Below are 121,896 nucleotides of genomic sequence, written 5' to 3' on the forward strand. Positions count from 1 at the left end.
CCTGCTCTCATCGCATCTCATTACCAACAACTGCCGCACGGCCTACCTTTAATTAATAAGACCTGCTCTCGGTTTTTTTTTTCTTGTTTTGGAAATGGAATTGTATGATATTATAGCCTGGATCCATTAGAACGCATCTTCATTGGCGAATTAATTGAGTGCTATCTACTCATTGCAGCTTTCATGGCATTTATTGTTATTATAGATTATTATTATTGTACTTTAAATTTGCGCATTTCCGTTAGAGAAATTAAAGTATTTCTGAACAAAAAAACAATATTAAAAGCGAAGCAACGACCATTTGACACGTTTAAGCTTACACGTTTTCACCGTTTAAATACTTTAATATCGCTGCAATTGTATTACGATAATAAATCAAAGAGCCTTAACCATACCCAATCAATGAATGGTTAAGCCCGCCCAAATGTATGGCGCAAAAACCATATTTATTGTATTTCCCACTCACTCTGGTAATCCGCAAATGAAATTAGCCCAAACGAAACGAAACCAGAGCCAGAATTTACATATTAAATAAATGAAATTATCAAATATAATTATATAATCGAAATACAAATCAAAATACTCTTTGGTTTCGGGTAATGTTTACAAAAGCAGAGAAGAAATGCATTTTCAATCTTATATAGGATGAACATTTGAGTCGATACGGTCGTCCGACTAGTCCCTAAAGAGTTAAGATTCAAGATCGGATTAATATATCAGGTAACTGCCACATGTACCACCCTTCAAAACGCAAGAATGTGCAAGGGTATTAAATGCTTCGATTCCGATGCCTCTTGTATTTCCTTCTTGCTTTTTCCTGATTTTTTGGGAGTTTTATTTCGCACTTTGTTCGGGAGTAATTAATGAGCTGTTCCGAAATCCTTTTGACCTTTAGCGGAGGTCATGTCTTGAGCGGGGATCCACTCCAGCCTCCATCTCCTTCATTCTCCCACTCACCATCTCATACAAATTGTATCTACTTACCAACAGCAAGAGAAATTAATTTACGAGGTAAAACTTATTTGCGAAACCCTTTTTGCGCTCTAACGGATTGAGGGCGGTTGAAGGATAGGGTGAGAGAGGGTGGCTTGGAGGCGGGGCAGTAGTCCATTGAAGCGTTTAAATTGCTGTCAACAAAAGGCAAACAAATAAATAAAAGCCAACATCCTCCAAAGGCGGTGGATGGAAAAGTGACAAAGCGGGCGGGGAGCGCACAACAAATATGTCGACAAATAAAGGACAATAGAGGGGAAAGTTACAAGGTAAGGAAATAGAAGGTGGTCCTCTAAGAGAAGAGGGAAGACCCTCAAATGACCCAAGGAAACCAAGACGAAACGTGCGCCGAGTGGAATGATTAACACCTTGTGGATGGGGCTGGAATGGCTACTGTTGCAGGAATAGGACCTATGGCATTAACGGGCACCTCTACATGGAGAAGGAGGAGTGGCTGACTTGGTTAAGATAACACGCAAAATATGCCAGACACTGGCCGCAGATAGCGACATGCTTTAATTATGAGCTTGTCAAGGTCTCCACTGCCCACATTCACCACACAGCTCCAACCCACACCCACACCCACGCCCACGCCCCCCTCAAGGTCAATGGAAAATCTGTGAGTGGCAGCACAAACGAGGTAAACTGAATGCTCCACGCTCCTGTCCGGCTGACGTGGCAGGCAAACAAATGGCACATCAGCAGCGGTGCAGGCGAGCGGGAAATGGAAAATGGGAGGCACGCGCAGGACATGCAAACAAATCGAAGAAAAGGTGGATTCAAGATGAGATCCCGGCCATACGTGGAATACTCACGGCTGGGTATACTCTTCAAAGGCGAAGGATAGGTCAAATGTCTGTAAGCACTGATCAAAGATAGTGAGAGGATCGTCTTTGAAAATTGGTGTTTAACCAATGCTTCTTAGACATGATTCTATATTGGGATAAATCCCCTTTGATCCAAAGAACATCATTCGATTTTCTTACCCAACCCAAACCCAAATTCCGAACGCCCGATTTGGATGGGATTCGGAATTATCCTTTCGAGAAAGAGCAACCAAATGGAAATCAGCACGAAAACATGTGGCAAGGCCATGTATGCGGAGCATGTCGGTTGGTGGTGGCGAAGTGGGCTCTGAATAGTGGGTTGGGGACTGGGCAGGGGATAAGTTGCGGCCAAGGACTCTTCAATTGAGTTAACCATGGACTATAAATAGCCGAGTGCCGGGAGCCGAGCATGCATGCAAATGGCAGAAAAAAAACACACTGCTCATCAATAATGCAATTGGTACTGAAACAAATACAGAAACGGGAGAAGAAGGAGGACCATAAACAGACACAGCTCGAGATTGAGATACAAATACACATGGACGAGGAGAGAGATATACAGATACACTTTGAGTTTGATATGTCAACTAATCCGCACTTTTCTTACGACTACCGATGGAACAACGGCTGTCAGGCCCAAAATACCCAGACGGGAAATTTCTATATCGACTCGACTTTCAGTTCTGACCAAGAATAAATACCTCTTTAAACCTTTTTAATGTGCATAAATCTACCCCGTCTGCCAGCTGTCATCTGCCATTTCTATCGTCCTCCATCTGCATCCTCCAGTGAAAACCTGTAGCATACAACGTACAGGTTCTAGGAGCTGATATTAGCTAAACGGGAGTAGGAAGTACGCGCTGGCTTCGGCTTTTGTCTCTGGTCGGCGGGGTGTGGGCATGGAGGATATTTTACTACCCATTCAGAGCTCTGGCAAATGGTCGAGATAAGAATTTATATAAAAAATTAAATCGCGTACGAGTAGGGAAAGGATACTAGGAAACGGGATACCGGGGGTCAAAGGGACAGATCAGCATGGATACGTAAACGAAGAAGATCACCGGTCAGATCTTTGTCGGCTGCGGTATCGCCCATTGGCGAGAACGCCCACCCTACCATGATCCTTCAGGGCCACCTATTAACAATCAGGATCCCTCCAACAAAGACGGCGGTGGGTCACATCTCCGTCAGACGAGGTTGCATGGTCCCGATATAAGATATTTAGCCTTGGTTCATTTCCAAACTAACTTTATTTAAGCAATCCATAGTTATTCATTTAAATCCCTATAAAACCTAACGCTAATAGAATTTAGTCCCGAATATAAGCCTGCTATTCGATATTGTCTTACATTTATAGGGTATTACTATACAGCATATACTGGGGAAAGAATATCATAGGGGCGAGGTAGGGTATAATGATCTTAAATCTATAATAATGATTAGTAGTAGGTATATATAAATGCACGAGCTAGGTTATGTGTTCATCATAGGAACAAGAAAACTTCAAACTTCATTACGTAAACTTGGTCAGTGCCAAAACCAGACAAAAATAGGGTATATGGAAAATCATTCTTTTCAGATGGCTTACTTGGATCAGGATAATCACTTACGATACGATTAATAGCTTTGACTCCCACGCAGAAAGATCTTTCGTTGTGTGTTGGATGAGATGATTTGATGGGTGGAGGAGTATGATGATGTGTGTGATTGTGATGAGTATCTGCATAGATGATGAGATGAATGCGTGGCAACCAAAATCAAAAAACTGTAAAAATAATCGGTATTAATACACTACTCATTTGTTCAAGTTCGATTTAGCCCATGGATAGGAATTCCCTTTTTGTTTATACCGCATTTAATTGGATGTTGCAAATTTTTTCCGTATCAAAAGAACGTAGTTAAACAGAAAGCGGATAAAAAAACAGGGTTTCGCATATCGGGTCTAATGTCGAAAGAAAGATAGAAAATATAACTAAATCCGAGGCGGGGTCGATGCTTCCGGGCTGGAGACCGAGTTCCTACTCGAGGTCTGAAGGTGGCACACGATTGTACCGGGCGCAGGTTACTTCAGCTGCTTCCGATGCCAAGGGTCAATGACCGCGGTCCATCTGCGGCGTGAGGTTAGGTACACCCGCACACTTGATGGCTCGTGAGGCGACTGGGGTATTTGAAGAGTCAGTCAGATCATCCCCATGGGTCGAACGGGTCCCGGCGACGCTTGCAGAGCCCACCGATCGGGTTTACTGGAGGAGCAAGTCCATGCCCTCGGCTACCGCCTCATCCGAATTTCAAACGGTGGGGGTTTAACCGGTGGCACGGGCACGTGGCCAATAGAGGTCTCCGGGAATAACCAATCCGTAACTTCTAGACCAGCGTTTCAATACGTAGATACTAGTGGTGCTAATCCTACGCGGAAAGAACAGAACATTTTTCAACGGGTCGCTGTAGCTGGGTGTATAATTACCTCAACAGAATTGCACCACTATTTCGAAAAATTTTAGTACACTGTGGGCGCTCGTTTTCCAAATGGTCGAACGGCTGCCACAGTATTGGCAATATATAACTGGCGCGTCGACTCAAATTAAATGATCACTTTGAGCCGCACTTGGCACTTGCACTAGGCTTTGACTTTGACTTGACCTTGGTTTAGAGAACTGGGTCAGCTCTACAAGACTTCTTTTTCCACTACCGGTCACTCTGACGGTCACGAGGAGAAAAAGAAAGAGGCTGGGACGACTAAGTACAGCAACCCACGTTTTTTCCACACTTTCTATGGTCTTCTTCTGTTATACAGAATCCAGACACAGCAATATTTAATAAAATATAGTGCATGGCAGAAAAATTGCATATCAAAGCGTTGCCGCTTGGTCGCAAAACAGCTGTTGATAAGCTTTATCAAAGCTCAAAAGATCTTCAACTCGAACTTTTTTACGGCCTAGTTTTAGGCTGTAATTTTGGGAGTTAGCCGTGGATAATTAAAATACAAGAAGGCACGACAAGCGTCGAATATTACAAACCTGCAGCTTAAAGAACGATATTGTTTGTTTTTTTAATGTCTATTGTTTCAATTTCAATTATCAACATTAAAAGTTTCAGCCTCAGCGGCCACGACTCTCTGACCTCAGCTGCTCGCCTTGGTTTATTAAATCAATTTATTTTGTTCTGGCCCCAGGATATGTCGGCACAAGGTCCTGTCGATCACACAGTAGCCGGCTTTTCTACCAGTTAAGGTCAAGTGAGGTTAGGTAAGAAAAGACCAATTTGTACAATTAGTTTGTAATTTATAATTAAAATCAAAATAAACTATGCCAAAAGTAAATTCAGGTAAAATGTTGCATGGAGTATGTCGTATCGGAAAAGCACTGTAGCACTGTATGTGGTACTATTGGCGTCGCTCGGTCTCACTTGGCTCTCGTTGTTGATATGCACTGCGCTCCTGGCTCATACGCTGCTTCATCCTAGCCAGCGACTCTTGGTACTCTATAGCCTTCTCTTCTGCGTAGAGCCTGTGGTTTTGGGCAGTCTCCATGGCCTGCTGATGGTGACCTTGCATAATAGCAATCCGATCCTGCCAGTATTTCTCCACCTGCAAGACCTGCATCTTTTGCGACTCCCACTGTTCCAACACTGTCTTCATCGTTAGGCGCTCGGAATCAATGCTAGAAAATACATCGTCGAAGCCGTGCTGAAGGTCGGCTATGAGTCGTTCCTTTTCGCGACTTTTCCCCAGAATGCTTTTTAGTTCGGCATTCTTAGCGTCCAGAATTTTCGAGGACTGGGCACGCTCCTCCGTAATGGTGCGCATCAGCAGCTCCACTTCCTTCAGGCGCTGTTCATACTTGGCTTGAAGACATTGGTACTTCTCCCCTGCCTTTCGCATCTGAGAAGATAAGCTCTTAGACTCCTCCGCAATTTGATCGCAACATCGCTGCTCAATCTGCTTGATGTGCTCGTAGGTGAGCTCTGTCGAAGTCGTTGACGCCTCCGTAGCGCCTCTGAAACTCTGGCAGGTCTCTGAAGTATCGTGGGGAGTGACCGACTTATCAACATTTTTCTGCTCTTTAATGTAGTCCTTAAGCTGCTCGACGTTCCTCTTGAACACAGTGACATCCGCTGTCAAGAGATTACCTTGATCCACATTCCCCAAATGTTCTTTGATTATGTTTGCCTGCCTTTTGTTTGTCTTCTGGAGGTTCGCCATTTGAAGCTCAGCCTTTCTAATACCTTTCGATTTTTCAAGACATTTGCTACAATTAGCGGACATCTCTCGCTCCCATCTTTTCTGCAAGTTGTCGAGCTCTTTCTGAAGATTGTCCTTCTCTATCTTGAGCACGTTGACCAGCTGCTCTGAGTTGATTTTATCGGATTGCATATTTCGCTTGAGATTGGCATATTGTTCACGAAAATACTCATTTTCACGAGAAGTCTCCGCGTGCAGTTTTGACAGCCGATCCATCTTCAGTTTTGCTTGAACTAACAGATCACGTTTGCGATCCATCTCCAGGCGAAGCTCATTTGATTTGACCCGCTTAACAGTCAGCTTCCACTTATCCAGGATCAGCCGATAACATTTCTGTCTGAGATTTCCGTTATCTTGGTTCAGTCTCAGCACTTCAGCTTGAATCCCTTTGAGGTGATTGTCGCTCTTCTCGTTGAGCTCCCTTAGAGCATCCCGCTCTGCTATTAACGGATAAATTTGCTGCTGCAGTTGCGAATAGCTTGTGGCCTTTTGTTGTAGTTCACTAAGTTCTTTTTGCAGACACGAAATGCGCGAATCCTGGCGCGTTTTTTCCTCGCTTAAAGCGGTAAGTTTCCCTAGGGACTGACTATCCTTCGTGCGAAGCAAGTGCAGATCCCTGTCGCGCTCCTTCAGCAGCTCTTGTAGCTTGATAATTTCATCCGTCGTCTCTTTGGGATTAGCTAGAGCCCGATGAAGGCGAGCCATGCGATCGTCGTGACTGAGGCAAGCGGTGACACCCTGCGGTGTTTGATTCTTTAGCAATAGAGCATCGATCGAATGCAGCCTAGCCTGAGCACAATTGGAATGGTTACTCAGGAGGCCAACGGTGTGCTCAAACGATGCGATCTTGGCCTCCAACTCCATAACGTACTGCTGCTGGTGAATCTTCTCTGACTCCAGTTGCCTGCATCGGCTCTGGGCCAAGCCGAGAGACCCCTTCAGCGGATGGCAATGTGCCCGATGATGTTCATTCAACTCTGCGATGGTCTGCTGCAGCTGGCCACTGCTCTGCTCCAGACGTCTTTTATAATCCCGCAGCTTCTCCATGCCGTCTTCCTGGTTCATGCACATCGCCTGCGAATCTACCAGTATGTCCTGCGATTGCTGCATCTCTTGAAATGCTAGCTTCAGTTGCTCCTCTAAGATGCTCCGGCGGTTCTCCCCCACATCAAGCTTTTCTCGATTATCGGTAGCTTGCTGGGCAAGGGTTTGTGGCTTGTTAGACTTGGATTGGAGCTGCTTTTCTAACTTTTTCATTTGCTCCTGTTGTATGCTGCAGCATTGATCGCAAATATCTGACACCGAATTCGCGGTTGAGAAGCCTGTGATATCTTCATCGTCACCCTCGTGGCTCAAATGGCTCTCGCGCTGTCTAGCCATGTCAATCCGTAAAACATATAACGAAAATTTTAGTATTGTTCAATGAAAATTTTATTTTACTTCAAATTGTAAAAAATGTGTAAAAATTGCTTACTAAAAACAAAATAAACTGTTCAGGCAACAAATCTGACTGTCTAAATATTCGTTTGAGTCAATTGTACGTAATTCAAACTTTTTCTTTAAGGCTCGGCCAGCCTTATTTTCTGCAAAATGTAAGTGATCTCAGTAATCTGATCTCGGATTATTAGTTTTTTAACTCGGGACATGATTACTCGTATAGGGGAAAGTTAGATTCGTGTAGATGTATATATGTAACAGCCAAAAGGAAGCGATATAAGAGGTAGAGAAATCAGATTATGAATCCAAACCCCTGAGAAACACTGTGATTACACTGAATCAAGTGTTTTTCCAAATTTAGCCAATTTCCATATGTATTGGGATCAGATCGGAACGTTATCATAGCCAAAATTCGTGGGTAGAAACTGTTGAAATGTATAAAATTATATGTCATCGATTGCTTTTTTTACCCCGACTATAATATGTAATATGTATCTGATGGGCTCAGTTCCTTGATTACGAACCGCCGACACTATCGTAACAAATAAACACCATATTTACATACATATGTACATATGTTACAAATATACTATATACAATCTATATCCAAATCATACAACGATCACTGTATTTATTAACAACAGGTTATGGACCCAGGCACTTTAAATTGAGCCACATGCCGTTGTATAAATAAAAGTACATAAAAGGAGGGGGAACGTTGTGAGTTGCTGCGGCGACCGCAACTCTACATTTATACCCGATACATAGTATGGCTACATTGAGCGACAATGTGTGCGTGCGGGAGAGACAGAAAACGTGTCTGAACATGTCGTCGGGCGCTGCGTAGCCACCGCAAATTAATTTGTTCCTTTTGGCTATAAAAATGATCCGATCTGATCCAGATTCAGCAATCTCATAGATACGGTAGTTTTCTATGATTGTGCGTTTTTAGTTTTCTCGTATCTTCAATATTGTGAATGCCACAGATTTTCGTCCTTTGTAAAGGCGGAAGTGAGCGGGGCGAACTTTTGAAGTATACTTGTAACAGTGACATATCACAGAAGTCTGGATCCAAAACATCGTTGCTCTAGCTCTTATAGTCTTTGAGCACTAGGCGCTAAAAGGGACGGACAGACGGACGGAAGGACAGACAGACAGGGCTGAATCGACTCGGCTATTGATGCTGATCAAGAATATATATGTATACTTTATGGGGTCGGAAACATAACTCCCACAGATCTACGCTGCTTCTCTAAATTAGACCTTAAGCTCTTCAATAGAAGCTTAAGCTACTTCACTCTTATAATTAATATCTTATCTTGTTTTAATAAGAAGAGTTAATGTTAAACGCGAAGGCGATACTTCCCAAGCTGCGTTGAGTTTAGGAAGCGGTAGTTTTAACTGGCGAGGCCTAAACAGAAGAAGGACAGTTGCCTAGGGTTGAACTTGTATGTTTTTGAGGTGAAATATTCCTCAGTTTTACCCTGTTCATTCTTCAGCTGTTAATAGGGTGAGCCAACTCGTCTAAATACCAAGGCTGAGATAAAAACCGGCGCTAACTTTGCATTGAACTTTTTAATAGCATTGCTTTGACAGAAATTACGTGCAAGTACTGGCTATCCAACCTTAAACTCTATTTTTCGATTCTAGCAACTTCTAGCATTTTGTTCATGTGACTCTTTCACCTTTTTCTTTGACGATTCGCGAATGGTTTGTAGTGCTTCCGGATAACTAATGCGGCTATCCTCCGATATGAGTTTTAAGCTGCGAAGCAACTCATAGTCTTTGCCATTCAGAATCATATTGTGTCCAAAGGTTAGGAACTAGGGCGAGTACCCTGTGCTTTGGTGAATGTTGGTTCTGAGAGCAGCACTGTTTAAGTTTTTCAAATGCCTGATTGGCCAAAGGGTTCCACGCATACGCTTTCGGTTTCATTAATAGTTCAGTGAGGGCGCAACTTACCGTTGCATAATTGTGGACAAAACGACGGTACCACTCGCAATTGTTTCACCGTCTTGGGAAAGGGGAATTCTTTAATAGCTTAAATTTTACTCGGATCCGTCTTTACCTGTCCGTATCCAATGATGAACCCTAGATACTTAATCTCACGCATGCAAAACTGCGACTTGGCAATGTTTATCATAAGATTAGCCTTTCGTAAGTGTACCGCGACTGCTCTCAGTAATATTAAGTGGGATTCGAAAGCGTCGTAAAGAATCAGTAAGTCATCGAGGTAAACAAAAACTCACTTACGCAAATTAGCAGGTATTACCTTATCCATTAAGCGACAGAGGGGTTGTGAGGCGTTGGTTAGACCAAAAGGCATAACTTTGTATTGATAGAGCGGTCGGTTAGTTATGGTAAACGCGGTGTATTGGCGTGAAGACTCCTATATTGAGTCCAGTTATGTATTTGACTGAGTATCCCATCTATATGTGGAAGTATGTGCCTTTCGGGTATAATTGTTGATCTCTCGAGAATCAAGGCATAACCAATTCTTGTTCCCTTTCTTTACTAGGACGCAATTGCTACTCCATGGGGCTTTTGAAGGTTCTATCACTCCAGCTTAATCATCTTCTCCACTTCTTCAAACATCACTTTCTCTTTCGCGGGTGAATTGGGCCAATGTCGTTGTTTGACGGGTACTTCGGCATTGATTACCATAGAATGTTGTATTAGGTGTGTACGACCTAGTCCGTCGCATTCATATGACGGGAGGTTCTTATTACCGCCTCTAATTTTTTCCTTTGTTCTTCATTCGCATTTTAGGGGTTTCAACGCATTTTAGGGGTTTACTTCGTAAACATGTCGTCTCTATTCTGCAAACAGCTCACAGTTTCTTCTCGGGTCAATAATTGGGATAGAAGACCGAAAGCTTTCCAAAAGTCAACTTCTAAATAAACATCTTGTTTTAAATCTGGGATGATAAAGAACTCTACTTCCTTATTTATTTCACGGAATTCAATCGGAACCACCAATTTGGACACTACGGAATAAGCTTCGTTGCTGGCAGTTCGTATGGTTCCCAAACACTTCTGAGATTGTGGGTGATGTGCTAAAGAGGTTGCTGCTCTCCCACCCAAACAACTAATGGTTGATCCTGAATCTCGCAAAGCTTTATAAGTTTGCCCTTCGAACATTATCTCCGTGTACAATCGGTTATCTGAACTCAGAATAACTGCTGAGACTAAACGTTATCGAACAGATTGGACCTTTTTCCAGAATGCTCGTCTTCGTATCGTCGATCGTTTGGGTTTAACTATCAATTTAACTACATATTCACATTTTCTGAATCCAACTCTTTACTCTCCATCGTTTGAGTCGCTACATCTATACCTGTACAAATATTGTGAAGTATCATATCAGGTTTTACGTCAACTACCCCTTGGAAAGCCCTCTTAAGGTAGTTGGTTTACTTTTGTTTAATTGCTGTTCTTGGTCGGTCGGTACATCCCGTTTCGAGTTTCTCGCTGAGTTACATTTGACGCATTGAGGTTTATAAATATCCTTAGCACCACAACCATAGCAGAAAATTCGCCTTTCTCCTAAACAATCATCAAAACGATGCCCTTCCTAGTTGCAGTTCCAGCATACTAGTTTCTTACGATATCTCTGCGAAACATCTTCTTCCTCTATATCTTCGTTATCCGTAAGTATTTCCGATACATTCGGTTTGCCGAATTTACCTCGTGGAAAAGGGTTATGGTTGTCTTTACAGAAGTTTTCATGTTTGCGAACTTCTTCTCTTAGAAGAATTCGATCGCTGATTTTGAGATGCAAGTGTAAATATCTGAGGGCGTTCTTGCGTTACGTTTTAAAATGTCTACTAACTTATGTTCGCTAACCTCGTGTGAGAGCCTGGACACTAATTCTTCAACGGCCGTCTGTTAATCGTCAAACGATTCACTATCTCTCTGATGGCGTTTTCTTATCAACTCCCACAAGTCGATATCATCCCTAGCATCATCGCTTCGTTGTCTAAACGAAGCAGAAAAGGATTGCTAAGAAAATTGTGGGTTTTTCCTATGGAAGTTCCAAAACCAATCGCAGGCTTTAGACGAGAAAAGCAGATGCCTATTGTCACAGAGTAATTCGTAATCGGTATTTAAAGTGGAGGATGTCAGAGAACGAACCCTATACAGGAATTCGTCGACGTGCATAACGTCTTTAGATCCGTCGAACTTAAGACGCCAACTGGCTAAGATATTAGCGGTCTTCCCAGGAGCCTGTTAGAGACATTTGGGTGTGGAATCCAATTTCCCTTCCGTTTGCTGAAGACAACGAGTTGTATCAGTTTCCTGATATATTAGGCTCGTGATTTTGCCTTGTCGCTTGCACAGGCGTTCTATCTGAAGCTATTGTCATCCTACCTAACTGTCCGCGTAGAATATGAACTCTCATATTTCCTTGGAGTCCTTGGCTTTATCAAAAGATAGTCTAACTAATTTTCTGACCCCACTATAGCACTAAAATAGTCTACGTTTCTCTTGTCCGGCCTATCTTAGAATATGGTTCCTGTATCTGGTCTCCTCATTGCCAAAAATATCAAGATATGCTAGAACTTCAAAAACAATTCCTTATCTTTGCCCTACGCGGTCTTAATTGGACCCCTTCACGTTATCTTCCTTCTTATGAGAGTCGGCTGCGTCTTATTAATTTGCACTCTCTTGAAAGCTGTAGGACTTGTCATGGAATTCTTTTTCTCCATAAACTTCTCCTAGGCGATGTTAAATCCTCGGCCCTCATTAGCTTTGTTAGAATTGCTGTCCCATGCCGCACGACTAGGCACTACGTTCCTCTCTGTCCTTCAAACTACTCTGACCATGAATTTTTCCGCAGACTTTGCCGCGTTTACAATACATTTTTCCTCTGATACTTGTGCTTCCAAAATCAAATCTTCATTCTTCTGTCTTGAAGTGTGTTAACGAACTTTCCAGGAAGCAATCCACCTGAAACTGTTCATGAAGAAAGTTATGGGCTCCGAGGATGTTGTCGTGATCTTCAGCGACAACCAATGCGCTGGCGAATTAACCAGAATTTCAGTATTCCACAGCCGAACTACGACATTCGTCATCATTTTACACGTGAACTAGTCTATAAGAAAGAAATCAACCGAGAAGATGCGAGCAGATGTCTATGGTCTACCAACGAGCAAACATAATGAATGTATTTATTTACGTTTTCACTCTCCTTCTCGCTGAGTGCTGGCAGGAAATACATAATCGCTTGTTGATCTTTTCTAAATAAGTACCAGCGAACCAGGTCCGGTCCAGCTCGCTCTAAGCGGATTTACATTGCACAACAGTTTGTGTGTTCTCTCTCGGGGGATCACAGAGGAAACCTTTTCATTGAGAATCTTAGTGAAAGTATGCGCTGATTGAAATGTCCTCACCGATCTTTTGCGGTCTTTACCTGTCGCACGGACGTTTTGAATTGTTGATCCCCTCTCAGTGCTGGCCCCAGGATATGTCGGCACAAGGTCCTGTCGATCACACAGTCGCCGGCTTTTCTACCAGTTAAGGTCAAGTGAGGTTAGGTAAGGAAAGACAAACTTTTACAATTAGTTTGTAATTTATAATTAAAATCAAAATAAACTAAACCAAAAGTAAATACAGGTAAAATGTTGCATGGAGTATGTCGTATCGGAAAAGCACTGTAGCACTGTATGTGGTACTATTGGTGTCGCTCGGTCTCACTTGGCTCTCGTTGTTGATATGCACTGCACTCCTGGTTCATACGCTGCTTCATCCTAGCCAGCGACTCTTGGTACTCTATAGCCTTCTCTTCTGCGAAAAGCTTGTAGTTTTGGGCAGTCTGCATGGCGATTTGGTAGCGCTGCTGCGAGGACAGCATGGCCTGCTGATGGTCACTTTGCATAATAGCAATCCGATCCTGCCAGTATTTCTCCACCTGCAAGACCTGCATCTTTTGCGACTCCCACTGTTCCAACACTGTCTTCATCGTTAGGCGCTCGGAATCAATGCTAGAAAATACATCGTCGAAGCCGTGCTGAAGGTCGGCTATGAGTCGTTCCTTTTCGCGACTTTTCCCCAGAATGCTTTTTAGTTCGGCATTCTTAGCGTCCAGAATTTTCGAGGACTGGGCACGCTCCTCCGTAATGGTGCGCATCAGCAGCTCCACTTCCTTCAGGCGCTGTTCATACTTGGCTTGAAGACATTGGTACTTCTCCCCTGCCTTTCGCATCTGAGAAGATAAGCTCTTAGACTCCTCCGCAATTTGATCGCAACATCGCTGCTCAATCTGCTTGATGTGCTCGTAGGTGAGCTCTGTCGAAGTCGTTGACGCCTCCGTAGCGCCTCTGAAACTCTGGCAGGTCTCTGAAGTATCGTGGGGAGTGACCGACTTATCAACATTTTTCTGCTCTTTAATGTAGTCCTTAAGCTGCTCGACGTTCCTCTTGAACACAGTGACATCCGCTGTCAAGAGATTACCTTGATCCACATTCCCCAAATGTTCTTTGATTATGTTTGCCTGCCTTTTGTTGGTCTTGTGGAGCTTCGCCATTTGAATCTCAGCCTTGCTAATAACTTTCAATTTTTCAAGACATTTGCTACAATTAGCGGACATCTCTCGCTCCCATCTTTTCTGCAAGTCGTCGAGATCTTTCTGAAGATTGTCCTTCTCTATCTTGAGCATTTTGATATGCTCTAAGTTGATTTTATCGGATTGCATATTTCGCTTGAGATTGGCATACTGTTTGCGCTGCTCCTCGAGTTCTTTGGCAACGTCGCGTAGCTTGCTCAGCTCGTAGTTGAGAATATCATTTTCCCGAGAAGTCTCCTCGTGCAGTTTTGACAGCCGATCCACCTCCAGTTTTGCTTGAGCTAACAAATCACGGTTTCGATCCATCTCCAGACGAAGCTCATCTGATTTGTCCCGCTTTGTAGACAGCTTCCAGTTATCCTCCATCAGCCGATCACATTTCTGCCCAAGAGTTCGATTATCTTGGTTCAGTCTCAGCACTTCAGCTTGAATCCCTTTGAGGTGATTGTCGCTCTTCTCGTTGAGCTCCCTTAGAGCATCCCGCTCTGCTATTAACGGATAAATTTGCTGCTGCAGTTGCGAATAGCTTGTGGCCTTTTGTTGTAGTTCACTTAGTTCTTTTTGCAGACACGAAATGCGCGAATCCTGGCGCGTTTTTTCCTCGCTTAAAGCGGTAAGTTTCCCTAGGGACTGACTATCCTTCGTGCGAAGCAAGTGCAGATCCCTGTCGCGCTCCTTCAGCAGCTCTTGTAGCTTGATAATTTCATCCGTCGTCTCTTTGGGATTAGCTAGAGCCCGATGAAGGCGAGCCATGCGATCGTCGTGACTGAGGCAAGCGGTGACACCCTGCGGTGTTTGATTCTTTAGCAATAGAGCATCGATCGAATGCAGCCTAGCCTGAGCCCAATCGAAGTGTTTAGTCATGACGCCAACGGTGTGCTCAAACGATGCGATCTTGGCCTCCAACTCCATAACGTACTGCTGCTGACGATCCTTGTCTGGCTCGAGTTGGCTGCATCGACTCTGGGCCAAGTCGAGAGACCCCTTTAGCTCATTTATCTGGGCATTCTTTTGCAGTAGCATGGCTTCAAAGTCCGACTCCAGGGCTTTGTATCGTTTAGTGATTGCTTCGAATTCGGTATGTTTTCTGTCCAGCTTTTGGCACTGTGCCCGATGATGTTCTTTCAACTCTGCGATGTACTGCTGAAGCTGGCCACTGCTCTGCTCCAGACGTCTTTTATCCTCCCGCAGCTTCTTCATGCCGTCTTCCTGGTTCATGCACCTCGCCTGCGATTGCTGCATCTCTTGAAATGCTCGCTTCAGTTGCTCCTCTAAGATGCTCCGGCGGTTCTCCCCCTGCTGGGCAAAGGTATGTGGCTTGTGAGACGTGGATTGGAGCTGTTTTTCTAACTTGTTCAGTTGCTCCTGTTGTATGCTGGCTGGAGTGCATTTAACTGACACCGAATTCGCGGTCGTGTAGCTTGTGATATCATCATCGTCACCCTCGACATCATAGAAATCGCTCTCCGCCAAGTCGTCCATTTTTTCGTTGCCTTGTTTCTTATCCTCTTGAGCGTATTTTCCTTTATTCCGCTCTAGGCTCAAACTCCCAATCAAGTCTTCCGCCTCTTTCAACTGGCTCTCGCGCGGTGTAGCCATGTCAATCCGTAAAACATGTAACGAACATAGTTATATTGTTCAATGAAAATTTGATTTTTCCTTAAATTTATTTGTTACGCCGTATTTTAGTTGTATAAAAATTGTTTACCAAAAACAGAATGAAACTGTACTGTCAACAAATCTGTCTGACTAAATATTCGTTCGAGTCGATTGTAAGTAATTCAAATTTTTTGTTTAATGCTCGGCCAGCCTGCTTTATTTTCTGCAAAATATGAGTGATATATGCTATGCTAGATATAACGCCCGAATGGTAATTCGTTGATGGAAACAGCTACAAAGAGAGAGATGGAAAATTCGAAACCAAATTCAATTATTTGGAATGTGGATAAGCTTGAGTGAGAAAAAGAGTAGCCTATATTTGTTGCAGTATCTGTTTCAGAAGCAGCTGGCAATGATTTTCCTTTCATTTGTTTAGTCGGTTCCGTTGGAGAAATTAAACCTTTCTTGAACGTCCTGACTCCAACCAGTCCCGCTCTCAATGGCCTGAGGTTGGTTGCAAAAAGCAACCAATCCTTACAATCTGCCTCTCCCTTATATACATTTCCCCTCTCTTTCTCTTTGAGTGCTGGCAGGACATACATAATCGCTTGTTGATCCTTTCTAAATACCAGCGAACCGGGACTAGAACAGGGACCATCGGGAGTATGTCGTCCGGTCCGGCTCGGCCAGCACCGGGTGACATAATCAAATCAATAATTTATGAGTCCACTTCGCTCTAAGCGGATTTACATTGCCCAACACTTGGTGGGTCTCCCTCGGGGGATCAGAGCGGAAACTTTTTCGTTTTCTTTTCTGGCAGGGTATTTGAAAACGAAACAGAATCAGAAACTGATATCAATTAAGGGAAAGTGAGAAGTTTGGTTGTCTGTCGAATTGGCCAACTTTTGACTGGCGGAATGTGGGGGAAAGAAGGAGTGGGAGGATTCGCTAAGAGTGGGAATAGGAGGAAACGACTACGCGCACACTCCGTTCGCTGTGGATGTGGATGATAATGCGAGTCAGCTAAGCAGGAAACGTGCCACAAAAAGTAACCCTGCCACCACCAAAGGGGATAACAGTGCCCGCACAATATGTTACAGTCCACACTCCGCGACAGGGGAAATAATTGCAAAGCAAACAAAAGAGAAACAGAATCAGAAACAGTGACGAGACAGAGAAACAGCAAACGAAAAATCATAAAAACTGTCGCGGTTCTCTGCTGCGGCTGCTGTCCGCTCCGCTGCTTAGCTGCTGCTCACTTTGGGATGGTTGCCATTTGTCCATCATCCATCCAGAAGCAGATGAAGAGCAGAGGTCTGACAGAAACAGCAGCAGAGATGGCAGCAGAGCAGAGCAGCCAGCGTCAGCTTCTAAGACGCTGGCAGAGGAGCAGCAGATGGAGAAACAAGCCGCTCCAGTCGATTGCTTTTGTTTGTTTGCCAAAAGAGAAGCGACGGATAAATAAGGAGTGGAATGGGGACTCTGGACAATTGACTTTACATTCGAAAATGGTCGAAAATTGCTTATATTAAGTACACGAATTCGAGTATTATGCAGTGGCCACCCTGTATGTTGGCCATTATGCGATTTGACTAATTTGGCGCCATTTCAGCGCACTTTTTGTCCTGTTTAGGACTAAACTCCAGCAAAGAGAGAGTCACCGTTATGATTACAATGACCCCCATGATCCCGACCAGCAGTCGCGTGTCATACCAGTCGTAGTTCTGGCCCTGGTAGCAGTCCCCCTCTTGTTCCCGGTCCTTTGAAGAGTCGCACGATGTTGGCAGATGCTTAGCGGTAAATTTTGTCCTGTAGCCAAAGCCAGCAGCCAGAAGGAGGAGGAGGACGAGGACGAGGACGATTCAACCAACCAACTAACCAGAGACGGAGGCAGGGACAGAGGTACAGGGTAGAGGTAGTGGCAGTGGTTGCTATCTGAGGACGCATTCTCCTCCGCTCAACCTGCTCTTCCTGCCTCCTCCATCAGCCAAGGGCCCGCAGTTTAAAGTTCCTCTTCCTCGTACCTCTTTTCAGTACAAGAATTCGCATTTCCAACCGAGCTCCATTCCAGTTTCCATTCCCCGATAGGCAAACGTTTTCCTCTCCCGCCGTGGACCCTGTTGACGGCACATTCAAAAATCCACAACAGATGCCATGACAGGTCCACCTTCCTCTGTTCCCATTCCCCTGTTAGGCCCGGGACAATGCGGCGTATGATTATTTGACTGCTAATGTGAGGAAAGTCGTCACTGACGACTAGACCCCCTAGACCCCGACTCCGCAGAGTGGTCTGTGGTCTCGGTTGAATCTTTGTTCACTACGATTCGGGCGGAGTTTACTTTAAAGTTGATTCGCCCTTAAAAATGCTGGCCAGGCAGAGGCACTCGTATCAGCAAGTATTGTCCTGCACCTACAGAATGTTGCGCAGTTGAGTGCGCTGCAATCAGAAATCAGAATTCGACTGGTTTCGTGGTTCATTAGAAAGAGAAGGAGATGAATATGTTGGAGGTAGTGAAAGCTTGGATGTTTTCCTCTTTTGTCGAAAGGAGTGGCGCTGATCGAGTGATTAATATTTGATCATTTAAATGTCCCTAAAAAAGTATAATGGGCATAATCATCTTCCTTTCAATCTTAAGGCAAATATTTAACCACTTTCAAAACTAGTCGGATTTCTTCCTAACCTTCCACTTTCTTTCTCCTATAATGTGCCATAATTTCATTATTATTTTGCCTGAACGAATAATTTTTATTCGCCGAGAGGAGGAGATCTGCTAGACCCAGAGAGGAGGGGCATCGCTTCAGCAGACAGAAAAGTGGATCATACGCCACATTGGCCGTAGCCGTAACCCTTTCTATCTCTCACGGCTGAAGGCGTGGCATGCCACGCATGCTGGGCACTTATGCACACACACACGCAGAGCATGCCACATGACGCCAACTGACAGCCACAGTTAGACAGTGAGTACAGTGAATACTCTAGAAATTGGGACTTTATAACTAGATTTTAATTTGAATTTGAACAAACTTTTTTCCGAATTGTAGCCAAATTAACAGTTACGGACAAGAGAGAGTTGAGAGAGTATTAAGATAAATATCCCCAAACACCCAATAGAACACACTCTCCCCCGAAACCAAACACACTAAATGGATATCCTGTAGGACCTCTACAATCTTAAAATCTTTATCGTCGATGCAATAGCATTCTCTATACCGAGGATCTACTGTAATTACGTGCCTGTATTTATTGTAGCGATTTATCGCTGCAAATATTTAGTTCTGCTTATTGAAATTCAAGTTGGATAAACTCTCACCCTCTCCCCATCCCACCACACTAGCGTACCCCTTCCACCAGTAGCCTCTCCAAATAGTTGGTAACGCAGCAAGCGGCAGCAGCTGAAGCGACCTAGAGCCGCCGCCGGGCAGTGCCAACAAATAGCGGCAAGACAAACCCAACACCCGACACCCAGCACTTGGCCAACATCCTCCTATACCGCTGCTGGTGCTTCCCCTGCTGGTGGCTGCCACTACTGCTCCTTCTGCTGCCCTGCAGCGTGGCGTCCGCAACGCCTCCTGCCGCAACTTTTGCTGCTGCTACACTATAAATATAACATTAATTTTTATGCTCTCATATTTAGACACGCTTCAGCGCACATCCATACTATAATGCGCGCAAACACACACACACACACACACACACACATAAAGATAGGACGCCATTGAATGACGTTTATGAGCGATATCGTTGTCGCCGCGGCGCAACATCCAATGTTAAGTGTTTGGCAGAGGATTAGCAGCGCTTTAACAGCAGCATCCACAACTGTTAATGCGCTGCGGCTGAATCGCGACTGCGGGTGCGACTGCGACTGCGACCGCGACGTCTACGTCAGCGACTGCTTCTATTGTCATTTGCCACATGTGAAATTTACCGTTACTTCTTAGCCGACATTCATTCGTCGTTTACATTCCGCTCGCGTTGCGCTTTATCCGAAACTGCGTGCATTTGAATTTTCGATTGCGATTTTTATCGCTCTACACTGTTGTTGTTGGTGTCTGTAGTTGTTTTTGTTGTTGGATCACTAAAAAAGACTGTTGGAATTGGTGTGGAAAATGGCCGGAGAAAGGTGTGAGAGATACGAAGGGATTTTCCATTAAAAAAATTTTAAGAACAAGATTTATTTGGAATATATTAAATAATAATAAACTAAATACCAAATAATATGAGTTTTTTCAAATAAATAAGGTTGTATTATACAAAAATTTACACTAACTCGAATAAATTAAATAAATAGGTACAGAAATATCTAATACAAAATAATAAAATAATATCTAATAAAAGATGAATACAATACAAAATTAAAATGAACAAATTAGTTTTCATTTTTTAATCTGAAAAAATGCTACGAAAAATGTTGAGAATATCTTTTATCAAGGAATATTTTAAAAATGTATTTAAAAAAATAAACAACCTTAGTCTTATTAATTTCATAACAATCTTAATAATAAACGAAATAAAATAATTAATAAATAACCAATTAATAATAATAAATAATAAATAAATAATAAAAAATAATGATTTTTAAATTATTTCAGAGTTTCATAGATCCGATCATAGATTCTTAAGATATATTTTCCTGTATGTTTTATAACTAACGAAAAAAATTAAGCACGTGCTAAAGAGATTACAAAAATAACCAAAAATCAGGAAATTTCCAAAGAATGTTATTCAAATAGTAGGGGAAAATTCTATCCAACTTCTGTCCCCCGCCTGCCGTTGTGTTTGACGCTGTTTTTAAGAAATGCACCAGCAATACTATGTTAATTACGTGAATATCTTTATAGAAAATGAATGCAAACCCTCCTCGGGTCATGTAATTGTAAATGGTAAATCGAAAAAGTCATTTCGACAACGCAAAGCAAAAGCTAAGTAAAACTTTCAGAATCGCGTCGACGGTCGAGTAGTTCGGAACCATACAGAAAGTGTTTGAATATAGTTCAAGTTTCAATGAACACATTAAACCAGCCACATGGAGCCGAAAGGACTAAGTGTCTTTATAAATAAACGAAACACTATTAAAAGGAATAAACATTACATGCATATAACAAAATAATCAATGAGTGCTATTAAAAAATAAAAAATAAAACTAGAGATCTTTAAACTGACCTAGAACAAATCTATATATAGCTCAAGCAGTTACACAAACAGTCGATCCAGACCAAACCAGACCTGGAAGAGACTGATACTTATTGTGGAATCAATACAAACATTACAGAACAGACCTTTCCAAATCATTTGTCACTTTAGTCATGTAATTCCATATTGCGTTGTTACGCCTTGAATTCGTAGAATTGAAGGGTATAATGAATAGGTAGGGGTATACGTAACAGGCACTTGGAACAAGATGGTTTCCGACCTCATGTCGACCAGCCACTTGTGGATCAAGGCTGTATCGATCTCTGCATTTCCCGTTTGACAGACTACGAAAAGGTCAGGATTGTTGGAACTATCCCCATCAAATAATTGAGTCGGGCATAGGGTATACTATCCAAAATGCTTAGAAATATCAATAGATTTTCATATATTGATTACCACAAAAAGAACTTGGAGCTTAGGTGTTTCTTGTCCCTTAACTATTAAGATTCCATTTCCAAGAACTTTTACCAACTCATCCGTCAACTCTTTCTGAAATCCCATATGCGAGTAGTACTCCAAAAATACCTACTCGTAGATTAGGGTATCCGCTCATTATCTGTATTTGTGCAAAGGGCTATCTATCAATCGGACCAGTCGATAGATCCGCAGACCGGAGCCATACCCTTCACGCCTGCCAAAGACACAAAAGACCGTGCATTCCTCTCCAGCGATTCGCACTCGACGGAACTTGAACACACGACTCGTGGTCCGGGGCCCAAAAGCGATAAAATGCAGCGTCAAGTGGAGTGCTTGATTAGGCGCGCGATTTGCCTGCCATTTCGAACGCCTGCAATTAGAAACGGCCGCAGATTGTAAACTAAACAAAGGGGGTACGGGGGGGAAGTGCTGGGAACTGTCACGAGCAAGTATCACTCGCAACCTGGCTGGGGGTGGTGCTTGAAAAATGATTTACACGCGTAAATCATAAATTATGTCCCATTTCAAGTGGCCCGAAACGACCGAAGCGGATGACAAATGCAGATGATGACAATGGAAATAATGATGATTGGGAGGGATGCTGCTGACGATTGAGACGACTGTTGTGATGATTACTTTGATGGTTTTCAGAATTGAACTCCTTTGTTTCGATGGCTGCAGTTTTCAGTTCCAGTTCCGGCCAAAACCTGTCCGACTCTTATCAGCCAACCGCCACCTATCGACGTCATTCAAAATTCAACTCAAAATCAAATCAATTCAATTTCGAATTTCACATTTCAATCGCTCGCAATACACTCTCACACCTGTAGTTTGATGGAAAGCCACGCAACATTCAATGCTAATGAGCTGCCCGATTCCGATTCCGATTCGGATTCCATTTCAGTTCGCGTCGGTCGCTGCTGGGCATAGCACCGTTAATAGCTCCGGGTCGTCAAAATACCACCTGCTACCCAAGAACACCTGGATATAGCTTATACATATATACTATACTCGAGTATATATGGCAGCACAATTGTCGTACGATTATCGCACGTCCGGCTGTCCGCTTTGTCCGGCTTAATTAATAGAAAAATATATCTTTTTTGCGCACTGATAACACGTCAGAGGCCGCTGGTAACGCAAAAAGGAAGTCGCGATCTCTAGATAAAGTCTGAAAGATATATTTAGCTATAGTACAAGGCGTTGCACGATCGGTTTTTTCCGGGAATAACCATGCTGCAAAGTGATCTCCGTGTACTAAAATCCCTACTAATTGTGTTCTTATGGGCGTTGTCCTGTTGTCAAGGTTGGTACGATAGTTTACAGATCCGGATACTGAATACTTTCATTGATCAGTCCTATTTTTCATATAAAAAAGTTAACATTTTGCTGTTTTTCTCATCGTCCGTCATTGATTATTTTATCCACATAACGCAATTCCTGTAAGAGATCTTTTAAACATTAAGTTCTGCAAATCTCATCGATCAGATTTTGTTGCACTATATATGGGGATACAAATGGGTTCACTAATGAAGTCTTAAAACTATCAATGTTGAACACTATCGCAAATATTCGCAAACATCCGTCCAATATCAAAACTGAACAACTTTCCACTTTAAGGTTCCCTTTGTTTCTCCGCAAACAATAGAGAAAGCTATTGAAGATCTTGAAGTGGGTTTGTCTATGCAATGTAACGACAATTTTTCATAATGAAGGCCTAATTAAAGTTCCATAAGAGCTTCAATTTGATGTAATTACTACCCGTAGTTCCAGGAAAATTATTCAGCCAATGTGAATTATTCAATCATTATTTTACTATCTACAACCAATCAATACATACTTATTAAATAAGCCCAAACTGTGGAACTACTCCCAATTTTAACTCCATTAAATAAGCCCTATATAGTAGAGTCCGGCTATAACGACTCTGCTTATAGCGTCCGTCCGGTCATAGCGACGAAAATTCGATGACTTGGTTGGTCCCCATAAAAACTTTTATGAAAGGGCCTTCGCTTAGTACGTCTCCGCTTTTAGTGACAAACCGACGATATATAGCTTATACGGACCGACGGTATAGCTTATACGGACGATATTTTTCCCAGTTCACCAGGTTTTTTGACGTGCCGAAAAAAAATACAGCGAAATAATGCCAAAAAAATTAATCATTAAGCGACGCTGTTAGAAACGTATGTATTTATTAGTGATCGGCACCGATTTCAAAGGAAGAACTGGATGAATATGTTCTTATTGACAATGACTTTTCATTGAAAATCATTTAAATACAAAAAAAAAAGTTTATTTTTTCGGTAATCTTAATCTAAAATCTGTAAAAATATTGATAGCCTAAGCCATTCACAATATGTATGTACCAAAATCATTAACCTGTCATATATGCACATACATATGTATATACATAGATCATAGATTGCTTCGATCTTTCGACGATAGCCACAGGTTGAATAATCCATTCACAAGCAACGCGACAACACTCACTTCATTGATCATTGATCAACAGGTTTCCCTCGAGCACTTAAGAGCAGTTGAAAAATATACCTGCAGAAACATCAAGAGCAAGCAGAAGCAGCATCGTTTCGGAGCAAGAGAGGCACGTGGTGCGCGATCCCTCTCTCTCTCGCTCTCGCTCTCTTCGGGCTAGTTTCTGGCTGGTCGTATATTCTCATGAGGTGTGTGATAAGACCACCTTGAGGTAGTAGCGCAAAAGCAAAGGCAAACGCGAAAAAACAAAGCAAAATCAAAAAGAAAGACAAGCTCTCTTCTCTCTCTTAGCCACAGAGACCAGTCGCGAAGCGATGCGGCGACCGCGCGATCAAATCGGATCGTATAGGATCGAAATCGTTGACAAATCGCTTAAAATTGCAGGCAGATTCTCGACACGACTTCAGTTGACAACGGCACGTTGTGGACACCGAGTATTGTGCTGGCGGTTTTTTTTCAAAAAAAATCCCCCAGTCGAATATAATTCAAAGAAGATCGCAAAGAAACCGAAAATATAGTGTAAATATAGCGGTAAAAATCCGCCTTTCAGAACGTGCCGCATATTCGCAGACACTTCGAAAATACTATGTATTCCAAAGAAATCCCCCAATCGAATATAATTCAAAGAACATCGCAAAAAAAACGGAAATAGAGTATAAATATAGCGGAAAAAAAACTGCCTTTCAGCACGTGCCGCACATTCGCAGACACTTTGAAATACTATGTATCGCAAAAACAAAAAAGGAATACAAAAAATTACAGTCGACTGATAAGAGCATTTGATTTGTATTTATCGGAATTGCTGGCAGACGCGTGCCATGCAAAATATTGGACCTACATACATACATACATACGTCAACAATATTTAATTAATTACTGTGCGCGATCGAGTGATTGAAAGGGGGCTGGAGCCACAACCCATCCCTTTCAACAAACCCCTATGCCGTTTTGCTTTTCAAGTTTCAATTTACTTTTATAATTGTCAACGTCAACAGATCTGCGATGTTGTTGTTGTTGTTTGGTGTTCTCTTCCTCGTCTTTCTCCACCGCTTCTTGCTTTTTCGCGTCGCTCATTTCGTTGGGCCTCTCACTCTCTCGCTGTTATTTTTGGTAGCTTTTGTTGTTTTCCGATATTTTTGCTTAATTCTTCACTCGTTCACAGTTTTTCGGGTTTTATATCCCGTACACTCGCGGAGTGCGAGGGGTATATTGAGTTTTTCTCTTATCTGTTTATTATGTACTATTTTTATAACGTGAAGAAAACAGGATTCAAGATTCCAATTGTTTTTTTTTATGATATTAAGCTTCTACATATAGATATATTTATTCATGGATCTGTTAATAATTACCGACTTATCGTTAGTAATGTATTCCGCTCATATTGAATATATTTGAAGCCATACAAATTGCAAGAGTTTTAAATATTTGGCCAATGTATTTAATATACTACATACTCCCAGATAATTTCCTAATCAGTGCGCGACAAGTAGGCACTCGTGTGTAGGTCTGATTAACGGGTATCTTATAGTCGAAATATCGACTTCGACGTTCTTACTTGTTTCTGTTTTTGGCGGCGTCTCGTTTTTGTCTTCGTGTTTCGGTGTCGTACGATTTTTAACCAGTTTGCTTGCTTGCCTCTGTCTGGTTGGGTTTTGTTTTTGTGAATATTTTGAGAGTGAGTGCGTGTGTTCGAGCGGCGGTCATCTTAAGAAATGAAAAGAGAGCGGAACGCGACATCGAAGGAAAGAGAAAGAGTCGTAGCCGTAGCCGTAGCCGGGGAGGGATGGGATTTTTGGCAAACGTTGTTTCGAATGTTTTCACAGAGATTTTAGCGTTTATTTTTAAGGCGGGTGCTGTGTCTTCTGGCCATTTCTGTGATTAGATAATATTTTCTGAAGATCCAAAGCTTCCTGCTTAGATAATCTAATTGCCAGGGTCAAGTCTTACCACCATTTCCCCCTCTCCTAACAGTGCAAAGACCTAATGGAAAACTGAGAAAAAAGAGTGCAACAAAACTGAAAAGAAATACTAAAGAAAAAGCAGAGGAAAACGTTAAACAATTTAAACATCATACCATGGCCATAGGGTTACGCTCTATGGGCACTACAAGTGATACCAAAGCTACAAGAAAAAAACCAACAACTACAACACTCATCAACAACAGCAACAGCAACAAGCTCTACAACAATAGCAACAGCAAGAGACGGGCAGAACAGCTGTTCCGTTGCGCCTGCGCAAACTTCAATCTGCTGCTGCTAACGTTAATGCTCGGCCTGGGCAAATGTTGCACTGCCACGCCCACACCCACAACTGCAGCAGTAGCAGGAGGGCCAACAGCAACAACAACAGCGGCAGCAACAGCAACAGCAACAGCAGCAGCAGCCACAACACACCAACAATTGCTGACTCCTGAAGGTGGCGGCTCATTGAGCAGACTGCTCGATGGCAAGACCTTCATCAACATGAGCTTCAAATTTCTGAATGTATCTGGAAAGATTGGCACGCCCCTCGGCATAGGTGAGAATGATTTCAAAAGAACGATGCAAAACGAATAGAAAATGAAAAAGAAAAAGGAGAAAAGTGTGAAGTTTGTTTTTAGCTTTGCCTTGTGCTAATTTTAAACCACAAACAAAGTTACGAGAGAGATTTCAGGGGAATCGAGGTCTAGATACCCTAGATAGCGAGCAAAGAAAAGAAAGAACGTAATAAATCTATTTATAAAATATATAAAATTAAGATTAAACACTCTGGTAAGATAGTTGAATGAATTTTGGTAGATTATAATACCCATTTTTACCCAGTTTTATCCATATTCTGGATGTCATAGGACCTTATGATCGAAGAAGAAAGAGAAGTATGAATGCCACATAAATGTAGTAGAACAGATCTTTAGAGCTTTGATCCTTATTGGATGACTCAAAAGGAATATACAGATATAACTTTGCTTCGGAAGAATAATGAACAAAATAGAATCGATTGGGATAGTTTAGATACTGTATTATCGGGTATTATCTATTGAACCCCATACGTTATGTGTAACTATTCTGCGATATCACAGACTAAATTGCAGACATAATCGTTGACAGCTTTTATCAATGAAGATTATAGACAGAGTTCATTCAACTCTTATCACATTCGCTTTGGCAGGGTATTCTTATTCGAAGCACAATAAATTCAATTGGAATGACTTTCAGTTGAAGAGATACAGATACAGATAAAGCTGCAGATGCAAAGCGCATTACACCGGCCGGCTGCTTGCCACTTGTTGCACGAACGACACCGGTTACCGTGGGGCCAGTGCAGACCAAAATTGTTAATTAACTTCCGCGTTCATTTCGACCACGTTTTCCCATTACGAATGATAGGGAAACCGCGCGTCGCGGCTATCTATGACGTCGTGTGGCACTTCCAATCGGGGCGTTTCCAATCATAAATCTTGCGTTGGCTCACAGGGATTTGCTACTGTAGGGATTATCTTATCAGTGGAAAAGTTTGATTGCTCATTTTATGATTTCTTTTTATGCAATTTTAAGGGATTTACCGATTAAGTTTCGAGTCCCAAAACATTCCCCAAGGGCGTTCCAAAAATTGCGTGATATTGAATATTGCGCATTTGAATTTAAAAATAATTGTTTTGATTATCACTGAATAATTACAGGGAAAAATGTTGAACTACTATCTTAATTAGAAAAAAAAAAATTAAGTTCCTGGAAAGGGAAATCTTGGTTTTGCTTGAAAAGAATTCAGGAAGAAGAATATATATTTAAATAAAAAGTAGGTTGCTTGTCATATGCATAAGACATTGTAGAATAATTTTCGCAATATGTATTTGTAGAGCTAAGCTACTCTGTGAGAAGCAGATTGCGCGAGGAATGGGAGTCATTGGTTTCTTAACTTTTTGCATAATAAACATACAGTTTCAAAGAAAATCGAGTATATTTAATTTAAATAAATTAAGTCTTGTAAACACGTTCATCAATTACAAGGAAATTAATTGAAATATTTTCTAGAATTTTCATCAATCTAAATCAAGAAAAAGCATTTAATCGAGCGTTAAAAAACGAAGAGAAATTCAATTGCAATTTTGTACTTTGCACCTGGGTCTATTGGACTTTGTCCAAAGTAAATAAGATTGTTGACACATATAACATACCTCCTATGTATATCCACCATTCCACTCCCACGCTTTCCCACACCCCCAAAACAAAAAGAAAACACGGCGCAGTTCAGAGATCTTTCAGTTGGCGCTTCAATGAATTGACGTAGTAGAGAAGATCTCTGGCGTCTTCTGGCCATACTTCTGCGTTTTGTGGTTAAACTTAGCCACATTTTCGATCTATGAAAACTTTGAAAAGACAGAGTCGGGCCCCCTATTTCTATACAGATTTACGATGAGCGATTTTCCCATTATAGCTGCCTATCATCCATCTCTCCGCCTCTCAATCGTTCGCTTCTGATTTATATTTTATTTGAGTGGATATTCTCTGAGAGATGCTGTCAGTAAGAGTATCTGCTCGTACGGGTATATGTGATGTGGCAAGGTCGTTTAAGAGAGATGGAATTTGATTTTGCCGCCCCATTCATTCTGTTCATTTAATTTATTCGCAGTGCCAACTGATTTCTCTCTGGCAAATAAAACTAGTTTGCGCTAGAACCAAAAACAAAACACAAACAAAAGCAACAATTAAACTACATAGTATAATAACAACAATTAATAGTGGGCGTGTGGTGTTTTCCTTATATAAACCATGGGATGTTGTTGCAGTTTAATTGTTTTGTTTGCTTAGAGTAAACATGTTTTGATTGATTCCACATTTAAGGGGGATAGGCATCATACAATGCATAGTGCATAGACACAAGCCCCCCACAGGAATCACATGTTATAAACCATTATATTCATACAATTATCAAATAATAATCACAATTCATTAACCTTGATCTTGAGGTGCGGGCTTATCGCCATCGCTTTCGTTGGAATAGAAATTAGCATTAATTTGCTAAATCCGATTGTGAAATTGATTGTTTTGAGTGCTTATCACTGGGAGTTCTACGTATAGACATTCTTTTCGATTTATGCTCCAACTATTCACGCAATTACGAGTATGTTTATTATTAGATTGGTCTGGCCCTGAGACGACAGACCTGCCACACATGATCAATGATAATGCTTAGCAAATCGGATGATAACTCGCATCGAAATTTGTGTTTTAGTGGGTTAAGCCAACCGGATTGCGATGTGAACTTGTTTTTGACTTGACGATTATAAAAATCATTAGATATGCTAAATAGTTTTATTTTCGATTTAATATTCGCAGACGTAGACCTAGTGCGAGACGTAAAACGGGGTCTACGGGAGTTTCGAAGTTTCTGGCAGACAAATTGGTGGCCATGGATGTTGATATTGAACAGGTTCTGTCTCTGTTACTAGATGGGGTGTGTCCCGGCTAAGTACGGAAACTCTGAGAGCAATAACTACTTGAATCACTCGTTCAATTAAGTTGCCTGAACTTATTTGATTTGCAACAAGTAAACATTTAATTAAGGCTTTCAAGAAAAAAAAGCAAGAAACCAGACATGAAAATTCACCCTTTTCTGCTAATCTACTCCGTGGGAATGCTATTTATGCAATGCTACCTAGTAAAGATCTACTATATTTTGCTCTCTCCCCGTTTATGAGTTTAAACTTATAGGCTATAAGTTATAGCTATAGCCGTCCGATAGATTGATCTATCCTTCCCCTGGCTTAAGAGCTCTCAGTTCAACGATGATGCCCGTCGTGTGGCACTCTCTCTGGACATATTTTGGAGTCTTTTCTACCTGCAGGTATAACCTGCAACCACGATTTTTTTCAAGTTCAGATATTTCCGCGGTTTTTTCCTTTGTGTTTCCTTTTGTAAGAGAGATAACCCTCTTGCCCCGCCTAGCCCCTGGATAATTACCTGCAGAACGTTCCTCCTGCTCCTTTGTTTGTTGTTTTTTCTTTGGATGATCCATAAATATTGAATTTTGGATCAAATAAACCAATAAAATAAATTAAGTACCATTTAGCCTTAGTTTGTGTTACTTCGAAACTCTTTGTGAAATCTTCGTCAATAATATTCATATGCATATGCTCTGACTTATTCATTCGCCCATTTCTCGAATAAGACAAAGAGAAACTCATTCATTTCGGTCCCTTCGCCGCTTGACGTCATATGGGATCCATATGTTGAGCATGAATATGGCATATGGGGCTAATGTACGACTAGATGTGCGTACGTGTGTATAGCTGTAACGTATACGTATGCCTGAATTATAATTCGCCATTTTGTTTACTGTCATGATGCATAATTGAAAACAATTTCCAGGGCAGCCAACGCGGTGACATGAGAACCCACACAGAGAATTGAATTGATTTGACCTTATTGATTGACAAGGCCTGGCAATTGGAGGAGGGAGTGCTCCATCCTCGATTTGTTGTTGGTTGCGAACTTCAATTACAACAATTAGCAAGTATATACATACATATATTCGTATGGGAAAATATTGAGCTAATCAAATATGCAAGAGCATGGTGGAACGGTGCCTCAAAGCTGCTGTCAGCTGCAGGACCCAGGACCCAAAACCCTTTTCAAAATGGGTCTATCCCCCTCGCTCTATGCCACACATTATCGCTCTCTTTGTCTCTCTGTTTGTTCATTGGCAATCTATTACTTGCTTTTCTTTATTTCATTTTTTTTTCCCTTTTTTTTGAATGCCTGTCACATTTTCTATTAGGTCCCTAAGACTGTTGACATTCTGGGTTCGTTCCCTCTGTTCGTGTGCGTGCAAGTGAGCGTGTTCCAGTGTGTGTGCGTGTGATGGCTTGTTTCGTTTCAAATATTTGTATTGCATATTTTCAAGGGCATTGTGGGATGGAGGGAGGGGCCTGTGACTGTGACTGGGGGAGATATTCCAAAAGTTTCAGGCTTTTTCTGTTGATTAAAAGGCACTGCCACATCCTCTTGCCTCTTGTTTATCGTTTAGTATGCAAATTACTCGTCACACTCACACATACACATGCACACACACACTCGCACTCACACACACTCGTATCTGTATCTGTTTGCTGCTTCTGCGTTTCTGTGGGTATCTGTCTGTTGCTGATTGTTTTGAAGTTTTTTAGCCCCTAATCAATTTGAGCTTTTGTTATTATTATTTTTTATCTTTAATGAGAAAACTTTTCTAAGCTTCTAAACAACCCCCGGAATTGTTTATAATTAGCTTAAATTATCTGTTTACTTATCCATCTCAATCTCAATCTGTGTGTGGCTCTCTTTTCGCAGGACAAGCTCTGGAGGCCAAGTGCGATGAGAAGCAGTTCCAGTGCCGGAACGGGGATTGCATTCCCATTCGATTCGTGTGCGATGGCGACGCCGACTGCAAGGATCACAGCGATGAACAGGTCACCGAATGCAAGTTTTTGGGTGAGTCGAATATTCATCTTTTTTCCGAGAGTAGAGTATATGGTGGAAAAGTAGGAAAGTCGATATATCTTCATCAGAATGAATAAGCGATGAGAGACCATTAGGTTTCATTAACATCAATCTTGGATGATGTGTCCGTTCGCTTATGGGAAATTTATACAGGAAATCGGTTCGTATTGCACGAACTAAGAGTCTGCATAGTGGATGTTTTATGGTCACCCGTGCCCCTTTTCCATAGCATACTTTCAGGCCGCCGCTGTAATAAAGCAGTCACAGTGGCGTCCGAGATAATGGTCAGAGTGCAAGCGCTGCATTCGTTGCGTTTTCCTTTTGTTCGAATCAAACCTGAAACAGAAACAGAAACAGAAGCTGAAACTGAAATGAAAACCGAAACGAGTTTGCAACATTTACGCACTGAAATTGTCGCTGGCTGCTGACCAAAAACTATGCCATGGCTATGGCTGGACTGGCCTGTCCCTCTGTGTGTCCGTCTCTCTCTCGCTTCTCTAAATTGCAGCGCAGTTGGCGTTTAGCTGACTGTGGCATGCAACGTTGTTGCATCAGCAATCTTTTTTGCCGCTTGTCTGCCGCTTTATCATTTGCGTCGCACGAGACTTTTGCGTCGCCGGGCCGCTCATAAAAGGAAACTATAGGGAGGTCGTCTGCTTTATCACACAACTTGTGCCAGACACCAAAAAGCGAGCAATCGGAACAAGTGCATCCATTTTTGGATTCTCGTTGCGCATAGCGCAATTTTCTTTATGTAATTTCTGGCTGAAAGAAAATGCATTCCAATGAAGTGAAATTGATAATGAGCCCCCCCCCCCCAATTCTCCATTACTCCCCGATTGTTTGGGTGGGAATACAATTTGATGCTGAACTTGGGGGACTTCCCAATGAGGGTTCGCTTACAGTCATTTTCTGCATGGTGTTTCTGGGGGAAATTGATATTTGTGGCAGGGATTATGATGGTGGAATAATCATCATTTGTGGCATTAAGTATTCATAAGTTTGGGAAACCCATTTGAAATCTAAAATTGATTTATTTTTGCGAATAAAAGGGAGTACAAAGGCTGAACCTTAACGGTAGAGTCGATTTTTAACGAAGTCTAAAATTTATAAATTATGAACAAAAATAATGCAAAATAATTTGTAATTTTTAAACAAATATATCCTTATTTGGTAAGACGTCCTATATTTTGGACAGCAAATACGATAAATAATATCTTCAGAATTGTGGATGACAAAGAAATTCTCTTTCTTGGGCTTTACCTTCAGATCATGCCCTACTCCTACCATCGTAGGCATGACTTACTCGTACTCTGATTTCACGCTCACAGCAAAACTCTGAGACACTCGCTCTATTCACACTCACTCACTCACTCACTCACTCACTCACTCACTCACTCACATACTCCGGCACACAGCATCCCACTCGATTTTTGACTCGTGGATGTTGCACTCGACTCGCAACGAACGAGCTTTCAGTCGAGACGGGATGCGGGCTCGAGTTCGAGCGCCCGTTGGGGGTGGGGTTGGCTGCAGAGGCTGCAAACAACTTTGGGTGGAAATGTTTTTAAGGATTGCCTCTCTGCCACCAAACACTCAGTTGGCGGCGGACTTCTCAACCAAACGCGTGGTGTCAGTGCGAACAGTTAGCGCGATTCGTGTGTCAAGAGGGGGAATATATATAGAAGGGAAAACGACAAACCGAAGACCCACAAAGAACGTGTGAAATGTAAGCCATCGAAAGTGTGCCAAGTGTGTGATTTAAACCAAATAAACCAAAAGATGGAAAGAAGCGATGAATAAACAAATTGCGTGAAAACATTAAAGGCTAATCAGACTGTGTGCAGCCCCACGTCTTTCCGAGCGAGCCAAGATTCGTTTTATCTTTGACAAAATGCCAGCAGCATAGCACGAGAGTGTCCTTTGGGCCCACGTGGCGGGGGAAAGCTCCCAAGGAAGTCTCTGTTTCGTTTTCTGTTTTCTGTTGTCCCTCACGCCGTCTGGGACGAGTCTTATCCGCCAAGTCAATCGGTGACTGGACAGACAGGCACTTACCATTTATCATTCAGTTGAACATTAAATGAGTTTCCTCAATTTCCTCGCCCGCAAAAGTTATGTTGTGGTCTGAAATGTCATATTTACAACTTGTATATTTCGTCCGTCCTGTCCTCCGACTCCGACTCCGTCTCCTGCCACCATCCTGTCCGTCCTGTCTGTCTGCGGTCTTCAGTCCGTTATGAACTTGAAAGTGTTCTCCTTGGGGGCTCCACTTTTTGTTTGCGGAAATTATGCAATCAATTTGTGCAAGTTGGCTGAACCTCTCGAATATGTCACGGCAATTGATGTGTCCGCTTCTATGATGGAAACGGAAAAACCCTCCCTCAGGAGGGGAGTTCTTGCTTCTCTTCCTGGAAATGAGTGATAATCCCGAATCTAATACAAATCTAATACTCATCGCTTAATCTTCTCCCCCCCCAAAAAACTACCGAAAGTCCTCGCAAAAGTCGCGAAATCATTCGCCGTTGACCAAACAAAATGGGACACATTTGGTGTTTGCTCTTCGTGACCAGTTTGCTGCATCAACAGAGCCACAGTTTTGGCGCTGTAGTTATTGAAAATGGTAAATAGAATAGTTTCTATTATTTAAATTTTGTTTGTGGCTCGAGAGCATTGTACCATTATTGTATTATTGTAGCGGATATAATTATTAACATTTCAGTTGCTTAAGACTGCAAAATCTAAAAAAAATTGTGTAATAAAATCCGTAAAAAGAAAAACTATTGAATGATGTCAATGGTTTATGGTAATGATTTAAGAAAGGGCATAACAGTGTTTTTTACTTGATTCGTACCACAAATATAGTTTGAATCTATGATGCTGGCAGTATTTTAATATCATAGCTAATTTATTCTTTATGGTTTATATTTCTTTGAGCTGTTTTATGACTTGTTTTTATGAGTTTTGAAAATATGTGCACTATATTTCGATATTTTTAATATTAATCAATTAGAAATTCATTAAAAACTATTCTGTAGAGTTTGTAGTAGTTCTCTAATTGAACTTCAAATACTTCCTTCACTTCTCACTTGCCCTTCTTTAACATTTCATCAAGGACTGCATTCTGAAAGGGCTTTTACTTCCTTTTCAAGTACTGTGCCGACTGTCAAGTCCCTATATCATCTTCGTAGCATCCATCCCTCTCGAAGCAAACTCTAAGCACAAAAGAATCCTCGGTTGAACAAGTTTCGGTTGGAAGTTTCGTCTACAACTTTTAACTATTATCGGGTCGGAAAGTTTTCGACACCTTTTAACTTAAATTAAACATGCCAGAATCCCAATCATCTGGATTTACAAAAATCTTCCCTGCAGTCTATCTGTGCTGCACTTCTGTCTGTGGCAGCGTCCCAGCTACCAGCAAGCGATGCAACAGAATATTTTTGCCAGTGCCGCTTAACATTTGCATACAAATTGCCAGGACGGAAGGAGAGCGAGGGGCATATACTCGGTACACGGGAAACATCACCAGCCAAAGGCCAAAGTTTTTTAATCAACTGAAAAGCCGTTTAAACTTAGTTAAAAATATAAATTATGCTGCAAAATACTGCATGACAGTGTGGAATTTTCATACTTTTTTTTTGGTATACTGGGAGTACTGCATAAATGCAATCAATGAAACTTTTCCATGATACAAAAAGCGCTGTAATTTGGTTTTTAATTGCTGAGACTGAGGCGACATACATCCACGACACAGACTCCCCCAATTTGTCCGCCGGGAGCACAATTCTCTCCAAAAATAATGTCACATATTAGCAGACCGGACAAAAAACACAAAAAAGCAGCAAAATATAAAATCGAATCGACAATCATTGAACCAAATGTGGAGGAACAAAAAAATGTTTCTCCTCTGCTTTTCCTTTTATTTCGTTTTATTTTATATTATTTTATTTCATTTTCGCTTGTTTGGGTCACACATGTGGCCAATTTTTTATTGTTCACTGAATTGTCGGTGGGCGGGGGTGGGGGTATTTATATTTGCTTTTTTTGTTGATGTTCCTTCGTTTTTTATTTTAACAAATATTGGCTAACATCAAAGTTTTGTTTTGGCGCAAGTTTTCCTATACAATGCCCACGTCCGTATAGCAAGCGGGTGGCGGTGATGCTGTCCATCCATAAAAACTTTAGAAAAGTAATCATATAAAATGTTATTGATATGGCAAGTATTGCGCCTGCCCGCCTGCCTGCCCGGCATAAAAATTGATTAAAATGTATACGTACTCGTATATACATATATTGGCCTTTCCATTTGGCGCTTTGGCCATGATTTGCATAATCAAGAGAGCCGTTTCCACAGGCCACAAGGCATGCTCCGATCACTTACCACCAAAATGGTGGAAATTTCCTTTTATAGAGGCAGTAAACAGTAAAATCCCTGACACAAAACCGCCTCGGGAATTTGTGCAAAGCGGCTAGAGCACAAGCAGTGCCCGGGAAAGTTGTTACCAAAAATTTAATACAAATAAATTTCCTAATTGGCTCCAAAGAGTAGTTTCCAGGCAACGGCGAAAAGTATGCAATGGGATTGCGTCCAAAAATCGTGTGGGAAACATAAGAGATTCCATAGCAACAAGTCAGCGCTTGCCAAAATCCTGCTTGTAATCCCATTACACACAAAAGAGGTACAGATATACGCATATATGTATCTGTGTGGCTAAAAAATGACACATTTTTTGGTTGCCCCATGGAGTGGCATTGAAAAAGCCATTGGGGGAACGCATGCAGCGCTCCTTTTTGATACAGGGTGCTAGCGGGTTAGAAGGGAGAGTGGGTTCCTGGTACGAGTACTCTTTAATATTAAATCATAGAAGGAAAAGCGGTATCCTTTAGTCGTTTTTTCGAGCATATGGCTCTTCCTTTTTTGTTGGCTTTTATTTGGATATGTTTTCTTTTCTCAGCACGTGCTCAAGTGCGTGTAAATAAATGTGTATATATACCATACATAGATGTGGGCGGTGGGTGTTGTCATAATCACAAACACCCATGCACACATTTGGCAGAAGGCCCGCTGTTTCCTTTTGTGTGTTAGCTTTTGTTTCTGATACGGGCTCCAAGCCAGACAGCCCCTTTCAATGCTCGATTTAACACACTTTTCGTTGCTCTTTCCAGAGGCCACCTGCTCCGCGGACCAATTCCGTTGCACGAATGGCAATTGCATACCGAATAAATGGCGCTGCGACCAGGAGAACGACTGTGCCGATGGATCCGATGAGGCCACAGCACTGTGCAGTAAGTAGCCATAAATCCCACCAGCGAATCCCAGCGCGATTCGCGATTCGCGTGGTGCGAAAAAGACCGTCTAACCATCGAATCGATTGTACTTATTATTGTATGTGTGTTTAGTGAATGCCTGTCCCAACAACGAGTTCAAATGCCAGACAGTCGAACAGTGCATTCCGCGCGGCTGGCTCTGTGACGGCAACAGCGATTGCCGCGACAAGTCCGATGAGGCGCACTGCAGTAAGCGAATCAGTATTCTTCTATATATATGTGTACATGTCTATTGCCCCCCCTCTTTCATACTGTATGTGTAATCGCTTTCACTAACCAACTTGCCGCATAACTCATACGCACTCTTAATGGAGTGGCGTTTGCATAATTCTCGCAACAATGTCCTCTACTCGTGCCTCATCCTTAGAGGTTTAATCAAGTCATTGAGAGTGAGAGTTTCCCGTGTGTACGCATGTATATAGTACCTACATATATGTTTATGTAAGTGTATGCTCAAACATTCCCTGCTTATGTGTGCGGGTGTGCATTGTGTACTCATTCATGAAGCCCTTGACAACAACAAGTATACGACGCGTGTGCCCTGGCGCTCGCGTTGACTCTGGCTGCCGCCTGGCAATGGCGCATAAAATTCACTTAATCCACGAACACACAGCAGCACACAAGTGCACATCCAGCACAGGAACACAACTTTGGCCCCCATGGCCCTTCTGCTCTCACGGCTTAAAGGAAAACTATAAACGGTAGGGGTAGGATAGTGTAGAAGGAGATGCTATTCCTCCCCATCAATGATTCCCAGGACTGTTGGAATAGCTTTAGCAACAGCTACGGCTTTAATTATTTTGAATGCATTTGCATACCTACAGGGAAATAAGGGAAAGATTTAGATGGAGTACTGATGGAATAATAATGATAATCGAATGGTATAGAGGGAAAACATTCACAGACAAGTTTTGGCTCTCAATCTCGTATATCTTTCTCTACATATTTCCGTTCTCCTTGAATGCCACAATTGCATCACCATAGAGGCACGCACCTGTTCGCCGGATGAATACGCCTGCAAGAACGGCGAGGGGCAGTGTGTCCCTTTGGCCTGGATGTGTGACCAAAGCAAGGACTGCAGCGATGGCTCCGATGAGCACAACTGCAGTAAGGATAATCTCTCTTCTTTGAACATGTGCCAATCATTTGGCATTTTGGTTTTCTCTGATTTGGAAAGATTAAATAAAATTTCTTTATGTTAGATTTTAGTTTATTTGAGAGAAAAAGATTATATTTATTCAATATTTATTTACTTTCCCTTGCATTCTGCACGTGACTTTAACAACTTTTAACTTTATTTCAACCTGCAATCCTCCCATACTAACCCCGTCTTTTCCATCTTTACCCTCAAAACTTAACTCTATTCTCATACTTTTCTCATAAACCATAAACTTCATTCCTGACTATCGACTCCAGCACACTTCATTTGCCTCTTGGCTTGTCTGTCATTTGTTGCAACTCCTTTTTGCCTTCAAACATTTTTGCTGAAATTTTGTGAATTCCTTAGACCAAACCTGCCGCTCCGACGAGTTCACCTGCGGCAATGGGCGGTGCATCCAGAAGCGATGGGTATGCGATCACGACGACGACTGCGGCGATGGTTCCGACGAGCGGGAATGTCCGGTGGTGCCCTGCGATGCTGTGGCCGAGCACACGTGCACCAATGGGGCATGCATCGCCAAGCGGTGGGTGTGCGACGGGGATCCGGACTGCTCGGATGCCTCCGATGAGCGGGTGAGTGAATAATACTTTCCCATAAATTTACATTTCGTGCGCTGCCACAAAAAAGTTCCTCCCCCGTGCCTTTCATGGGTTTTTCTGCCACATTCCGCCCGGTTTTTTTTCTGTGGATGGGATGGGATTGTAAGCCACATAAATTACGACCAAGTTGGGCATAACTCAGGGACCAAAGCAGCTTTGGCAGCTTTTGTTGTCAACGCATGGCACGCATAAAATTGCATTTTTGCATGACTCGTTTGGGCGGCAGCTTAGACCCAGGACGGGGGAACAGGACCAATCAGGACTCAAGCTGGGACATCATTTTGTGTGCAACGAAAAGTTTCCCCAAACTTGCCCCCAAGGAAACCGAAACCACAAACAAAACTTTGCCCTAACTCTGTCTCTTCGTCTCCTGCCCCTTAGTCCTGCGCCAATGTGACCAAGACGACAACCCCCTGCCTGGCCCACGAGTACCAGTGCAAGGATCGCATCACCTGCTTGCACCACAGCTGGCTCTGCGACGGCGACCGGGACTGCCCCGATGGCGACGACGAGCACACGGCCAACTGCAAGAACGTGACCTGTCGCCCGGACCAGTTCCAGTGCGGGGATCGCAGCTGCATCGCCGGACACCTCACCTGCAATGGCGACAAGGATTGTGCCGACGGCAGCGACGAGAAGGACTGCAGCCTGAGCTTGGGCACCACGAAGGGCGCCTGCAATGCCACGAACGAATTCAACTGCGGTGGGGGTCAGTGCATCGCCCTGAGCAGGGTCTGTGACAAGCGGAAGGACTGCCCCGACGGCGAGGACGAGCCGGCTGGCAAGTGCGGCGTGAATGAATGCGCCTCCAAGAACGGGGGCTGCATGCACCACTGTGTGGACCTGGCTGTGGGTCATCGATGCGAGTGCCACGAGGGATACAAATTATCCGGGGATAAGCGGACCTGTGTGGACATCGACGAGTGCGAGAACCCGGGCACCTGCTCCCAGCTGTGCATCAACGAGATCGGAGGATTCAAGTGCGAATGCGAGGCGGGATACATGCGGGACCCGCGCAACCACACGCGTTGCAAGGCTGGCGAGGGCCACGCCTCTCTGCTGCTGGCGCGGCGTCACGATATCCGAAAGATCGCCCTGGACCACATGGAGATGACGTCGATCGTGAACAGCACCAAGTCGGCCACGGCCCTGGACTTTGTGTTCCGCACGGGGATGATCTTCTGGAGCGATGTGACGACGCAGAGCATCTACAAGGCGCCCATCGACGAGGGCAACGAGAAGACCGTGGTGCTGAAGCAGTCTTCGGTGACCTCCGACGGACTGGCAGTGGACTGGATCTACAACCACGTGTACTACACGGACACGCACAAGTGCACCATCGAGCTGACCAACTTCGACGGCAACATGGGCAAGGTGCTCATCGAGGACGCGCTGGACATACCGCGCTCCATCGCCCTCGACCCCATCGAGGGCTGGATGTACTGGTCCGACTGGGGCGCCTCTCCGCGCATCGAGCGCGCCGGCATGGACGGCTCCCACCGCACCACCATCATCAGCTACGACGTCAAGTGGCCCAACGGCATCACCCTGGACCTGGTGCGCAAGCGCATCTACTGGGTGGACGGCAAGCTGAACGTCATCTCGTCGGCCAACTACGATGGCTCCCAGCGGCGCCAGATCCTCTACTCTACCGAGTACCTGCGGCATCCATTCTCCATCTCCACCTTCGAGGACTACATCTACTGGACCGACTGGGACAAGCAGACCGTCTTCAAGGCCAACAAGTTCACGGGCGAGGGCGTGGAGCCCATCACAGCGGTTCACATGGTATGCGCCATCTATCTATCGTTCCCCCCCAGCTCCCCTTCATCACCCTATTATCCTCCACAGTTACAACATCCCATGGTGATCCATGTGTACCATCCGTATCGACAGCCCGATGGCATCAACCACTGCCAGTCCGTGAATGGCCACTGCTCCCACCTCTGCCTGCCCGCCCCAAGGATCAACGAGCGCAGTCCGCGCATCTCTTGCGCCTGCCCCACGGGCCTCAAGCTGATGGCCGACGGCCTCATGTGTGTCGAGGATCGTAAGTAGACCAGGCGCTCCCTGCATTGCCTTGGATTTTGACTATCTGCATGCTAATGGATTAACTTTTTATTTTATGCCTACTAACCCGATCCCCAATCCTAACCGCAACGCGATCTGACTTGCATGATTTGCTCCTGCATGGCAGCCCTTTATGTGGTCGTTACCAAGCCCCCACGAGCCCTAAAAACCAAACCGAAAACGAAAACTTCGGCACGGCGATTGCCACCGAGGTTTACTGACAGACAGGCGACGGATGTGCGAATCGAGGTTAACGATGAGCTCAGGCTAAGCACCAAGCTTCCACCTGCGGGGCACGGAATACCCGGTATGCCTGGCAACTCTATGTGTGCTCTGTATGTGTGTCCCGTCCCCCATTCTGTGGCATCTCTTCAATATGTGTCCATCTTTGTACATTTGTGTCTTTTGTCTTCATAACGAAAGTACGGTAGCATACCATTTTTGGTTTTTTCAATTCAAATTAATCATGGAAACCTAGAACGGATACTCTGTTTCGGGTTTTTCCACCTTTCATCCGAAATGGTTTCAAAATTGTCTGTAAATTTCGCTTTTTATGTTTGTCTGTTTTGTGTTTTGTTGTGTGAAATTAGTAATCATATAAAAGGAGCAATCTTAGCAACTGTCCTGTGGAAATTGTTGGAATATCTGGCAACTCTATTTAGTGTTGGTTAATTGTCTGTGGAATTGCCTCGTACATCTGAAACTCTCTTGGTTTTGCTTACAAAAATTAGTCTTTCTTTCCAAATGTATTCTCGTAATCCCAAAATCGTTTCACTTCCTCTTGCCTTCCCCGCATATGCTCTTTCAGCTTCATATTCAAATATTCACTCCAGGCAAATTTGGGAAATATATCCATCTTTATGTGACTATCCCTCAACCATCTATGTTCGTTCCAGTTGAAAATTCGAAATAACGCAGAGGAAAACTTCATCAGAAATGTTGTCACAGGAAATTTTGATTAATTTGCCTCAAAGGGAGAGGAAACTTTGATAGTGTTATGGGTTGACATCCCTGTTACTTCCTCTCAATTTATAAGTTCAACATCTCTCTCTCAGTCCGTCAGTCAGTGGCCCTCTTCTCCTCTCTCACTGGTTATGTCTCTTTGACGGTTTATAAACACTTTCGTGAGATTCAGATTTATTGCAAGCGTATTAATCAAAATGCTACCCAGCAGTCGCACTCAAAATCTCTTTCTGGCCAGGAAACGCACCCGCTCCCCCGTCTCGGGGTGCAACCAACTACATTTGCTTTGTCATGGCCCACATTAATCATCATCAGAGGGAGAGAGCAACCCCCCCATCCTTGACAGTTTCATAAACGCCATCCGAGAAGAGGGCCGCTTGCATCGGAGCACAGCCCTCACCGCAAGTAGGCAGCCAATGGGCCAACGATGCAATTGAAACCTGCAACAGAGAACCCCGTCATAAGCCCAGCATCCAATCACCCACCCCACCTACCGAACCACCGACCACCACCAGACACCACACAATACCTAACCGCAAAGTATGAGGTTAATATTGGTGGATGGGTGTAGGGTGGTGAGGTCTGGGCCTTAAAGAGAACTTCAACTTAATGTTGATAACTTTTACTGTTTCGACTTGATTTAAGCGCGGCTAGGGCTAGAAGCTGCCTCCTGCTCCGTCCGAATGGCTGACAAAATCCCATTAAATGCGTCGCGTTAACGATGTCATTACGCTGCTGTCTTTCTCTCCATTCCCTGGCATTGGCACTGCCACTGCCATTGCCATTTCCATTCCCATTCTCGGTCTCGGTCTCAATCTAAATCGGTCTCAGCCTCATCCCGCCCCATAAAAGTTTGCGCCATCAAAGGCGCGAGAGCGTTTAAGTGTTTATTTGCGCCTAAATGCGCACTTTGAACGATTTGATTGAAAATTCTTTTGGATCTCTGAGAGGGAGACTTGGCCCGAAAGCCGCTTGGATTTTGATGTTGATTCCCTCTTTCATTCTGCTCTTTTATTGCAATGATTTCCGTTTTCCTTTAGCTCTTATCCATTCCCTTTTTCTTTTTTGTTTATCATTGCCGAAGGTGAAGGGGCATTTAAGCCTTGTCATTGTGGTGGGTTGGTGCAAAGCCGCTGAAATAATATAGTACGGCACTATATAATAGCACATATGTATCTTCCAAAAATGTACAAAATAAAACGTACCTATAATTTACCTACTCTTAAAGCTTCTTGATATGTTTATGTTTTCGGTTTATGGCTTCATTTTCTCTGTTTATTTTCTTACAATTTATAATTAAAAATTCAAACATCTGCATCCACAGTTGCCGACCAGCGTCCAGTGAAAAACCAAACACAAATCGAAAAGACCACAGCTCCCAGTCCGCAACCGGATTCGGGCTTCATAGCGCTGGTGGTCATCGCCAGTCTCAGTGGCTTTGCAGTCCTGCTATCAGTGGTAAGTCCAGGCGGAAAGAGTCCTTGATGGAGGGACTTTTAATGGCAATTTTTGGTGCATTGACAGCTCCTGCTCATTGGCTATCGCTACTGCAGCAAGCGACGCATCAACTCGATGAACTTTGAGAATCCTATTTACCGAAAGACCACGACCACAGAGGATCATTTCAGTTTGCGAAAGAATTTGCCAGCGCGCATCTACGATCATACCAGTGTCATGGATGAGGAGGTACGTGCTATCCTTTAATTTTGTTCTACTACAACATAGATCTAAAAATATAGAATTGTTATTCCTATTTCAAAATTATTCCTTTTTTAATTTGTTTATTTTTATCTATTCCTTATAGTACTCACCCGTTATAGGCATATCCTCGTATTAGAACGGAGAATGATAGATTTTTCCTTCGTTTGGTTGGTTTTTAAGATACGACCAAAGCAGACACGAGAATAAGTAGCGGACCCGCAGAAGACACACGCCTGAAGACTGAGCAACTCTGTGTATTGTGTAAATTAATTATTTTAACATTTTAAGGCACGGCAAGGACACGGCGGGTCACTTGGAGGGAGGCGTATCCTAAGAGGATGCTGTACAGAAATACTACGTCGCAGAGTTCTATCACAAGAGCAAAACACACACACACACACAGTCTAAATAAAACACAAATTGAGATGTTTAATAAGAAATCTAATTGATAATTATAAATTACATAAATAGTTCCAAACTGTATATAGCTGTAAGTGTGCATTATTTTTAAAAGAAGCAAACCAATTAATATTACTATATATATAAATATATATATACATATGACGATTGTGGTCGTAGTGATCATGATCTAGTACTATTAGAGCGCGTTGAGAAATTATATTTCTGTGTGTTCGATGAGCAGAATCGTTTTATTATCACTATTATTACTATTTACGTATTAACCTTTTGTTAACTGTATTTGTTAAGTGTACATACAGAATACATATATATGTATATGTTTCCCCCACTAAAAGATACAAGATGATACATAATAAACTCAGACATACTTATGTGTAGTATAAAATTGGTGTTTCTCTTTTCGCGGAGGGGTTTATCTTTCAGCTGAGGCTTCTGGGGAATATTGTAGGTTCTGATTTATCCAAATCAGTGAATTTCCACTAAAAGACTTACCGAGAAAAAGGATTTCATTAGGATCTATTTGAGATCTTTATGGACTACTATGTGAACGATCTCTATACAAATAAGAACAAATATCTTGAGCACAAAGTTGAACCAAACAAATGAACTTGAGGTAGGTCAGACCTCAGACCATAGAACTACGATATTGACAATTAAATTTATACTAAATTCTTACTTAACATCCAATCAATTAGTGGCTATATCAAGGCCCCGTGGACGCGGGTCTCTGACCTACGCCAACAAAAAATTTATTCTTATAATTTTACAAATTGCCCATCGCGGTAATTGACTAGACCGACAAATTGAGTAGTAGAACACACCTCAAAGCGTAACATACAAATTTTTCACCCAATTGATGGATGTTGCGTGAAGAGAGAAATTGTATCATTAAGAGAAACCTTTACAAGAACCACCTGCTCGCTGCCATCACCAATACCATACATTTCAATGTCAGCTGTGTTGTGTACCGCTCTCTTTGGCTACCGCTTGGCGACTTTTCTCTTAAGCATGGCCTATCATGACTATTGATTGGGGGTATCCCACTCTTGAGGTAGCATATTTGGTTTGCCGTTCTCTTAGATTCAGTACGTGCTCTACGCCTTCGCCTTCTCTGTGCGTGCTCTCTCTCTCTCTCACTGTCTCTTTATCACACCGCTCAGGTGTGTTCGGTTCGTTCGGCTTGGACGCGTGGCGATCGTCGGTTTGTCACGATGCACAGTGGGGCCAATTACTCTGCGACGACCGAGCACATTCATTCCGAGGTTGGAACGGCCTCGATATTCTCTCAGTTTTCTAGTCGTTTTTTGTCGGGCGTGCCGCACTGTCGTCTTTTCCACTGTATCGCATATTATTTAACGGTTAATCGCTCTGTCGTACACATTTTCGTACGCGAATTAAGTTTAGGCCAAAAGCAAATAACGAATAAATTTTGATTGAAAACAGAGTCAAAATAAAAACCAATTCCACATTGTGCACCTCCCAGTCAAAAGTGTTAATTTAAAGATAATGTACGAATCAATTTTAACCGCCTGTTACGTCAATCCATCATGTGAACATATCCGAATGCATAGCGACATAAATTTCCATAGCACATGAGGGAAAACATTTGCCAAAAAACAAAGAGAACAGTTTTCGAGAAAGTTATGAATTAAAGAGCCCCACTTTTAAGCGGCTGGCTTCACATGACCGCTTAAGAGCTTAACCACCTGAGGAGCTATCATCGCCTACAACGTTGATAAGCTGATAAACGAAAATTATTTGGCTGAAACTATTTGATTCATATTTTTTTAAAAGACCCACAACAGCATGACACGGCCCAAAAGAGAGATAGAGATAGTGAGGGACAGGCGGGGAGCTTAACCCTTGGCCCGTTCTACTTGAACAACCCTCGGTCCATCGAAACCAAGTCGTCGCCCTTTAGTTTGCACAATTCCCCAGTGAAAATGCTTTGTGTTTTATGTATGTTTCTCTTATGCCTGTTATTTCCAACATCGTATGATGTTTCTTTTTTTAGTCGTGGCTTTTTTGGCATGTTTATCGTGCGTTTGCTTCGCACTCTCTTTTTCGATACATTTTGCGAACACATTCTGTGGGTTTCTCTCCTCCTCTCTCTGTCTCTCTCTCTCTCTCTATCTTTCCCTCTTGTGGACATTTTTTGGCAAACGTTTCGCATTTTTCGAGAACATATTATTTCATAATACTCGTATCCGTACAGATAGGGAGGAAATAGGAAATTTGTGTAAAAAGTGTGTTTGACCTGAATTTGTATATATTTTTACAGTTAAAATAGAGATGGCCACAGTTTGCCTTCCCAATTATACAGAACGCTTTCAAACTGAAGAAACATTCGCAAATGATAATGAGAATGGTGATACTGCCTGCAAAAACACCCACACATGTCATGAGCCGTCGCCGCCGGCGGTTACCACCAAGGCCGCGACCAGTGCGTTCTTCTTCAGCAGAAGCACCAACTACCAGAGCTGGGTCCAACAGCTGATCAGCTTCAGCTTCACCTCCTCGTTCCACCTGCTCTCCATCACCTGCATTTTGAGCATCAGTAAGTTCTGCAATGCCGCCGCCATGAACGCCGCCCAGGCTACAGCCTCCACACCCAGTCCCAGCGAGATAATGCAGAATCTAAGCGGATCGGCGCTCCTGGAGAAGATTAGGCGCTCCAGCACATTGGGGCCACCACTGGATCGACTAAAGCACTTGGCCCCAGCGGCAGCAAACAGTCTGAGTCCCGGTATTGGAATGACCAATTTTGGCAACTCTTTCAATTCGGTATTCAATGGAAATCCGTTCAAGTTTCTAAATGTTTCCGGGAAAATTGGAACCCCATTGGATATATGTGAGTATGGATTGTTATTACTAATTAGGGTTAAGAGTGAGTTGATATGCGCCTATGGATTGTATTATTGAAAAGAAAAGGTGAAAAGTGGAGGAAAGCTTAAGGAAGTTTATTATACTGCTATATTTTTTTTCTGCTAGTTAGCTGATCATTATCCGGAGTGTGCGTTAAATTTTTTTATTATTCCTTAAAAATATATTCAAATGTGTTGTATGCCATATCATTCGTTCTGATTATAGAGCTAATTCAATGATCTGTTTAGGTAAAAACTCTCACACTCTCTTTCTCCCTCCCTTGTACCGTTTATAATCTTAATTAGTGAAAAATGTCTCTCCCTTTATTCTTGGCTTTATCTGATCTTCTTTTCTCCAAGTGCATGGGTACCCCAAAAGTGTGTTTATTGTTGTTGCCGCCGCCGCTGACTCTCGTGTTTCAGTTGATCATGCCACCGGCCTCGTGTCTTGACTCCACCTCTCGACTCCGACTCCAACTCCCCGACTCCGAGCTCCGAGAATCAGAGAGCCGTCTCTCCTCGGTTGAGGCGGCTCAAGTTTTTATTTATTCATGTGAATTTTGCGGCGAACCGAAAGGCAAGGCGTCTGGCGGTGCCAGTCAACTACTCCACTGCCATTTCCCTGTTGTTGCTGCTACAGACATTCCACAAAATCATACGATGTCCAGACTCTGGCTCTTTTAGCTCCAGCTTCCAACTCCCCAACTTCTCTCTTTGCATGCTTCCATCCAGCAGCCTTTTACTTTCCTCTGCTCTTGCCTTTTCCATCGATCCGCTCTTTCTGCGGGTTCTTTCTGCTTTTGTAATTATTCCGTTTTATGCTTTATACCGGCCGGCTTCGTTTCATGCAGCGAATGGAGCGGGCGAGCGCCACTTGAAGACTCCAACTCCGGCGGCTCTTGTAAAAACCAACATAGAGAGAGAGAGAGAGAGAGAGGGAGAGGAACAGAGAGATGAGAACATAAGCGAATGCAGAAAAAAGAGCAACAAGTGTCTGCTTGCTTGCCCGCTCGCTTTCTTGGAGTTTCGTGGCTTGGCACAGTGGGACGAGTATGCGACACCCACATGTGTATAAAATGATAAATCATTTTTAGGAAATGTATGGTAGAAAAGAAGTAATGTATGGTAATCAAACCAAGAATCGATATCAAAGATCGAGTTTTCTTGTGTGTAGATGATATACATATGTACGAGGATAGCTAGAGAGTCGTTCCCGTAAAGACTTAGCTAGCGATCTATTAATTGAATTACACGAGAATCGCTACTCGAACTTTGACTAGTTGTCATATTTCTTCACAAGAATAACTTGATTATAAACTTTACTAAACGGAACCATTGTTAACCTCAAGTAGCGTTAACTACTTTAATACTTCTTATAGTTGACACAGAAATGAATCCAAGAAAATCAAACTACTTCAATTGATTTTTCTTAAGGAAATAGTTCTTGAAGGAATAGAAACTCAAGATTAATGGAAGATATGCAATTATGAGGTCACCAAGCAAAAGAATCGATGGTAAATAATCGAAACTTCAGATTAATCAACAAAATAAGGAAATACTTTGCATAAAACTTGAAAAACAGATGTGTTGTACGTAGGGGAATCACAAAACGAAAGACTTAATTATTTAGGTTTTCAAAAAGTTAAAACAAAACCTTCAACTTGGCAAAAAAAAAGAAGACATACATATAAACGATTATGGTCTGGCCCAACACGAATGTCAAAGTTAAAAAACGTAAATGAGTAAATGCTGGGTCATGATAAAAAGCAAAGCTTAAAGGTTAAAAACGCTTGCTTAAAAGTTTGTATCTTGTTCATCTATCGACTATTTCATAACACTTGTCCTACTATCTCTCGGGGATTTGTGGTGTTCAGCGTAGCCTCCGTAATCAATATATAGACTCAGCCACAAAGATAACGAACTCGAAATGCATTTTCGATGTAGTTCTCTAGGCGATGAACATCCCGGAAAGTTGCACTAAAGGCTAGGAAAATACTGGAGCTCAGGTGTCAATTGATTGGTTAGACAGGCTTTGATCGATGGATATAGGTCGCAAAATGACATCCGAAGACCCCAAGTAATTGTCCCCAGCTAAATTTTAGAGTAAACCAAATAGAAATTCACACAGAGAGAGAAAGGGAAAAAGGCAGTGTGAGAAGGATGGGACAATTGACATGTTCGGGGCACATCCTTGACAGCTTAATGACTGTACCTGTACCCCAAACCTCAGCAGCAACGAAGCAGCATCCCCCCTGAGGCCAGAACCAGATCAGGTCCTGACACATTTTGGATTGAAACAAGTTTGCTCCGTCGACATGGGCTTCTGTTTTAAGTCCAGACTTTTATAATTAACTTGGCTAATTATGCTTGGAATTTGAACGTGCTCTGGACTCAAAGGTCCAGATACAAAAATGGTCATGGGCATTAATTACAAAAGCATTTTTCATTATGTATAATTATGAGGTAAAATCTTTCTTCGTTTTTGTTGCTTTTTTTACAAACAAAAAAATGAAGAAAACTGGTTCCCAGGCAAATACCACTTTCAGCAAATGATGGAAGCCAAATAAGTGTCACACCAACAACAGTTCGTAGCAATTGTTCAGGCTCGTGTTCGGTGTTCAGTGTTCAGTGTTCAGTGTTCGTGGTTTGTCTTTGTGTTCAAGTGACAAATTTCATAAGCGATACATGCAAAATACAGTCAAAGGTATTCATTTGTTTGATTACTTTATGCTAACAATGCTAAGAGAGAGACAGAGAGAGAGAGAGAGAGACTAATGTGAGGCTCTGTGGCAGGTATGGTGGCCAACCTTCGGTTTCCACTTTCTTCAACTCAGAACTTGTCTTTCAATTGTAAATTAGTTTTTTCTGTTTCGGGTCACAATTAAAATATTACGCATACGCCGCGGTGTGCTGCGTTGTGCAAATGCAGTGCACGAGCCAAAATTTAATTGCAAATACAAATATTCATCGGAGGTGGCGTGATTTGTTGGCTAGCAAATTAGACTTGCACACAGGCCCCCCCCCAATACACCCGTACACTCCACAGACGCTGTAGAATTTCATTAGAAATTCGTTTGGTTTGAGGAAGCCATATGCATAATACAAGCTATACAAATGACTGACTGATGATGACGTTTTCCTATATAGATTTCTTAATGAAGTGACAAGCGAAAAATAACGACTAGTACGAGTGGGTACGTTATCCCACGCTGGGATACCCGCAACTCTGATAGTATTTTTATGAGTAATTGGAACTACGAATGTGTCTCCCACAATTGGAGAACAAGTGATGACTACAATACGATATACATTTCTGGTTCCAATAAGGCTCCAGAATAGTGGAACAGGTACATAATGTTTTTCTCGCCTTCATTGGACTTAAATTATAATACCTTCTAAAAGGCCTTGCAAGGGTATACTCGTCATCGATTATTGGCAACAATTACATACATACCCGCAACTGAGTCATCTGTGGATTCGCGTGACGCCTACCAAACAACATCCACAAACATGTGTGAATATATCTGGTTGTTGTTGTTGTTTATTTCATTGCTAATGGTATGACGTTACCGATCAGGCCACTTTTTTCCAAATAAGAGACGACAAGCCAAACGTGTACCGAATCTATTCGACACTCTTACAACAACTTAAGAGCAACTTGTTTCAAAGCTACGCTCTCAAACAAACTTCCATGCAATTAACTCCCAAAGAGCCGCATCGAATTGGGTCTTGATAATAATTTGAGCGAACGACTAAGCGTGTTCCCCTTAAACGAGTCTCAACGAATTCTCGTATCCAAGCAAACACTCGGTTCAAAGCGCAATGTTCACATGATTATACAATTATTTGTTGATTTTTTTGTGTTCCTTATCGTAATTGCAAAAGGTATTTTATCTACAGAAACATTTTTATCGCACGAAATTATTATAATTTTGTTTTTGCTAGATAAAACTGCGGTATGATTACATACATAATATGGGTGTGAAAACCTTGACCAAAATGAGAAGAAAAATTCTATTAGATCTGCAAATTATTTTAAAAAAATGAAGGCAGCAACATGTTCTTAATTTCAATGTCACATTTTGATAAGCAAATCCACTCTTCCACATATTATGGCGAAATATTTATGACTAAGCCAAAATCTACATCAAAACTATGCATTAAACAAAGATTACGTAGCCTTGATAAGGTCTTCCAAATCGTAGCCCTCGTATTACTGATAATGTTTATTGGCTTTACAGGCAGCCAACTATCTGTATTATCTAAAGTGGCCCACGAGGCGCTAACCAAAAAGAAAAACAAAATCAGCTGAGCCTCGACTACTGTATACCATATACTCAGGCATTACGTTTTAATTGAAGAATCAGATAAGCAGAAACTACGCAGATTGATAGGTTACGGAAGCTTTAGTCTACTGTTTTTCTATATTCATGGGTCTATGCAGTTTTAAATGTTGCGGCAACTTCAACCAAATAGATTGAGATAGTATTTCCATTGCACTTAAATTGCGATGGGTTGAATACAGGTCTCACTGGGATAGAGTTAGCGTTGGAGAGAAATAGAGCCCTCGCGTTGTGCTTAAGTCGTAGAGATTAAGTCGTAGTCATGAAAACTCACCCTTGACTGCTAAACAACTCTGGGAAAGTGTGTTTGGCTTCTATGACTTGGCTTTGACACTTTCGTGGGATGCCATAACAATTCAAATGTTGGAGTTCCTTTTGATAATCACCAATATAAGTTACATAATGATTGGTTGAGGTTTTTAACTGTACTTAAAGAAATATATGTATATATAAATATATTGAATTACTTTAGTTTACAAATGGAAAACAAATGGAAAATGGAAGCTTTCCAGAAGTACTCGTATCCTTGGCCAAGAACTTGAAGCTATCGCAGAGCTATGGGGTATCGGGAGGCTCTTCAATTGATATCTAAAGTCTACAAATATTTTTTAGTCATGAGAAATACCACAATGATTAGATCCCTTTAGCGAATGCATCATGTTGTTATCAAAAATTATCGGCCTGATACGCCTGATAAGTGCAAAGTTCTCACAATATTGTTTGTTGTTTTCTTTTTCCCACATTATCTATACGAACTTTGCAATATTTTTTATTAATTTGCGTAATTTTCCATGGCTATTATGGTTAATAGATAACTACAAAAACACTTCATTGATTAATCATCAAATATGGAGGAGATTGTAATCGAATCAAAGGAAAAGGTATCAACTATGGCAACCTTTCGGGCTTTTAATAAAGCATTTATATTGATTTGAACTCTGATTGACTTTTGCGCTGATTTCTGTTTATTATTTCGCCCTCTTGGCGGCTAACCACCATCCCCAGTACCAGTACCAGTAGCATCCCCATCTCCATCCCCATCCACATGCCCATTCTGTCGTTGAATTAATGGTGCGAAATTTTCATGTGAAATACTCTTGACCAGCTCCATTTTCTTCTCATAGGCCCATGGCCTCGGGCCCTGTGATTGATTTCTGGGCGATGGCGGAATAAAGTAAAATAAAACTGTTCAATGAACTTCGCATTAAGCATTTAATTGGCCCGTTGCCTCCTGTTCTGCTCGAATTCGGTTCTGTTCTGGCCTGCATTTGTGATTCTGTCAATCAAATTGGCGGCTATTGCTGCTGTCGGAGGCCGTGGTGCCTGTGGTCTGTGCGAACCACACCACAAATTATTGCTCGACTGATTTAATTTGTATTAAATGTCGGGCAGAGGGAAAAGCTGTATAAAAAAATAATACTTTGGAATGGAAATGATGAAGACGATAGGGAATACACCAATCAAAGCACAATGCAGTGTGTGTGCTGCATGCTCGTATGATATGGAACATCAAAGGAATGTTGTTACTATTGATGTGGTTTAAGATGATGGTAAATGTTTTGGGAATATAAATATATTTAAATGAAATCATGTGAACCTTTTAAAGTAGCTAAAGAAACATTGAAAAGTATTCAATAAACTTTAAACAGGTTTTGTATGACGAGTAATTAAGTAATGTATTCTAAAGGATTTTTGAAATAGACAGAGTGTAGCATTTCTACATAAAACCAGACATGAAAGCTCTCCGTTTACTGCAAAAATATATTTTAATGGGGATTGAGAAAATGTCTTTTAAAAATGCTGGCAACAGATAATATCTGAATATTAAAATTTTAATAAAAGCTTCCGAAAATTGTGCCTCTATGAAATGTACTTGGCTAACTTTAGACTAAATTATACTGCTTTTATTATTAGTATTTTTAAGAGCTAAACACTCCAAAACTTTTAAGAATAATTTTTTTAGTTACTTCCCGAAATGAACAGAACGAAAGGTGCTTAAATATGTATTGAATGTGATACAAATACCAAACCATTTTTTCAGGAAAACATTTAATTGGAATAATAAATCAAAGAAAATAATTTGGAAATATACCATTAACCAATTTTCAGAGTCAAAAAATATGTCTGCCAGAAAATGCAAATGAAAATGTATGCATTGGTTTGCCGGAATATAGATTTGATGGGGAATTTAATTTTAATATTTATCTCAATTAAGCGACTAAACGACTCACTTCAAATGCAATTTACATTCACATTCGTTTACATAGAGATTTGTCGAGCACTGAAAGTGCAATATCTGATCTCTCTTAGATAAAGCCTACATTCTCATATGTGAATTCCCCTCCCAATATATGTACATATCAGAAGGAGCAAACAAAGCTCTTTTTCATAAATGCAAAATGTTTGCGCACATTTTTAATAATTTACGGGGGAGACTAATAAAAAATCTGCAGCTCAAAGAGGACAATGAAATAGAAGAGCGGAGGAGAAGCGCACAGGAGCACAGGAGGTTGAATATAGCATCTAGGTAAATAAACATGCACATGCATGCATTAAGAGAATGCAAAGTGCAGAGTGGTGAGAGGAGAAAGAAATTTAAAAAATGTAATCGAAAACGAAGCGAAGCGAAATTTTGCCTTCGCATGCACCGAATTTTCCATGAATGAAGAGAGCATCAAATGTGTGTTTGTCTGTCTGCAGAGGGCCAAGGCAATGCCTGACATGTCTCTGAATTGTACTCTGTGGTAATCGTAGGTGGCAAGGGGCTGTAGTGTGTACGCCGTAAGGGGCTGTTTCGTGCTAAGCTTCGCTGGGAAAGAGAGAGTGTATACGCAGGGAAGTAATCTTGGTTTCTTTATTCGCAACAAGAATCTGCTTTTTGAAGTATTTGACTCTTGGTTTAAATAACTACAAATAAATCTATGATATATCGGTCCAGCAGACGCATTCGGATTCGCAATCTTCTAAAGTGGGAATAGAGAAAAGAATTCGATTAAAGCATTTCTGGATGTTATTCCTAGAGTATTTTCGAATTCTTTATCCGTATCTTCTAGTCGGAATACCCTGGCGACGTTAGTATCGTATAATTAAATGCCTCTCGTATGCATGCGCGTCTCGTTTGGGGGTGAGCCTGAGCCCCCGTGCGGGACATGCTCTGACGCTGCTGCGGCTGCCTAAGCAATTGTCAATTTGAGTTAAATGTGCGCAATTAAACGGTAAATGCTAAAATGTCACATGGATAGACCTTATTCCCATACACCCGTACACTGCATACCACTGCTCTCCGACGGAGCTCAAACTTGGAACACTTTAGGCATAATCGCAGCACATTAACCGAAAGTCAGTTTGTTTTAGCATATTGTATGCTAATTGAGAGACAGACGGGGGGAAAGAGACATAGAAATAGGCAAACAGATTGAGAGGGAGAGAGAGAGAGGGAGAGGGACAGAGGAAGTGGGACAGTGGGTGAGTGAAATGTCAAGTGGCCCATAAAACGATTGATGAAGCAATCCAACACTTCTGGAAACCCCTTTGAATTCTATGGGAATGACAATGGCAATGGAAAATGGGAAACTACTTCGCACATCAAATTCTCGCTTATTAATTTCCCCAAAAGTTTCTGCCTCTCGTATACCCCATTGCGGTCCACCACAAAAGACACAGAAAGGCGGCCCAGGAGGCCGAGACATCCATACATATGTAATCCTCGCCCCTTCACTCGGTTTTCATTATTTACAAGTTTTTGTGTATTGTCAAGTTTTGGCTTTCATTAAAAAGGGTTTTAAACCTTGTCAACAGAACGCCTTCTCTTCCTCTCCCTCTCCCTCTCACTCTGTGTGTGTGTGTGGTGTGTGTATGTATGTTTGTGCTTAACGATCCAAAGTTTTCAACTTAAATTTTAGTTATGAATTTTATTAGGCTCCAACCAACGGCCTCTTGGCCTCTTTGGGCCGCCTTGGACCCATCTTGCATCCCCTGTGGGGTGTTTAATTATAGTCTGTGCGGCTAACCCAAAGATTTCAACTTAATTAATTAATATGCATTTGATTTTGCAGCTCAAAGCATACCCAACTACTGCGAGGAGAAGCAATTCCAATGCGCCAGTGGAGCCTGTATAGCCATCAGATTCGTGTGCGACGGCGACTCCGACTGTCCGGACCACAGCGATGAGCGACTGGAGCAGTGCAAGTTCAGAGGTGAGTCGAAGCAACCCCTAAAAATTACAGCCATGAATTCTCTGAATCTCAGAGACTAACCTGTTTCTCAGAAATGGCTAACCAGAAATTAGTTATTTTTTGATAGATATATACTAGTAGATACTAGTATGCAAGTTCTCTCCCCAGCAACTCGCATTCGTATCAATAAACAAACCGAAATTCAATAGAGCTTTGCCCTTTGCCTTTCACGGATTTCTCCCTCAGTCTCTGCTTTTGATTAGGCTTTCACTTCAACTGTTGTCTTATTCAAATATTCTCTCCAAGGGCTGCACACCAGACCTCACAGTTCAAAGAATTCAAAGGCAGGCTACGGCTACTCCCAAACAGCAAAAGCAGGAACAAAAAACGCCCAAATTGTATTTTCAGGCGTTTTCTGGGGTTTTTCTACTATGTATTTTCTGATGCTTTTTGAAAGAAAGTTTTTCCAACGCCATTTTTTCCGTAGCTGTTTCTGTTTTTCTGTGTGTGTGGGGGCCATGGCCAAGGTGATGGCCATGCCCGTGCCCCACACTCAATCCCACTGGTGGACCTTATAAAGTCAAGCGTTGGATGGGGATTTACGACTAAGGATGCAGCTGTTGCCTACATCCTACGTGAGGGCGCTCTCACTCTAATCTGTTGTCAGTCATTTGTAGTTTTTCAATTTAGAAATGTCACAGAACTAACCATTTACTTCAAGTCTCTCCCATTGCCATCCAATAATCTCTCTTTGGATGGTGGTGGTGCTGTTTGCTTTTGTATTGGTTTTGGTGTTTCTGCCATTTGTTTGGCTTCGTTGTTGAGTAAGTAACAACTGGCTGTTTATTTAGTGTCATGTAGGCAGTGCCCCAAAACCCCTGGACCCATTGGACTCCTGAACTCCTGGACGCTGGGTGTCTACGACCGCACTCTGGTGCTGTTACTGCTGCTGTGGAAATTTATTTTCATTTAATTTTTAAGCTCATCTATCTGTTGTTGTATTCGTGTGTTAGCTAGTAGCTGTTAAGTGTGTGCGTTCTTTTTATTAGCCCATGTATTTAATTTAAGTTTGGTTCACGGACCAGTCGCTGTGTGTTCTCCGCTACCCAGTCTCTGGTTCGTTGATTTCCCAAATTTAACATTGCCTACTTTTGGGCTGGCGTATGAAAAACACTGCCAGTCGCAAATATTGGGCCACTCTGTGCACATGTGTGTGTGGTTTAATCTTTAAACATTTTCCCGCAGTTGAATCCATTTGACACCCAGCACTCAGCTGTACCTCAATTACATATACGAGCGTGTATAGTATATGTACATAAATGGCATTTGTCTGCAGTCGTAAGCGGACTTAAGCTTGCTAAATTACCAACAAACAACCGAAGCTGAAGCTGAAGCTGGAGCTGGCGCTGGTGCTGAAGCTGAAGACTGAGTCTTATTTAGGGGCCAGTGCAGGCGCCAGTCAAGTGCAATCTGGCTAAAGCATTGCATCAGGCTAATTCGTACTAGCACACGCTCTTACACACACGCACACGTGCAAACCACAGGCTTGGCCAATAAACTTGTTCCATAATCATAAAACACTCAAGGCATCCACTTAAGCGCTCAACGAAACAAAAGAGCTCAATGAAGTTGATTAATTGGGCGATTGTCGAAAGCTCTGCAAACAAACATATCTCGTTTTTAAGATCAAGATTTCGCAAAACGAGATTGTTCGCGAATTACTTGGCTCAAAATAAGAGAAATATTAACAGATCATTGAAGCTAAAATTTGTGCGTATAGTATCTGAGTGTCTGCAGAGTTTCCTCATTGGGAAACGAGGAAAATGCTTTCAATGAACTGTTGTTAAACAGTAACCCAATAATTCTCCGAATTAAAAAAAAAAAAATTTAATATAAATCACATTTTTCCATTGAAAAATAACTTTTACAAGTGTCACGAAATCGGATTCCCAAGAATTGCCTGACATCATTTTCGAAAACGGAATAAACCCCTGTACTTCTGCGGAAGTACTAGCTAGTAATTTAATCTTTTGCTTGGTTCAAACAGAAAATGCATTGAAAATTGCGCTAAGCAATTGCGACTCAGAAAGCGGGCAAAAAATAGCTACGGACTGTAGACTGTACGGAATTCTTGAGAATTGCGTCGCGCACAAAACAATTCGTACGTAAGGGAGAATCGGCTTAAACTTGACCCACAATCGGGGGGAGAGAAATAGCCGGAACGGATCTAATGGATGGGTCGTCGAGAGACGAGAGACTGGGTCAAGCAAACCTTATCATCAGATTTCTGTTGTTAGTCCGATTCACGACATAAAAAGCAGACGTATGCGTCGCCACTTCTAGCACTTGAGATTAATTATTATTATAAAGAGCAAGCAGCCCATTAACACTAGACGCTTTGCTTAGTTGGGGATTTTGATTTGTTTTGACAAATCGAAATCTAATTGCGCACAAATTGTACCCGGAGATAACATGGCACATGGGGGTTTCCTCTGAGCATAGTCTCTCTAGTCCCTATCACTCACTCAGTGGCTCAGAGTAGCACTCACTCCGTTTCGAGTGCAAATAGGCTTTGAGTGTGGGCCAAAAGTTGAGTGAAACTCTTATCAAAATGCCGAGCGCAAGCTTCAAGCTCGGGGGATGCTGCTGCCCAAAGAGTGTTGTATGTGGATGCGACTGCTTCTGTCGGTTCCATCTTGTCAGAATGCCACCAAAGGCACTTGGCCAGAATTCAGTTAGTTTCGAACTCTGTGCAGAAGAGGACGTGTGTGTGTGGTTCTGGCAGGACAACTGCGAGAAAAAAAGCGCGCAAGGCGCCAAAAATAAATAATTTTGAACCAAGCCAAATCGCATGAGAAACAGAAACATTCGCTCAAAAGTGACAAGTGTAAATTAAAAAAATATTCTAAAAATTAATTTAAAAATATTCGGATATATTTGCAAAATTATTCAACAAATAAATCAAATATATTTTCGAGCCAAACAGCTGTTGTTGGTCAGCAAAAATCAATGGCAAGGCCAATTTTGGCAGTCAAACGTTAGAAGACAAACTGAATCCAGTTTTTGTTGGCGTCGCACAGGCGGCAGCATCCAAGGAGCAGCAGCAGTAGCTTTCCCCCCCGCCCCGCCACGAAAGCGGAAGCTTTTCCTGTGTGTTTTGGCTTTTCCGTTTTTGGTTTTTTCACGCTTCTGCGCGTCGCTTTTGATTACAGTTTCCCAGTGTCCCGCTCTGTCTGCAATCAACTGCTCTTCTCTCTGTCTCTCTTAGCTGTGCTCTTTATGGCCTGCCTGGCATAATTTGGATTTGATTTTGTGTGGACTTTTGGCTTTTGTTTTGGATTGGATTACATGAACTTGACACCAAACACCAAACACCAAACACCAGTCAGCAGTGGCAATAGTTTCTGCCACTTGAGGAGTCTTTTGAATTGCATTGCCACAGCAAATCCCGGTTAATGTTCACACCTATCCTGTGATGTCCTGCAGTGTCCCTCGAGTGTATAAATCCGCTATAATTGTTAATTACATTTATCAATTTTCATTTAAAATACCCATAAATCCCGTTGACATGTCAAAGTGAAAAATTACAATTAAATGTAAATACTCAACGGGGTTTTCGCCTGACCCTTTCTCTCGCAGCTTTAAAACACCATTTACCATTTTCCATATGAGGATTATGGAAAGTTTCTGATAAAGCAAGCCCATTAATAATTATCCATAAAAAAATACACAGGAAAAAAACGCGGCTTAATTAAAGCATAAAACATGAGGAATGAAAATGTGCAAACAAAGAAATATCTCAATCACGCGCCGGAAATAAAGAGAGCATTAAATAAAATATAATTAAGTATTCAACCAGAAAGAAAAAGGAAATAAAGATACTGAAAATGCTAAAAATATTATAAATTATCTGCAACAATATTTCAAAAAGTCAAATTTTTAAAAGAGATGATGAAAACAAAAAGCAAAATTAATAAATTATAAAAAGGAAATATATATATATATATAAAATAATTGAAATAAATCCTTTTAAATAATTAATTTAAAAAAAAAAACCTTCAATGAGTTTAATTAAAAAAAAAATATAATATATATTCTATTTGTTTGCATACAAAGCTCATCTGAATTTAAATAAATACAAAAAAAAACACAAATAAGAACTGCACATAAATTCAATGTAAACATCACCGACTATAGTGCACATAAATATTCAAACGTAACCCATTTAAATGGAAACTAAATTTTCACGCACATAAATTTTGATTTTGTTTATGATCGGAAAACTGTTGCCTACTTTTGAGCTGCTACTGCTGCTGCTGCTCCTGCAGAGGATTCCCCATGATTATGATTATAAAGATGATGATGATGAGGTCCTCTTGCAGCTGTTATATTTGCTGGCCAACCACTTGATAGCATTTAAAATAATTATAATTACGATTACTCTCCGAACAGAGACAAAAGTGGCAACGTTCGCGCGAGAACAAACCGGAATAAACGGCGATTTAATTTAATAATTCAGCCGTGCACTTAGGCTAGAGCGTTATCCTATTACCATACAGCAGGGGATCCCCAGCAAAAAACGCCGCGAAAGAACCAACATGGGACCAATACGCAGCAGCTTCCTGGGCTGCTCCTTCCTGCTGCTCATCACCGGATTATTACCGCGAGCCCACCTCCAACCGACGACATCCACTGTCACCGCATCGGGTATGACTATGGGGTGCGGGGTATGGGAATGGCACTGGGGATGGGGATGGGGATTCCCCAGAAATCTTAGCATTCATAATCTGATTAGTAAGAGTATCATTCTGAAAAATCTGGAAAAGCTGCTTACCCAAAGCTTTTCTCTGTTTATATCATTATGAGATTTAATCGCTCAAGCAGATACATATATGTATTCCAATGCCTTGGAATGGGAATCATTTCATTACGGCATTCAGAACTGCATTCTATTCTTAGATGCTTCCAAAAGTATGAGGAATCTCTTTTTTGTTTCTTCTTTTTTCCTTTCCAAATTCCCTAGAAGGACGTTTTTCATTCTCTAAGAAAAGAAAAAGAGTTAGGTTTTTCTTCTGCAAAATGCAAATCAGTTCACACAGAACATCTTGCAATGCTATCTATGTATTTTTTTTTGGCAGAATTTAGGTTTAAAAATTCTTTCCTTAAACATAAAATATTCATTCGAATAACCAACTTTATTTCAATATATTCCATCTACGTACACATTTTGAATGGAATGGCTAGACGCTCACATTGTTTATCTTCATTAAGAATGTTTAGGCTTTATATTTAAACATTGCCTCTATGGAACATTAGGGCTTTGCCCCACTGACTCACAGAATTGTACAATCGGGATTGACTTGACATTGAGTTTGGGTTGACGTCTCAAACACCAAATGTTTATCTGGCTTCTGTATGAAGCGAGCACTAGTGCGAGTACAAGGGGAGAGAGGCTCATTTCCTGAGGAACTCTGAAGATAAGACGAAATTCCGAGACCATTAACCGCTTCAAGTGTATTTCAATTTACTGTTATTGTCTGCTCCCTATGTGTGGGAGACTAAATATATATGGGAGACTAAATATATATGTATAACGATATGGATATGGGTGGAAACTCAATTCAAGTCTTTGACAAAAAAGCAAAATAATGTCCCATCGATGGCCAAGAGAGCGAAAAAGTCAGTAAATAAATAAATAACTTATAGGCAACTAAACGAAGGAGAGCCATTAACAACAGACCAGGGCTAAGAGCAGTAGATACAGACAATACAGAAAGGCAGGGGCAGATCAGCCATAGAGCCACGTTAAGTGTCCTCCATCCGCGCCGCGATGCGCATACGCCGCGTAAACAACCAAGAGACAAAAGACAGCGGCGCGGCGACAGGAACAGGAATCGGGACAGTAACAGGGACAGCGCCAGAGACGCTGTCAGACTTTTAAGCAGCTTTTGCCCCATGTGTGGATACACATTTCTACATATAAATCGTACTTATATACGTTCATACGACATATACATATATTGGCTTTATGGTGTATGCTAGTGTTCGATATCGAACGCATAAATATTCATGCAGCACATTCGTGGGGAGCGAGCAGCAGACAGCTGATAAGCCTGCCGCACAGAATGTGTGCAAAATCTAAAAAAGAAAACGAAAGAAGAGCTCAGCTCAGAGTTCTATATACTTACTCGTAGTTACAGCAACACATATATTTTTGGGGCTCGTGTGAGCCACGTCGACTGGCAGACCTTAGATAACTTCAGTCACACAACCATGCCACTGCCACTGCCACTATCCTTGTCCTTGTCCTTCTCTGTAAGCCATAAATTATGTATCCCTCACATTTTTAAGCGCAGCAATCCATCGAAGTTGCTCCTAGTCGTGTTTCGCTGGAATGGGCATTACTTTTCGAATATTTCATGGCTCCACTTTCCCCCCCAAAATACACGTAAGATTGTTTAACATATAAATTGGCAACCATCTGAAATGCAATTCAAATGGTAGACTTTCGCGGCCATTTGCTGCACTCTCCAGCAAACGACAGCAACAATTGCTGCTGTACCAAACGCAAAAAAGAAAGGGAACATAAAAGTTCGTCCCTCATTAGAGGGACCCTCAATCGCTGCTCCACTTCAGCCGCCGCCGGACTGCTCTTTAAATGATTTATGATGCAGAGACCCAGACTCCACGTACCCCCCAGACCCTCAGGAAAAGAACCCTCGACTGATTCTATATTGAAATACTCCCTCAAGGAGGCACTGGGACACAACAACAACAACTTGGTGGAGACGGTACGGCTTCAATAAAGTGGAAAAAGGTGCCATAAACAACAAGCGGCGAGCCTTTTTTTACGAGTATGATACTCGTGCAACCCGCTGTGTGCGGAAGACGATACTTCTCTAAACAAGAAACACAAAAAAAAAACAAGTACAGAATAAATAAAAGAGGGCAAACAATTGTAAACAATGAAAAAAGGAAAATCCCCTTAACCGTGGCACAAATTTTTCATTTATTTATTGAGACGAGACACAGGAAAAAGCAGGACAGGATGAGGGTCTGAGATGAGGGTCCGAATGAGGAAGAACAATGGGGGGTGTCTGCCGTGCCATTTCCTTCCGCCCGTTTAAGTGAATCGGACAATTCAATTTATGATCAAAAAGACAGACAAGCTTCATTAGGAGAGGTCCGTCCTCCCGAGCAACCCACCGAAATTAAAGTCAGAAATCAATGAAACCCAATATTTCATGACATTTCTTTTTATTTTCGTCTTGATATTGCTTTCTCTTAGCTGGAGGATATTTGAAATATTCCATTTACAAAATATTAACAACTTTATTACGAGAGAATTAAGCTTCGAGGGTTCTTCGGTTATTTCACTGAGGTACGATATCTTATCGGTTTCATCATGAGGTTTCACGAACTCCACAAACTATGATACGTATACAAATGTTAACATTAATTGAACAAAATGTGTATTTCCACCAAAAGGAAGGCCTAGAGGGGTCGGGCGCCATAGAAGATTGGAAAATGGCAAATATCACAAAAGTTTTAATGCGCCAAATCGATGAATGACCGCAGAAAACTTTCCCGTACCCATTCTTCCCCTTGGACACTTCTGGAAGGAAGACAAGACAACTTTTTCTAGCACTAAGCTTTTGGCCTGTAAATGAGCTCAGGGACGAGCTCCCAACCCGACCTCCCCGGGGATTCGGTGGGGTTGCGGGGTTCGATAGTACAGCGGGGAATTGCATTGTTCCCCGAAAACTTTCTTGAGGTTCTGCCGGAAAGTTTACCCTGTATTTGCTCAAGTCCCTTCGTGTTCGGGAAGGCGACAGGGGGGTAGATGACTTTGTCACTTTTGCTGTCGGCAGCGTTGGGGGCAGGAGTCGAATCATTTAGTGATAACCCTCAAATCAAGGCAATGCACTGCACACGTAAACTCGTACACACACATCCGATCCACCTTTGCCACCTGCATGGGTACGGGGTACCTGTTCATTATCGCCGGCAAAAGGTGTCCGGAGACTACTGTTCTGATCCCCCTGGCGACAAAGCACTTTAAATGAATTGCATAATCGCAAGCGTCTGTCTGCCCCAAGTCCGTGCCACTCCATTCTCTAGAGCTCATGCTCCTCCTCCTGCTGCTGCCATTTTCCACCTCGAATGTTGTCGCGACGCGGCAGACTGTAAATAATGAAGTTTGCATCTCTGCCTCCTGCTTCTGGGTGGCACGAGGCAAAGCAGCTGCAAAAAGAGCTTTTAGGCACAAAAAATATATATTTTTACATATTTATATATATTTGGGTATATGAAAATTGTTGCACAAATACGAGTACTCGTCTCATGAGCGAAATTTATGAGCTTCATAAAGAAAAGTAATAGAAACGCAGAACAGATTGCCACTGAAGTCGGTTTGTTTATGCATTATGTAAGCCGGGCGCAAAGTGTCCTCATTTTTGTTGGTGTCAGACCATTAAGTCATAAATAAATAATTCCCTGTTCTTGTATATGAAACGGAAGCTGACATTGAACTTCTGCTGATATGAACACGAATAATACATACATATATTTCTGGGGAATTTCAGAGAAGATTATACGACGAGTTTGCTGTAAAACAACGACGTCTCTCAGATGTAATCAAAGTTAGCCGCAAGTTAGCAGCAAATGTGCTTATAAATATTTTTTTAATTTCCTTTTGGCTGCTGTTGATTGTTACCCATTAAAGCAAGAGAATAGCACACCAAACCAGAATCAGCGCTTCTGATACCCGATACTGGTGGACAGCAGGAGTGTATTTTATTGCTTAAGATGGGTGACGGAAGCGTATACTTCTCCATCGACCTCTTGAGGTTTTACAATTTAATATGCAACATGTGGCACATAGAGTTGTAAAATTAATGGAACTCAGATTGGATATAAATTAAGAATATAATATATGAATCCACTCATCAAATCAAAGTTTCCAAGTTTAAGGCTACACGCGATATAAACCCCTAGTTCTAATGAACGCCTTCAATTACCACATTTTATATGACCACGTCTGGGATATCAATGGAAATAAAATGTATCTTAAATCTACATCTATGTAAATCTATATATCAATATCTTTCTTCCAGTGTGACTTAGGAGTTAGCTGTCTCTGTCTGCTTTTCTAGGCCTCTTCTATAGATCTATCGTATTCCCATATGGGATTGGGAACACTTAATATTGGTGTACTTTCTCTTTTGAAAATCAAAAATAAATAGCGGGTATCCCATGGTCGCAATATAAACTATAGTTTTTGTTCGTATTTTATACCTTTTTTGTGCTAAATGCTGGCTGTCTAGGTAAATAGTACACTGTGGAACGTTTTCCCCCATCTCGGTATTTTCCAGCTCCCCGAACGCCGAACGTGATGCGCATTTTTCGCACTGCGGCGGCTCCGTCTGCCTCCCTCGGGTTTGGTTTTGGCTTTGGCTTTGGTTGGGACTCTTTGGCTTTGGCTTTCGGGTTACAGTTTGTGTTTCGTGAGGAGGGTGGTGGGGTGAGCGGGGTGAGCGGGGACAAGGAACTGCCACAAAAGTTGCGCTCAAGTTTATGGGGGAACGACTCGCAGTCTGGAGTCTGGAGAAAACTTTGCCCCTGTGGAGATGAAGGGACTGTGACTGTGTCTCTTAAAGCGTCGACGAATGAAATGCAAATGTCTTTCAGAGGAATTCGTTTGAATTAAGCGCTAAATTGTCTGCACTTTAGCATGGCTCACAAAAGATGCATCGTTGCACGAAGAGGGCAAAAGTGCAAAGGAAAATCTGGGCTAAAGAATTATCCAATTGAAAATGAATTTTCTTACATTTCATTGAATATTTTTCAGCAATTATTTGTATGTGTCCTGACACCTTGAATGGTTTTTGTAACACCTTCGATTCAGAAAATTCTTTTGTATCTCCTAATTGCATTTCAATCACTCAGCCAGCAACAAATTGTTTTCCTTTCCGGATGGGAAAGAATGGAATATTGCAAAGCCTTTTAATAAATTTTGTGGTGGTGAAAAGTCGTAAAACAAAACAACCATAAAATATAGGGAAAAACTATTTCCACTAAAACCATAAAACAAAGAGAAAAGCTGAGGAAAAAGGAGACTGAAATCACATTTATTTTTGGCACAGTTAACTATTCAAGCATAAAAAGTTGGACATATACCATTACCGTTATCTGCCGCAGCTATTGAAAATTGATTTTGAATATACGTGTTTTTCATTGCAGAATCGACTTGCAACGCGGACCAATTCCGCTGTGGCAATGGCAATTGCATTCCACAGAAATGGGTCTGCGATCACGAGGCTGACTGTACCGATGGCTCCGACGAGCTATCCCTCCTCTGCAGTAAGTACTATCCCCAGTCGTAGATGTAGATAACTTTTCCCCCAAGTGGTTCCCGAGCTAATGCAACTATTTCCTTTGAATGTTGTGTGAGAGCAGTCAGTATGTGCCAGCCCTATGAGGTGATGTGCAAGAACATGGAGCAGTGTATACCACGCGGGTGGCTCTGCGATGGCGACTTCGATTGTCGGGACAAGTCCGACGAACAGGATTGTAGTAAGCCTCCACCACTCCATCACTCACATTTGCATACTAACTGGAGGATTGCCGTGCCCATCACTAAACCAAACGAAAACAAAATGAGACGTTTAATCGAAATTTAAATGCATGAACCATCCTCTGATTCACTTTATGGCTGGACTCTAGTCCTTTGCCTGAGCCTGAGCCATAAATTAACATCATTCCTGACGGACAATATCGCGACGTGACCATCAGCGGAACTAATCTTTATTTATGCATTAGGGAGAGACTCCCATTGTCCTTTTCCTTTTGCCTTTCCCTATGTAGTTTTTTTCCATGAAATTTCCCCTCCACTCCTGTAACTTGTTTAGCGGTTTATTGTCTGTGACACATTCGCCTAACTATGTGAAAGGAAATCCAGAACTCCAGAGTGCCAGAACGGCAGTGTTTTTATGTTTCAGGATTGTAATTGAAAAAAATGATGCGATTTTTATGATGTTATCCTTGATGGAAATAAAATCTGGTAATCAAAAGTGCGAGGACAGCGACCAAATTGAGCCTGTGGTTTATATGGAGTTGAGCTGCGCAGAATACATATATCACAGGATATACATAAAAATATATACATACACATGGTCGAACATTCCAGTATTCCGAGTCTGTGGGGGTGAATGTGTTTTTACGACCTTTATGCGCTTTAAAATTGTCATCAAACCTTGTTGACATTCCAGCTTTTATCCATACACCCTCCGCCCTACCGCTCCACCGCCCTACCGCCCCACCGCCCCACCGCCTCTTCGTCCTCCGTGGATCTTAATTGAAGTTGCTTTTGGTTGGGCCAAAAGTTCAGCGCGAAAAGCAAGAGCACACACACATATGAAACGGCAAAAAAACAGAAGGAAGATACCCCTTGCTATTGATACCCTTGACAGCCTTTGATAAATAAATATAGAGCATTCCTTTCGCTTGCAGATAAAGCAAGAGTGGAGAGTGCAAAGCTTAGACCAATATCGGGGATTAGTTTTCCTAGAAACATGGTAATCAGGAATGGGAAAGCTTCCTCTCTTCGTTGCAAATGTCCGCATAAAAAAAAATATCCTCTGCTAGTGTTTATTTACTGTAAAGCGGGAATGTACGGCTCTTTCCGCCATGTCCTTGGTCCTTGGTCCCCTATTTAATTCCATTTAATACTCAACTTTGACTCTTCATAACTTTGTGTGCCGTTACGGGGAAAACTTGGCTTTCAAGTCGAACAATGACGCCAGGCGCTGCTCGAGGAACACTACACAATAAACAAAACGCAAACTGCCCCACAAAAGCATTGAGCTTCATTGGCTTTCGAGAAGGTAATGGGGGCTAGCTTGGGGAAGTAGCCGTACCACATTTCTAAAAAGCATTTTAAATAAAATTAAAATCAAATTGCAAGTACTATATACGCTCCAGCGTCAGATAACAAGAAAATGCTATTGAACACAATACGAAAATTGTGGGTCAATATGTGTGTGAGTGCGTGAGTATGTGTGGGTCTGTGGAAAGGAGAACGAAGGTCCTGCCCAGGTCTATTCATAGTGACCCTCCCACAACAGCAAATTGATTTTGCCATGGCTTACAAAAGCTAAAGCTGAAGCTGAAGCAGTGTCCCACATGGCCATACGAGGGACATCATTTCATTCAGCGAAGTGCTCGTTCTGGCCTCAAGAAGGACACAAAAAAAATGAAGTCCCTGGCGAATTTTTCTCTCACCAAGCAATGGGAAATTTAATGAAGCCATAATTTGTGGCTGCAAAATGATAGTGGATAATTGAAAATTTTGCCTTATACGAAGAAGCCAACGAGAAAAAGAAGTAAAAAGTGTAATGAAATAAAAAACTTTCCCATATCGAAATACAATTTTTATTCTAAAAAATGTTAGTAGGAGAGATTTCCACATACCAGCGTATAAATAAATTATAAAAAATAACATAGGGAGAGAAGCTCATGTGTGTAGACAATAAGATACCCCGTTTTACTGCTAATCTACTCTGTAAGAGAGAGAGATAGCGCGTGAGCCACATACGGAAAATTGTTGTCTTCATTCGTATACTTTATTTTTTGTATATCATATTTTTCTTATACTCTTTTAGAAACCACCGGCATCTATTAAAGAAATGAAATCTAAAAACTGATAAACCGTTAACTCCGTTCATTTCCCTGTTAATCCGATAATCACGAAAATTTAGTACTGAAATTCATAAAATTCCTTGGATATCCAATTATTTGTGATAATAAAAGTATGCCTGAATACATTTGTGTCAATCACATAGCAAACGAATCTCTAAAAAAAAAGCTTATCAGCATTTTTCGAATATTCTCGCCACTGGGTGCCACCATTCTAGGAAGTTTCCAGCTGGCGTACAATACAGCAATACAGCAAATAAATTCGAAAAACTGGTCACAGTAAATTCCAATTAAAGGCATATCACGCATACGACACGTTGCACATGCTAAGCAACCAAAAAAAGGTATACGAGTATATCTGTACATACAAATACCGAGAAGAAAACAATAATGAATTAATTTATTTGCAACGATGTCAGAAATTTCCGCATAGATGTGCACGTGTAGCCGGTAAACAAATAGACAGGAAGACAGGATCTGGAAGGAATATAAACAGAGAGAAAGCGGGAGAGCAAAAGGCAGATGAAACGCCAAAAAGCATATTCAAATATGTGAGGCCCGGTCGTAAGATTTTATTGCTCCAACGAGCACACAGAGGCACAAAGGAGCACAGACAGACAGCGGGAAGTACATAATCATATCAGGGAAAATCATACATGGCCGCAAGAGCTACTTTCTCTCCCACACACGCAGACACAGAGAATACATACACACACAGAGAAAACACACACATACAGAGACAAAAGACCTTCATTTCACGCGCCGGGTGGTAGGCCCAAAAAAAGAAGGCCCAAAGAATCCGGCAATGAAAGAAAGTACGAAAGGGAAGGCACTGAAAGAACTGGCATACTAATACGCATTAAGGGTTAAACACAAGCGTTTTTATGCATCTGCATGGGTGTGGGCGTGTGTTTGTCAAAGCGTGTGTCTGTGTGTGGGAGAGTTGTCAGCCTTGTTTAATGTCCGTGCTCCTCTTGGGCTCGGGAATAACTTCAATGAAAGTTTCAGCCACGAGTACGAGCACGAGCACGAGCAAGAGTATCTGTGTTTGTGTCTGGTGTGTGGTCTGTGGGTGTGGAGGGGGTGGTGTCTGCGATAATTGCTTTAATGCATACGCATGTGTGCGTTTTAACTTTATGGAGTGTTGGCTGATAATGTCTTAATTACTGCCTAGATAAAATGCCAACTGTTTAGCCCAGAATGGTTTCTCATCGCCCCCTCTCGCTACTCCCCTCCTCTGTGTGCCTCTCTACGTGTGTCTGAGTTTGTGTGTGTGCTGGCATGACAACTATGTTTATTACTTGCCATCGGAGTATGTTCCAAGGGACTCCGCCTTTGCAGCTGCTTATAAACTTAATGACAAGACAAAACTTGGCTGCCTACTTTAAGGCGTCCTCTGCACTTACACTGGGGGAAAAGGAATGATCTGAAAAGAAAACTTTCTATGGAAATGGAAAACAGAGCTGCCATTGGATCGTTATTATAACAAGAATGAACAATTGCCGCTTCACTATTTGAACACCTGGCTCTCGAGCATTTGAGTGTATACTTTCGGATGTCTACGTGGATTCCAATTACTGGAAACTGGAATTAACGTTTTCTTTCTCTCACTGCAGCATTTGTTCCATCTTGATGGTTGTTTTTTGCCATTAGGGAAGCAGTTAGTGGGCTATTTTGAAGGCATCAACATAAGCCTCACCACAGATTCTCTCTTAAAGGAGGTTTTCTCCATGTCCTTCTTTAATTTCAGAACATTTGCACACTTAACTCAAATATGTTGTATACATTTCTTTTACAGCGAGAAAGACCTGCTCGCCCGAGCAGTTCCAGTGCAAGTCCGGCGAGGGTGTGTGCATACCACTCTCCTGGATGTGCGATCAAAACAAGGACTGCGACGATGGCAGCGATGAGGCCCAGTGCAGTAAGCCTTCAATCATATCTAAGTTTCTGTTTGCTGCAACTCTTTGTTTTGGTGTTGGTGAAATCTATCTATCGTTTTCTATCTGCCTTCCCTGCTACGTTATATTACAAGTATCCTCTGTTGACACACATTTGTATTTCTCTGAAAGTTGTGTAATTCCACACTTACCTACTACTCGTATATCCTACCAATAAAGCACAAATATTTACGCAGACACACACTCAAGAAACACTTTAGATTGCAATGTTTTAGATGTTGTAGTCCTGCCACAAGTCCTGCCCCCCGCCTTTTCCTCTTATGCTTTGTTTGCTGGCGCTTTTCGTAATGGTGTTGGTTTCTGTTGCGTTTTTGTTAAACCTCAAAAGGTTTATGTTACCATTGTACATATTTATTAGAGCATACCCACATCCATTCACTAATCAGCCTGTAAATCCTCCCAAAAACCCATTGAGATATTCTGCTAATACCCCACCCTGAACTCCATGCAGATGCCACATGCCGCTCGGACGAGTTCACCTGCGCCAGTGGCGACTGCATCCAGAGCCGCTGGAAGTGCGACGGGGATCACGACTGTGTGGACGGGTCCGATGAGCGCAACTGTCCCTCCAAGGGAAAGTGTCAAGAGGAGGCATTCACCTGCGACAACGGGGATTGCATCAGCAAGCGGTGGGTCTGCGACGGAGACTATGACTGCAAGGACCACAGCGATGAGAAGGTGAGTTATGGCGAGAGTCTGTTTCCCCATACAGCTGGCCATGAAAATTAATATGACCAAATTATTAACAAACCCACACACACACACACAACACATGCGAAAGGCTGTAAAACAACCCTCGCATATAAATATAAATATATATTTATATGGGCCCCAGCTAGGAAGCATAAATTATGCAGGACGCGAGCATTATTCAAAATAGGCAACGACGACGACGAGGACGACGATGTCGGCAACGGCAACTGCTTCCCATAAACATTTATATGTATGACGCATAGCTTTTGTTGTCAGTTGTGTACCGCCAAAATTGCATGGCACCCAACAGGAAAAAAATGGGAAACGCAAACTATCACAGAAAAGCATTGACAGTAGACCGAAAGTTGTATACCCTCACGGGAAAGAGAGGGGGGGGTTTCCTTTACCAGATTAGAGATTAGAGGTGCATATATTTGCATTATATTGCGAGGATCAGCTGCTCCACTCTATATATTGGTAAAGCCTCTAATTTTGTGTAAATATATCAACTATTCGCACATTATACTAGATCCCTTTCCATTCGATTTAAAATTACTCAAATCAAAATCTCTACTATATAATAATTCAATACTACTAGTAAGGGAATTACACATAAGATTAAAGCTATTAGTCAGCTGATATTAACCATCATCATCCATCGTATGTATCCTGCATGGAAAGGGTATGAAAATGTGAAAAGTGTTTGCTTCCAGCTCCTAAAAATATGCAACAGAAATGCTAAAAATGGCCAAAGGGGAGAGTGCACTATATTCACATATACATATGTACATATACAAAAACATATACATATGTACATATACGTATATGCATATGTGTGTTGCATGTGTGTGTGTGTGTGTGTGGCAAGCTTAGAAGCCTGAATATTTGGCTGGCACTTAACAGCAAAAGCAAACTATTGTAGTTTGTAGTAAAAGTTAACTTCCTTCATCCGGAGATTTTTCCCCTTGGGCAGCCACAGAGACTCAACCACCCCTCACGCTTTCCCTCTCTTTTAGCAAAACTGCAGCATAGATCCAGGACTCTTGAGAGGCTTCTGCCAACCACATGAGTTCTCGTGCAAGGATCGCATCACCTGCCTGCACAGCACTTGGGTGTGCGACGGAGATATCGATTGTCCCGGCGGCGACGACGAGGATCCGGCCAACTGCCAGAACGTGACCTGCAGGCCGGATCAGTTCCAGTGCGGTGATCACAGCTGCATCGCCGGACACCTCACCTGCAATGGGGAGAAAGACTGCGCGGATGGCAGCGACGAGAGGGACTGCGGCCTAGCCACACCCTCCAGGGAGTGCAACGCCACCACCGAGTTCAACTGCGGTGGAGGTCAGTGCATAGCCCTGGACAAGGTCTGCAACAAGCGGAAGGACTGCCCCGACGGCGAGGACGAGCCGGCCGGCAAGTGCGGCGTAAATGAGTGCGCCTCCAAGAACGGGGGCTGCATGCACCAATGCATTGACCAGGTGGTGGGATACAAGTGCGAGTGCCGAAAGGGATACAAATTATCCGGTGATAAGAGGACCTGTGTGGACATCGACGAGTGCGAGAACCCTGGTACCTGCTCCCAGCTGTGCATCAACGAGATCGGAGGATTCAAGTGCGAATGCGAGGCGGGATACATGCGGGACCCGCGCAACCACACGCGTTGCAAGGCTGGCGAGGGCCACGCCTCTCTGCTGCTGGCGCGGCGTCACGATATCCGAAAGATCGCCCTGGACCACATGGAGATGACGTCGATCGTGAACAGCACCAAGTCGGCCACGGCCCTGGACTTTGTGTTCCGCACGGGTATGATCTTCTGGAGCGATGTGACGACGCAGAGCATCTACAAGGCGCCCATCGACGAGGGCAACGAGAAGACCGTGGTGCTGAAGCAGTCTTCGGTGACCTCCGACGGACTGGCAGTGGACTGGATCTACAACCACGTGTACTACACGGACACGCACAAGTGCACCATCGAGCTGACCAACTTCGACGGCAACATGGGCAAGGTGCTCATCGAGGACGCGCTGGACATACCGCGCTCCATCGCCCTCGACCCCATCGAGGGCTGGATGTACTGGTCCGACTGGGGCGCCTCTCCGCGCATTGAGCGCGCCGGCATGGATGGCTCCCACCGCACCACCATCATCAGCTACGACGTCAAGTGGCCCAACGGCATCACCCTGGACCTGGTGCGCAAGCGCATCTACTGGGTGGACGGCAAGCTGAACGTCATCTCGTCGGCCAACTACGATGGCTCCCAGCGGCGCCAGATCCTCTACTCCACCGAGTACCTGCGGCATCCATTCTCCATCACCACGTTCGAGGACTACATTTACTGGACCGACTGGGACAAGCAAACCGTCTTCAAGGCCAACAAGTTCACGGGCGAGGGCGTGGAGCCCATCACAGCGGTTCACATGGTAGGCTACATCTCTGTCCCTCCTGAAGGTGCTCTCTTCCTAACTCCCCTTACAATTCTCGTACAGCTCCAGAATCCCATGGTGATCCATGTGTACCATCCGTATCGACAGCCCGATGGCATCAACCACTGCCAGTCCGTGAATGGCCACTGCTCCCACCTCTGCCTGCCCGCCCCAAGGATCAACGAGCGCAGTCCGCGGATCTCCTGCGCCTGTCCCACGGGTCTCAGGCTGATGTCGGATGGCCTAATGTGTGTCGAAGATCGTAAGTAGCATTTGCTTTGTTCTTTGCCCTTTGACCTCTCCAGTTCTGTGGAGGAGGACGGGGAGAAATGCGTGTAGTGCATTTTGTAATCACATTTGATGCGCCTGCAATTGTCCGTCCGCCTCAATGGCTGCGTTTTGTGGTTGAGTTGGTGAATACCACAGACGCACACTGATACAAGGCACGCAGACAGATACAGAAAGAGACAGACAGATACAGAACGCATCCTTGTTGCGGTTGCGGCTATTGCGTTCAGGGCTATTAAGTGGCCCTTTGCTGGCCTTATCTGCAGAGCGTATTCATTGAATTTTATTCTCCCATCTTGCTTTTATGAAATTAACTTTAACCCCAATTTCTGGCCCACAGTGCGTGTCAAAAGTGTGCGTCCCACAGTGCGCAGCAGGACGAAAAATGGGTCCTTTTTTTCCACAACGAAAGCACCTCAAGATGCGCACACTATAGTGCCTGGTATGAGATACTTCTTATAGTACAACTTTTGGTGGAGGTCCGCTTAGGATTAGGCTTAAATATATTGGGTTTAAGGGCTGAAGAAACTATGGGTATCCCCATCAAATACCCACTATTTCTTTAGTGCTTCATTTAACTGCTTCTGGTGTTGGGCCTTTGTATTTTTTGTACTCGTCTTTGTCTCCCGTGTGATTATATCCGTGCTTTATGTCCATACGGCAATGTGTTAATGCCATTTTCACCTTTACTCTTCAGTCGCGGGCTGTCTTTAAGTTTCATCTCACATCTTTTATCACAATTTTTCGAACAACCGGCCACATCTACAGTGCCACGTACACCCATACCCCATCATCATCATCATAAATCAACATCAATGATATCGACGTAATCACTCAAAATGCACACATACTCGTACCCGTACCCGTACCAATACCCATGCCCGTGCCCATGCCCGTACTCGTATCCGTACTCAAACACATCCATGCAAAATGCGGACGACGACGAGTTCAACGTAAAACATAAATATCGGGTTCACCCAGCGCAAAAACCACAAAAGGGAAGCATTGGTGACATGTTTAATGGCAACAACAACAACAAATACAACAACGACAGCTACAACATCGATCCCCCGATGGAAATGCTGCTCTCGCGAGCATAAGCGGGTGCCCTATGACCTGAACCCAGACCCGTACGAATTTCACCATTTCTCCATGCAATTTGCGAGCTGCTCAGTCAGAATGACAACAACAATGGCGATGGCAATGGCGATGGCAATGGCGATGGCGGTGCTGGCAGCCCTGATGCTGATGCTGATTCTGATGCGGATGCGGATAGGAATGATGAACGACTGACAACCGCACAGGGAGAGGAGACGAGCTCAACGGACAGACATATCCAACGACAGGCGGGAGGAGAGTCGTCAACAAATCGCCATGAAATTAAATTGTACATAAGCAACACGAACAGATACACCAAAAACACCATCACACTCACTGCCATATGGAGCATAGCAAATAGTTTAACCAGAAATTCGTCATCCACATCATCATCACCATTTGGCCATCATCGTGGGGTATCATCATCATCACCATCAGCATCATCAGGATCCCGACCAAATTGGCACTGTCAACACCTCCAACTGTCGACGCTTGCGAAGAAATATTTGCGTTGGCTGTGTAGCAAAATGAATTACGCCCATCAGCCTGCGGTTTATCCCTAAAAATATTTGTACCAACCCAAAACCCTCTCTCTGTGTGAGAGTGTACTTTGTCCCGTCTCTGCGTTCTGTGTTCCGTGTTCCGTGTTCCGTGTCCCATGTCCCAAGTCCAGTTCTGTTTAGTCCCGCATCCATATCTCGTTTCGCTTGTTGCTGTTCCTATTGATTCAAATTAGAGAGTTTTGTGTGCCGCCTCTAAATGCTATATCATTATTTTTAATAAACCCAAATTTCGTCTGCCTCCCGGCGAAATCGACGACACACTTTGATCAATTGTACGGCAAAAATGGAGGCAGCCTCGTCAATCAAAGTCAGAGCCATGAATAAAAGTGGCACTAGAGAAGATATTTGGCTGGCATTGTACTTGCCATTTTAAGGGAAAATAAATATGGCTAATAAAGGGTGTAGGGTCTACTGGAACTTTGTTTGATGTAGTAAAAAAAAATATGGTTTTTGATTCAAGAAAGAGTTTAAAAAACGGTTTTAATGATGCTGGTGACAAAAATTGTTAGATTATTTTAATTGAAATTGGTGTAGACTTGCAGAAGGTTTATTGAAATTTGGAAACATATTTAAAAGCACATAAGGAAGCACCTAACTATCCCCCAGGGTGGCTCAGCAGTAAAGATGGGTTTTTATAGAGAGTGAGAGAGAAACAGAGTAAGAATCTGCTACCTCTATTTTATGAATAGTTTCAACAAAGACAGAGAGATATCCAAAAAATATTTCCCTAACATACTCGAAGAACCTTGGAAATAGGACTTAAAGTAAGATTAATTCTCTCAGTCGCGAAGCTTAAAACTTTAAAACAAATGAACAACCCAGAGATGTGTCCGTCCACGATAACCCCTACTTTATGCTCTCCTTAATAGCTACAACCTTTCCAAGTGGCACTTTCGGAAGCCTCATCTCGCTGTCATGCCCATCTCCTTTAATTTTTGTATAGATAATAAGCAAAAAGGAGTCTATTTTTATCATTTTTAAGCGAAAAGGTGTCTAGAGTGGTCTTTAAGAAGAAGAAATAGGTCTCAATATTCATTCTTTATCTTGCTGATTGAACCATTTTTCTTTGGCAAAAATTCTGTGCTAAATTTCAGCAACATACTCGACCGAACAAATCCTTTTGCCTTTTAGGTATTCCACATATATTTCAGATTATATACGGCTTAAAAAGCTTCCTTCCTTGCATTGAAAATTTCTCAGAAAAAAAAAAGAAATCCCTCTGAAAGGTCATCAAAATAAAAAAAGAACCCCTCACTGGGCCAAATAATGTTGCCAGCAAAGGCTTAGCGCAGAACCCACACAATCGGGCCTAATTACATCAATTTAAAAAAGTCGTAGTGGTGGAATCGCCGAGCGAGTCAAGCGGCAGTGGAAACGCTAATCAGCTCGGGCGGACTTGGCAACACATTTTGCCAGGAGAAGAATGACGCCAATGGGAGGGCTTAAGCCAAGTAAAAGAAGGAAAAAATGAACTAGAGGCCCAGAAGAAGAAGGCAAAGAAAAGTTCGCAGAAGCGCTGGCAAGTAAATAACTATAAACTAGTTAAGGACTATTTCAATTAGATGACCCAGCCAAGCCAGACGAAGGCCAGTCCAAACCCGAGCCCGAGCCCGAGCCGGGGCCGTGCCATGCTGTGCCATGCCCTGCCCTGTCAATGATGATGACGACGCCCATCCACCATAACTGCAATTTCAATTAGCGGTTTGTGCTACTTTTCTATGGCCATCTTTGGCCACTTCAAATTGCTTAATTAAGCGCAGGCAAAGTTTCGCAAATACCCCAGAGACAGGCAGACAGACAGACAAATGGACACGCAGATAGTGAGAGAGTGGAAGAATGGGAGGCAGGACACAGTTGTACCCGGAGAACATAAACTTTGAGCCGTCGATGTAACGACTGCGTTTTTAATAGCAGAGAATACCACATAAAATGGGGGCGGCAAAGCACCAACAGCTGCTGCCACTGCTCCTAGTGCCTGCTTGGGCCATCGTGCAACATTTTATGACTTTCATTTGCCTGCACTTTGGTCACTCCGGCAATTGTTATTGTCCTCCGCCTCGAACTTTACTGCATATTGCCTTGAGAGTGAGAGGAGCGTCGAGGGGGAGAAAATTAGAAAACATGGCAGCAAAGCCGCCATTTTGTTTATTTGCATGCCACACAATTTTTGACTGCTTTTTATTTCCCTCAAAAGTTGGCAACTTTTTTGTTTTTGTTTTGGTTCTATCTAATCTCTTACCAGAAAAAGAAACCCCCCGCACTCCGAACAGGTGACGGAACATATTTTATGCGTTTTTATTTCATTTTGGGGAAAAGAATATGGAGGCACGCAGCCATTTTGTCGTTCGTTTTATGGCACTTCCGTTGAGCGGGGAATGGGCAGCGGGGAACGGGAAGCGGGGAGAGGCACCTAAGCACCTGCCTGCCATGTGTGTTATCCCGAGTTGGAGTTTTAAAATAAATATATAAAAGCACATGTGCCCGGATTATACAAATGGGCGATGAGGCATAACTCTCCCTGTTGTATATGGGGCAGAACAATGTGGGGCACGGAAATTGCATTTGCTATAGATTAGGAGAGCACAATAATATATGGCATTTATAGGCAAGCATAAAGCATGCCACCACCAGCAGCACCACAACATGAGAGGCAGATACTATGAGTACTCGTGTGGGAGAAATATTTATGCCCAGACTTTGAAAGATTGCTGGGGAAATTTATGCGTGAAAATTTGTTTATAGCGCACTCGTAATCGTAATTTTCGCTTAATGTTTTTGTGGAATAATTAAGGTGAATATGCATGTTGTAAAATCGGCCTTAAGAAATGGAACAAAACTCCAAAACTCCTACTTAAGATGGTTTAAAACAATTGAAATTACGTTGAAATTTAAAGACAGAACATCTTTCCATATCGTAAAAGAGCAGCTGCTCCTCCCAGCTACACACACACACACGGGTCACCCACACAATTAATATGCCACATAAATGTGTGCAACTTTTCAACGGTTCGCCATGCCACTTGACTGTCTGTTTATGCCGCTCAAATAAATTTGCAGCATCTTATCTAACGCCCACTCCCTAACACCCCTTAAATCAACCCCCTAACTGCCACCCCCGCTCAATCGATGCCACACAGCTGTTGCCGCTATCAACTTTTAATGATAATTCCTTGCTACATTGGCCGCAAACGCTCATCTGCTGCTGCTTCTCCTGGACACTCGTATAGCAAAAATTAATACCACAAAAAAAAAAGCAACAAGAAGTGGTAGAGAGGGGAAATGGAATGGGCAGGGGAGATGACGCCACTTGAGGACGCGTTAAACGCGCGGCATATCCTTTGCCAGGCGAACGCGCTTGCGGCTCCCGCCTCCTGCTAAACTTTCGACTTTTTTGTTTGCCTGCCGTTGAACAAATTCTAAACGGAAAATATGAAAACGAATTATGTTGACAGCGGAAAAATCCTACAACTTCCTGCCACCACAACAGAAACAGAAAGCAGAACAGAAAAAGGCACCAAATAAAAGACAGTCGAGTACTCGTAGGGCAGGCGGCGGCAGCTGACTAGGAAACCAGAGAAAGCCACCAGAAAGCGGAAACATTCGCAACGGGATGTAGTCGTCGACGGCTTTGCTTTGCTTCGCTTTTTGTCAGGACTCTAGCCGCCAGACAAAATTGTAATTATATTCGGTCACAGAAATTATGAGAAAAAGCTGAATATAACTCTACTGGCAGATTTGTATATATTTATTTATTAATTCCATTTAAGACTGACTTTGGCTTTGGAAATCAGCTTTTAATTTTAAGAATTATTATTTTATAGCCATATATTTTTGGACTTAACAACAAAAATACATCTAACTATGTCATACGTCATCTATGTCACGTCTATCGTTTTTGTAATTTGTGTGGGATAATCCTTTACTCTACAATAAACAATGGCTAACTCCTTAATATTTCCCTACAGTTGAAAAGAAAACCAATGACAGCAGTTCCACACACACAATTCACAAGATCGATGTGCCAGCAGAGAAGGATAATGGCCGAATAGCCTGGATAGTGGTAGGCAGTCTATTGGGCACCACTGTGATGGCTTGGGTAAGTGTAGATTGGGAATAGTATAGCAAAAGAAACCCCTATATCTCATGGTCTTTCCCTTCTCCAGCTACTCCTATTCACGTACAGACGTTGCACGCGTGCCGTGAACTCCATGAACTTTGAGAATCCTGTCTACCATAAGACCCCCGAGGATCACTTCAGCCTGGAGAAGAATGTGACGCCACACATGTATGCCACGGCCGTGGACGAGGAGGTAAGTGGGTCTGGCCCACCGATGGCCACGAATACGAATCCGAATGACTTTAGCTATGTCAGATTTTAAGGAGTGACCTAAGACCTAAGTTAATGTTGTATATAGATGGCTAAGTGTATGTATGCGTATCATAGTTGTACGATTATGGATTATGGATTAGGGATTCTATCTCTAAGGTTAAGCTAAGATTGAATTCGAAGTGGGTCCTTAAAGAGTTGTGAATGTTTTCCCATAAAGTAGTATCTATCTCTGTTGAGTGTTTTCCATAAACTAATCCACTCTGCAATCATTTTAAACGCTGCGAGTAACGAAATACCCGAAACAAAGCGATAACCGCAGACAGGATTTAGCTAATAATAAAAACGGTAAGTTGTGGTCACCAAATACAAATTAGAAAATTATCGGTGTATTTTTATCACATAATTTGTTGTCTAGAGTGCGCACAATTTAAAAATTATTTTTATTTTATTGCTCCATTGGTCCATATAATTTACAATCCATTTGAGATCCGGTGCTCTTTGAGGGCAGACTGTGGGGAGCCTCCCGGCGCTCCAGCTAATTGCAGAGCGACAAATGCAATCAAAATGTGCATATCAATTGAGCAATTAACTAAAAAGGCCAATTAAATGGCGTTAGTGGAGCGTCAAAATGTCCCGCAGCCCGACAGCTGCACGACTAACACGCCGCCAGGGACTGGGACAGGGACAGGGACAAGGATCCCGCAGATACGAGATATGGTGGCAGTTTTACTAAAATATTTCAATTAAATTACATTTTTTTGTGTCGCCATATTTCGCTGAGGCTGCGGCCGCTGCTTGGCTGACAATTTTAATGAAAGCTGTTAATTAATTAATGCAACAAAAAAGGAGAAAATTCCGCAGGGTAGCGCACAACAATGCATTATAATAATTACGCCAAATTGAACAAAATGGCATTAAGAGAGATTTTCGGTTTGGTTGTTGCAGCAACCCAAAAATAACAACATAATTTGCATACGTACGGGTTGGCCAAAATTGTTTTGGGCCACGAGCTTAGCGGTTAGCGGTTTTCATTTGGATTTTTTAATTAAATATCATCATTTAACAGAGTGCTCGGCAAATCTCTTTCGCGTTGGGTATTAAATCACATTTTGTTGTGGAGTTAAATGAGGGATTATCTGGGGTACTGCATAAGTACCGACAACCAACTAATTTTGTTTTTAAAGCAGGGCTTATATTTTTTGTGAATTTATTTGATCAACATTTGTATGTTTTTATATTCATTTATACTTATTTATTTTACAAATCTCTTTTTACGACTGACTATGACAAGTTTTACCAAAGTTAAGTTTTGTACATGGAAACACTTGTTCATCTGATCCATGAATTCTCTGCAGACCAACATAATGATACTGAAGTATGATAATATTTTACTCAAAAACTATTTTAATTTTATTTCATAATTTTATATTATTTCATAATTATTTATGGTTATTTAAATTTAAATTTGTTCATTTGTTATACTGTTTTATGTTTCTAGTAATCATTATAATTTTACAAAGATTGATAGTATTTTAGAATTTATTTTTTAGTTATACATCCCCTTTTTGTTGGTATTGTTTCAATTATTATTTGATATTTATTTGTAGACCTGGCCTGTATTTCTCTTACTAGAATTATCTTTAGCAACTTTTTACTTTTTTCAACACCAAAACACCTTTCTACACTTCCACTAACCAAATTATATTCTCTCTCTCCTTTCCAACGTGTAGTCTACTAATCCGTTGCGCGAGCGGGGCACCGAGTGTGTTTAGGACATCCCGTCAAAATATCTAATAAATGGATATAACAAAAAAATTATACACTGGCCGCGTAGACCGGCAAAAAGACCGCGAGAACATCTCCTATTAGTAATTCCCTTAGACCAAGGTTCCACTCAACTCAATGCAACTAACGGGAAGTAAAAGTTGAATAAGAAAATGGTACTCGTAGAACATGAAACGGAGGAAACTTTCATATAGAAATAAAAAAACAAGAATGCCAAAAACAAAATAGGAAAGACAGAGGGACAACAGCAGCAGTAAACGGGGAAAATGAAAATACTCAACAAATTCAATTTGTTGCCTAGTTTAAAATTTAATTTAAATTTAACAAATACTAACACAGACACACACATACACATACACAAACATGCATATATTCACACACACATAAACTAATACAAAAACACAAAAACTTTTTCTAGGCGCTACGTTTTGACATCAACTAACGGCGTCGACACACACAGACACACGCACCCACTCACACACATATGTACTCTTACATACCAACACATACTCTCTCAAAAAAGAACACGCACACATACAAAAGCCCACAAGAACTCGCAGAAGGAGAGACGAGTGCCAGGAAGCCATTCGGAGCCAGAAACTCCTCCAACTTTCCCTTCAAGTCCATGAAATCAATTGTAAAAAGTTAAGACATTTTGTTGAAGTTTGATCAAGAAAGAAACATTTTGTGAAATTCGAAGAAAAAAAGTTAAAAAAAAAACCTAAAAAGATAAAAGAAAAACTGTTTATAGACCTAACAATTATTGTGACTAGTTATAGTATATTTTGGTTGTTTTTGGAACAAAACATAAATCAATAAAAAGAAAACTTTATGGATCCTATATGGAACAAAGCGATTGAAGTAACATTTTTAGCACCAAATTTTGAATTAAATTTAGCTAAATATTTGAACAAGACATGTCTGTAAATACATTGAAAAAACTAAACAAACAAATTTAGAGAAAATTTACAAAAGGAAAAACCAATCTTTGGGAAATTTAAGACCCTATTATCCGATTAGAATCATTTGTTTTTTCTCCGTTTTCTTATTCGTTCTTGGGTATTCAAAACAATTTGCTGTGATCAGTTTAAAAGCATTAAACCTACATTAAATCACCTTATTTGTAATACCTTTAATATTCACTTCTCATTTATTTAGTGTGTAGACAAGCTTTCAAATATTTTAATTTATTTACAAATTATACAAAAAAAAAAAGGGAAAAAAAGAGAAATTATATATACATATGTGTATCGGCAAATTTTGGCAAATGTATTTTATTTTAAGCATCGATGCTTTAGCGGAAAAAAAAATATATTAGCTAACAATTATTGGTATATGTGAAAAATTTATTGAAGATTTATGATAATAAAATTAATGCAAAAAATATTATAAGGTATAGCTCATTCAGATAAAAATAAAGATACATTTTAAAACGATGTTAAAGAGTGTCATTGAAACGCAATTCGTTTTGTTTTAATATGGATGGGATCAAGGTAACGATCGTCGTACCTTCCGATGCTTACACTGAATTGGATATGTTTCAAAAGATACAGCTAGTCAAAAGAACCTCGATATTATGAGAGAGGACAAGTAGCTTGTTTCAATATGCATATTAATACCTGTGATACAATCCTCTGTAAGCCCCATTCCCCGCAATAAAAGACCCCAATCATTGGATTGCTTTTCCCTTAAGCCCTTTTATGTGTTTGGATACCTAGAATAACTCGCTCTCGCCCATACCATTCACAATTATCATTCAACTCTTTATATTATGTGCAGCTTATGCGAATTATCATGGCACTGATTATCAACTTGCACACAGCCTGGTGGAAGATTGTTAGTCCATCCAACCAGAAATCAAGAAGCTAATCGTGTCTACACATTGTGTCCGATTCCCTCAAGTTAATAGCCCCAGCCTCAACGCCAACACAGTTTTGACTTTGGCCAACAACAGGCAGGCACCGACACACCAGACACACACATCCATCCCTGAATTATTAAATGCTAATGGACTGCTACGGCAATTATTTCACATGAGAGGGCATCAATACGTAATGAGGTTCGTCCGGTGACCTATTGATCAGCTTCGTGGGGTAGGGAGGAGGGGGGCAAAGTTTAGGCGTCAAATGAGCAAATTGTATTGCAGTCACTAATGGCTCCGCACATTCCGGTGGAGAATGGATACGGCATGGATTCCGGTTGGGTTGGCTTTGGTGGACTGCCAGTTAAACCGACTGTCTAAGCATCAGCAGATTTTAATTTCGTGCCCCCATAACATATTTAACCTTCGACGGAAACTCGCTGTGGAACTGTGAGAACAGGGGAAAACTTTTGTTTGGTTAATTTATGGGCGAGAATTATCAGCAAATGTGCCGAGGCCCCGACCCTGGACTGGTGGAAGGGAAAGTCCGACGCAGCGATTTCAACGAATAAATATAAGATTTGTATGCCCTTCGGTGTCTTTAATGTTATAATTTATGTAGCGCGCCTGGAAGCAGGCAACATTATTTTTGTTTATTGCCAACCGGACAGCCGGCTGTCAGCGTCATGTCGCGGGGGCGTGTTGTAAGCGGAATCGATTTGAATCGATTACACGCCGCGGCAGGCACACGTTTGCCATGAAAATAAAATGCAAATAAAGAGCGACACATTTGACACACGGCTCCGATAACTTTTTCAATTTAGATATGATCCCGAAAGTATGCCGGGGAACTGGAACCGGATAATCCCCCGGCTAATGCAAGGTAGATGTGTGTGCTTTTTCGAATGTATGTGTGTGTGTGAGTGTGAGTGCGAGTGTGTATGCCATTCCATTAGCAATATGCGGCCAAATGGCAAAACATTGTCCCTCGTCCTGCTCCTCGTGCTGCCCCAAGAGCAAACTAAGTGAAAGCTACGAGCATGTCGGGCCAGGGGAACCGACTTGCACATGAAGGCGAAGGGAATAAGCGACACGAGTTAGTGAGTGAGTGAGTGTGTGGGTTTGTGGCAGGATGAGGATGAAAATCTGCAATTCAGCCGGAACATCGCATACATTTTGTCGTTTTGCCAGCCGCAGGCGGCTACCAAACATAAACCCCCGCATCCACAAAGCACACACACACACAGAGAAACAGAGAGAGAGAGAGCGAAAGAGGAAGCACCAAAAGCCAATGAGACCGAGCATCTGGCCAAAAGAAATATAACAAGGAAGTGTGGCCAGAATTGCGGCTGAAACGGGGGGGAAGCGTGCATCCGAGAGTCCACTCAGTGTGACTCCTGATGCAAGAAACATGGCTGTCATTGGTAACGCTGCTGGGACTGTACTTTGTTAGCGATGCGCAGCCAACGATAACTTCTCCCTGAGCGAACCCTTTTGTGTTTTTTTTGCCCGTTATTTGTCAAAGGCGACTCTATCTACAGATGCAATTGCATTTCATGGCTCGCAATTGATGGTTGATTGCCGTTCTTTTGTGATGTGAAATTGACGATAACAAAGGCTTAAATTATCGAAGATTACTTGGACACTCGAGTGTGAGAGAAAATGATGTTCCATTGATTAGCTTCATTCCTGATTAGACCACTTAATGGGATTGCACCTTTAATGTTATTTTATTGATGGGTGCGTGAGATGGCGATAGCATAGGGCTTCATGAACCGTCCTTACAATCTATTTAATTTGGCTTTAACATGACCTGCAAATCTAAAGAAATTTATAGCTTTTAACCATCCTCAAAGACTTATTTTACATCTTTGTTTATTTGTAGATACGAGACAATTACCTTTTGAATAGTAAGCGTACTTTTGCCTAACTTAATTACAATGTGTAGCGATCAATCGAATGTTTTTGCTCCGATGCGATACAAATTCTCTGCTTAACTGCTTTAATATTTTATTGATGCATTTTGCTCTTCTGCGTAAATCCACCAACAAGCAATTAATTAATAATTGCTGATAACATTTTGATAGTTAAGCGGATATAAACCGACATCCATATTAGAGGACTCTATGTGCTTTTGGTTATCGCTACCATGTGGAGCCATTGTACTCCTTCGTGGCACTTCTGTTACCGAGAGTTACCTTATAACCGCCAGCTGGCGGGCTTTAATTACGAGCAGGTCAGTGGACCTCACTGTGGACCACCACCACAGCACCGATTCCGTCGCACCAACGGCTGGGCAGCGTCGTGTTTGCACATCCTTGCAGTACATTGCAGTTTGGCTCTTGTGGTCCTTGTTGTTATTGCTGGGGGTATCCCGGGGCCAATTGCATGGCAGATGCACGAGGTTAGCAGAGTAGAAAGTTCAGATGCCGAATATGCTGTGCGTAGGCCATGGAATGTGGGAAAGAATGAGGCAATCGCAGAGTCGGAGGGCATGTACATGTAGCCACTGCGTCTTACACGCAGGCGAACGTTGCTGGCTTGTCGGTCGAGTTGTTTGCACCACGTTCTGAATAATGGATACGTTTCGTGCCACATTGAATGCCCAGCAGTGAGTGACATTGCAGGACTCCGGTGTGGTGTGGTGTGGTGCGGTGCGGTGTGATATGGGTTAAGGGATGTGTTTTGAGGGCTCCACCCAAACACAAACTGGGAAAATGTTTTCGGAATTGTTAATGTAATTACACCTGAGAGCCTTTCCATCGTGTTCCCACCTTTTGGAGGGATGAGGGAGTCTAATCAGAGCCAAAGTCGATAAGCATGTGGGAGTTTAAAATGCAGCTCGGCAATTTGCCTAATTGCCGTGTGGCCTGTACTTCACAAGTTCTAATCAAGCGACGAGTTCTCCCAATCCAATCCCTGTGCCCTCCGAGTGTCTCTCCATTGTTTGACACAAAATAAAATAACTTTGCAGACAGTTCTGGGAGCGTGAGGAAAATTCATCATCCTCAAGCCAAAGGCAACAGCCAGATCCAATCCGAAAAAAAACCAAGAAGAAACTGAAGGGCCAGGGGGCGTAAGCGGCTTTTGTTTGGCATGAAATAATGGCTACAAAATGGCGGCAGCTGACTTAACAGCAAACCGAGTGTGTGTGAGTGTGTGCGTTGAAGTGTGTGCGGCATGCCCCACGCGTCTTCTGGCCTTGGCGCAAACTGTCGCCTGTCTTCTTCCCGCTCGCCGCATGCCGCTCGGCGTGTGTGGCTTAAATTTCACTTTTTCATGTGGTGTGTGCTGGAAAAACTTTCGCGATTTCTTTCTCTGACCTTGTGTCGGGCAAAATTACTTTCGCATGGCGGCTGCCACACTGCGGGAAGCTAAGTAAACGCTGCTACACCACAATATTGAAAAGTTTCCATTGAAAATATCTCTCTATTGGGGGTACAATATGTTTCAGAGGTCACCATAAATATGGAACCCCTGCGAGAATCATTTTAAGAATCTCTCTGGAAATCTGCAACCAAATAATGATTATAAAAATTAAATTAAAATAGGTGAATATTTCTGAATAAAAATCCTATTTCTAAGTACATTTTTAGATGAATGCCTTTTGGACTCTCTGAAAAATCTTATATCAAGATTTTACACATAATTTATTCTTCAGGACATTGAATCAATTTCGAACTGAAAAATCAATTTGTAGACGATGCTTACTAAGGGTATTCAACATTTGCCGTATGAGAAATATTTTCTTAATGTATGCATTATTTTTATTTTATTTAATATGCTCTCGAGAACCTCAACTTAATTTCCAAGCCGGCACATATAATTTCTGTGCGTCGTTTCTGGCTTGTTTGCAAATTTTCAACTTGAAATGCCAGTGCCACTGCCAGTGCCAGATGTGGAACACCGTGCACCGAGCACCGAACACGAAGCGAGCAGAGAGTTTTCTTTTCACATTTTGTCCGTTTCTTAAGAGGAAAAGGAAAAGTTCACTGCGGCTGGCGTTGGCAGCAACAGCAGCAGCAGCAGCAGCCTGCACTCTGCAATATGTGCGTGCGTGTGCCTGAGAGCTGGTCGCCATTTTGTTAACATGTTAAATAGTGTGCGTGACAGGATATGCAGTGCCAAGAGCAGGAACAGCTGCAAATCCATCTCGTCCATGTCTCGTACCACTCGGAGTACTCGTGTCAGACTAGTCGCTAACTTCCAGGGAAAACCTAATTAATGGCAGGCAAACAAATCGGTAAACTATTAGAACAAATAAATCAACAGAGGGATACACATAAGGCATGGAGCTTGCAGCGAAATTAATTAGATTTAATCGAATGCCAGTGGTCTGTCAACATTCATTTCGCCAAGTTATCAAATCGCCACCCACTGGCCACTACGTTGGCCCAATCTTAGTTGTTCTATAGAGTGCGTGTGGCAGCTGGGAAAAACAGGCCAAGTCCGGAAGCCCGTGTATGGCAGACAGAGAGATGGAAAGAGGCCCAGCAGGCTGGCAGCAGGAGCAGCAGGTGAATTGGCAGCCAGCACGTTTAATACCAAAATTGACATTAAATTGCTTGTGACCTGCATCCCATCCAGACCTGCTGGAACCCACTCCACCACCAGCCAGGATCTGTTGGCCTGTTATCGACTTTTACGACATTTCCAATAAAGAAACATTGCAGACTTTGTCCTCCTGTCTGTCCCCCCTGATGCTTCTGACGCTGCCGATTTTGACATTGCGCCAGGCCGGGATTCTGGCTGCGGATGACACAAAGCGTGCTTTGGAGAGAGTTATTGAGAGGTTTCTAAGAATAGTAGGACCTTCAAACAGCAGACAGGTTAATGTACAAGAAAATTATGAAAATAAAAGAAAAGAAATTTCAATATTTTTTAAGGACATCTATGAGGGGATTTTGAAAGGGTTTTGGACTCCGCTTGAATTGATGATGATGATAAATTTTAGACTACTCGTTTAAAGCAATTTTCCTAATATTTACGAACGAATTTCAAACATTTTAACGGAATTGAAAGTGTTCCTTCACTCCACAATCATCATTTTCAAATGGTAGAACAGAATTTCTTTATTATTTTGAAAACTCTGGCCACACATTGCTGTCCTGACAGGTGCCAAAAGGACTACGCACCTTTTGCCAATATAATTTTGTTATTACTTTTTTTTTTGCTGAGTAGCGGTGGAGAGGTGTGGGGGGACAAGCACAAGTTGTCAACAATTGGAAGAGCCTCCCCCTACCAATAGCTGCCGCCTCTTCCTTTTCGCCTCCCAGTAGTCCTGGGGATATTGCCAGGCATTTTCCCAGAATGAAGTTGTTGATTATGTCGAATGCTGTTACACGTGGCTCAAGCAAATAAATATGTACGGGTACGGGTCCACGCAATGACATGACAACCAGAAGGAGAGATTCCCTGCAGAGGAGCCTGGGCATGAGTAAGCGCTTCTACAACGACAGTCGAAGAGTCCGGAGTTTGGAGTCCAGAGTCGAGAGCTAGATGAGTTTGGGATTTCTTTGGCGATGGTGCTATTCGCTTACGTGACGTAAATTTCTAACGTAATTGTCATAACGGTGGACTGCCACAGAACCGCCACGCAATGCACCAACTATTTGGAAGGCAAATCCCATGGCACACATTGTTAAAGATCGACCAGAGTCCCATGTAGAGGATTAACAACAAACCCACACACAGACACGCACTCGAACACCCACAAAAAACGAAAGGACCAAAAAAAAAAAAATAAATAAATAAACATGAAGAGGCAGAAGTAAAACTAATTTAAAACGACCTTCGACATGTGGTCCAGTCTGCACAATGCCAGGCCATGTTACAATCTACAATATGTGTCCCCCTACACATGGGTATGTACCGAACCAGTAGGGTGGTGGGCTGGAATGTCGGGTTGTGTAGAACTGTGGGTGTGTGCTCCGACCACAACATATTTAGCTTCATTTAGAAGAGCGCGAGAGTGGCTAAAGGATTTTGCAATGCAATGGTGTGTTGAAGAATTCACTCCGGGAAATCGTAAAATATTATAATACAATAAAAGTATTGAACATAGCCAACATCATACTTCTGATCGCCATATTTAGTTTGTGATTAGCTACTTTGGGAATTTATATATAATGTTTTTGTACTAGTTTGAAAATTCCTTTCAAGTCTTTTCCAAGTTCATGCCTAGATATTAATCTTTTAATGAGTATAGGCAGTCGCAGAAATAAACTTTAATATTTTGTATCTGTATCTCAGCCAAATATATCCTCCATTTAGATGGACAAATAAATCCCACTGGTTGTAACTAGATTTGCAATCTGTTTCCCCAATTTAATAACAAATGATGTTATAAAGCAAAATAAGCTTACATTTCCATATTTTCATTTGTATACTCTTTCATTTCAAACTCAATTTGTTAGTTATGCCAAATAAATTTTAAGTAAACTTTTCACCAACTGCACTTTCCGCCCTCTCCAATAGATGCCACCCTGCCCCTCCACGCCCACTTTCATTGCCACTACCTTCCCTTCTGGGCTGAGGAGTAGCGGGGACTGCACTGCACCAGTCCCATTAATACGGTATCCCCCCGTTTGCCCCATATCTGCCTCTAGGGAGCCCCGTGGCAGAAACGAAACCCCAACCAGAAAGGAATCGCCTCAATCCTAGCTTTAAGACTCATCCAGCTGCCTTTTAGCATTTTTCCATTTCCCCAACGTTTTTGTTTTTTTCTTTCCTCTCCTTTTTTTGGATGGTCGAGCGGAACAGACCGAGTGACCGACAGAGGCGCCCACATTTAAGGCGCTCCTCCTCCTCGGTCTCCCCTGTCCCCAGTCCCCTGTCCATTGGTTTTAGCTTGTTCTATAATTTTTCCTGTTTTCGCCTTGGTTTGCTGTGCTTCTCTGTTTTGCTGTTCCTTTCCTCAGCTTTACTCGCATTCTCCATTCTGGCTTTAGTTATATTTTCCGCTTCTTTTTGGCGCTTTGCTTTTGCTATTTTAGTTTTCTAACCAACAAAACAAATTGAATCACGTTCGCCTGGGAGAAACGTGAGTATTTTATTTTTTCCGTTAAACATTTTCATTTTTCTTCCCCAAAAAAAATAGATGTACAAAAAACTCGCAATATGAAACTTTAGATACCCTTGGAATAAGTATTTTATTTCAGACTAAAGGGCCCATGAGCCAACCCCCGCCAAAATACAGTTTCGGGCGACGACCCGAAACATTCAATACATATTTTCAATAATACATATTTTCGGGAAAGTTAATCATTTTTTTAGATTGAAATGTCTTCCACTTTTTTAGCACTCTTTCGGCAATTGTAAAGTTGGACTCTTCTTTAAAAAAGAATCAATAGATTCGCTTAAAACACAATAACAATTTTCTTCTTGGCAGGCCTTTTAGAACAGAAACCGATCGTTTCATTGGATTTCTACAAGCCTATTCCTAGAAAACCTATTTCATGAGGGTCTGTCTTCAAAAATTCGATACTATAAGAGTATTTTCTGGATTAGAGTGATGGCAAGTATGTCTCCCAAATTGAAACACTCCCTCCTAGGGTATCAAAAGAAACCATTTTCAGGGATTCGAGGTCGGGACTGGGACTGGGACTGGGACTGGGGCCCGGGTGGAACTGGGACTGTGGCAATGCAAGACGTTTTCTCCGATAATGACGCCGTTGAGTCGTTGTTGTTTCTGCGTCTCTGACCGTCGAGTGTTAGCTGCCGAAGCATGCCATGCCCCCCAACACAATCATTTGGGTGTTGCTCCACTGTGTGTTTTGTTTTGTTTATTAAAAAGAGATTGGAGTGCAGAAAGATTCCTATTTTTGTCATGACTGCTGCCGGCCACTTGGGGGGTCGGGTCTGTGTAGGCAGAGCAAATGCCGAGACGAGGCACTACCGCACCATTCATCATCATTCCAGGCTGATGATTTTATTTTGATTCGGAAACGTTTGGGGATTACCAGACTAATGATTTTATTATAGTTTTCCGTACCCTCCTCATGAAAATTTTGATTGATGTTCCTGGCTTTGCCTCCGCCTCCACCTCAGCCTCTTCAGCTTCCATCTTTTAGCTTCCTGATTCATTGTCCTGGCATTTAAGTGGCTTCATTATATTAAAAGCGAATTAATGTTGTCGCCATGGAGATACTTTCAATTTGAAACAAAATTTCCTTTTCCCTTATTTGGCATTGCAAACGAAGGCGAAAGAATTTCCCAGCTTCCAGCAGCAACATGAGGGGGAGCTCAAGGAAAGTTTTTGTGATATCTCGGGTTTTGTTCGGTGCCATTTTTTGTGTGGCCCAGAAGCACTTTGAATGCTCTTCGTTTTAAAAAGTGTGGATAACTTCAAAAAATGCTGATAAATTAAGGAGTATTTTAAAATAATTTATCCATCCTTAGTGTTTATTTTCTATTAAACAAAATATATATATTAACAAAATATAGAGTAAATAATAATAATAATTTTCTAAGCTGAGAAAAATGGCAAATATAAATGGCATAATTAAATATTCCTCTCATAAAAAAAAAGCATATTAAAATTAAATATAATTCCCTTTGATTTAAACATAAGAAAAAAATTATATTAAAAATCTTTTCTCAAGGTTCATATACTATGTATAAACTTAATGAAAAACACTTTAAAATAAATAAAATACATTTGTAGGAAGTATATGTAATAAAAATATGAAAGTACTTATTTTATACATAAAATACATTTGCTTTAAATATGATACTAATGCAAAAATGTAGACATGTAAGTATTAAAACTTTATGGGTGTTTTCTCTGGGTGTACGAGAACGTTTTATCATTATCGGGGTTAGAGATCTCCCAACAGCAACAAACACACACAATATATTGTGTGTAAAGAACCTTTGAACTTTCGCTTATCGTTTGTCTTTTGTTTACTGGTGACTTCATGCACATTTGTTAATTTCTATGCGGTTTCCCTGGCCCCTCATGCGACACCTATCTCCGGGACTCCAGGACTCCGGAGACCCCGCCCCCGTAGCACTGCTCGCCAGGGCAGCCCGCATAGTTGAACCTCCTGCCCCGAGTTACAACTTTTGATGTTAGGGCATTGTAAAGGCATAAACTAAAATGTGGCCCATACCATAGAGCAACGCCCATCGGAACGCCTTCTCTTCCTGCTTCCTGCCTCCCCCTCGCACATTGTTATAATTACGCGTAACTTTCGACAAGTGTCGCCTGAAAATCGCCAAACGTTCTCATTTCAAGAGAGTCCTCGACCGAGTCCGGACTCCAACCAGGAGCGGTTCAAAGTGGTCTGGATCTGTTAATGGATCCGACCGAATCCGCTCTTGGCGGCCCACTGCCAGCTGTGGTTTAATCTTCTTTTAAGTTGCGCCCCCCGCCCACCGTCCCCCGTCGCATGTCCCACCATCGGGGGAGCCTAGAAAAAAGATGGCGACACCGTAAAGCAAAAGTTTGCCGCCACTTGTGGGTTGATAACTTAGAACAAAGCAAAGTTGGGGGACTGAGGGTATGATGGGGCTGAGGCTGAGGCTGGGGCTCGGCTAGGGCCAGTCCTTAGTCCTTAGCACAGCTTGAAAATAGTTGGAGTTTTGTGAAAAGTCATTGTTACTCTGCTGAAGAGAAGCCTTTGCCGGTCCTCTCTTTTTGCACTCTAATTAGTCGTCATTGGCTTGTGATTTGTGGGCGGACTTTGGGCAGTTGCGGAATTGAAGGACCGAGATCCGAATACCTGAAGGGGCTGGCTGCCCAACTTTTCTCGCCACAAATTCAACTTGTAATTTTGTGCTGATTTTTGATTTACCTCAGTCCAGAAATTCCATATAAAATACACTGAGAAATAACATCCGAAAGAGTCGAGTTCAGTCAAAAATAAATCTTTGTAGCAACGCTCCCACATTCAGAAATCAATTTATGAACAAAAGAGTTTCTCTGTTTGTTTTCTATAGAATCATACCACCATCAATCTCATCACTGTTGGTATTTCTCTCAGTGTGGAAACACCTTTGGCACGATAAATCTTGGACCGCATCTGGCAGAGCCTCGACTCGGACTTGGATTCTCTCTCATTAGTCGAACCAATTGCCAGTTCATACATGTATCGTTTATTCCGACCCACAAGCGTTAGAGGAGGCCGCAAATAATTTAAAGCCAAATGAGCTTGCCACAATTTATGCTGACCACATTAACCATTTTTGGCAGAAGGAGAGAGAGAGAGAGAGAGAGACAGAGCAAACGGCCGAGCAAGTATTTAATTAAATTAAGCACAAAGGAAAACACCGGGCACTGGGCACCGAGGAGCGACTGTTGAGCACCGTAGTAGACCTCGGTCCAGATGAAGTTGGCTTCTGTTTTTATGGTTTGGCCTTTAAAGCAGTCGTAAATCATTTAAGAAAATGGCCAATGGTGGCTGAAGAGAAGTCTGCGGCTCACAGAGAGAGAGAGAGAGAAAGAAATTGCCGCTAATGGCCAGTGGTTCCTCATTGTCCGAGCCGATCACGCCCGCCAGCCACTCGAAGCGCATTAAAATAGACTAAAATGTTCGGCGTTCGGCTGCCTTTATGGCCACTTAATGTAAAACAGTTAATTAGCGGCTCACACAGATACACACCCATACATCGTGGCAACGGGGGGGAAAGAACAAGGGAAATGTCCAACCTTAATGCAAAATGGCCGACATCATTTTCCTTTTTTTCCTGCCGTTTCTTTCACAGTTTCTACTTATTTTCCTCTGCTGCTGCTGCTGACGTTTGCCATCTTCACTACGCCAGGTAAAATGAAGGAAGGGGCTGATGCGGGAGGTCCAGTGTGAAAGGCGGAAAATTACTTTTGATTAATGAAGCGCAATGAGGCGTGCACAAAAAAAATTAAATGAATATTATAAAAAAAGAAGGCAAGAAACAAAAATCGAATACCAAACTGAAATTCCCTTTGTAAACTTTTTTGGGTACCTGTTAATGAGCTTTTTAAACTAAGCGGAAGTGTAAAATGCTCTACTCTAGGATTCCTTTAGCCTCAAGTTTCCTTTCCGCTCATAAGAAGCGCTTATATGAACAAATTACACATAGGAACTCCACCAAAATCTGTTTAAGGATTAAGAAAGCTGTAGCCCTTCAGATATTTGTTCGCCGAATGTCTACGTATGTAGACGCGTACGATAAGTACCTCAAAAACACATATACAGAAATGTACTATAATGTGTAAACGTAGCTCTAAATATTCCTTGAATCCTTCTCTACAAAATCTTTATACCTCGAACAAGAGTATCGCAAAAGTTGTCAATCTCTTCCGCCGTCTCTGTGACTCCGCTTCTTTCCAGGGTTTCCCTCTGGCGCTTCCTGTTTATGGCAGAGAGCTACTGAGTAGCCCTGAGTGCCATTGAGAAAATCAGGAAAAATGATAAAAAGAATAAGTAAAAATGGTGGATGGTGAAAATTAACATACAAAATGACGCTTGACATGCCACGGACATTATTGTGTCGAACACCTTCGCCTGCAGTTTATTATTAATGCTGATGCAGTGTGGACACTCGGGAGGGATTGCAACTTTCTTTTGGCAACTTTTGGCGCCCTCCCCTGTCCCTCCACCTGCAATTACGATGATGGCCCAGGTGCACATCGAACGTGCCAGGACGTGACTCAAAGGACAAACCGAAAAGAGATGCTATAATTTTTAACGTTTGTTTTGCTGCTGTTTGGTTTGGCCAAAAAGCACACCTGACAGTTTTATAATTATAAGCTCAGAATCGCCATTAAAAGGGGGTCAACGCCGTGGCTTGTCAGTAAATTCAGCTATTAAATGTAGAACAGATTCGCGGTAGGCAACTTTTGGCTAAATTCATTAGCGGGATGATAAGGTAAGGTCATGGTCAAGCAGATGCCAAAGTTTATATTAAGTCATAAACGTTTACCGCGACTTCATTTGCATATTCAAAACGGCGGGCAGTCCACCGACAGAGCACCAAGCCATGACAGCGTTCGCTTTGGTTAAGTGGAAGCGTAATTAAATTTAATCCAATTAAACGACTGTCAAGCTTTGGACGGCCTGTGGTCTGGCTTATTAATGGTGGTTTCATTAAATTTACTCTGAGCTCGCCGCAATGGTGTCTTAATTCGATTTCGCAACAGCATCAGAACATCTCCATTTGAATAAATAAATACCGTTTTTCGCACATTTTCCCGAAATTATTTTAAATCTTACAATTGAGCGCGCCAACTGTTATGCACGAAGCATCGTAACAGTAGTTAATGTCGTACAGGAGCATGTTAAGCGCAGTCCAATGTGTGCCAGGTGGCAGCCTCGCTTATGTTGATGACACAAAAACATTTGGCTTTAATTAAAAATCTTTATAAAACTACTTGATGATATCTCTAGACGCGTATCTCCAAAATATATTAATTTAATAATAATTCAATAAGCATTCCCTTATTTTTAAAACGTTATACAGCTTAGCATAAGTAGCCATTGCATAAATCGATAGTGCAATCGATAGTTTACCCACCACTACCTCATCGCCGACTTGTGTAATAAAAAATAAAAACAAAATTTTCTAAATTCTTGCAAAATCCCTTAATTTCTACGAATTTAGATACGTACACAGCACTCATGTTGTGTTACACTTGAGTGTAACACTATAGCAACGATATTTAATGGTAAGGATTTATGGAATGATTCCAAGGGTCATCGTCCGGCCAAATGGCACAAGGCCAGGCTGAGCTCTAAATTTCTCTGTATATTTGTTGGCAGTACGTAAACGTTAAGGTGCCACTCTGCAGAGTTCGTACCTGAGTATTTAAGCCTGGCATCAGATCATGCTGCCAGCCATGGTTTTTCGCCAAGGACTTCACCATAGAGCCTCGACCCTGGAGCACGTACTGGGAGTGGGTGGCAGTAGCTTTGTCAACTGCCTAAATCGTTATGCCGCTGCTACCGGCTTCATTCGCATCTCCTTCCTGGACATTAAGCAGCGCCGCAACTGGGACGTGGCCCGACTTCGGCTGTATGCGGATTCCAAGAAGCATTCGCTGCATCTTCGCACCTTGCAAGGACGCGATCTACTGCAAGGTGTAATCGACAAGCAACGAGCCGAGTTTATTGAGCGTAAGAATTTCCTTGTCGACGACATCAGAGAGGCACGCCACAAAGTGCAAGTGCGGGTCCGCGAGAAGATCGTTGAGATACGCGAGGAGCGTGAGAATATCATGACCATACCTAACATGTTGACAATCAGCCGTGCCATACTCTCTCCCTATATTGGTTATGTTATTGTTCAGGGCGACTTTACGTTCGGCATGAGTCTACTAGCAATTGCCGGAGTCTCGGATCTGGTAAGGATTAAGATTAAATGTTGATTCAAATCGGTATCCCGTTTAACCTCTAGTTCTTGTTCTGTACAGTTGGATGGGCAGATTGCTCGGCGTTGGCCCTCGCAGGCCACCAAGGCGGGCTCCTTCCTAGATCCGATGGCCGACAAGCTGCTGATGGGTTCCCTGGTGATTTCGCTCTGCTATACCGATCTGATGCCCATGTGGCTGGCGGGTATTGTTGTGTTTCGTGATGTGTTCCTATTAGCCGCTGGATTTGTCATTCGCTACATAAGTCTGCCCCCTCCAGTGAGTGTGTCACCCGCCATTAGAATAAGCGGATGATTGGCTAACTCTGTTCGTTCTTTCAATAGAAAACCTTTTCGCGTTACTTCGATGCCACCCATGTAACGGCTCAGTTGGAGCCCACTTTGCTCAGCAAAATCAACACGGGCGTGCAACTGGCTACGATTGGCCTAAGTCTAGGAGCTCCCATTTGGAACTATTTGGGTAAGCTCTTCAATGAATTCGAACCAAGGATCACAACCTAATATCTATCTGCTATCTGCGCACAGACCATCCTGCCCTACATGGCCTCTGGTATCTGACTGGACTGACAACCGCTGCCACTGCTCTGAGCTATGTTATGAACAGGCATAATACATTTAAGATTATCCAAAAGAAGACGTAGTGCTGAGCATTTTGTTCTATATCAAGAATACTATTGCAAAAGAGTAGTATTTCTAATATCGCAATGATTAGTATGTAATGTGATTTGTACATACATGAGTACCCCCGTACAAGTAAATAAATATACATATTTTGTTAATGGTCGTATTGCCAGCTAAATCTAGATTGTAAAACGACAACAAGCGATAGCAGACACCATACTGAGACCATCATAGGGTAATTATGAGTGCATGTATTGGATCAGAAACAGAAATTTAATTTATTTAAATTTAAATTTTGTTCATTGTTTACTTTCACCTTCTCTATTTACAAACTATTAGCACATTTTTCGCTAGCGAAAACAGGATTATTTTCTCATGAGAAACAGTAAGAAGTCAACTCTGTTTTTATCTGGCGAAATATTGTAACATAGCACTCAGACAAGTTAAATAAATAAAAAGACAATCGAATGCAATTCATAATATACATATATGGAGATCCCACCCACAATGAACACATTCCTGCCTGTTTTCATAATCAATTTTTAGTTTTAACAGAATTCATTTGTAATTTGTCTTCCAAAAGAAACGCCTGTTTTGGGGATATGTCGCCAAATTTGACAGACCTGGCAAGCCGAATCATCTCTGTCAGTCGTTGTCATACGTGAACGATACAAATTATCAAATTGTGCCTGAAGTAGGATCTGCAGATCTTAGGAGGGAGAGTAAGTCAATACCAATTAAATTGAATTCATTAATATTAATCATTAACCCATAGTCTTTAAAGAACTTGGCGAAGCAAGATGGAAGCAAAGAGCAAGAAGAATAAAACCTACATCAGGCTGGCCGACTAGTCTGAACTCATCAAGTTAACGCATGAGATAGATCCTGAATCATGGCTTGTGTGCCACTTCTTTAGACCAGGAGAAGACCAAGCATCCGGAGACCAAGTTTTGCGCATTAAACGCCGCGAAAGCTCCATGGATTATGTCACGCCTAAACATCTTTAACATAGACGAGATATGTATATACCGGGGAATACATGTGAAGGGTGTTATTTTTGGGTACAGTGAACTACAAAATGGTGACTGCTTTTCCACGGAGATGATTGAAAATCGCATCGCCGAAGACGGTGCCATTAATTATCAAAAGGCTTAGAAGAACAAACGCCGCCCAAAGATGACGAGTGTCGACGATGGCAAGCATGTAAACCTAACTGCGGTCACATACCAGCCGAAACTCAATTAAATCTAACACGAAAAAAAACCGAAACGCTCAAAAATCAAAATTTGGTGTAAATGTGCCGTGATACTCTTGAACTGGATATACCAGGGACGGATCACCTCAGCTTTCGAAATAGAAACTTATTGGAACTTGTTTGTTATGTTTTGTTTCCTCACTCAAATTATCTGCAAGCACACGCAAACAGACAGAACTCCACAGGATGTCTAAATTATTATAAAGTAATAAATAATAATAATAATATTACGGTATAGCGATATATAATGGTATATTTATCTATTTCATCAATCTATTAAATTTCATTGTCATATATTTAAGAGCGAAGGGGATAAAAACTTCTATACGCATATTTTTTTGAATTTTAGAATGGATTTCATTTAAATCCTTTTCGCTCATTCACTTTCAAACAATTTGTATTTCGCGCGCACCACCTCGCATCCAATCGATGGCCGAACTGATCTTTTCGCCAGGAACTGAACAGTTATTGGCTGGTTATTGGTGGAGCAGATTTGTTTTTCGGCGAAAATTGGCCCTGCAGTGTACACCATTCAAGCTGAGCCACTTTAAAAAGCTGGCGACATACGCACAGTTGTTTAGATTGAATATGCCGCAGTTATTGGGGAATATTAACACGAGCTATTCGGACATTCTGTCGCGGCGTTTCCTGCTATCATACTATTCATCAGGGTACTTGCCATGTTGGTCCGTTTAACAGAGCCCAGGGACTAGTATTCAAATTAGTACTGATAAGTTAGTTTTAATATGTATTTGATATACAAAACATATAATATATCCATATAAACTTATTTGTTTTAAATATTTCGGCCAATGAAAATCGTCAAAAATGTTCTGCAAAACATAATGCTGCACCAAGCAATTCGTCAGTATATTTACGGTATATTTTTTAAATGAGACAGTATATTTTGGTATATTTTTGAGAGTCGGACGGTATATTTTGACGATAAATCCCAGCTGTCAGCTGTCAAACTCACGCTATCGACGTCTTCCTTTTCTTTCTTTTCCGGTCGCTGAACAGACCTGTAAGTTGTGTGAAAATAAAATCTTAAAATTTCATTTAAGTAACAAACCAACATTGAAGAATAATAGTGAAAAGTGTTGAGGAACTGTTCAGAGCAATTGATAAGATAGATATTGACATGCATATTCGCCAATTAAAGCAAAATAAAGCCTTGTCGAAAAAGACAAACAAAACAAAACGAAGACATACCCGATGTTTAAGAAAAATACTTTTGTTTGTGCAAGGAACGAACATTTGAAGAGTGAAAATGTATTACTTTAATAACTATAAGTGATTTAAAGACAACTTTGCTAACAATGTGGATTTTTGTCTTCCAATTTCATGAATGTACGCCTCCTCCACCCTCGACCAATAACAACGATTGACTTATACAGCCGCCAAGATGAGGAAAATCATGAAGCAGGGCAAGATCGTAATCGTCCTTAGCGGACGTTACGCTGGCCGCAAGGCCATCATCGTCAAGACCTCCGACGATGGCACCCCGGAGAAACCCTTCGGGCATGCTCTGGTCGCCGGTATCGATAGGTACCCTCGCAAGGTGACCAAGAAGATGGGCAAGAACAAGTTGAAGAAGAAGTCTAAGATCAAGCCTTTCCTGAAGAGCCTGAACTACAACCATCTGATGCCCACCCGCTACACGGCGCACGACATCAGCTTCGAGAAACTGTCGCCCAAGGACCTGAAGGATCCCGTCAAGCGCAAGACACACCGTTTCCAGACCCGCGTCAAGTTTGAGTCCATCTACAAGGAGGGCAAGAACAAGTGGTTCTTCCAGAAGCTGCGTTTCTAAGCTAGAAACTAATGGGATGATGATGATTTATTGTCGTCGTTTTTTTAAGGTTAAATAAAAAAACATAATTCTGATTTAAATGACCGAAGTATGAAAAATGTGTTATTTCTGTGCGAATGTATGTATGGTCTTTAAACAGTGGCAACTTAATGATAGTGTGAAAGAGCGAATCAATCAATCTGTAGACACGACAACATGCTTGCTCCTTCGTGTAAGCGGAAATGATGTTTGGACTCTCGTAGAACATCTTCCGCAAACTTCCTAGTACTATACGCTTGGATCTTACCAAGCAGCTGCGGGAAACACATACAGATGGTAGATCATCTCTTTCTGAGTGATATCGTTACAAAGTAGTAGTTCCTAAAACTTCCACATACAGTGATTTAATGGAATCTCAACACTTTTGATAAGAAACTGTCGTCTTTTAGCACAAATTGGGATTTTTTAGAACCCTTAGGGACTGTTTTACTATCGTGTATTGTAATGTGCCGAAGTGCTCGTGTGTTTGATATTCTAGGGACAGAAGAATTCGCTTGAATTCCAAACTAGATCTCAAATATCCCATTCAATTTGTATGCTATATAAATACAAAGTCCTTACCATTCCCAACAATTAAAACGCATTACAGAGTTGTCTTTGTATACTTTTAGATTTTTCTAATAAATATTCGAACAGAATAATACATTTTGTTTGAATTTGTTTACGCAATATTACACAATCGTTTCTTGGAAAATCTAATTTACAATTTAATATCTTGACTATTCCTGGAAAACTTGGCTAACTAACATTTTTGAAGAGTGTAGTAGAAGCTGCTAAAATCGTTCTACTTAGGATAATGATATAGTAAAATAAAAGGGAGAAGGGATTAAATTAGAGTGTCGGGGCTTTGAATAGTACAGAGACAGTGGATAGTGCCGGCAAAGAAAATCTGTGGAGTAAAATATCAAAATGCATTATTATGTGGACTGTAAACAGAGCGATTCTTTAAAGCTAGAAATGTATTTGGAATTTGGAGTATTACCTGATTTATCACACTTTTGACATCGAATGGGAACACACGAATGGACATATAGCCGGAGGGGTACATAGTATTTTTGGATTGGTTAAGCAGCGAGACAATTTGACCTCAAACATAATTAAACTGATTCTTTCGGGGTAGACGCTGAATGCATTGGCTTAGGGGTAAAAGATGTCGCTTATAACAGTTCTCTCAAATCGGCTTAGTTCTGGGTTAATAGAATTTTGTTTTGTTTTGTTTGTTTAGTTTGTTTTGGTTTTGGTTTGGGTTTGGGTTTAGGTTGAGTTTCGGTAGTGCGATAGTGCCTATAATTGGTTGAAATAGTTTCCATGTGGCCTGCGAGCGGGTAAGCATTTTGGATTTCGATTTCGGGGACGGAGGAGGGAGTAGAGAAAATAAAATTATTTGTTAGATTGGATTTGCACATAAGACAGTTGGATTGGATTGGTTATACGTTGCAAAGAAGGATAATCCGTGCGTGGACGCAGACTACATACTTTTTGTGTGTGGGTGTGTATACTGGGTGTGTGTTTGGTGTTTTGTGACTACTGGAGGACCACTACTTAAAACAGAAATAATTCAACAAAGCGTTTTACTAAACAGAAATTACACTAAGGACTACAAATTGGTAGATAAGTTAGGATTAGGATTAGGTCTTTGTGTGTGTGTCTTTGTGGTTAGGGGCACAGTTTTTGGTGGGGGGTTAAAACAATAAAGTTGTACATGTAACACTTACAGTTCTGTCTGGGAGTACGAATCAAAATAATACAATAATAGAGCATGAAATTATAATACAACATATATAGGCTCGCGATATAGGTAGTGAAGTACTCGATAAAAAATAGGACAAGCGGATAGATGTGTTCTGATTCAACACTAAATACAGCACTTGGGTGAGAGCGCGTTATAACATAATAACAAGGCAAAAGAGTTATGCAGGGCGTTTATTTTACCAATTCACGCGCTTGGCACTCAAGATTTTGAGTATATTCTCAACAACATCGGTACTGGAGTGGTTGCCGCCCAGATCTGTAAGATATTTCGATTAAATAAAACCAAACTTAAGCAATTAGGTGGCGCGCGTACCTGGTGTGCGGATGGCATCATTGCAAATGGTCTGATAGGTGGCCTCGTAGATGACATTGGCATGCTCCTTGTGGCCAAGATGATTCAACATGTCAATGCTGGCATTGATCATTGCCACGGGATTGGCAATATTCTTGCCAGCAATGGCAGTGCCTGTGTTTCGGGTGCCCGGCTCAAACACGGCGTACTGAAAACGAAATCGTACGTCAAACCAGTCGTTTGTGGCAGCTCCAAAGACTCTTAAATACTTACATGATCGCCGTAGTTGCGGCCGGAAATGAGGCCAGCTCCGCCCATCAAGCCGCAGAGCACATTGGACACAATGGTTCCATACAAATTGGTCATGTTCATCACATCGAACTGATGGGGCTTGGACACGGCTTGCATGCAGGTGTTGTCGATGATCATGTTGTCGTGCTCCAGCTCGGGATAGTCCTTGTGCACACGGTTGGCACACTCCAGAAAGAGGCCGTCGGACAGCTTCATGATGTTTGCTTTGTGGATGGTAGTGACCTTCTTGCGGTTGTTCTGACGCGCATACTCGAAGGCATAGCGGGCCACACGCTCGGCATTCTCGACGGTGACTACCTTCATGCTCTCGACGATGCCAGGCACCGACTCATGCTCCAACATAGCATACTCACCATCGGTGTTCTGACGGATCAGAACAACGTCAATGTCCTGGTGGCGTGCCGGAATGCCGGGATACGACTTGCAGTGGACAACGTTCACATAGAGATCCAGCTCATTACGGATGGCCACGTTGCGAGAGATGTCCGCCAGCTCCTGGGACTTGGTCTCAATGTTGCCCTTGAGTGCGACACCGTTTCTCTTGATCGACATAATGGCATAGTCCAGATCATCGTTTCCCTCGGTGGAGGGATCAATGTCGATTACCTCAAAATCAATGGGAGCGCCGCAGTAGCTGAAGATTTCCCTCACATATGTCATCAGCTCCGGACCGATGCCACCGCCAGGGAGCATGGTGACAGCATGACGACCACCATACTGGGCCGATGGGATATCTGTCCGCTGCACAAACGTATACATATGTACATCAATATTGTCTATGCTATAACCTCACTTGTGCGCGGGTGTTAACACCTACCGTAACTTTCTTCTGCAGCGACGACTTGGTGTGGGCCACATCCTCGCTCTTTTCCTTGGTTACCAGCATAGGATAGCCCTGAAATATGATTAGATAGGGAAACGATCAGTTCTGCTGCCCGTTCCACGGCCCAACACATTATGTAATTTTGGCCAATTTTCAGCCCACGAAAACCTACGCGTGTCAGGAACGGCGTCTGCGTCTGCAGCAGTCTCTGTGTCAAGCGAAGGGCCATGATTGCGTTTCGTGGATTATTTGCCTTTAGTGCTGCCGTAGCCAATTGTCTTGCAAATTACTCAAAAATATCACGGCCAAATGCGCTTTAATATGCTGGCCAAAACGGTGCTGGTCTTCCTCTTGCCAAAGAACAACCGCGAACAGCTGTTTGGGCGGTGCTGCCAGACCGTTGCTACCATAAGTGCTGTTTCAGAGTCAAGCTAGATAAAAGAAAATAATGCTACAAATGGGGCTACGACTTGTATAGGAAATTTTGCGTTATTGCTTAAATAAGCGATCAATTCATTTTAATATCCTTAAGTCTTCCACTTTAAAATAGGCAAGTTGAAGCCCGAAATAAGCTAAAGTGGCAACACTGCGGCGCAGCTGATTTTCTTGTTACGTTAACAACCAAACCAGACCAATGTGCTTATTAATTAAAACAAAAAACCTGACAGCATGACTTAAGATTGGAAACCGCAATCAATAATTGTAAGCAATGGCTGCAGATCTAGCTCAGGATTCGGCCGCTCTCGCAGCGCACATCAGCATGCAGGACCCGGTAGCAAAATTTTCATTTCTTCATGCTCTGGTGGTACGTTGAAAGATTAAGAATCAAAGCATATTAATCATTACATGACCTTTCATAGGCTGGTGGAGTGGCTGGCGTGGTGGTCGACATCGCCCTCTTTCCAATAGACACGGTAAAAACGCGACTCCAAAGTGAATTGGGCTTCTGGCGTGCCGGCGGCTTCCGTGGGATCTACAAGGGCCTGGCTCCTGCAGCCACCGGCAGTGCACCTACAGCGGCGCTCTTCTTTTGTGCCTACGAGTGCGGCAAGCAGTTCTTTAGCTCTGTCACTAATACCAAAGATTCTCCGTATGTCCACATGGCGGCAGCGTCCACAGCAGAAGTGGTAGGACTGACTGGGATCAAAATACGCTTGTGTTTAATACGTTTATGTATTCATAGCTGGCGTGCCTTATTCGCGTACCTGTGGAGATAGCCAAACAGCGATCGCAGACTCTGCTGGGCCACAAGCAGCAGCAGTCGGCTTTCCAGATCCTAATGCGTGCCTATCGCACTGAAGGACTGCGTCGTGGTCTTTATCGTGGCTTTGGCTCAACCATCATGCGCGAAATTCCATTCAGCTTGATACAGTTCCCGTTGTGGGAGTACTTTAAACTCCAGTGGACACCAATGACGGGCTACGAGTCAACGCCATTAACTGTTGCTCTCTGCGGCGCGGTCGCCGGTGGCATTTCAGCTGGTCTGACAACTCCGCTGGATGTGGTGAAGACACGCATTATGCTAGCGGAACGGGAGAGCCTCACGCGGCGTCGCAATGCCTACAGCATTCTTCACGGCATTTATCTGGAACGAGGCTTCAGCGGGTAACAAAATGATAAGCCTCTAGAAATCTGTTTACAAATATTTAAATATTATTTATTTCTCAGTCTGTTTGCTGGATTTGTGCCGCGTGTGCTGTGGATCACACTTGGCGGGGCATTCTTCTTTGGATTCTACGACCTAACAACACGCCTGTTGGGCGCTACCAATACTGACCATTAAATTAGTGTTATTATTGTTATACCTAAGGCAGAGGCACATCGATTGATTTAGTATCTAAGCTGATTTGATGGATGACAACCACCAAGTTGGACAATGTAGACAATAAATTGTATGGAAGTTTCTTCTGTAAGAGATTCACTTATCCGCCTAGGCAGGAGAACTGCAGGTCCCTGGAGTGTTGGGGCAGTGCTCTGGGCGCTATGATTAACAAAACGATCATTACTTATTCCACATATCAATATCATATACCAGACGTACATTTTCAATATGCAGACGACCACTCAGCAAGCTGGCAGCAGCATATTGCTCTCCAAACTCCTCCCCACCGGCCATGGGCACATCTGAATCTTCCTCATCCACGTTGATGTAGTCGATGCGGGGCGGCTTCATCCGTTTCAAGCAGGGACAAGAGTATTGGCAGCGGCTACGTGACATGGCATACACCTGCAAATACATATGTTAACGAAGGCGCACACTTGTTCAAACACTGCCGATAAGGAATGTAACGCACCAAAGCTGCTAGGATGAATATGCCCACAAGCGTGGCGATGGGCAGCCAGATATACTGGGCATCGTCTGGATGCACGAGATCGGAATCTGGCTCGATGGTGCTGACACCCAAATCCATTCCTTTGTTTTGTCCCTGCGAATAACTGCTGCGGAAAAATGATTGCTTACAAAATTTTGAGCGCTGTGGAGAGAGTTGCCACACAGTTGGCAGAATGTGCTTTGGTGGCAGCCCTTTATCGTTTTCTCAACGCTGAGGCGGTACTTTTGGATTTATTTCCACTAGCTTAAGGTTGCAAATTCTCGTATTGTGTGCATTTACCTGTAAAAATATATCAACACAATCAAATGCAGCAACAAAACCCGACGTTTTTTATAAACTTCAGGAATCATTGCCGCTTTTGCGGTCAAGAGCTCCAGCCTTACCAGATGCTGAACATGAACTCGATCTGTGATACTCAGGCGGGGCGTTCATTCTTTGATTGCCACCAGATGTGTTCTGGCAAGGATCTACGTCAGTGCCCAAACAGCGCCCAACCGTTGTGCAACGACTGCGGTGAGAAGCTTAAATGCTTCTACGATTATTGCAAGGCCATGGCTACGTACGTTAAAGAGGAAGAGAAGGCTGCAAAAGCGGAAACCGAGCAGATGCCGATGGCCAATCAGCAGATTTTTGACGAGGCTCAGGATACCAAACCCCAAGCCATGACAGATACCGATCTGATGACAAAGCACGAGACTGCTGAAAAAGATGGACAACCTGTGCCTCAATTCAGCTGCAAGATATGCCACAAGGCTTTCAATCGGAAACGATATTTGAGTCGGCATCAGCACCTACATGACGCTAATCGTCCGTTCCACAGTTGTCAGCAATGCAACTCAATGTTCGCCAGCAAATATTCATTGAGCAGACACGTGAAGAACCAGCACTGTGATTTCTGCAAAAAGAAATTTGGCGTAGCTAGATGCCTCAAGATCCACACTAAAGAGAACCAGCACTTGGCCACAAGTGCAGTTACTGCGAAAAAAACTTAGATCTCGGATCGTAAGTCTTTGTGTTCCGGATGCCTCATAGCACATTCCAAATATACTAATACGTCTACTTTTCTTTCAGACTGCACGTTCACATTGAGCGCCAGCACGGCATTAGCCTGGAGCTGCAGGAGCTGAATGCGATGTCTGCGTCCCACAATATTCGCTAAAAGTTGGTTCTGACATAACCATAACCCATAAAAATCAAATTTTAGGGAAATTTCCTTACAAATATCACATTGAATGTATTTCACGCTTACCTTTGGTTAACTTACATAAATACTGAGGGATATACATAGATATAGATGCTCATAGATATACATAAATGGATAAGATTTTGTTATCATAGACAAAATAAATGCAAGGCCCAATGCTCTGAAGGGTTTGCGGCACTCAATTTTCTCTATCTGATGATGGTATACATGTTCAAACGTCCCGTGGACATCATTCAGTTGGCCAACGTCAGAGCCAGCGGCATGGCCTTAGCAATCGTGGTGGACTCTTCCGGATGCTGTGAGGAGCCTGTCGCCGTGCCAGTTGTGATCGTGCCCGCATTACCATTTGCCGTTTCGGCCCGCTTGCGTGAGGTGATTTTCTTCCAGCCGCGCAGGAAGATCTGATTGCGATACTTGGGCGTGGTGAAGGTATACAGCAGAGGATTGACGGCCGAGTTGAGGGGCAGCACGAAGACCACCAGCCAGGCGTATATATCGTCCGATATATTGTAGTTGAAGAACACCCAGATTTTCATGACTATGATGGGCACCCAGCAGAGCACATCCGTGAGCACAATGAAAAAGAAACGCACCGCGAACTCGCAGTCCAGCAGGGACAGTGGCGTGGCACTTCGCGTTCGCCAAATGGAGATCAACAGCGCCGTATAGAGCAGGGCGATCATCACGAGCAGCAGCAGATTGACACCCAGGAAGACAAACGCCGAGTACTGCCATCCTAAGGGATAGGCCTCGTGTATGTGCAGGGGAAAACAGGTACCGGAGTGAGCGCCATAGAACTTGGTGCTTGAATTCCAGAGCACCACGGGGGCCACTGCTAGGCCCACGCCCGTCAGCCAAATGCAGAACAGGGCGAAGCACATGATACGCACACTGATGCTGCGATGTCCGCGAAAGGGATCCGCAATGAGCAGGAAGCGCTCCAGCGACATGAAGGCCAGTATTAACATGGATACTTCCGAGGAGCTGACCGCCAGAGTGCCAATGGCTACGCACTGCCACGAGCTGACCCAGTCCAGGACCACTCTGAAAGGATAGGTATAGATACATTAAGCTTTAGTTATGATCTTGGTGAGACCTGATATAAAAACACATGCTTTGTCTGTCATACACATATGTATGTGTCTCTAGGGATGAACGTTTTAGGGAAAACATAAAAATTGCTATCGAGATGGAAGTCAAATATAAATGTTCTAATATAAATCTAAAATCGTCAAGCTTTTGATGGAACAGAAAAGACATACTACATGTGTCAATAGCCGCTTAAAAATTTTGTCTATGTAATGTATAGGGCTAAGGTAAACCACTTGTAGTCGGTTTCTATCGCCGTTCGATATTTTACGTCACGCATATCTGTACTCGCTGACGACATTAAGTTAGGGGCAGCTTGAAAACCCTGTCTTGACCCTCGACGCTATTTTTTAGCATTTTATGCAATACATTATTACCCTCGAGTCGGAAAAACGTAGCTAGGAATTATTTCGAAGTTTTGCCGGTTGATCATATTGAGCCGTAGAACTTGTAATTTCGTGCGAATAATGGATAGGTAGTGATGTACATATCCAGCACAGATCGCTGGATATTTCCAATTCAAACAGGAAAACTTTATATCTCCATGTTCAACTGAGATTTGAAGTCCAGAAGACTAAGGACCAAAATCAGATCATATTCGGGTAGAAATGCCATTTTGCGTTTATGGCTTTGTGCGCTAACCAAATTTTTACAAATTGTTTTTATACACACACTCGGAGGCAAAGGATATTTTGTATTAAATGTTTGTATATTTGTACATGTGTAAGGCACAGAACGTGGAGTGCAAATATATATAAAAAGCGACTTGCAATTAAAATTTCGATTTTTTGACGTAACTGTGCGTATTTGTACCTAGCCAAACAGTCCCAGTGACTAAAATTGTTATTTCAAAAATGGTCTCCCTTCTCGTATGTCGTGACTAAACCTAGATGGAAATGTATGATTTTTGTTGGATATATACATAATTGAAAAAAGAGCCCAAGGTGTTATACACTCACTTGTAATACTCGTTCCTATATCGGTAGTCCTGAATACCAATGGTGATTAGATAGAATCCCATTAGCATATCGGCCAGAGCCAGATTCCGAATGACCATGGTCACCGCGATGTTCTCGTCCCGATAGATGAAGCGCCCCCAGAGGACCAGCACGTTTCCTGATATGGTTAGGGTGGCCATTACCCAGGCAGAGTAGCGCAGCACCGGCTTGGTCAGGAGATCCTTGAAGGAGCTCACACCGTCTGTTGATGGCTTGCACATACGCACTCGGGGCGTCATGGAGCAGTAGAAGAAGCGATCGTAAATGATATACGTGAGATTTCGCATACCGTTGATGGCAGCAAAGTCGATGTGGTCGTACCGGATGCCCGTCAGATTCAGGAAGGAGATGTTGAGGGGCTGCAACAGGCTGCGATGGATATGAAGCGGCATCTGGGCAAGGGAGCTGAAATCAAACAATCACCTCTGGGTATATTTATAAGGTTATATGATTCCCTCACTTACAGTGCCTCCAGTCGAGTGTTGTGCAGAAATGTTTCTCCAGATAATTCCTTAATGGGATTGCCGACAAGGCGGCTGTAAAACGAAATGCACGTCTTATAAATGTCTCGTAGATTCAACATTACGTATACGACGCGTAAGCCGCGTCTAATGGCCCCACATTTTGGAGCAGCGCTGATAAAGCAGCCCACAACCTCCTCCGCTCCAGCTTTAAAACTTTTCAAAATATTATTTTTGGAGTCTTTTTTATCTTCTTGTGCTTTAAGATGGAGCAACAAGAGCTTTAAGAGTCACATAATAAAGTCCCCGCCGGCAACATAATAGCGAAATTTTATATTTAAGAGCTGGGCGACAATATAAATCAGTGCACAAACATTGTCTATCAATCTGTGGGGTGCAACTTTCTGGGGTTAAATGTGTTGGCTTTCCATAGGAAAGAGCGCATCATTCATGACAGACATGGCTACGGGCAAACGAGCAGACAGGATATGTGGCACTGTGGTTCCAGAAACAAATAAAATGCATTTAAATACGCGCATTTACTAAGCGAAACACTGGACGATGGCTAAGTGGCAGTAAGAATAGTGTTTGGGCGAGGTAAAATGATTCAAGTTTATTTTTATATTCATCTGGGCATGCGGATGCCAACTGATTTCCCCCAATTATGCCATAGCGCCACTGTGTCACGTCTTCGTGTGAAGTGCAGCAGCTGATGTTTATACTGGTGCTGGACCTGGAGTTGATGCTGAAGCAGCTCCATTTCTTGCACTTGTCTGGTCAATCAATGCTCAAGCGCCAACTGTTAACAGTTTGTTTTTATGGATTGTCGCACAAAGACAAAAGCCAGGTCCCACCCCCACCAAGCTCCCAGAAGATTCCACAGATTGCTGGTAATTGCCGGCTGGCTATAAAGTTCCCGGCCTCATCCTTAACCAAATATTTAACTCTAGCATAAATTGATACCCCAAAAATGTGGGCACACTCACATAATTTCGTATGTAAATGTGTAATTAATTATTGAGCGACAGGCCTCTCGGATCATCATTGCTGCTGCTCCTGCTGCGGTTCCAGGCATAAATATCACACTTAATAACTTCATAAACACCAAGCAAAACCAGACGTCGAGCACAATTAACATAATTCTGCGGTAGGGCAACAAGTTGCTGTCCTGTCCCCAAGTGCTGTCCAGCCCCAAAATAAGCCTCGGGTAATGCCCATTGCTCATGGCCAAGCACATCCAGGGCCCAGCACACGTGGCCCAGTGACCAGGGCCCACAAAAGTAGGCAACACAAATGCGTCAGCATCAAGGGGCATGGTCGGAAGGACCCACACAGTGGCAGAGTCGTGGTGTAAGGGCAGGATGGGCTGGTACAGCGGTCAATGCGCATTTAAGAATATGGCAAATAAATGCCTGCAGTGGTGTTAGTGCGCTACGTGCAGGGTACGTGGAAAAGTGACGGAAAATATATCACAAATTATGGAATGGGCCACAAGTTCAGGACAGATACGTAAATGCTCTCACCAGGCTACATTTAAAGCTCTCTAAAAACGAGAATTTAAATAAAATTAACTCAGAGGTTCATTTCAAAGGAACACAAAACATTTTTATGGCTTTACATCTAATGCGCTTACTCATTTTTAATCACATTGTTAAATGCATCAAATAATTTTTAAGCTCATTTCATGAATACCATATCAATGTAAAAGGCTTCAATCCCATTCAATAAATCAATACTTGAGCACTTTCAAAGGCAAATACATAAAGAAAATGCATTTTAGCTGCACAAAGATCGCATTGCAAATGCATTGCTTTTATATATACAGTATTTACCCAATCAATGTAGCCCACTCTAGTCCATTCAGAGAAGAGCATATTAACCAAATGAAACCATTTACGCTTCTCCGGCAAATGACACGTTTCAATTGTGGAATTCTTTTGGGGCAATGTGCTCCACGAATGTACTCTGGCATTTGTTGCACTGTCTGCCCCCAGCAGTAGCAGGAGCTGGAGAAGGGAGTGGCAAAGGGAGGGGCTTATATTGACCATAATTAACGTCAGAGCAACAGCAGCTTTGGCAGGACAATGAGTGCACGAGTGGAAGAATGTCTTTAAGCCCGATGCCCAATGTCCAATGTCCAAGGCTCTCCTCCATAATGACCTGTCACTGGCTCAGTGTCCTGGACAGCAGGAATCAAATTAGTGCAGCGATTTCACAAATATTTTCGTTTGTTTTATGGCTGCCCCACCTCCTCTCCTATCGGTCCATGTTCATCCCAGGGGGATACATAGGAAACAAAACAAATCAGCAGAAAATGCCAAAGAGAAGGAAGCGAAGCTGGATACATGAGCAGCATTTAGATGGGTATCTGATAGATACAAATACACACCCACACACCAAAACACTCTCCGTTGCCATTGGAGGAATTTCTGTGCAGTTCCTTTTGCTGCTGGCCATAAAAGTCTTACACTTCTGTGCCACACAAGAGCTGGAACCAGGAATGCTGGGAAATTCCTCGCACGCCGGCAAAGGGCAAAATATTTGCATGGATTCGGTGTGGGGATAGATCTTGGTATGGCATCAACAGGCATAAAGGATACAGAACTGTGGGAAAGCATTGGGATAGGGTCTAATGAAGCAATGACGATTGGGGGAACGATTCGGACCAGCGTCGATTTCAATAAACTCCTTCATTATTGGCCAACAACTTCGGTCCGAGAGTCTGTCCGTTCGTTTCGGCTACAGCCCAGGCTTTGGCGAAATTGTTTTCTCATAAAATACAAATTTATTTGCATTTTTATTTGGTCATAATAATGTTTGTTTATTCTGTTTCGTGGCCAGAAGTCAGTCCCAAAAGATACAAAAATCGCCAAAGATACTTTTCACTTAAACCAAATGAAATCTGGTCCAGCCAGAGCAACCTCATGGCTGTGCTTGTATCCATGTCTGGGTATTTATGAGAGGGTGTGTGGGGTGCTATCTTCCTTGATATGCTGATGTATCTGCTATATATGGGATGGTAAATTTATTAAGGCCACAGCTTGATGCTAGACGAGAGAGACAGAGCTGGCAGAGACATTTATTGAATATACTATTGATATATGGGGTTATGAAAGCCAGAAAGCAACATTGCCCTCACATAAAAAATGTTTGAATTCCCAAAGCCAAAGTCAAAGTGAAAGCCCAAGAAATCCTTAAAGGATAACTTTAATGGATGAGCATGTTTTTCCCCCAAGAATATTATCGGGCATACGCCATGCTGTCTGAGGCTCATCAAAGTCCTTCCTCAAAGCGCTAAACAATTTGTTTATTTTTACGATTTATGTTTATAGATACTCGTACGTACCACCCACTTTCTTTAGAGAGTTGCATATCATTTTTATAGTAATAAACTATGGCCATAAAGGTTAGATTAGTTTCCCCGAAGGGGGTACAACTTTTTTATGTGGCGGGCGTGGTCGAGTTCTGTTCATTAAAATATATCTCTTATCGATGAGCTAGAGGGAAATCTCTAGCTGGATAGTTTTCCCTGTCTTAATTTTGTTTTTCTTATTATTATTTATTTGTCTGTGGGCACAAAAGTTTTCAACTGAAATTTCTCATGAGCGGAGTGGAGAAGAGAGGAGACCCCGGCGTATACGTAATTGCGCATTAATGAACTCAAAATTAATATCATTGAATATGATTTTGAATCACAAAGCGAGTGACCAGCAAGGGGAAGGGGCTCGAACGGTTGAAGTCCCACGCAAAATTACAATTTACTTTGGGGACATTTGTGGTGTCGCGTCCTGCGGCTTTGTTCGGCTGTGATTCTATGATCCTTTGACCAAGGCACGAGTTCATTTGCTTGTGTCGTGGCATTATTCGTATTATTATGCTAATTAGCTCTGCGTCACCATAATTCATGCTTAGTGTCGGTGTTAAACTTTCACCCTTGCCACCCCCTCCCCCACTTCAAAATGCCATCCTCTGGAATGTATACTCATACTCACATATCCCGAATATTTTCCAGATTCGCAAACGCCCGTCCATGGATGTGGCTGATGATGTTGTGCTGTAGGTCCCTGGGAATTCCATGGAAGTAATTCAAAAGAGTTTTTTAATTGCCCGAAAATAGAGAGAACATAAATTAAATGAGCATAAATTAGCGAAAATTCATAAACTAATTGAATGAACTTAAAACATAATATATGTGTGTCCTCTCCTATGAATATTTGTTTCCATGAAAGTAGATTACATCTTCCCCCAATGTACATTTAGGATACCATCCTCCCCAAGGGGGATGTGAAATGTCAGATATCACCGCAAAGTTTATGACTTATTTGATTAATGATTGGAGCAAAATCCTTAATTCTGTTTGAATAGTAATATCTGATTCGTGGGAATCCATGATTGCAGCGGTTTTTTGGAAAATGAAAACAATCGTTTAGTGTTTCACGTGATTCCCGAAAACTCTGCTGTCGTTTTGCTTTTCAGACTTCCAGATAATTTGCTGACACATTTGTATGATGATATTGCGACACAATTTATCCCCCATCTAAATCTTTATGCCTCTCCTCTGCTCACGCTTTCTGCAAAGGTTAACACATTTATTTACGTTGGGCAATTTGGCTAACTGATTTATTTTCAGTTAGGATAGGAGTTAGGCCGGGCACCCAGACGACCCATTGACGTATCTTGTCAGCTATTGAAGCATAAATTAATGATTATGTATGCTACGGCGGGCAGGCAGATGCAGAGTCCTGGCAGGGGTTCTGCCAGAGACCTGTGGAGAGACCTTTGATAAATGCTTTCAAATTGTCTAAGGTGTCTGTGTCGGTATCGGTGGTGTCTGTGGAAAATTTCGTTTAAACACTTATTTGCTTAGCATATGTTATTTGTGTAAACAATAAAAGTGCCAATTTCTGCCTATTGGTGCATAAATTTCTCGGTAAAAAAAGGAGGTGCGTCGTGTACATCGAATATCCTGCTCAATGTCATGTCAACATGTATCTCCATCGCTCCTTCCCTGTATGGCCGATATGACCCATATAAATCTATCTCAAAAGAAAAATAAAGAAAATGAAACAAAAACTCTGTTGAGGCTGAACTGAAAACGAAAGCAAAATGCAGCGAAGGGTAAAAATTACGCATACGCCCCATAAAATCTAAGTACAACATATTTCAATAGACTGTTCGACACTTCTGGCATCTTTTACTCCTCTTTCCCATCTGTAAGATTCAGAATTCGATTCGGGATTCGGGAGTAGGAATACGGAGGAGTTTATTTTACTTACAGCAAATGTAAATGATCCAGTTGCGAAAAAGTTTCCTCGCCAACGTATTCAATTCGATTGTAATCCAAATAGCTGAAATAGTAAATACATATTTATCAATGGTGGAACAAACTGTTTAAGCTCTGCGTAAGACCCCTTTAAGACTCGTCGCCATGCTCGTGTGAATAAGTGATGAATGCTTTAGCTAGTCAGATGAAAGATAATCATTGTTGATGCTCAGCTAAATTTCGGTTATTGACTAGAGTCGTTATCACTGGACGACATTCGTTGAATCTACACTGATGACTGTAGAAACTGCCAATAAGTAAAAGGACACATGAGTCGAGATTTATGTAAAAGCTAGAAGGAAGCGTTTCCGAACCCATAAAGTATATATATTCCAGATATCAGAGACTATAAGAGCTAGCACAACCAGATTTTCTGTGATTTCACGGATTTCAATGACACATATATATTCATCGTGAACGTCGTCATTATAGTGGAAATCTTACAAAACCTTCTACACAAATTGTTAGCTCTAGCTTTAATATTCTATTGATGTTGGGTAAGAATATAAACCCATTTTAATATGGTTGGAAATGCTTCTTTCCGTCTGCTGTTTAAACACATTCGAATACATAAACGAATAGAACTTCAAATTCTAAGACAATCTCAACTAAAAGATACCAAAAGCACACTTACAAATCTAAACAAGTGCAACAACTTTGACAGCATTGTCCCAGTCCTCAAGAGCATTTGAGCTTATGGCCCATCATGGAGCCGGACTCTCGACTCTCGACACCCAATACCCGAGTAACCCAATGAGTGGGGTGTCTGCCCGTCGCTTAACAATGGCAGACAGTGTAAAGCATTTCACGCTTGAATAGATCAACAGAGTGGGAGACCAGACCAAGCCGGAGACTGCTTTCGTTTGTGTTTTTTAATCTTAGAAATAGAATAGCCCTCCCATAACCCAATTCGATTTACTTACACTTCGTAAAGCGAGGAAATATTCGGCAACTGCACATTGCGCAAAGTGAGACGATTCCGGCTGAGGACGAGCCATTCTAGGCGGTGGACGGACTTCAGTTGCTCCATGGGAAAATGGTGCAGATGGTTGTTGACCAGGAAGAGCCACTGGAGGGAGTGCAGGTCACCGAAGAGGCCGTGTGGGAGATGACTGATATTGTTGTGACTTAACTCGAGGCGTTCCAGTTGCGACAACCCACCAAAGCTGCCCAGGGGTACTCGTGATATGTTGTTGAACTTAAGGGTTCTGGAAATGGTATAAATGAAAGCGGTTACAGTCCATTGTGAGTGATTTTTCAGCTTACAGTTTTTGTAGACGCGTCAGATTGGCAAAGACATGTTCCCTTAGGGTAAGGTTGTTGCGGATGATGATCAGATTGGTCACCTCCACACTGATGCGCGGCCAGCGACGCAGCTTAGCATAGATGCCGCAATAGAGGGTGGTGCCCTGGCCACAACGGCAGCTCCGCGGATATGTGACGATACCTGACGGAAGGGAAGAGAAGTAGAGAACAGAACAGAAGATGTATTACAGGTTGTTATAGATTCAGAGTCAAAAATATAGTCCATCGAGTAAGTGTTTGGTTTTAAATTGAAACGGAATCCACCAAACTAAAATTACATTTAAGGATATAGAACACCTTAAGTATTGTGTACTTTTTTACAAAATTAAAGTTATGGGATATCTGATTAAAAGTTAAGATATTAAGATATTAATGGTATGAATTAGAATCAATTTTAATTATATTTTCGAATTGAATTGTAGAAAAACTCAAGTTTTTACTGTCCTAACCATCGGTTGCACTAGATTGATGCCTTGGCTAATCGGTCACTCTGGATGAAGCTGGAGGATGGAGTTGATTGATGCTTTGGCTAAATGAATCGTCCACCTACCACAAGTCCAGTTCATTGTCTGGCTCTGATTCCTTGTCACCGCTGGCGGAGACGCATCCACGGTGCTCGCATTCGACTGATTCTGTTGCTGTAGTTGTAGCTGCTGTTGCTGTTTCTTTTCAATAGCATTACGCACAATTTTATCGGCAATCTCCTTGCTGCCGTAGAGCAGGCCACACTCCACAGGATGCTCATCGCTGCCATCGGCACAGTCGGGCCGGTTATCGCACATCTGACGCTGGGGAACGCAGAGGGTGCCATTGTCGCAGGCGAAGCTGCCCGAGGGGCAGGGTCCTGCCAACAACACGAAAATATGCACAATAATTAATACTCGAAAGATAAGTCGATTCTGATTAGTTTTGTTTAAGTTATTCAAGATCAAAATTTAATAATATTTTTGCTATTTATACAGAAATTATTTACAGAATCCCGCTGTTCATGTTTTTATACACCCAAAGACAATAGCCCTGAAACTGTTTTATTTACACAAAAGTAATTATATTTTATAGTAATTTTTCCTTTACCATTTTCCCCTATAAGAAAGATTATTCGTGTTAAAAGTTTTTCCTCAAAAAGAGCCTCTCTAAAGAGCCTACTAATGGAAAAACGTGAGGTGATAAAGTAAAAAACATATGGAAAAATCAAACTTTCGCGTCCCGGTCGCGGTCCCGATTCCATTAGTTCAAACTTATAAATGCTAAAAGAGATATAAATAATTTGTAAATACTCGAAAGAAACCGACATTAATTTTCTTCTTAAATAAATTAATAGCTTTAGAATTTTCCAATCCGTTTGGCAGATTGTCGCATTTTACTGGACTAAGCCAAAGTCGATTTCTATATTGCGTAAGTTCGCGACCTCGTGTTTAGTGCTATCATTATGTAAACTAAAGCTCGATGAGCCCCATCTTTTGTACTAAACAACTAAACTAACAAAATTCCATCAAAATGCTAAAAAAGGTGGGGAAAATTGTTGTTTTCTACCTTTTTCGTACATTTAAGAGCGAACGAACGAGCGCTCGCGACCCACGCAAATGTTATTTATATTTCGATTAAATATGGGCCGTATTAAAAATAGTGCATTCTATTTAATTTTTTTCTTTTTTTTAATTTAAAACCGATATATTTCGTTGAAACGAGTTTCTTTTCTTTTACTGTGCCATTTGCTTGTGAGTGTAGATTCCAATACATAGAACCTGTTCTAAGAAATACAGCAAGTTTTTCAGAGGGCGTCCCTTAAGCAGCATACCCTACTATACCCAACGTTCTTATTGTTTCAGCAGCTTATCATACACCCTACGCGGCGTATAAGTAATTATTCTAATCGCTGGCAGGCAAACTTTAAACTGGAGATGACAACTTAATGCCGCTCCCCATCTGCCCATCCAACAAAGGATTTCGGATTTCAGGCCAAAGCAATTAAACTTAATGTCCAAAGAAAGTTTTGCTTGTTGTTCTTTCTTATTTATTTTTGGTTTGGCTTTGCTTTGGTAACAATATGTTATTTTCTTTTTTTTGGGCGGCTAAGCATTGGCAGTACATGATTCGAATGATTGTTTGCTTCAAAGAAATTAATAAGCCATACGAATCAATTTATCCTCAAAAGTTGCACAAACAATGGTGCAGGGCCAGAGTTTCCTCCAAAAGCAATTCGAAGTATAAGTTTTTGTAGATTTATGTACGGCTTACTCTTAGACTTAGTTTATCCTGAGCTGAGACTTTTTCTGGCTGACTAGTGCCAGCTTCTTTCGGCAATTGCCATCAAATAAAATGTCAATTTTGTTTTTCACTTTATCAATTTTATGATTTGTCTGGATGTCGCGTCTCCACTGGCGTCGACCGCCTGAGTATTCAGGCAATTAAAGTCCCGCGATTATGGAGCACGCATTCATTAGACAAATGACAAAAAAACGTGGATACGGAGCACCTTGGGACCCGTTAATCCATATGATATGAACTTGCGTAATAAAATGGTTGGAAAGCATATTCTTTTTTAGTTGTTTTCGTGTACACCAGGCAGAAGAGCAGAACAGGAGGCCATCCCTAGAAAGTGATTTCCCTTATTTCCTAGTATCCTTAGAGAAATGTATGGCATTTATAAAGCAAATAATAGTCTAAAGGGTTAATCAAGACAGCTTCTATTGAAAATAAAATGGGATTTTCATCTAACTTTGAGTAAATCTGTCTGTGTTTCCTTTCCAAAGAAAAGTAATACATGATCCGACAACAACAGTCCGTTCAGAGGTGTTTATATCCTGAATTTGTATATTGTTAATTTTATAGACTTTAAATAAGGAAGGAAGGACTTTTCAAAGAAATGTTAAGCAAGAAGATCAAAATTGTATATTTAACAGGACAGAATAAATCCTCCACATTCTAAACCTTTTATAGGACAAACTTCGTCGTATTTAATTGTTAGATACAGCAAGAAATTCTCCCAGTTCTTGTTTTTTTGTTTTGTGTAAAGAGTTCTCCAGATATGTAAATTTAAGCACCATTCGAATCTATTCGTTAAGCTTTCATTAGACTAAGTAATAAATGCAGTAACAAGCGATTGCTGATTTTGAGTAGAAGTCATTCAAGAAAAGTCACTCATTCAAAATGACTAATGTCTACCCATCGATAAACTTTTTCCAAAAACTATTTTTACATTTCCATTTGTTGGAAATAAATTTCGCTGTATGAACCATATTTCTTTTCCTTCTACATCTATAAATTTCTGACTTCTGACCTTGAACACTAGGAGAGACTTTCATGTCCATTGCGGCCCAGATGGAGACACACTTTAGCATGCATCTTAGTGCCTCCGGCAACTTCCTTTTATTCTCGGGCAGATTTAAACCTAAGCCGGACAAATGCCTTCGGGAGATAAATAATTTCTTGCTCTGGCTGGAATGATGCATGTACTTGGGATTCGAGGCGACAAAGTGGCATAAATCAAGAATGTTTTGCCTATTTCCTCGTTTCTTGTATGGCAAATCAATACGCAAATTGGGATAAAAAATATAATATTGAGAGCCGAGGCAAAACACAGAGAAAATTCCATGATATTGATATTGATACTCGTAAAACAAGATAAAGGCATGGAACAAGGAACCAGGACCAGGACTCCGAACAAGAGCCAGCAGAGGGTGAAGGGAGTCGGTGCTAAGGAATTTATATACAGTGGTGACTTGGGAGAGTGAACCAATTGGTAGGTAAACCTAACCACATCCAAATGGATATGTTTTCATCTGATTTTAAACTCTTTAAATGATTCTTTACATTACATGATGATTAATTACATCTACCATGACCTGCCTCTTGAATTCAGAAACAGAACCATCGTCAAATCAAAACGTCACCTTCTTCCTTGCGAGTCCATGTATACCTCTAAAATTTTAAAGATAATTTTACTCGTAATTTGCTCAATGATCTGCTCATTGCTATAAAGAAATATATAATTCATTGATTTAAAAAAAATGCCTTTCTTTAGCATTTCTCCATGTAAATCCTTTTGTTTTAATTACATATTTCCCTCTTATGTGAGCGTTCCCTGTCCGTTGGAAAATCGTTTTGTGCTCAAGAGCAAACTTTGTGTTGTGTATTTATTTTTTTATGGTCAGGCGTCTGGGTTTTTCCCACTCCATACTGAGTGGTTTTGTTGTTACGTTTTTATCGTATTACACAACAAATTACTTTCAAATACTTTTGAGCATAAAATTTATGGGCATTTTGCAGTTTGGAATTTGATTCTCGTTTTTGTTTGTCCACCCCCTTCTGTATGGTGCGTTGATAGATTGCAAATATGTAGTTATAGATCGCTTACCCAGACTCAAGTAGAATATCAGGGCGGAGAGCAACATGACGACGGTCATCAGGCAGACGCCCACAGCGATACTCCTTCCATAAACCATTTTGGATGGGTCCTAGATGGGTTTTCCTGCGCTGTGTGTTTTCGATGCGCGCTTATCTAATTAGTGGGCCAGCGTGGCAGGACGGGCTGGACGGGCTGGACGGACTCCTCCTTGACCGAGTTCATCATTCACAGCGCCCCTATTCCCACTCCGACCACGCCCCCATACATTCATACACTGAACCACAAACAACAACTCTGTGGTGCTGACTCATTGAGTTTTTATATTATTATTTCTTATATAGCTCCGCGTTTTTTCTTCGTTAATTTCTTGTCACTTCATTTGGCTAATGTTCCCCGCGCTTCGTTGAAACGAAAAAGAAACGGAGAAGAGAGTTTTAAGTGCCAGGATTACACAGCAGATGGAGCGGAAGGAGCCAGAGGTGGGGGGGAATAAAATTCAAAATTAATATTTTGTATGGCAATGGCTTTCCACTTGATGGGTTCCGATTCCCGTGGATCTGATGTGCAGCAAAAATGATGCACCGGAAATTAATTAACCGTAAGAAAGTTTCTTTCAAACGGAGAGAGGATGTGCAGAGGATTAGTATGTCAGTTTAATTTTTACACAAGGACATAATTTACTTGCAGATGAAATTAATTGAAAAATACACCGCTTGTCATACTTATTGACGGATTTAATTATCTTTGAAGGAACGTGGTTACGGAAAGTTTTTTCTTACTAATGCGAACTTCTTACACTGCGCGACAAAATAAAATCTTTTGAATAAAATTTGCACGAGATAAAAATTTAATTGTAGGCCTGGACGGGTAGATCCCATCCTCATACTTAGAATTTTCAATATAACCCCAAAAATGTCTTTAAAAATTTAAAAACCGTGATTTGGTGACATTGCTAACTCTCACAATTTTCCCTGGGTGTTTGCTGCGCCTATAAGCAAAAAAATTAACTGCATTAAAAGAGAATTGTATGACCTTTCATAGGATTTTTTTACTCGTGTCGATACAATGGCTATAACTGAAGCTTTCCGACATTTTTAATGTTTCTTAAACAATGCCATTCTTCTTAAATTTGTTTTGAATGTTGTTTCTTTTTTGATTGCTTTAAATATTTGAAATCTTGTGAGACATAAATAGTCAGAAGAATAATAAACTAATCGAAAAATGTATCTCTTCTCTAAATAGTACTGTCAAAAGTGAATTCGTTATAGATGTATTAATGACTTAAATACCTTCTAGATTCATTTGATTTTCCAATGGAGTTTATTTTGAGTGTTATTTGTACAGCATCTCAGGATAATTTCGCACAATTTATGTAGTGAGCTTTTGTTTCAGAGTTTAAATTTTAAAGCTAGGATTATCAAAGGATTTGACAGGCTCAGCAGGGGTTTCGGTAGCAAAGCTTTTGACAGTCAGCTGGACTTATGGAATGAATGCACGGTCTCTGGGGTGAAGACTCAATGCTTTTAATGTTCTTATGCTAAGTAAATTCAACGATTGCGATAAAACAAATTTGTGCAAGGTAGGTACTTCTGCACGACTATAAGCAATTTTGTAGTTGATTGCTGGGAATTGTGTTTATAAAAGAAGTTAAGCCACAACAAATTGAACTAAAACACTTTAACATCTTCGGTTAGAAGGCACATTCAATTTAAAACCTTCCAGTTAATGCATTCAAAAACCCTTTATTCAGCATTCAACATCAACTAAAGTAACCAGGAAAACAGATTGATCTATCTCCTTTTGTCAAACCAAAAACTATCTACTTGCAAAACAGCAGGAAACTGCAAAAACTTAAAGACAAAAAAGTAAGAAAGGGGCCAGGAAAAGGGCATAAAACAAAGCGATTTTTATTTTCCCTGCTGAGTCTGTCAAAATGAAATGAATGATTTCAGCTTCAAGGGAATGCCATGTGCTTCTGTTCAGACTTTTGTTCCCCCTTTTAAGCAGCCGATTTTATGCCCTTAATTTATGCAATCCATTAGG

The 121,896-nt window shown here is 42.0% G+C and overlaps 11 protein-coding genes and 1 long non-coding RNA gene across 35 annotated transcripts; 6 read left to right on the forward strand and 6 right to left on the reverse strand.

Annotated features, from left to right (window-relative positions):
* Window positions 1–3,051: 3,051 nt before the first annotated feature.
* On the reverse strand, window positions 3,052–4,735 carry LOC117187259. The gene is made up of 2 exons (XR_004472002.1): window positions 4,285–4,735; window positions 3,052–4,226 (listed from the first exon to the last, which is right to left on the reverse strand). It is a non-coding gene; the product is annotated as an uncharacterized LOC117187259 (long non-coding RNA).
* A 467-nt stretch (window positions 4,736–5,202) lies between these two features.
* Window positions 5,203–7,440, reverse strand: LOC108157092 (myosin-9-like). The gene has a single exon (XM_033388430.1). The coding sequence runs from the start codon at window positions 7,438–7,440 to the stop codon at window positions 5,203–5,205; it is 2,238 nt and encodes a 745-aa protein (XP_033244321.1).
* A 5,730-nt stretch (window positions 7,441–13,170) lies between these two features.
* LOC117187071 (protein Hook homolog 1-like) lies at window positions 13,171–15,660 on the reverse strand. Its single transcript, XM_033388903.1, has one exon. It carries the CDS (start codon window positions 15,658–15,660, stop codon window positions 13,171–13,173), a length of 2,490 nt encoding a protein of 829 aa, XP_033244794.1.
* Window positions 15,661–21,687: 6,027 nt separating this feature from the next.
* Window positions 21,688–43,843, forward strand: LOC108155972 (very low-density lipoprotein receptor). 11 transcript variants are annotated; one of them, XM_017287157.2, is made up of 13 exons: window positions 21,689–22,574; window positions 25,736–26,281; window positions 31,069–31,209; window positions 36,382–36,501; window positions 36,616–36,732; window positions 37,528–37,650; window positions 38,051–38,277; window positions 38,686–40,092; window positions 40,156–40,354; window positions 40,502–40,681; window positions 42,662–42,795; window positions 42,862–43,023; window positions 43,142–43,843. In XM_017287157.2, exons 1-13 carry the CDS (start codon window positions 22,502–22,504, stop codon window positions 43,172–43,174), a joined length of 3,462 nt encoding a protein of 1,153 aa, XP_017142646.2. In that variant the 5' UTR covers window positions 21,689–22,501; the 3' UTR covers window positions 43,175–43,843. The 11 variants fall into 11 exon arrangements, with proteins under 11 accessions (XP_033244154.1, XP_017142646.2, XP_033244158.1 ...); XM_033388263.1 differs by lacking the exon at window positions 36,616–36,732 and having other exon boundaries at window positions 21,688–22,574; XM_033388265.1 differs by lacking the exons at window positions 21,689–22,574; window positions 36,616–36,732 and adding an exon at window positions 24,157–24,283.
* A 906-nt stretch (window positions 43,844–44,749) lies between these two features.
* On the forward strand, window positions 44,750–81,529 carry LOC108155971 (low-density lipoprotein receptor). 12 transcript variants are annotated; one of them, XR_004471768.1, is made up of 13 exons: window positions 44,750–44,966; window positions 45,740–46,309; window positions 54,721–54,861; window positions 65,083–65,202; window positions 69,335–69,457; window positions 69,946–70,172; window positions 71,204–72,610; window positions 72,677–72,875; window positions 73,242–73,343; window positions 78,528–78,658; window positions 78,726–78,872; window positions 80,184–80,267; window positions 80,623–81,529. XR_004471768.1 is itself a non-coding variant. In XM_017287150.2 (12 exons), exons 2-12 carry the CDS (start codon window positions 45,751–45,753, stop codon window positions 80,662–80,664), a joined length of 3,192 nt encoding a protein of 1,063 aa, XP_017142639.1. In that variant the 5' UTR covers window positions 44,750–44,966; window positions 45,740–45,750; the 3' UTR covers window positions 80,665–81,529. The 12 variants fall into 12 exon arrangements, 8 of the variants coding, with proteins under 8 accessions (XP_017142639.1, XP_017142638.1, XP_017142640.1 ...); XR_004471769.1 differs by having other exon boundaries at window positions 81,096–81,529; XM_017287150.2 differs by lacking the exons at window positions 69,335–69,457; window positions 80,184–80,267 and adding an exon at window positions 65,299–65,415.
* A 13,496-nt stretch (window positions 81,530–95,025) lies between these two features.
* LOC108157192 (probable cardiolipin synthase (CMP-forming)) lies at window positions 95,026–96,664 on the forward strand. Its single transcript, XM_017289121.2, has 5 exons — window positions 95,026–95,184; window positions 95,279–95,859; window positions 95,929–96,144; window positions 96,210–96,345; window positions 96,411–96,664. The coding sequence occupies exons 2-5, from the start codon at window positions 95,344–95,346 to the stop codon at window positions 96,524–96,526; spliced, it is 984 nt and encodes a 327-aa protein (XP_017144610.1). The 5' UTR covers window positions 95,026–95,184; window positions 95,279–95,343; the 3' UTR covers window positions 96,527–96,664.
* Window positions 96,665–98,683: 2,019 nt separating this feature from the next.
* On the forward strand, window positions 98,684–99,662 carry LOC108156350 (60S ribosomal protein L27). The gene is made up of 2 exons (XM_017287751.2): window positions 98,684–98,785; window positions 99,159–99,662. The coding sequence occupies exon 2, from the start codon at window positions 99,167–99,169 to the stop codon at window positions 99,572–99,574; it is 408 nt and encodes a 135-aa protein (XP_017143240.1). The 5' UTR covers window positions 98,684–98,785; window positions 99,159–99,166; the 3' UTR covers window positions 99,575–99,662.
* Window positions 99,663–100,204: 542 nt separating this feature from the next.
* On the reverse strand, window positions 100,205–103,161 carry LOC108156347 (isocitrate dehydrogenase [NAD] subunit gamma, mitochondrial). 3 transcript variants are annotated; one of them, XM_017287747.2, is made up of 7 exons: window positions 102,965–103,161; window positions 102,787–102,864; window positions 101,931–102,710; window positions 101,679–101,865; window positions 101,546–101,621; window positions 100,596–100,928; window positions 100,205–100,502 (listed from the first exon to the last, which is right to left on the reverse strand). In XM_017287747.2, the coding sequence occupies exons 1-6, from the start codon at window positions 103,019–103,021 to the stop codon at window positions 100,898–100,900; spliced, it is 1,209 nt and encodes a 402-aa protein (XP_017143236.1). In that variant the 5' UTR covers window positions 103,022–103,161; the 3' UTR covers window positions 100,205–100,502; window positions 100,596–100,897. The 3 variants fall into 3 exon arrangements, with proteins under 3 accessions (XP_017143236.1, XP_017143237.1, XP_033244440.1); XM_017287748.2 differs by lacking the exon at window positions 100,596–100,928; XM_033388549.1 differs by lacking the exons at window positions 100,205–100,502; window positions 100,596–100,928 and having other exon boundaries at window positions 101,542–101,621.
* A 225-nt stretch (window positions 103,162–103,386) lies between these two features.
* Window positions 103,387–104,697, forward strand: LOC108156348 (S-adenosylmethionine mitochondrial carrier protein homolog). Its single transcript, XM_017287749.2, has 4 exons — window positions 103,387–103,597; window positions 103,653–103,919; window positions 103,976–104,397; window positions 104,461–104,697. The coding sequence occupies exons 1-4, from the start codon at window positions 103,502–103,504 to the stop codon at window positions 104,573–104,575; spliced, it is 900 nt and encodes a 299-aa protein (XP_017143238.1). The 5' UTR covers window positions 103,387–103,501; the 3' UTR covers window positions 104,576–104,697.
* LOC108156351 lies at window positions 104,428–105,284 on the reverse strand. Its single transcript, XM_017287752.2, has 3 exons — window positions 105,087–105,284; window positions 104,834–105,019; window positions 104,428–104,773 (listed from the first exon to the last, which is right to left on the reverse strand). Exons 1-3 carry the CDS (start codon window positions 105,201–105,203, stop codon window positions 104,723–104,725), a joined length of 354 nt encoding a protein of 117 aa, XP_017143241.1. The 5' UTR covers window positions 105,204–105,284; the 3' UTR covers window positions 104,428–104,722.
* Window positions 105,285–105,353: 69 nt separating this feature from the next.
* Window positions 105,354–106,291, forward strand: LOC108156349 (zinc finger protein OZF). Its single transcript, XM_017287750.2, has 2 exons — window positions 105,354–106,127; window positions 106,197–106,291. The coding sequence occupies exon 1, from the start codon at window positions 105,431–105,433 to the stop codon at window positions 106,115–106,117; it is 687 nt and encodes a 228-aa protein (XP_017143239.1). The 5' UTR covers window positions 105,354–105,430; the 3' UTR covers window positions 106,118–106,127; window positions 106,197–106,291.
* A 201-nt stretch (window positions 106,292–106,492) lies between these two features.
* Window positions 106,493–120,228, reverse strand: LOC108156346 (relaxin receptor 2). Its single transcript, XM_017287746.2, has 9 exons — window positions 119,863–120,228; window positions 116,056–116,349; window positions 115,467–115,647; window positions 115,124–115,408; window positions 114,154–114,225; window positions 112,870–112,941; window positions 108,881–108,952; window positions 108,378–108,821; window positions 106,493–107,373 (listed from the first exon to the last, which is right to left on the reverse strand). The coding sequence occupies exons 1-9, from the start codon at window positions 119,948–119,950 to the stop codon at window positions 106,563–106,565; spliced, it is 2,319 nt and encodes a 772-aa protein (XP_017143235.1). The 5' UTR covers window positions 119,951–120,228; the 3' UTR covers window positions 106,493–106,562.
* Window positions 120,229–121,896: the final 1,668 nt, after the last annotated feature.

Source organism: Drosophila miranda, chromosome 2 (assembly GCF_003369915.1).
Source record: "Drosophila miranda strain MSH22 chromosome 2, D.miranda_PacBio2.1, whole genome shotgun sequence".
Lineage (NCBI taxonomy): Eukaryota > Metazoa > Arthropoda > Insecta > Diptera > Drosophilidae > Drosophila > Drosophila miranda.

Bases quoted from the DNA above. Each gene is read 5' to 3' on its own strand.
- LOC108157092 (XM_033388430.1), bottom strand. From the start codon at position 7,440: ATGGCTAGACAGCGCGAGAGCCATTTGAGCCACGAGGGTGACGATGAA.
- LOC117187071 (XM_033388903.1), bottom strand. From the start codon at position 15,660: ATGGCTACACCGCGCGAGAGCCAGTTGAAAGAGGCGGAAGACTTGATT.
- LOC108155972 (XM_017287157.2), top strand. From the start codon at position 22,502: ATGCTGCAAAGTGATCTCCGTGTACTAAAATCCCTACTAATTGTGTTC. The intron at 31,210-36,381 runs GTGAGTCGAATA...TGCTCTTTCCAG, and splicing joins CACCGAATGCAAGTTTTTGG to AGGCCACCTGCTCCGCGGAC. The intron at 37,651-38,050 runs GTAAGGATAATC...TGAATTCCTTAG, and splicing joins CTCCGATGAGCACAACTGCA to ACCAAACCTGCCGCTCCGAC.
- LOC108155971 (XM_017287149.2), top strand. From the start codon at position 45,751: ATGGCCACAGTTTGCCTTCCCAATTATACAGAACGCTTTCAAACTGAA. The intron at 46,310-54,720 runs GTGAGTATGGAT...TTGATTTTGCAG, and splicing joins TGGAACCCCATTGGATATAT to CTCAAAGCATACCCAACTAC. The intron at 72,611-72,676 runs GTAGGCTACATC...ATTCTCGTACAG, and splicing joins CCATCACAGCGGTTCACATG to CTCCAGAATCCCATGGTGAT.
- LOC108157192 (XM_017289121.2), top strand. From the start codon at position 95,344: ATGCTGCCAGCCATGGTTTTTCGCCAAGGACTTCACCATAGAGCCTCG. The intron at 95,860-95,928 runs GTAAGGATTAAG...TGTTCTGTACAG, and splicing joins TTGCCGGAGTCTCGGATCTG to TTGGATGGGCAGATTGCTCG. The intron at 96,145-96,209 runs GTGAGTGTGTCA...TTCTTTCAATAG, and splicing joins ACATAAGTCTGCCCCCTCCA to AAAACCTTTTCGCGTTACTT.
- LOC108156350 (XM_017287751.2), top strand. From the start codon at position 99,167: ATGAGGAAAATCATGAAGCAGGGCAAGATCGTAATCGTCCTTAGCGGA.
- LOC108156347 (XM_017287747.2), bottom strand. From the start codon at position 103,021: ATGGCCCTTCGCTTGACACAGAGACTGCTGCAGACGCAGACGCCGTTC. The intron at 101,622-101,678 runs GTACGCGCGCCA...AATATCTTACAG, and splicing joins TGATGCCATCCGCACACCAG to ATCTGGGCGGCAACCACTCC. The intron at 100,929-101,545 runs GTAAAATAAACG...ACCCGCTCGCAG, and splicing joins AGTGCCAAGCGCGTGAATTG to GCCACATGGAAACTATTTCA.
- LOC108156348 (XM_017287749.2), top strand. From the start codon at position 103,502: ATGGCTGCAGATCTAGCTCAGGATTCGGCCGCTCTCGCAGCGCACATC. The intron at 103,598-103,652 runs GTACGTTGAAAG...GACCTTTCATAG, and splicing joins CATTTCTTCATGCTCTGGTG to GCTGGTGGAGTGGCTGGCGT. The intron at 104,398-104,460 runs GTAACAAAATGA...TTTATTTCTCAG, and splicing joins CTGGAACGAGGCTTCAGCGG to TCTGTTTGCTGGATTTGTGC.
- LOC108156351 (XM_017287752.2), bottom strand. From the start codon at position 105,203: ATGGATTTGGGTGTCAGCACCATCGAGCCAGATTCCGATCTCGTGCAT. The intron at 105,020-105,086 runs GTGCGTTACATT...ATGTATTTGCAG, and splicing joins TATTCATCCTAGCAGCTTTG to GTGTATGCCATGTCACGTAG. The intron at 104,774-104,833 runs GTACGTCTGGTA...TGTTAATCATAG, and splicing joins GTCGTCTGCATATTGAAAAT to CGCCCAGAGCACTGCCCCAA.
- LOC108156349 (XM_017287750.2), top strand. From the start codon at position 105,431: ATGCAGCAACAAAACCCGACGTTTTTTATAAACTTCAGGAATCATTGC.
- LOC108156346 (XM_017287746.2), bottom strand. From the start codon at position 119,950: ATGGTTTATGGAAGGAGTATCGCTGTGGGCGTCTGCCTGATGACCGTC. The intron at 116,350-119,862 runs GTAAGCGATCTA...TGTTGTTGGCAG, and splicing joins GATATTCTACTTGAGTCTGG to GACCCTGCCCCTCGGGCAGC. The intron at 108,822-108,880 runs GTAAGTGAGGGA...GTTTGATTTCAG, and splicing joins AACACTCGACTGGAGGCACT to CTCCCTTGCCCAGATGCCGC.